The 122,553-nt window shown below is 35.9% G+C and overlaps 4 protein-coding genes across 4 annotated transcripts; 3 read left to right on the top strand and 1 right to left on the bottom strand.

Moving 5' to 3' along the window:
* The first annotated feature begins 24,729 nt into the window (after nucleotides 1-24,729).
* On the top strand, nucleotides 24,730-38,282 carry LOC110101193 (1,4-dihydroxy-2-naphthoyl-CoA thioesterase 1). The gene is made up of 3 exons (XM_020828991.2): nucleotides 24,730-25,060; nucleotides 25,146-25,337; nucleotides 38,039-38,282. The coding sequence occupies exons 1-3, from the start codon at nucleotides 24,905-24,907 to the stop codon at nucleotides 38,186-38,188; spliced, it is 498 nt and encodes a 165-aa protein (XP_020684650.1). The 5' UTR covers nucleotides 24,730-24,904; the 3' UTR covers nucleotides 38,189-38,282.
* Nucleotides 38,283-39,617: 1,335 nt separating this feature from the next.
* On the top strand, nucleotides 39,618-73,240 carry LOC110101190 (proline--tRNA ligase, cytoplasmic-like). Its single transcript, XM_020828982.2, has 13 exons — nucleotides 39,618-39,858; nucleotides 41,365-41,424; nucleotides 41,505-41,587; nucleotides 41,672-41,764; nucleotides 42,122-42,238; nucleotides 53,472-53,659; nucleotides 55,345-55,411; nucleotides 55,713-55,835; nucleotides 55,949-56,101; nucleotides 62,618-62,902; nucleotides 64,114-64,332; nucleotides 71,977-72,070; nucleotides 72,929-73,240. Exons 2-13 carry the CDS (start codon nucleotides 41,400-41,402, stop codon nucleotides 72,991-72,993), a joined length of 1,512 nt encoding a protein of 503 aa, XP_020684641.1. The 5' UTR covers nucleotides 39,618-39,858; nucleotides 41,365-41,399; the 3' UTR covers nucleotides 72,994-73,240.
* A 3,325-nt stretch (nucleotides 73,241-76,565) lies between these two features.
* On the top strand, nucleotides 76,566-81,839 carry LOC110101195 (putative L-cysteine desulfhydrase 1). The gene is made up of 2 exons (XM_020828993.2): nucleotides 76,566-78,145; nucleotides 81,543-81,839. Exon 1 carries the CDS (start codon nucleotides 76,771-76,773, stop codon nucleotides 78,133-78,135), a length of 1,365 nt encoding a protein of 454 aa, XP_020684652.1. The 5' UTR covers nucleotides 76,566-76,770; the 3' UTR covers nucleotides 78,136-78,145; nucleotides 81,543-81,839.
* A 6,749-nt stretch (nucleotides 81,840-88,588) lies between these two features.
* On the bottom strand, nucleotides 88,589-117,072 carry LOC110101191 (ABC transporter B family member 5). Its single transcript, XM_020828985.2, has 13 exons — nucleotides 117,038-117,072; nucleotides 116,402-116,712; nucleotides 115,751-115,805; nucleotides 115,470-115,645; nucleotides 115,162-115,383; nucleotides 98,050-98,294; nucleotides 97,171-97,696; nucleotides 96,801-97,074; nucleotides 95,889-96,721; nucleotides 91,224-91,490; nucleotides 90,221-90,484; nucleotides 89,835-90,128; nucleotides 88,589-89,128 (listed from the first exon to the last, which is right to left on the bottom strand). Exons 2-13 carry the CDS (start codon nucleotides 116,696-116,698, stop codon nucleotides 88,778-88,780), a joined length of 3,804 nt encoding a protein of 1,267 aa, XP_020684644.1. The 5' UTR covers nucleotides 116,699-116,712; nucleotides 117,038-117,072; the 3' UTR covers nucleotides 88,589-88,777.
* Nucleotides 117,073-122,553: the final 5,481 nt, after the last annotated feature.

Below are 122,553 nucleotides of genomic sequence, written 5' to 3'. Positions count from 1 at the left end.
TTATTAAATTAATAATTAATTAAAATAAATTATTAAATTAATAATTAATTAAAAATGAGCTATAAAACTATTAATTATTTAAATCATGAAAATGTATTTTTTCAGAAATTATTAAAATGCGATGGAAAATTTGTCGGAAAGTCCATCATTGGTAACAAATCCGTCTGAAAAATCTGTCGAAAAATCTGCAAAAAAAAATGTTGTAAATTTTTTATCGTAATCCGTCGGAAATCCGCAAGAAAATTCGTCGGAAATCAGTTCGTCGGAAAGCCACCAGAAATTCCACCGGTAATAGGCTATTTTCCTGTAGCGCTGAAACATCTTTTTAGGATAATTTTTTAATTAAAAAGTTGTTTTAAAAAGTAGTGAAAAAAACCATTCCAAACGAATCCTTGAAACAAGTTTCAAACTATTTTTTAAAGCAGTTTTTATTAGAACAATTTTTTTAAAAGCAACAAAAAAAATAGTGGCCAAAAGTTGGCATGAATCTCCTATTGCAAACTATAGTACCTATTTATAGACACTAAATGTTAGCATAAGTGGCTACTCAAGACTTAAACAAAATAATTGAAAAGCATGCATGATATTTTTTTAAAAAACTAACTAAAAGAAAGTACAATTGAGTAAATCTTGGACCAATTCATAGCAATCCCCTAACAAATGGACATCAGCAACCGTAAGGGATGATTTTTTTTTTTTTCAAAACAAAAACATATTATTGATAAAAACCAATAGTGATACAAGAGCTAAACCTAACAATCTAGGATACATAGAAGTGAACCCCAAAAAGTCAAAATTAGAAGAGAAACCAACAAAGGGGGACTCAGGTGGAGGCCCCCAACACCAGCCTATCAGTCAAGCACGGGCCATCTGTAGGTAAAAAAAAAAAAAGATCCAAAAGCCAGCGTTGAGACACCCAAGTTGCCAATCAGTTCAGTCAAATAGGGGCAGTAGGGGCCTCCTCATCATTGTCTAGCAAACCATCAAAATTCATCCATGAAAAAGCACAAGCCAAATCACAAACCTACTTCTTCTTGCCTTTCCTTCTAAGCTTATAACCACTCGCATTAATAATATTACGAACAAAAGAGCTATCATTCTCATAATCATGAAAATCAGATTCTTCCCCACTAGAAGAAAATGAATCCTCTAAAATTAATCAATCAGATTGAGCCAAAACTATTTTTTTCCCAGACATCGCCACTTGCTCTTTCATTTCAACATCAAATAAAATCGATATCGAGACATTAACAACATCAATATTGTCCTTTGAGCTATTAGAAGAAATCAACTCAGGTTGAGCATGAACCTAGTTATCTAACACCAACTTAACAGAAGAGGCATCATCCCGAATATGGGAAGGTGCAGCACAGCCAGACAATTCACACAGGGGTGAATTAGACGAAGAAGATTGCTCACCAAGACCATCAGCCAAAGCTAAACCACACGGAACAAGTCCAAAAATCACACCAGATAAATTAAGTTTAGAAATGACACCATCGTTATCAGCAACAACATCACTAACACAAACCCGAGGGAATTGAGTACCTGGCAGCTAGACTAAACTAGGAATAGAATTAACAGGCGGACTTCCCTTGAGACCAACCTCCTTACGGTCAACACAACTTAAAACACCAACACCCAAAGTTACAGGGCCACAATCATCCGCAATCTTCTCATTCGAACAATCCCCCACAGAAGGTAACAACAAAACAGTGGTAGGGGGAGATGAACTAACCAAACTAGGATTAACATTCGAAACCACAATAGGAGACAGAACAAGTACAAAAGAATTAGCCCTTGTAGCAACCAAAACATCCCCCAAATCCTGCTTAGCAACATTAGTAACATGTTTAGTAATAGACAGTTCATTAAAGGAGAGGGGACGACATTTCCCAGCTAAATGCCCAATGCTCTTGCAGGAAGCACAAAAGGGGGTAAAATCATCAAATGCAACATCTTGGACATACCCTAGAGACTCAGACCCTAACCAGACTTGCTTAGGATAGGATTTAGTAATATCAAGCTCCACAAGAACATGAGCCATAGATGGCAGGGAACCCACAGAGATATCCTCATCAATTTTCAGTGGTTTGCCAAATAAAGCAACCAAAGCATGAAGAATATAAGGGAGGGTTATATAGATGAGGATGCAATTGCAGGAAAGAAACTCAAATCGAGATAACAGGCGATTAGACACCAACATCTAAGGATGGCGATCATTTCGTGAGCTTCATGTAACAGTTGAAAATAAGATAGGAACGATGGAAGAACACCCTATAGTAATCCAAATCATTCACAAGTTTGATCAAAATGTGCGAATGATCTAGCAAAGTAACCGAAAGATCACCGTTTAATTTAAGGTTAAAGAAAAACTTTCTAATAGAATCAAGAGATGACCTCTTAGTAGGGAAAAAGACCAACAAGAGAAAACTAAAAGGGGGATGCCAATTCGTTAATTTCATGGTGGAAAATCCATAGTGAGGGTAAACCGTGAAATGTGGAGGACCACAACGTCGGAAAAGACGAAGACGAGTTGGATCCAGCAAACGCTTCTAAAAAAGTGCATGGATGAGATGAGCCCCCTAAAAAACCAGGGTTGGTCAAACGAATCGGAGCCATTCCGAAGAACACCGGAGAGGGGCGAAACCAAAATGAGGAAACACCAAAATCGAAGGAAAACAAAACATGTTCAAGATTACTTCCCTGACAACCACCGAGGATGCCAGCACCAGCAAGGGGGAAGCCCCAGCGGGGCGGGAGGAAACTCGGCAAGCTGATCCAGAGAAGAAAACCCTAGCGTAATTTTTTTTAACCGTAAGGGATGATTAAAGCTATATTTATGACAATATATCATCACAAAATAAGGAGAGAGAGAGAGAGAGAGAGAGAGAGAGAGAGAGAGAGAGAGAGAGAGTTGTTGGTTGGATTAGGACTATCACATAGTTTATTGTATGCCTATTGTTCCCATCAATTAGACTATATTCTTTTTATTTAAATGGGCAAAATGTATCATGTAAGTGCCCCTAGAATAACACAAATACATCATATAATTGCATGAAAAAAATAGTATTGTCTGTCATGCAAATTCGTTACGTAAATGCATTGAAAAGCATGCATGATATTTAAGAGATGCCAATACTTTTCCAAAATCAAAATGCTGATGCTTGCTTTGATAAATGTACTAAAGTCTAAATTTAAAGATTAGATAAAAATAAAATGAATTTAAATGTCTCATATCTCGAGAAGTATGCAACTATTCCAAAAACATGCAAGCATTTTGAAAGATTTTAAGATATTTCAAAATTCAAATTCCTTTAAAAATTTTTCAAAATCAAATTCAGCAAGCTATGCACACTCTTGGAGGGCAAGGCTATAGGCTCTATCTTTTTTAAGCCCGAACCTTTAGATCACAGAGTTGTTGAATCTCATGAGCCTGATCTCCTGCAAGCATGCTGCTAGAGCTAACAATATTCAATATGACAAAGGTCATTTCAAACCACACGTGAAAGGGTCCACCTTTTTTTTTTAAAGAAGAAAACCTAAGCCTATGTAGGGCAAGATTGTAATTCCTATATTTTAAATCTCAATATAGAGAAAGATTCACTACAGGAAAATCATCCATTTCCGGCGACTGTTTCGGGCGGCAATTGAGCATTTTCTGGCGGTTTTGTAATTTAGCGGCGGTTTTCCGGCGGTTAAAATTCCGCCGGTAAAAACCGCGTAGGAAAATGAATTCCGGCGGTTTTTTCCGGCTAAGTTTTACTAATTTTTTGTTAAATCATTTAAATAGTAAAAATTTTATTCATTTTATTAAATTTTTAATAGCTGCCGGAAACGTGAAAAAGCCGCCAGAAATTCCGCCGGAAAATTCCGTGGAGAAAAACTGTCGGAAATGAGCCGGAAAGCCGCCGGAAAATTCCGCCGGAAATCAATAATTTTCCTGTAGTGATTGTAAGTCTTATATTTTAAGCAATGTATTCCATGTCGATAACATTTGAATCGGATGAACTTGAACCTCTTCAAGCAAGCCGCTAGAGAGGATAAAATTTAATGCAATAAAGCTCATTCAGTTAGCCCTATGATATATGAACATACTCATTTCATATCACAACTAAAGAGGGGAATATATATATATTTTTTTTTCGAATTGTAAACTTTAATGCTTCAAATAGTTCTATCTTAATGATTTTCATGTCAATGAAAAATATCAATCGGAGAGATCCTATTTTCAAAATGTCCTCAAATCCCATTATAAATTATTTTTTGCTCAAATAAGACAAAAATAAAATAATTTTATGAAATTAAAAAAAATAACAATCAAATTAAATGTCGCCTCGAAGCTTAAAGGAGAAATTTATTCAACATCCATAATAATGTGATGAGAGTAACAAATTCATGATTAAAATCAGCTCATAAGCTGTCGATTTGATCACTCTCATAAGATATCACACCATAAAGGAAATGGAATGTGACAATTAACTAGGTTATTTTATCGCTAAATGAAATAATTAAATAATGATTATGATCAAGGCTTTATGATCAGATATTTTCATCATAACATGAAACCATATATTATAGACAAGACAAAAAACTGAATTTTCTCCATTGGCTTAACCCCTTGAGTTATCAATCCTATTGTGCATTTGATATGGCGCATAACTCTCTATTAGCTAAAATTAATTTAAGATTATCCCCTCAATTAATCAAATTTTCATCCCAAGTCTATATGATCTCCTTGAATGAAGCAACCCATCATTGTCGATATGGCTCTTTTGATTATGTTGGGTTGATTGCTTATGTTGACTAAGTAGACCAAGTTCTATCACAACCTAAAATGATGAAATTATGGGACCTTAATCCAACTTTTTATCAGTCCCCCAACCATCTGTTTTAAGCTTGTAGCAAAAAAATTCTTCTTGCTACCACAATATGTTAAAGCACTTAGCATTGAACAACTAGCCTTAAATAAAAGTTTTCTCTCATCTTCATGAAGAGTAATACGAAATGGTGCCTAAGAAAAACTTGAAATCAAATCAAAAAATCTTAAGAAATAATGACAAAATCTCTGAACAATTTCTTATGTGCAATCTATCCAGCTTCTAAAAATTTGACTCAAAATTAAACTCTATATACCCTCACACATTACTGGAAATTCACTGAATACCAGCGTCATTTTCGGCGGTCATTTGACCACCAAAAATACCGTGGTTTAACTGGCGATTTGATCGACGCTATTAACAGGAGAAAACCATCAGAAATGCCGATGATATTATGCTTTTATGTTGGCATCTAGCCGCCGTTTTTAAGTTACAATTTTCCGGTAGTTCAAACTGCAAAAAATGTCGCCGAAAGGTGCCCTAAAACTGAAACCCCCTCCTTTCACATTTTTTCGCCTGGCTCGTTTGTTTCATCTAGAGAACGTGATCGCTCGCTGAAATCCACCCTTGGTCACCTGCTTGTTTGATTTGTCCAGAGAAGCAGCAACCTTTCACTTTTGCTAAACTGACCTTGACTGTCGTCCGACCTTGATGTTGCCAATTTTTGCCCGATCGCCTTAGCCGAAGGTGATATCTATGCATCTCCTTGGTTCTATTTTAATCTCCATGCTCAAACTATGCATGCCTTTTAATCTCCATACATGCCTTTGGTGTTGATTTAGAGAAAGCCTTAAACCCACATATTTTTGCTTTAGTCAAGGATGTTCTCACTAGAAACTTGCAAGAGGATGTACCTTGGTGTATGCTTTTTGTTGAAGATATTCTTCTTGCTGATAAGACTAGAAAGGGAGTTAAAGGTAAACTTGAATTATGGAGCTCAACCTTAGAGTCTAAAAGTTTTCGCTTGAGTAGATAAACTGAATATATGGAGTGTAATTTTTTTAGGACTTAGTGAGGGGATTGTGACTTTGGGCGATCAAGTCATTAATAAGAGTACACATTTTGGATATCTTGGATTTATTGTCCAGAGTGATGGTGAAATAAATGGTAATATTATCAATAGAATTCAAGTTGGATGATTGAAGTGGAGGATTGCAACGGGCTTGTTGTGTGATAGAAAAGTCCACCTCAAACTTAAGGAAAAATTCTATAAGATGGTGGTGAGACCTGCAATACTTTATGGTGCCGAATGTTGGCCATTAAAAGAGAAGCATAATACTAAGTTAAGTGCTGCAGAGATGAAGATGCTCATGTGCTTGAGTATCTTTACCCATATAGATAGGATATGAAATGAGCATATACGTGAATGGTTGGTATAGTGTCAGTTAAAGATAAGATTAGAGAAAGTCGCCTTAATTAGATGGTTTGGTCACATAAAATGATGGCCTTCCGATGATTCGATTAGGAAAGTAGAGGTATTAGATTTGACTTATGTTAAAAAAGATAGAGGTAGACCTCAAAAACTATGTTAGAAACTATTAAAAATCATCTTTCTTTATTAAATTTAAACATGAATTTAACTTTTAACAGGACTCAATGGAGGATAAGTATTCATGTATTTCCTACCTTGATGTGTTTATCACACCTTTAAGACTACACCTTTTTTAATAATTCATTTCATAACTATGAAGGGAATGTTTGCTTTAATATCCAAATGACTATCCTAGAAGATAGATATTAGATATATAACAAATTGTTACCTGGTCGAAAAAAAATTCACAGATGAATTTATGGAGGGAGTTGAGACTTTTATTCAAGCCCCGTATATATAAGATATGCTTATGAGGGCAGTACATCTACTTCAGCATTTTATGATATTAGTGGAGTTGAAGAAACACTACAGGATAATCAATTATTACCGGCGGCATTTTCCAGCGATTTTATAAATTTCGACGGCAAATTTTTTGTCGATAATATACGCATAGGAAAAATAAATCCGGCGGCAAATATTTTTTAGCAATTTTCTGGTATAAAAAGGCATAATTAATTAGAATAAGTTATTAAATTAATAATTAATTAGAATAAACTAATAGCATAAATTAATTAAATTAATTAAGAAAAACCGCCAGAAAAACTTGAAAAGCCGCCGGAAACAAAGCCACCAAAATTCTTCTAAAAACTTAGGCCGTCGGAAAGCTGCCGGAAGCCCGTCAGAAAATAGTCCGCCGACAATCCGTTGGAAAAATTTGTCAGTAAATGATGATTTTCCTATAGTGAAACCGTTATCCAGAGGCTTGCTGCCCTAACATAAGAGATAGAAGAGTTGAGAAAAATTCAAGTTGAGATGCAGGCGGAGTTGCGATTATATCGAGTTAAAAATCAGATGAAACATGCGCAAGAGTTTATACCTGAATCACATGGAAGCGAGGATTGAGGGTCACGAGTTGTTATTACTTGTTTGAAGAATTTGTTGGTGTATTTTGAACATATGAATGTGAAAGAACTTGTTTTATGTTTTAAACATTATTTAACAAGTTGAACTATATATATTTTATATTTTGAACTATCAGAGTATTTGTTGATTGTGAATGTTAGTGTATTTCACATAATATGTTTTGAACTACCTAAGTATATGGTCAAATGTATTTGTTTTGTGTTTTGAACAGTCTGCAGGTAATTGTAGAAATTTGTTTGGATAGAGGGGCGTTATCAATTTTTTTTTTTGCAAATGCTACAGGTTTCTGGTGGCTAATCGACGGTTTAGCCGCTCGAAGCTTCGATACCCGGACAGAGCAATATCATCATCAATTATTTAATTGTGTCGCCGGTAATAACCAGCGATTAGGCCGCCATAAACACCGGCAATTTTGACAGCCATAATGACTGGCGGTTTGCCGACGATATTTACTTCGGAATCTTCCGATGGTTTACCAGCGATTTTGGGTCCAGTAATTTCCGGTTGTCTTAGCCGCCAAAAAACCGTCGAAAAATAATGCCGCCAAAAACTTACCTTTGGTTACCATTTCCTACGTAATTTATTCCAGCAATTTTTAAACCGCCGGTAAAGCTCGAAACCATCAGAATGTTGACGTTAACAGTCGGAAATCGCCACCGATAATGGACGTTTTTCCTATAGTGACACCATTAATGTTAACCAATTATTTTTCAGAACAAATTGCACCAAGTTCAATGCTTGGAAATAGTCCAAAACTCAAAATAAAATAAGCAGTTCACTAATAAATTCATGAGACTTCTAGCTCGCTTGATCTCTTAAGGTTTCTCAGACCTTTTTTTGAGTTTTAATACAAGACTTCTCTAAATTAACAAATCAGAAGGCTGATTCATAAGTTTGATCATAATTAATATAGAAATTTATGAATTATTGAAAAGAGATTATTGTCCCACTTTATTATCAAAATTTGTTTAGAATTAATATAGTTTGATAAATATGTTAATAGCTTAATTCGATCGACTGATCTGAATATGACTCAAGGTGGCTTTATTTAAAGCTTTAGGTTTCGTTTGTGATAACTTTCTCTCTGCTTTGCTTTTCAGATCGTAAACATAATTTATTTTTGGCTATTACTTTTTCGCTGCTTTCAAGAAACTTTTTCACTACGAAACTCCTTTTTATATCAGCTTTCAAAAAAATTATATTCCCCAAAATAGGTTCATAATTTAAGGGGGACTTCAAATATGATATATGCAGTCAAATATCTATAATAGAAATTTATAACTATTATCATTCTAATATACACTAATCATTAACCATATTTCCATTGATCATACTTCCTATTATTACTCTCCTTCATTGATTATATAAGCACATTCTTATATCAACATATTATCTAATTTAACACAAAGCATTGAGGTTTCAGCTTTGCTATCAGACATAATACGTACATAATTCATTATTTTAAATGGCTGAGCAAGGAAGTTCCAGTTCATCTTCAAGGACCAGGATGAGCAGATCATTTACAGATCTAACGATTGGACCCAGTGGAAAAAAATCAAAATCAAAATCTGATTCTTCTGATGACAAGTTTGATATTGATTGGATCATTCAGTTTTTTTCTTTGAATTTTTTTTGTCTTAAATCAATATTATTATTTTATTTTTTTTCCTGATTTTATTTTTATTTTTTGAAGTTTCTATTCCCATAAATCTTTATCTTTTGTTAAAAAAATAATGAAATTTCAAATATATATATATATAATCATTAAAATTAAAATAATATAGAGTCTTTCAAAATTTTTCTTCTTTCACAATGTATGAAATTGATCCATTTTTAAATAAAAATTATTAAGAAATAAAAAAAGATAAAAATTTATCAGAGAATTCTAAATATTTTTTATCATAATAAAAATATAGAAAATTAAAAGTAAAAAAATAAATACTCAAAAGTAAAGGTATTTAAAGCCAAATAGCAACAAATAATTACTCAAAATTAATCTTAAAATCTTTTAATTTTTATTGTTTTTCTGATAATTATGATCTAACAACCTATCAGAATTTTCAGATAAATATTTTTCCCAAAAAAAAAATAATAATTTGCTTCTCTTCTTCTCCATTTTTTATAGCGATGAAATACCAAATGAAAATGCTGGAGGCTTAGTTGTGAATGTCTACATGGAAGGATCTTCTGTTATAAAGAAAATAGATTTGCTAGCTCAAAATGGCTTTCCAAGTCTGACAAGAACACTTGAACAAAGGTTCAAGACCTCAAATATCAGTAAGAAGAACTTCATTTATGTTTCGTTTGGGACAACTTTTTTTACTATTTTCTTAAGTAATTTTTTAGAACAAAATTTCTTAAAAGCAGCAAAACAGCTGTGGTTAAAAGCTTTCGCAAATGAAGTCTTAGTTTTATATACTTCCTTTTTATACTTATTTAATTTTTTTATGTTGTTGTGGTTCACATGCAATGCCACTTGTTGTCTTTACTCATCATAGAGATTATTAGAACTAAAGCTTTTTCAAACAAATGCCAACTTGTATTTATGAGTCTTTATCTTACATTTGCGACACAAATTCATAGCAAGATCTACTCACATGATACTTTTTTTCCATTAAAGAAAGGTAGAAGTACCTAAAAAATTTTGGTTGAAAAGTACTACAAATGTCCCCCGAGGCTTAGGATAGTTGGTGGGTGAGCACAGTTGAGAACCCCCTATCCCGGGTTTGAATCCCCTCTACTATGGTCTCGCCTCTTCAGTGGGGCAAAACAAGTGTGAGCCCGATCGATGCTGGTGGGTGGCCTTGCTAGGTTCCACAAAGAGATTAGTTATGCCACTAAGCGCTCCCTTTAGAATGGCAGCAGGTAGATTCCCATGTTAAAAAAAAAATATTAGAAATTACTTTTTTATTAGATTTTCATGAGAATTTGACTCTTAACAAAAATAAAATGGAGAAAAATGATTCATGTGGCCAACCCCAACATAGTGGGATAATCTCTATCTTCATTTCACATTTTGCCTACTTTTGAGAAAGCCAAATCGAAACTAATTGTAAAATAAATAAATAAATAAAATAGAAAAACTTTGAAAAAGCCTCAGCAATAAGGCTTCGTTTCTGCTTTATTTTTCATATTGCAATCACAATTTCTATTTGGCAACTGTTTTTTCGTTACTTTCAAGATTTTTTTTGGCTAAGATGTTGCTTTCCACAAAAACTTATAAAAAAGGTTACTTTCTTCACAACGCTTTATAACAACTTTTATAAAAAATTACATCCATCTCAAACTGATCCTAAATTGCCACAGGAAGTCAAAAATCACAATCATATATCAAAACTATAGCTAAAACTAGTGGGTGAGCATGGTTGGGAACCCCCATCACGAGTTCGAATCCCCTCTACTATGGCCTCGCCTCTTCAGTGGGGCAAAGCAAGTGTGAGCCCGATGCTGGTGGGTGGCTCCCTTTGGAATGGCAACGATTAGATACTCATGTTCCAAAAAAACAAATTAGAAATGAATTTTTATTAGATTTCAATGAGAATTTGACTCTTAACAAAATACAATGAAGAAAAATATTTCATGTTGCCAAACCCAACATAGTGGGACAATTTATATATTCATTTCACATTTTGCCTACTTTTGAGAAAGCCAAATCTAAACTACTATTAAATAAATAAATAAAATAAAATAAAAAAAACTTTGAAAATGCCTCATCAATAAGGCTTTGTTTTTCATATTGCAATCACAATTTCTATTTAACAGCTATTTTTTCTTTACTTTCAGGAATTTTTTTGACTAAGAAGTTGCTTTCCACAACAACTTTTAAGAAAGCTATTTTCTTCAAATACTTCATAAAAACTTTTAGAAAAAGTTACAATCATCTCAAATGAACCCTAAATTGCCGCACACAATCAAAAATCTCAATCATATGATCAAAACTATAGCTAAAATATCTCTCACATATGCTCATTATATAAAAAAAAAAAATAAAAAATACTAACATTATTACTAAAAATCATAATAGTGCCTCAAGCATAAAACCAGTAGCATTAAATGGTAGCCCAAAAAGAGCTGCAGAAACATTTCTCTAATTTTATTTTTATTTTTTTAATGAAAAACGCAGATCTTGATCGGTTTGATCTCCCTTCACCCAAATCAAATGTTCTCATCTATGAAGATCATGATGGAGAGTGGATGATGATTGGAGATATTTCATGGGGGTGTGTTTTATTTTAATTTATTTTACATATTTTTTTTTAAATTTATTTAGTATTTAATATTAATTTATTTGATTTGAATGCAGGTATTTCTTAAACGATGTCAAAAAGCTGAAGATAACAACTGCTGATGAGTTGGAGAGGAAATGGTGACTGTGAGAAGTTTTAGGGAGGGCTTTTTTTTCTTTCTAAAACTGTTTTTTAGTGATTTTTTTTTTATTTTGAAATTTCTTTATCAGAAAGATGTTTTAAAAAAGCAGTTCAAAAGCTGCCTCAAACAAATATTTAATTAGTCTTGTTTGTGTTGTGTAATGTATTAGTAATTGCTATGTATTTGAGGGCTTGTAAAGCAAGATGATAAGCACTTAATAATATATTCATTTGAAAGCTTATATTAATCAATTGTCTTTTTTTTTGGTAGAAAGTTGAATTGCAATTCTTCACTCCCACTTATTAATGGACCACTGATCCTTAATTGCCTCTTAGGATAATTTTGTTGGATGTGCAATATTCTTTTCATTCATTGAATCATGGGGTAATTACTCCTATCATTATTAGGGACCTATAGTAAGTCTCTTTTATTGGATTAATTATTCTTTGCAGACGTCAAACGTCGTTCGGAGACCAATCAAAATGCGTCATGTCACCCTTTCGCTCGGTACCACTGACGTGGCACATTCTGGTTGGTCTCCTAACGACGTTATGCGTCAAGCCTCCGCACATGTATTGGCGGCGTTGTGATGCTTTAAGGAATAGTGCGTCAATGGGAAGGTGTGTTGCGGCGTTGAGCTCTCGGTTCGGAGAAGTATGGGTGAATCTAGAATATTTCAACCAAGCATTGTGGGTATTATAAGGCTGAGTGTCATGGCGCTAAGAACTAAAACGTATTATAAATTAGAAGTTTATTTTACCTATTCCAATTTTTTGTTATATATAGTTTATTAAAAACAGGGAAATATAATTCCCTCAAAGTGTTGTTGATGTTAAGCAATGAGGTGGTTGATTGGAAGTAGTTTACATTGTTAACCTGATTCATCTCTTTCCTAAGTTGCATCAATCCAAGTTCACCATACTACATTACTAGAATTATAATGTTATAGCATAATAGTAAATAGAGAGAGAAAGAGAGAAAGGAACAATGAGAAAGATTGTTCTAAATGTAGTGAGGATTTTATTTTTAGCAGAATATGCTATATGATTGTATATGTTGTTTAAGTGAAAATTAGATAAATGTTTTGTGTATGAATTCTTGTAAAAATATTTGTTTTAGTTGATGTTGTGTAGAAAAATCTCAGCAAAAATAAAACACAAATATCAAAGTTTGCCCTAGCACTGCGTATTCAAATAAAACATAACTAGAATAATATGCTATCAAAGTTTTTATTCACAGCAATGTCGATACTAGTATTCATATATTCAATGAATATATTTTAAAGGTATCTTGCTCCTTTACTTATGACTCTCAATCAATCGCCTCTTATAGCTCCTAGTCAATGTACTCCTTCTAACTTCCCTTGAATAACGTGAATCAACCACCGCGACTCTCCAGCTCCTTGTGACTCTCAATCAGTGAAACATGTGGATCAAGAGTGTATCACGTGGAGTTATTATATCATATATGTGATATCATTCAGTACATCTTTTAAAATATAATAAAATCATATCAAACCATTCAAAATGATTATTCTATAATACTTCTAAACTTGCATGATAAAAGCTTATGAAATCAGAACGTAATGTATTTTTGGTAGATTTAGAAGAGATAAAATTCATTGAAATCAAACTCATTAAAAATAAAAGTAAGAAATTAGATACTTATAATGAATAAAATAAAATATGTAAGAAGAATGATTGATAAATATGATTCAAAGACATTTTTATTTGTTCTATCTTTTTCCCTCTTTCAATTTCATCCTGCCCAAGCAATCAAAAGTGAGGGAGTAAATGTGGTGAGACAGGGATAATATATATATATAATTCATGGTCTCACCAGATCAGCGTCAAAGCGCTATATTTCAAAATTTTCATATTTTCAAGAAAGTTTATTTCACATATTTTAATTATTACAATCTCACGCCTTCAAAAACAATATTGTCAACGACATTTTGATATCAGTGAGAATATGCATCAATGTCGATACTGATTATTTGCATCAATTTATCATTCTATAGTTCATCACATCTCAATTCATTATATCATCAGTCATAGTAGTAGTAATAATCAACTATACTAATGCTGGTAATAATATCAGTATCATGTTCAATAATGTTAAATAATATTCATGACAATAAATTGTATTACTGTAAGTCACAATATCAATATATCAGTACAATGTTCATAGCAGTTTCGATATCAGTATTCATATATTCAATGAGTGTATCTTACTCCTATACTTATGACACCCAATTAGTCACCCCTTATAACTCTCAATCAATATCCAGTTTCTTATGACACTCAATCAGTGAATCACATGGATCAGTAGGGTATCACATGCAGTTATCATATAATGTATCTAATATAATTCAATACTTCATTTAAAAAGTGATAAAATCATATCAAATCTTTCATAATAATCAAATTCATAGCATATCCAAATTTGCCCTATGAAAGTATATGAAATTAAGAGATAATCTATTTTTGATAGATTTATGAGAGATAAAATTCATAAAAATCAAAATCATGAAAAACAAAAGCAAGAGACTAGTCACTAACAATGAATAAAATAAAATGTGTATTAGGATTGCTGACAAATATGATCCAAAGTCATTTCTCTCTCCTCTTTCTTCTTCCCCTATTTCAATTTCTTCTTAGCCAAGCAATCAAGTGAGTGAGTCAATGGGGTAAGACAGAGATATATTATTGAGACATCGTCCAAAAATTATCTTGATCGGGCACGAATCTCAAAGCAAAATCAAGTTGGAAACTTCCGAAATTAAAATCAGGAGCATCTGAACTCTGGTTTCAGTAAACTTACAGTTGAACTGAGCATCTCGGAAATACAAACCCAACGACACCAAATTCGACTGAGCCCAAATGGTTCCAGATTAAGGATTCAAAGCATTGTTGGAAGGTTCAAACCACAATTTGGATTACCAAACGGTTTTTAAACATAACAAAATTATAGTCGAATCAAGTGGCTCGACGAGATGAATCCAACGAGCCCAAGATCACTGAATTCCGACATCACTAAGACATTCAAATGTCCATCAAACAGTTCATGATCAAGGGATTCAAGATCGGCCGTCCATCCAACCACTCCCAACTTGACGTTGCCAATTTTCGCCCGCCCACCTTAGCCGAAGGTGATATCCATGCATCTCCTTAGTTTTATTTTAATCTCCATGCTCAAACTATATATGCCTTTGTAATCTACATGCAATCCTTTGGTGTTGATTTAGAGAAAGTCTTAAGCCCACATATTTTTGTTTTAGTCAAGGATGTTCTCACTAGACACTTGCAAGAAGATGTACCTTGGTGTATGCTTTTTGGTGTAGCCTTAAGCCCACATATTTTTGTTTTAGTCAAGGATGTTCTCACTAGACACTTGCAAGAGGATATACCTTGGTGTGTGCTTTTTGCTGATGATATTCTTCTTGTTGATATGACTAAAGAGGGAGTTAAAGGTAAACTTATATTATGGAGGTTAACCTTAGAGTCTAAAGGTTTTCGCTTGAGTAGATCTAAAATTGAATATATGGATTGTAATTTTAGTAGTAATAGACTTGAGAAGATTGTGACTTTAGGCGATCAAGTCATTAATAAGAGTATACATTTTAGATATCTTGGATCTATTGTTCAGAGTGATGGTAAAATAGATGGAGATATTATCAATAGAATTCAAGTTGGATGGTTTAAGTGGACGAATGCATCGGGCTTGTTGTGTGATATAAAAGTCCCCCTCAAACTTAAGGGAAAATTCTATAAGATGATGGTAAGACCTGCAATACTTTATGGTGCTGAATGTTGGCCATTAAAAGAGAAGCATAATACTAAGTTAAGTGCTGCAGAGATGAGGATGCTCAGGTGGATGAGTGTCTTTAGTCATATAGATAGGATATGAAATGTGAGCATATACATGAAAAGGTTGGTGTAGTGTCAGTGGAAGATAAGATTAGAGAAAGTCACCTTAATTAGATGGTTTGGTCACATAAAATGGCGGCCTTCCGATGATTCGATTAGGAAAGTAGAGGTATTAGATTTGACTTATGTTAAGAAAGGTAGAGGTACACCTAAAAAGACTTGGTTAAAAAATATTAAAAATCATCTTTCTTTATTAGATTTAAATGAGAATTTGACTTTTAACAGGACATAATGGATGAAAAGGATTAATTTATTTCCTACCTTGATGCATTTATCACATCTTTAAGGCTACACATTTTTTAATAATTCATTTCATAACTGTGTAGGGAATGTTTTCTTTAATATCAAAATGACTATCTAAGAAGAGTGATATTAAATGTATAACAGATTGTTACCGGATCGAAAAGAATTGACAAATGAATTTATGGAAGGAGTTGAGACTTTTATTCAAGTCCCGTATATATAGGATATGCTTATGAGGGTAGTACATCTACTTCAACATTTTATGATATTAGTGAAGTTGAAGAAAATATTAGTCAGAGGGTTGCTGCCCTGACAAAAGAGATAGAAGAGATGAGAAAGATTCAAGCTGAGATGCAGGCGGAGCTGCAATCATATCGAGCTGAAAATTAGAAGAAAAATGAACAAGAGTTTATATCTGAATCACAGAGAAGCAAGGACACTGATGATGATTAGTTGTTATTACTTGTTTGAAGAATTAGTTGGGGTATTTGAACATATGAATGTGAATGAACTTGTTTTATGTTTTAAACATTGTTTAGATGAGAAAGATTCAAGCTGAGATGCAGGCGGAGCTGCAATCATATCGAGCTGAAAATTAGAAGAAAAATGAGCAAGAGTTTATATATGAATCACATAGAAGCAAGGACACTGATGATGATTTGTTGTTATTACTTGTTTGAAGAATTAGTCGGTGTATTTTGAACATATATATGAATGTGATGAACTTGTTTTATGTTTTAAACATTGTTTAAATGTATTAATTTTGTGTTTTGAACTGCTTGCAGGTAATTGGGGAAATTTGTTTGGATAGAGGGGTGCTGTCAATTTTTTTTTTGCAAATGCTACAGGTTTCTGGTGGCTAATCGATAGTTTAGCCGCTCGAAGCTTCAGCACCGGACGGAGCAATATCACCGTCAATTATTTAATTGTGTCATCGGTAATAACTGGCGATTTTGATAGCCGATAATGACTGGAGGTTTGCCAACAATATTTACGCCGGAATCTTCCGGTGGTTTACCTGCGGTTTTGGGTCCAGTAATTTCCGGTTGTCTTAGCCGCCAAAAAACCACCGGAAAATAATGCCGCCAAAAACTTACCTCCAGTTACCATTTCTTATGTAATTTATTCCAACAGTTTTTAAACCGCCGGTAAAGTTCAAAACCGTCGGAATGTTGAGGTTAACCGTCGGAAATCGACACCGGTAATGGACGTTTTTCCTATAGTGACAGCATTAATGTTAACCACCTATTTTTCAGAACAAATTGTACCAAGTTCAATGCTTGGAAATAGTCCAAAACTCAAAATTAAATAAGCAGTTCACTAACAAATTCATGAGACTTCTAGCTCGCTTGATCTCTTAGGTTTCTCAGACTTTTTTTGAGTTTTAATACAAGACTTCTCTAAATTAACAAATCAGAAGGCTGATTCAAAAGTTTGATCATAATTAATATAGAAATTTATGAATGATTGAAAAGAGATTATTGTCCCACTTAATTATCAAAATTTGTTTAGAATTAATATAGTTTGATAAATATGTTAATAGGTTAATTCGATCAACTGATATGAGTATGAGTCAAGGTGGCTCTATTTAAAGTTTTAGATTTCATTTGTGACAACTTTCTCTCTACGTTGCTTTTCAGATCATAATCATAACTTATTTTTGGCTATTACTTTTTCGCTACTTTCAAGGAACTTTTGCGCTACGAAGCTCCTTTTTATAGTAGATTTTAAAGAAGTTATTGTCCCCAAAATAGATTTATTAATTAAGGGGGACTTCAAATATGCTATATACAGTCAAATATCTATAATAGAAATTTATAACGGTTATCATTCTAATATATACTAATCCTTAACCATATTTTCATTGAATATACTTCCAGTTATTACTCTCTTCCATTGATTATATAAGCACATACTTATATAGTTATATCAACATATTATCAGCTTCATTAATATTTGAAATGGCTGAGCAAGGAAGTTCCAGTTCATCTTCAAGGACCAGGAGGAGCAGATCAAACACAGATCTAACGATTGGACCCAGTGAAAAAAAATCAAAATCAAAATCTGATTCTTCTGATGACAGGTTTGATATTGATTGGATCATTCAGTTTTTTTCTTTGATTCTTTCTTTTTTTATCTTATAAACATACATTTTAAGCATTGTGAATTTATTTTTTTTACAATTTATCTTTTTTTCTCTTTAAAATAGATTACAATAACAATTTCATGAATTTTCCCTTTGTCTTCGAAAATTTTTCTTCTTTCACAATGTATGAAATTAATCCATTTTTAAATAAAAACTTACCAAGAAATTAAAAAAAATATAAAAATTTTATCAGAGAATTCTAAATATTTTTTTTTGTCAGAATAAAATATAGCAAATTAAAATTAAAAAATAAATATTCAAAAGTAAAGTTATTTAAAGCCAAATAGCAACAAATAATTACTCAAAATTTAATCTTAAAATCTTATAATTTTTATTTATTTGTCTGATAATTATGATCTAAAAACCTATCAGAATTTTCAGATAAATATTTTTCCCAAAAAAAATAAAAATCATTGGCTTCTCTTTTTCTTCATTTTTTATAGCGATGAAATACCAAATGAAAATGCTGGCGGCTTAGTTGTGAATGTCTATATGGAAGGAACTTCTGTTATAAAGAAAATAGATTTGCTCGCTCAAAATGGCTATCCAAGTCTGATAAGAACACTTGAACAAAGGTTCAAGACCTCAACTATCTGTAAGATGAACTTCATTTATGTTTCGTTTGGGACAACTTTTTTATTATTTTTTAAGCAATTTTTTAGTACAAAATTTCTCAAGAGCAGCAAAACAGCTGCGCTTAAAAGCTCTCCCAAACAAAGTCTTAGTTTTATATACTTCCTTTTTATTCTTATTTAATTTTTGTATTTGTATGTTCTTGTGGTTCACATGCAATATTGCAACTTGTTGTCTTTACAAATCATAGAAATTATTAGAACTAAAGCTTTTTCAAACAAATGCCAACTTGTATTTATGATTCTTTATCTTATATTTGCGACACAAATTTATAGCAAAATCTACTGACATAACACTTTTTTTCCATTAAAGAAAGGTAGAAGTACCTAAAAAAACTTAGTTAGAAAGTATTAGAAATATCCACTTAAGCTTAGGGTGGTTGGTGGGTGAGCACAGTTGGGAAACCCCCATTCCGGGTTCGAATCCCCTCTACTATGACCTTGCCTCTTCAGTGGGGCAAAGCAAGTGTGTGCCCGATGCCGGTGGGTGGCCTCGCTAGGTTCCGTCAATGAATTAGTTATGACACTAACCGCTTCCTTTGGAGTGGCAGCAGGTAGATACCTTCGTTCCGAAAAAAAATATATTAGAAATAACTTTTTTATTAAATTTCAATGAGAATATGACTCTTAACAAAATAAAATGAATAAAAATATTTCATGTAGCCAAACCCAACATAGTGGGACAATTTCTATCTTCATTTCATATTTTGCCTACTTTTGAGAAAGCCAAATTGAAACTATTGTTAAATAAATAAATAAATAACTTTGAAAAGGCCTCATCAATAAGGCTTTGTTTCTGCTTTGTTTTTCATATTGCAATCACAATTTCTATTTGACCGTTATTTTTTCATTACTTTCTGGAATTTTTTTTACTAAGAAGTTGCTTTCCACAACAACTTTTAAGAAAGCTATTTTCTTCACATACTTCATAACAACTTTAGAAAAAGTTGCATCTAAAAAGAGCATTTTATTTTTTTCCTAATTTTTTTATTATCGTTTTATTTTTTTAATGAACAAATGCAGATCTTGATCGGTTTTGTCTCCCTTCACCCACATCAAATGTTCTCATCTATGAAGATCATGAGGGAGACTGGATGATGATTGGAGATATTTCATGGGGGTGTGTTTTATTTTATTTTATTTTATTTTACATATTTTTTGAATTTATTTAGTATTTAATATTAATTTATTTGATTTGAATGCAGGTATTTCTTAAATCATGTCAGAAAGCTGAAGATAACAACTGCTGATAAGTTGAGGAGGAAATGGTGATTTATAGAAGTTTTAGGGAGGGTTTTTTTTTTGTTTTTCTAAAACGGTTTTTAGTAAAAAAAAATTTAATTTTGAAATGTATTTACTAGAAAGCTGTTTTAAAAAGCAGTTCAAAAGCTGTTTCAAATAAAATCTTAATTAGTTTTTTTTGGTGTTGTGTAATGTATTGGTAATGGCTATGTATTTGAAGGCTTGTAAATATTAATCAATTATGTCTTTTTTTTTAGTAGAAAGTTGAATGGAAACTCTTCACTTCCACTTATTAATGGACCACTTATCCTTAATTGCCTCTTAGGAAATCATGTCCTGTGATGGTGGTGTGGATAATTCTATTGGAAGTGCAGTATTCCTTTGATTCATTGAATCATGGGGTAATAACCCCTATTATTATTAGTAGAAATTATTCTGTGTAGAGGCCGGACGCAACTCTAAGTCCGGAGGCAAATCAGGTGCAGCCACGTTAGCAGCGCCGAGCTGCGGTACCAAGCAGTACCGAGTCGCAATACACAATGAAGAGGTGATGTGGCGCATTTTCGTTGGTCTCTTGAAGACGTTCGACGCCGCATAGAATAATTAATCCATTAATTAGGGACCTATAGTAAGTCTTTTATTGAGACATCTTTTGAGCAATTTAAGGAAGAGGTCTTAGCTATATGTTGTTTTACTTCTAAACATTGACACGATTGTTGGCGAGTTATAGCATCTTTACTAATATTTTTTGTTGTTGCAAGCTGACAGTTGGTAATATTCGTAGTTCTAGAACTTGGTTGATTGGACTAAATTTGTTATGACTCGTGAACTGTTTAAATTTCATTTTGAAATTTAAAGTTATTTGATGATTAAATTTAAATAGAAATGAATTTTGAAATATATAGGAGGTCAAAAGCTCTGGGAAGCACTACGGCACTGATACTGGCATCATTGTGATGCTACCCTCTTTGTATTGTGATAATAATTAAGGGAATAGTGTGTTAATGGGAAGGAGTGTTGCGGTGTTGAGCTCTCAGTTCGGAGGAGTCTGGGGGAATCTAGAACATTTCAGTCAAACATTGTGGGCATTACAAGGCTGAGTGTCATGGCGCTAAGAACTATAACTTATATTAAATTATAAAATATTTATATTCATTTCACCACCCCTCATCCCCCAACTGCTTGTTGGAGAAAGAAGAAGAGAATGAAAGAGAAGAGAGAAGGGAAAGAGAGGAGTTCGAATGCCAAAGAGCGATGTTTGTCCATTGGGCCAGTTAAAAGAATTATTCCACTCAATATAGTCTCCCAGTATATATCCTATTTCTAATTCCATTCTCGATATTTCTATGAAACAAAAAGTGTAAAAATGCATTTTAATTATTATAACAATTTTTTTACTATATAACTTCTAATATGTTGTAGAATACTTTATTATATACATTTTGATTGAAAGATAACAAATATTTACTAGTTGATTTTACCTATTCAATTTTTTTTGTTATAGTTTATTAAAAACTGATAAATCTGATAATGGCTATAATTCCAGAGACGAAGCCTTAAGAAGCAGGAATAAAGCCGATCCAAACGAAGCCTTAGTTGATATTGTGTAGAAATATATCAGGAAATTAAAAAACACAAATATCAAAGTCTGCACTAGCACCGCGTCGCTATGACCAACGACAATGCAACAACCTTTAGAGGGCTCTCGCCAGAATCCGGGGAAGAGCAAGCGGCTAGCAGGCTTAATTCGGACAGGCGATCGTTACTCCGGACTAGAGGAATCACGCGACAGATCGCAAACAAATCAAGATTTTCGGAGATTGGCTGGTCTAGTACGCTTCTTGGAGATTTCCTGTCTTCAAGAAGGAAATTTATTCAAGGTGGAGTTCTTGACGGGATGCAGATCCAGTGGATTCAAGTGGATATGAAAGCTTGAGTTGGTTTGCATTTTGCAGTAGGAAAGAGAGATCAGATCTTCTTTGTAGGTGGAGTTTTGGACTTCAGGTGGAGTCCGGGAGACAAAGAAGTGGATTCGGCGTGTTCTTGAGGAGCAGTGCCGGGAGTGCGGGGTGCTTGGAGGTGCGAGGTCGTGCGGTGCACGAGGATGTCGCATAGGAGCACAGGGCATTGGTGAAGGACGCACAGGACGCTGGCCAGACGTGGCAGTGCAGGGCGTGGGATTGTGACGCACGGGTGAATACGCGCAAGATGTGGTTGGAGTCGGACCACATGAGTGCAAGGCACGGGAGCAGAGCTAGAGGCTCAGGGCGCGGGCACGAGGCGCAAGGTGCAGTTGGATGCATAGGGCGCGGAAGTGAGGCACGCAGGGTGCTCGAGAATTGACTGCGTGGGATGTAGTGCGATAGAACAAGATTTGTCGGGAGGTGGAGCAAGAGCTTGTGAAGCAGAAAACTCAAGAAGAAGGTGGAGCAGTTCTTGAGAAAATTATTAGCTGTCCGGTGAACTCTTTTGGCGAGGAAGATCGGCGGGTTGCTCTTTGGTCGTTCTTTGTGAACAGTAGTACTTATCTTTTGTTGTGTAAATTTAGGACCAATGTGTAGATTGTTAGATATTGATTTTAGATTTAGGATTGTATTTTGTTTAGATTTCTTGTATGACTTGTATAGCCATTGGTGTTGCCATTTGTATAGCTTTTAAGTGTCTATAAATAGGAGCTCTTTAGGTTGTAATAAGGATGGTCAAGAAATAAAGTTCTTTGGGTTTTGGCTCTCTCCCTCTTCTCTTCCATCCCTCCTCCTCAAGAAACTCAAAAAGAGGAAGCGTTTCTTCCTCTCAAGAGAAAGATCTTACATAATAAAATCTATTTTATGTTAAATCATTTTATGGCTAGTTAACACCATTACAAGCTCGATAAAAATAATGTAGTGAGGCTAAAGCCTTACTTTACACCCTTACAAGCTCGATAAGAGATCTAAAAGTGAATATGCTCTAATTCACAATAAATCTTAAAAAAGTCTATTTTGAAATATATTGCAACATTCATTATCATGAATTCACAACATATTTGATTTTGATTAATTTATCTTTTTAGCTCTTAATTAATCTTCCAGAAATTTTAATAACTCATTAATATAAATAAATCCTACGAAATCAACTATAAATAATATACTTTCAATATATTTTTATATTCATTTAGCAAAGTATAATTTACAATAATCATGAGATTAAGCAGTTCATCATTTTTTTATTTTAGGCTACTGACTATAAAAGAATAAAATAAAAAATATATAAGATAACATAAAACTTAAAATTTGATCGATCTCACTTCACTTGATCCTGATCTTTTCCTGATATATATATATATATATATATATATATATATCATAGAGCGAGCTAATAATTTAGTAGGTTATCAGAACCTACAATTGTGATTAATGCATGACAATATAAAGCTATATAATGTAATCATTCAATTCATATATATCAGTGTGAATATATAACGTTTAAACATACATTAGTTAGTGTGAACAATGACATCTCATATGAGCAATGTAAATTAATGTAAATAATATAATTTATAATTGATGATTAATAGCCAAATAAAGGATCACTAGATTTTGTCATTCTTACACTCATATCAAGTGCAAAGCAATAGGTCTATCATGAATCCATACATGCATATAAATTATGTCCTTTTATCTCAATTTATATGTTGTATCAAGTGTTGGTATATATGTCATATAAAGTAAGTGTTATGTATTTGATATGTATGTTGTACAATATCAAAGCATATATATCAAGTATTGTATCATGCTCATATATAATGTATACCATACAATTCACGTGTCAGAGGTGAAATTATTAGGTGCGATACCGAACGTCGTCCAGAGCTCAATGAAAATGGGCCACGTCACCCCTACTTGGTACCACAGCTCGGTACTGAGTTCGGTATTGGATGACGTGACTGCACCTGATTGGCCTCTAGACGGTAAGTTGTGTCTGGTGTCCGCACAGAATAATCTCTCTTGTCAGAGGCCTTTGTATCAATCTTATTAATCGCATCAGTCGTATCAAGGCATGTATTAACCATGTCATATATCGTGTCGCTTATGCAATAAGTATGAGTATATGCAATTATTATGTATATTCATATCATATACATATGCAAGTAAGGTAGGATACCTAGCTATCTTTGGTATTTTTTGTGTAACAGATGCTACATGCCAACCCTACAAGAATCATTCTCAATAATATCAATTATGTTGCCAAAAATCAGCCTCATATCACATGTTATAAGTTATGTGGTTTTAATATAAGAAGTCATCACTTCTTATCTGTTGGTGTATCACATCATATCGCTAGCCCCTTATACATTTCTTTTCTTCATATCAATTAGAATTATACTGAAATCTTATTTAAAAAAAAAGCTCGTCGACCCACTCTCCTGTACATGATAACATGTATATAGCCAACTTAAATCAATTAATCATTTTCAGCTAGCCTTTCTTACATTTACATACATTTTATATTATATAGATCTTAATAGCAAATATCACATACATCCAATGTAATTATCACTATACTCATCAGTATGTATGTAATATGTCAAAAATGCATATTTGACAAAATAAATAGTAAATGTATACATATCGTGTATTTCATGTTCAATAACAATATACCAACTCTTGATTATTTTATACTTAATATTATGCTACTAATTTTAATTCAAATGGTATATAAACAAAATAATCAGATGAAATTTTAATATTAATATGTCAAAATGATTAGAAAAATGATATATACAACATATAAAAAGTTTTTTTTTAAAGAGTTTGATTTTTCTATGGAGTTTTTCTATACTGAGACAAGATCCACCGCATTGATATACGTAATCTTAATTATTCCATTCAGCTACCTGCTCGGCGTCATGGACGCAACCGGACAAAAGAATCGGTCGACGGAGAGATAAGAAATGGTGATATGACCGCCGAAAATTTCAAACAATCCACTCCCCCAATCCATAGATAGAAACATCTGATAGCCGGCGGATGGCCGGAGATCCCAAAGAACCCCTTGATAGGCCAACTCCGGCGGCCATAACGGCAGAGGTAGATCGTCCCCTCCACGCCCTAGGTTTCGAGTACAGCCACGTTTCACCGGAAAAGATCACTGGCCACCTCACCGTCAGCGAATCCTGGTGCCAGGTATGTTGTTATTCTTGTATTTATAAAAAAGAGCCATAAGTGAATATGAGTTCTTGATTTTGAATTTGGATGCGAATGATCTAAGCCGTTCAAGCGAATGCACGGAGGTGTGGCGGCTTTTGTGGCGGAAGGTGTGGCGAGCGCCGGCGCTTATATGGCCTCCGGCTTCCAGCGCGTCGCCGGCATCCAGCTATCCATCAATTTTATCAAGCCTGCTTTCCTTGGTGATAAGGTTGAGGTTGAGGCCAACCGTATCCTGCTCAGCAAAACTATCCAGGTACATTATCGATATTCTGAGAAATATGTATATCATTGTTTAATGATATAAATGGCGATTAAAGTTTTTTTTTAATAACATTTAGTTCAATTAAGACAAATTCAAAAATACATCGCATATTCAAACCACAAATTCAAGACCTCTTGATTGTTAGTCAAAGCCCTCAACCAACAAATCAAAATGAGCTGCTTTATGATGATTAAAGTTACTTGTTGTCTTTGAACACTTCACCCGCTCTAGAAATTTAAACATGCATAAAATAAAAAATAACGCGAATTTATTGTCAAAATTTTATTGAGAAAAAAAAGAGGATTTGCGCAATTGCAAAGATGCACCATTTCAATAAAAAAAAGTACAAGAATAGTCCACCTCCTTCTACTTGGATGGACATAAATTTAATTTTGCAGTTGGGTAGTCAAAAGACAATGTAGATGGCACTTAGGTTAGTACATGCATCGATTGTAAACAAGTTAGAAGCATCAATTGTAAACACATTAGAAGAATGTAATTGTAGGGAAAATGACATCCCAAGTAGCACTAGTAGCGATGTACCCAGGTAGCATCCACATAGATTACAATATGATCCTTGTAGTAATCTTGATGTCAATGTTCTTCGATTAGCTTTGGGGGTGACATGTCTAGTATTAATTATTGTGACAAGGAGGTCCGTTTATTGGAAAAGAAAGTGGTCGTTGTTGATTATTGGCTTATGTAAGGAGCACATCCGATGCAACCCTTGTCATGGGTTGGATTGTATCCGTAGATGGACATTATATCTTTTCATGATTAAATTTTGACTAGTTTTCGGTTGCAAATGGGATAATTTGTCTAAACCCAAGATAATCAAAACAACCAATGTTGCCACCCATAGGAAACAACTTAGGTTGAATATTTTAGGCAGCGGCATTATTATGAATGGATGATGACAGACTGATGTTTTAATGGGAGGATTGGCAAAAAAAAAGAGAATATTCACCGCTTCGTGGTTTTATTTGATAAATATGGGTAAAAATTTATTACCATTTTTACATGATGGGCTCCTCTCCTCTAAAGTGTGATTAGAGACAAACATCTCATGAAATGGTGGAATATATGATGCATGATTGTTTAAAGAAGTTAAGAACCTTATGAATTATTTGCATATTAATGAGTGTATGTCGGTGCATTTGTTGAATATATGATGCATTTTCCTTATCAGTGTGTTGCTCGTGTTCTAGTGAGCCAAGGGGTTTACCAATGGCACCCCTAGTCAAGTTTCCATAGTTAGGTTACTTCATGAACTGGCTCTGTCCCATGTATGTTTGGGGAGAGGGTGATGGTGGAGCTCGGCCTAATCAACCTAATTGGTACATGTCATCATTTCTTGAATGGTCTTGATGTTCATAAACTCATTGATGTGCATCAAATCTTGTAAGAGGGCATACATGTCATTTGAGCTTCCAAGTCTCCAATTTTGTCGAACCTAGTCAAATTAGGCACCACTTTAGTCATTCTGAATCACCTCAAGATATGCGTTTGATAATAAAATTTATGCTTGAAGTGGACTTTATTATGATCCTAATAATACAAATAATAATGCTTCACCCTCCAAATCAATAACCGCTCAATATGAGATTTAGTTTAATATTCACTCTTTGATACAAGTTTTAAGGCCACATAAGTTATGGGAGATACGATTTTTTTTTCAAGTGAATTTATATTGGAAGTTTAATAATGGTAAATTTAAATAAATTATTTTTTCTTATTCTACCTTGTTATGTATTATTTGCTATTACTTAGTTACATGAAAATTAAGAAGCAAAATCAAATAAATTAATCAATTTGATTATATGGTAATATGCAAATTGATGAGTCAAAATAGTTTTTTTAAATAAATATACTTATAATCAAATTATTCTATTTCTTCTAGATCAGAATTAGGTCACTACGTGTAAAGTCATTACAATTGTCTTGTAATTTATGAGATAAGGATCAAGAATTAGATGTTGAGTATGGCCATAAAATTGAATTAAGTAAGTTATTACCAAGCAAAGCTCTCACATGGTTCTTTACAAGTCAAACCTTTTACTATCACAAGGGTTATTGAGCATGATTATATTATGGTTGTAGACCAATTTCGTTAAGCTGTGGTTATGAAGTAGGTAGTGTTGATAATGATGGCTTACTTCACATTATGAAGTTCTAAATAGAGGCTACCACAAAAGTCCTAAATAATGGCTGCTATAAAAATCTATAATGGAGGCTACGACAAAAGCCTACAATGAAGACTACCATTAAATTGTTCAATGTTGGCTGAAAATTAATCTTAAAAGATAAACGCTTCCCGATATAATTATATGTAATTCTCACTTATGCATCTCCCTCTTGTGCTTTATCTCACAAATCAAGTTTGTTTTGTACATGTGCGAGAATCGGGGTAGAAGTTCTAACTTCTAAGTGTTTTTTTCCTCAAATTTATTGTTAGTTTGTTTTGTCCTGTTGATGTATGTAAATTATCAAACCATGTTAAATAATTGTGTTCTTATGTATATGTTGTTTTCCCTTCCTGGATTTTTAAGCTTCTCACAACTGATAGATAGTCTAAAAGTCATGAATTGAAAGGTCAAGCAAGTGTTCTCTGAAACTAAATCCTAGGTCTAAGCGCGCTCTCTACTTTTTTTAGGTTATCAATCTTATAATATCTCTTTCACAATATAACAAAGTTAATCCATAGGAACATAAAAATGCTTAAAGTAGACTTATTGTGACATATGCATTATTTCAATAACTGATTTTTATTTCATGTAAGAATAATCACTATATAACAAAAAAACATATTTATATGCCTCAATAGGAGTTAATACAACAGTACTTATAAGTGTTGTGGTTAAAATCTAGTATGACACATAAATAATGTCAAAAATATAAAATAACTAAAATTAAACTGCTGTAGCTGTTATTGTATAAGCAAATACTTGTCTTTATGTTTGTTTTCTTAGGATTATGCATAAATTAACTTAGAACACTTACGACGTAGACATTATCTTGTTTTGTGTGGGCAAGGTAGATAAGTAACACAATCAATCTTTGATATCTCCTTTTGTCAACTTTTGGGTTATCCATACCTCTTTGTGTTTGTGGCAGTCATAAATATGAATTGTTGAGGGCTTGTTGTAATACCCCACAATACCTCTTAATAGTACTGTAGAGTGAATATGCATAACATAACTTTTTTTTGCTTTCTCAAAACATTTAATACAATTTCTCACATTATAAATTCATATAAAACCTCCAATCATATTTCAATTGTTACATCAACATAAGCAACTAATAAATTAAAACTTCAATAAACATCCTTACAGAGCCACGAATAAAATCCAAATAAAATTCATTTCTGAAATGTTTTCATACATCACCAGAAGACTCACTATCAAAGATAACCTTAACATAGATTAAACTGTAACAATCTTCTCCTTTCCCTTTTTTGTAATAACATCCATCAAGAAAATACTGGTGAGTTGTGAGACTTAATAAATTATGCCAAATAAATAACAATTATAATATAAAATTATTAAGAATTATAACATTGAGCTAATCAATGAATTAATTTACCACTATTTGCAAAACATCATAAAGTTATATTGGCATCATCCATAGGGGCAATTGAGGTAGATACTGAATATTTAGTCTTTTAAAAGATTTGATCATACTTCCTTAAACATATTCAATGAAGTCCAGGTGGACCTGACATTATCACTATTGAATTTCATTGAGGTCCTTTTTGCCTCTCCAGGGGTTTCTTTTGCCCTACCTGCTATGCAGTCATTTAATTTCTCTGGAGTCCGTTTTGCCCCATCCACAATACAAGTTTCATATTTGAGACATTTTCGTCCACCTGATATTATAAATATTATAAAATAGAATAGTCAATCTTTACTAAATAAATATTTAGTAATCCTTACATATTTATAATTCATAATTCATCGAAGGGTTATAGACTGACCAATATGTTTGTGCTCATAAATCCGACTTAAGATGAATTTGATATACATTACCTTCAATCTTGATCAACAATACCAAACCGATTTAATCATATATAGTTGTATATCAAATCTCACATATTTCTATGAACAAGAAATTGTGAATACTTCAATGCATTCTCAAGAGTACTAATAAAAATTACATAATAAAATTCAGTTATCACTACAATCCCAAGAATTTAGGAACTACTCAAAAGTTTACGATCATTATAATTATAACAAATTTACTCAACTTACCTCCTTGACGAGTCGTTTCCTCCAATTCCTTACTATGGACTCTTCTGTGATTTTAAGTCCACCCCAAAACTTTCTTTTTGCATGTATGTATGTGATGAATCCTAACCTAACAATTGTATACACTTAGAACTTTTATCATTTCTTTTATCATTTCGTTTCAAGAATATAAAAGACTGACAAAATACCAAGAATGCTTATCTTTTATTTCACTACAATTTTCTTTCTCATTCTTCCTTCATTGATACTTGTTCCCACAGCCCAAATTCCCTTCCAGAGATGTCGTTCCCAAGTTTCAATTCTTTGTTTTCTTTCATAACTGAAATCCCTACCAATTACTGTCTTGTATCGAGTCCACAAAGCAGGCCAAAATGTCCTTAGACGTTGCACTATGCCGCTGTATTAATTCTACCAGAACACTTCCGCCTAATGCTACAGGAGATATGCGAATTTCCCTTACAGGTTGCGGCTTTCTCTACAGTCCCGGGAGACTAGAACCGAAATTTGCTACAGAAGAGTTGCCGAATTCTTCTCCAATTCACTGCACTCTGCTGTGCAAGGCAAGGCAGTAGTTTCCCACATTCAATTCCTTACTTATCTATTCCTTTGTATAAACAGTTAAGATGGAGAGTGGGCCCCATCTCATAACATTTTTGGAATCTTACACTTGCTTCCCATCATACATGTTTCATTTAGTAGATCTACGATATAATTTTGTTGAGGGATGAATATACCAACTTTTGAGCAAGCCACATCAATTATAAGAAAATATTTGAGCCTTTACCATCTTTTACTTTAAAATTTTGTTTATAGTTGATCTTTCACTTTTCCCTATTTCCTTGAGTTCATCTCTTATTAAAAGCATGTCAATAACTTATATAATGAGACGTGCAATTCAGTCTTTGTTGGATTTCCTTATAAATAGAGTGTGATATCTGAGGCTTTGCTTGAAATTCATCTTTTCCATGACTTTAGTAAACTTCCCAAGCCATGCTCTTATGAGTTGTTGCCAATACAAAGATTTTTCAATGTGCATACATGGTTAGTACTAAAATTTTTATTAAAACCTTATAAGTTTTTGATATAGGCTTCTTCTAGTTTACCATGCTGGAATCTATTTTTTCATTCTACTATTATAAGGATTAATTGAGGCTGGTTGCCAAGGAAAGTATTTGTTGGGGTTTAACTTTGCGAGTAGTGCAAAGTTTTCTTCATAATAAACTCCATACGTATGAGTGTAGCATTTTTCCACGAGTCTAGTTTTACACCTTTTAAGTGTACCATTTATATTATATTTGACATTATATACCCAATTATATATAATTAATTTATTTCTTTGGCAATTCTACCATCTCCCAAAGTTGGGTTTATTTTAGTTCTCTCATTTCTTCAATCATGAATTTTTCATCATTTATTCTCAAGTGCTACCTAGATTGCTCTTGAAATCTTGATAAAGTGAGAAATTTTATAGGGGAGGAGAAATATTAGAAAATGAAGTAAAGTTGGCTATTAGATGTTGGGTAACTCTTTTAAGTTTTCTTTACTAGTGGCTAGTGCTATGGGAAGGTTATCATGATGGATTTAAATTTCAAGGGTAGAGATCATAATTTCATTGTGTGGTGACTGATTTTGCATGGATTCGGGTGGTTGAGTGTGCAATAGTTCAATATTGAGTCATCTTTCGTTCTTCTTTCAGTATAACTTTAATAATTGTTTAGGTTCATTATGTATGTTTTTTCTGAAATTAATATCTGTGGTGATTGCTTCTATCAATAGCTAAGCCTCAAGGTTGCTTGAGACTATTGGTCGGTTGGATAGTTGGGAGATCAATTTTGTTGAAATCGACGTAGTGTTCATTTTAAGGCTTCCCCTAAAGGCACATTTGGTCATAAAATCATTTATTTTCAGCAAAGATTATATTCCGAGAGATGATGAATTTTTTGGAACTGAGATGATAACGCTTATACTCTTTTGAATTGGGGAGTGTCTTAAGAAGATGTTTGCTATGACCTTTATATAAAGTTTAGTGTTTTAATGGTGTTGATGGATATAGGCCATACTCCAAAGGTTCTTTTGCAATAATGAGTATGATGAGGGTTTTAATAGGTGTTGTATTTTATAAAATTTTATTGAGAAGATGATTTATTCGGAATATGTCAATTAATGTAGTTTCACCACAATAAAATTTTAAAACGTTCCTTTTAAAGAGTAGGTCCCTAGTGGTTTCAAGGAGATGACTATGTTTCTTTCTAATATCATTTTGTTGTGGGATGTCAACATAAGAAGATTCATGAATGATATCATTTTCATGGAGAAAAGAACAAGAGGTTTGATTAAAGTATTCCTTCTCATAATTAGACATAAAATGTTTAATATTAGTGCTAAATTGAGTAAGGCTCAAATATGGGGAGAATAATACTCACATTAGATTTGTTTTTAATGAGAAAAAGTTAAATTTTATATGAGCAATCATCTACTAAAATAATAAACCATCTAACCTCATTGATATTAGTTGTGGGAGATTGTCCCCAAAAAACATTGTGGATTAGGGAAAATATATTGAGGTCTTTGAGCATCTTAGTGGGTTAGGAACTTTATATTGTTTGACCATTTAACCCACCTCACACTAGAAATCATTAATTTTTTTTATTAAGTAATACAGGAAATAGATAATAGTACACCAAAAGATGGATAACCCATCTGAAGGTGAGTGCTTTGGTCGAACTCGTTTGGAAAATGTGCCTCTTTGATCGAGCTACTTGAGGCGAGTGATAGGAAACATTTGTAGATCTCATGTATTTCCTATCAATCTTCAGAAAACAATGAGAATTCTCCAGGAAAATAGGAAAAATAGTATATATTTTGTATTATTTGATGAAATAGAAATGGGAAATAGCAAGATACAGTTGATCCTCAATTTGAGAGGAGGATCGATCTCTCCCAAATCTCTAGACGCCTTTAGATCCCAAAAGAAAACCTAAATCTAAAAATATCAAATTTCAACCAAATTCAAGATGTCATAACCCTAGGAAAACAAACTATTTAATGCATACAAATCAAAAGGAAATCCCTAAAGAGTCCTTACATTCAAATTCCCTCCTAAACTCACTTCCAAAACCCTTCTAAAACTGCTCGGTTGGCGCTTGCGGTGCGATCGACGTACAAGAGAGGCGGACATTTCCGCCTTGGTTCCGCCTGGGCCGGTCCCATATGGACTGGCTGGACCGATCCAATGGATCGGTCTAACAATACTTCCCTCCCAAAGATCCATCTTGTTCGCAAGGTGGAAAGACGATACCCTCAATTCCTTCTTCATCACAAATGGTAAGAACCTGAAGAGTTCGGTCCTTACACCTGTACCATGGCGTATACCTCTCGTCACATCTGAAACAGAGCACATTTACTCTCTTTTCTTGTAATTCTATCTCTGTGAGCTTCTTGAAGTTGTCACCAGGTCTGCGCGCTTCCTACAATCTTTTCCTTCGAAGTCCATCGAAGAGTATTCGGTGTTGGCTCCTTGGATTTCAATAAGGTGGTGGTCATCTTGTACGAGCCTCCTGAGCTGCTGCCTCCCGTCTCTCCCTCCAGGTGCCTCTGATCTTTTACCAATTGGGCTAGCTCCATAGCCTCTCCCAAGTCACAAGGCCTCATTACTCTAACCACTGTCCGGATCTCTGGTGTCAATCCTTTCATGAAGTTTTCCTCTAGCACTATCTCAAAAAGGTGGTCCAATCGGCTAGCAAGGTACTCTAATCTCTCTCGGTATTCCTTCACTGAACTCTCCTATGTTAAGGCGAAGAACTGCTCATAGAAGTCTCTTCCCCTGCCAGTTCAAAAACGTTCTACCAAACAATCCTTGAACTCTCTCCAACTCCGTATGGGTCGTCGAATGTCTCTCCACTTATATCAGGACAAAGCCTTCCCTTCTAAATATAGGCCCGCTGCCATCAGTCTCTCCTCTATTAGCCTATTGACGGTGAAATATATTTCTACATTGTAGATCCACCCGTGCGCATCCTCCCCCTCAAAGATTGGCATTTCCAATTTTCTCACGCTCCCGTTTCCCCTAAATCCTCTATAACCTCCCATTCCTCGAAGCGGAGGTGCTCCCCAATTTTCACTATCTTCCCTCCGACGATCATATCCAAATCATTCATCAAAATCCCCTCTTCTTCTTTCAAAATCAGCACACCGGTGATTGAAATCATCCCCTCTCCTTACAAATTAAATCCCCCTTCTTGTGTAGCTAATGCTCATCTCCTCCATAGAAAGTGGTTCTAGAGAAGGCATTCCACCTTCTCCCTCCAAGATCTCCACATATTGATTTTCCCTTCCCCTAGACGTATTAGGGCTCTCATCTCTTCCATGGCCGCCGGTAGTTTCATTTGCTTCCGATGTCACCGGTTTGGTTTTGGCTTCAAACAATTCCTTCAACATGTCTTCCACCACGGTGAACTTTTCCTCCATCCTTTCATTGACAGATGCAATCTGATTTTGAAAATCAACAATCTTTTCCTCAAAACATGCTTTGAGTTGCCCACGTTCTCCCTCCAAAACTTCCATTTTCCTTACGGTCATTGGTTTCCCTTCGATCGACATGCTATGATACCAATTCGATAGGAAACACTTGTAGATCTCAAGTATTTCCTATCAATCTTTGGAAAACAATGAGAATTCTCCACAAAAATCCACACAAAAATAGGAAAAACAGTATATATTTTGTATTATTTGATGAAATAGAAACTAGAAATAGCAAGATACAGTTTATCCTCAATTCGAGGAGGATTGATATGTCCCAAATCTCTAGACGCCGCTAGAGCCCAAAAGAAAACTTAAATCTAAGAGATCTCAAATTTCAGCCAAATTCAAGATGCCCTAACCCTAGGAAAATAAACTATTTGATGCATACAAATCAAGAGGAAATCCATAAATAGTCCCTACATTCAAATTCCCTCCTAAACTCCCTTAAAAAACCCTTCCAAAACTGCTTGGTTGGCGCTTGCGGTGTGATTGGCGTACAAGAGAGGCGGACGTTTTTGCCTTGGTTCCGCTTGGGCTGGTCCCGTATGGATTGGTCTAACAGCGAGCTCTTATAACACGGGCTTCATTGGGGCACGTACTTGCCTATCTTTGACCTTACTCTAGTGAGTACTCTGCAAGATGAAGCTCATTTTAGTAAAGTGCACCTTTTGACCAGGCTCTTTAGGAGTGAATTTGTTTGTTACTAATGAGTTATCTATGTCCGGCATGTATGAACATACGAGAATAAACTTCTATGATTTTATTTTATATAAAGGGAAATTGACCAAAATTGTCTCTTGACATTTTATAAAAGATCAAAATGATCTCTAACTATATTAAAATACTATTTTGTCCCTCAACTCCTTAAAATGAACTAAAATAATCCCACTATGAGACTTTTTTTTTCCTCTTGAAGGACTTGCGGGATCAAAATAATCCTTTAATATAGTTGGGACCATTTTGGTCCTTCATAAAGAGTCAAATGACCATTTTAGTTCTTTTCTCTTTATATAAATGATACAAGTTATATGAGGATAATGTTTACATAAAAGTGATTGAGGCCATGAGATTGAAACCCGTATGAAATTTTCAATGGCTGTGTAATCTCCATATGGGCTTATTAAGTATTAATTGGCTTATTTACGCGTGATCCATGTAAAACTCCGAACTACTGAAGTGCATACAATATGAGCATGATCTACTCGTGCTGCATATATTATGGAAACTATGAAAATGCAATAATGTTTTTGAATTCGTCAAGTGTGGCTGTATATTGCATGTGGAATAAGTAGTTAAAGTAAAGTTTAGATTTTATAGCTGGTCTACAATATAAACCACAAAAGTTGGGCTCTGCAATTCAAAACTTGAAGCCGTATAAACAATATAATATTTACTTTTTTGTTTTATAATGTCTTTTTCAAGCAATAGAAATTTGTATTATAATTCATGATATAACTGATCATGATATGCTTTCTTGATGTCAGCTTCTATTCAACTTTTTATCTTATGCTTGTTGGTTTTTCTCTGGAAAAATAAATGTCCAAGTTTTACTTTTAGTATATGAACTTCATTAAGTCAACACACATGTTTTTCTTGTCAGCAAACTCTATTGTACTATGTACCGATATAACTATTGCACCATAATACAAACTAAAAACCTGCCAAAAATTCCAGAATAAGTTGGCGTAAACTGGTCATCGGATTCCCATACCTCTTAACATATAGGCATCCCAATCAATCCTAGTATCTGAATCGGTAAGAAGGAACCTGAAATTCTTTAATAACATGATGATGAAATATTAAGTAAATCACTCAACACATTATACATTGAAAAGGCTTTATTGATCTTATATCGAATAAAGTAAATAATAAGGGACATTATGGGTATGGTCGAGGTGGCTATAGTTTTTTTTTTTAAATGTGATTGTAAAGCTGTTATGGATAAGAAAAAAAATTTTAGGGACTATTTTTTTTGAAGAAAAGTGAGTCTAAAATATTCGAAATGTAGAAATTTTAGAAATTTTGCTGTTTGGTTAGATGAAAAAGGAATGCCGAGTAAAATTTTGATGAATTTCATATTCACTTCGTAGTTAATTTTTGATAATTCAAAATTAGCCCATTTTCAGCTGATTTCCTAAATACTCTGCAAGCTAACTCCGCTCTCAGAGCCTGTTATTGCCGCCTGCCCTATGCTACCTATCCATATCCTCAATGTCGCCGTTGGTCATATCTACTGGTTGCAATACACCATTGCTGGCTACCGCCATCTTTGATCTTTATATTGCATTCATTTTATTCAAACCAAACAAAAATAAATAAATAATCACATGCATTTATTTTAAATTTATCCAAACAATTCGAAACAATTCAAATACATGACATTCATTTTATACTGTACTCTTTTTTACTTTGCATTCCTTTTATAGTAAATCAAAGGGCTTTAAAATTGTTTTGACTATTATAAATACTTTCTTATAGTTGTCACGTTAGTAAATTCTCACCATAAAAGTTTTTGTAAAGCAACAAAAAAATGGTAGTCGAATAAAACAAAATAGTGAAAAGGTTGCCCCAAACAATCCCGAAAATGATTTTGGACCCTCCTTAATCACATGAAACATATCCATACATCTTATAATAATGTAGTCTATTTGTTGCATATCTCATTAAATATTATCCCTTTTAATAACAAAAATTAATATTGTATTTAGATTTAAAAATTAATCATATATTTAAGTAGACACAATATTGATTGATCGACAATTATGCCCCTGTGATCTGTTTTCTTTGTATCACAAACATTAGGTTTCACAACTTGCCAATCTAAGCTATCAGATGGGAGGAACTGCAATTCAATTCATTCTATAACAATAAATTTATATCATTTGGTATGGAAGTTCTGCGTTCTCTTAAGAACAAGGATCTATTTGAAACAACTAATAAATATTTATACTAGAAAGCTGTTTTAAGAATCAGTAAGAAAGCGGTCCCATTTGAAACTATTTTGTTACTATTTTTTAAAGCGACTTTTTAGTACAAGAAGTTTTTTGTTTAAGAAATTTTTGTTCGAAAAAGTTGCTTTTAAAAAACAATAAGAAAATTGTCCAGCTTTAATTACACATGATTAACTACTTAAACTTTACAAGTTTGTAGGGGTGTCAATTTCGGGTCACGGGTCAGGTTTGGGTCGAACCAGGAACTGACCTGGGTTTAAATGGGTCGACCCTAACCGACCTGGGTAGGAAAACGGGTTGGAAATCCGAACCCGGACCTGACTCGGCGGGTTGCCGTGTTGACTCGACCCGACACGGGAAGCTGGCTTGGACTCGGGCGCGGACTTAAGCACAGACTCGGCGCGGATGCGGGCTCGGACTGGCGAGGCCGTGCGGGCGGGTGCAGAGCGAGCAGCATCGCGGGCAGTCGCGCGGGCATCCTCGTTCGCGCGGTAGAGTGCTGGCAGGGCCTGGGCAGGGGGCGGGCAGCTTCGTGGGCAGCCGGGTAGGGGGTGGGCAAGCTAGGGCAGCTACGCGGGCAGCCGGGCAGACAATAAAACGGGTTTTCGGGTTGACCCGGCAACCCGTCGGGTCAACCTGAACCCGACCCGTTTTTCAAACGGGTCCGTTTTGAAAACGGGTCGGGTCTAAACCGAAAATTCCGGGTCGGGTTCAGGTCGGATTTTCGTGTCGTGTCAAATATTGACACCCCTATAAGTTTGAATAGTTTAATACTTAGAGAAATACTACTTATTCTTCTTATTACTGCCACATAATGTACCCTACCTTTTTCTGAGAAATCCCAGGCCACCAGGCGCACTGCAATGGACAACATTTATAAAGGAAACCTCAAAGATCTAACATTTATTTTCATGATGCACAATTGCTCTTCTGATAGTATAATACTAATATTCATTTAAAAAAATTCATTTTGAAGGTGTGGGAGGTTCAACAATGGAGGACCAATCCTACATCAGGAGGAAAGGTGTTGCTGTCCTTATCAAATGTTACCTTACTATGTAATTTACCATCACCCATGGTGATGAAAAGCTTTGAAGATGCTATGAAGAAGTATTCTAAGCTTTGAGACTCTTACAGTTTGATTGAAATGTTTTGAATATGAGAAATATGAGTTGTTTGAACTATTTTTTTCAGTTATAATGTACCATCCTTTCGCATTATCATTTGTTTTAAAAGAAATTTGTTATTTAATATCATCCCAGATCCTAAATGATAACCAGATGATATAAAAAGATAGAACTGAAGACATTTTTTTTCCTTAATGTTGCTTGAAGCCAAATCAAGATTTTTTTTTTTCTATATAAACCCTCATATTTATAAACTTTAGCCCACCACTTGTTTAATAAATTTATTTGATATTAAATAAAATTTTTGAAAAAACCATGTTTCTAAAATATCAAATATATTATATATTGTGTCAAAATATAAAAAATTAAATAAAAAGGATCTCAAATTACCCCTAAAAACTTATTTAGTTAATTTGACTCAACTAATTTTTGTGATGCATTGTAATATTATTAAGAAAAAAGAAATAGCCAAACTTTTTAATCAAATATATTAAACTTTATAGTTAATAAATTATTATTATTTTTAACTAAAATGAGTTAATAGGTCGGATTTAGATCATTGAAGTTGCTAGGGAGTCAGATTTGAGTTGATTTTTTTATTTATTTATTATACAAATAAAGTTTGAATTGACCAAATTTAGGCCGAATCATTTTTTAAGCGAGATGGGAATCCAATATAAAATTTTAAAACTAAACATAATTAAAAATTATATTAAGCGCTTAAGAATAATTTTAAAAAAATTATAAGTAGACAAAGTCACCTGTTTAAACAGATATTTACCCCTGACTGTATTATTTATGTCTTTTTTCTTCAGCTGAGTTGATAAAAATATGTCATTGTAAAAAAGTAAAAAATAAAAAAAATATAGGTGGCATGCTGACATGGCATACTTAAGTCACCCGTTAATTTTTTAATAATGACACCAAATAGCTATTTTTTCATAATTATTTTAAAGATAATTAATGGGCGACTTACATAAGTCGCCAAATAATCCGGCGACTTTTGTTAATCCTAATTTTTTCTATGGATAACGGTTTGCTGACTCAACTATGTCTAGTCAGCATAAGTCGCCTTTCAAGACACAACTTTGTCTAATTTTAATTTTTTTTTGAAATCATATCTATACGCTTAATATAATCTTTAAATATGCTTAATCTAAAAATTTTATAGCGAACCCAATCCGTGAAATCATTTTGACACACCTTTAGGGGGTGTTTGGTATATGATTGGATTCAATTTTAGTAGGATTTATTAAATCCTGTAAATCCGAATTTAGTAAATTCTGGGCTCTTAAATCCTGAATTGTGTTTGGTATGACAATTTTTAAATCCTGTTAAATCCAGAAAGATGTTTGATATTAATTAAGTTAATCAGTAATGAAAGCTTCTAGGTTTGCTTTTAATCTTCACTTATTAGTCCATGCTGTTCGGCTTCGTTGCTTCACAGGAGGTGTTGTGATTGCACGAGTCAGATTCTTGGTCTCCTTCGTTGCTTCGCAGGAGGTGTTGAGATTGCGCGAGTCGCTTCTTCGGCTCCTTCGTTGCTGTTCGACTTGGCTACTTCGTTGCTGTTCGACTTCGCTCCTTGACGTTCCCTTCCTGTCGGATCAGACGTTACAACATTTTGATCTGAAGCAACGACGGGAGCTCCCTCTCGCTCGCCGTGAAGGTAACTTCCTCCCTTTCGCGCGCTTCTTCGGCCAAATCCCGTAAATCCGACTTCTAGAGGGATTAGGATTTACAGGGATTTAGCGGATTTACGCCGTAAATCTGCAAATCCGGGATTTACGGATTTGCCGGATTTGCCGCGACATTTTTTGCGTTTGGCTGGATTTACCGTAAATCCTACTAAAAACTCGAAATAAATCCGAAACCAAACACCCCCTTAGACTTTCAATTGAAACGCCTTCCTCGTTGACCTCATTTATGTGTTTTCTTGATTTCCCTCACTTGCGCCGGCTCAGTTTTTCTGGTCTGGAATTTGTTAATTTGTTTTGGATTAGGCACAGTCAGTCTATTTCACCGAATTAAGGAGAGCTGGTGAGAAATTATTGGGTGAAGCATTATATATCTGATTAATTTGATTATTCTTTGATTTTTTGTTTATGATTCATTCGTTTTGAGTCTCGATTGTATGGTCTGGTCGGTCATGAAAAGCTTGTTTGGTTGGGAAAACATTTGGGTTTGTATATAATGACCAAAATTCTGTAAGTATGGTCATAAAGCTATTGGATCTATTTTGATCAGCATATGAATAATCAATCAAAATTTATGTTGCACCCATCTTAAAGTAAATTTCGAATCTTTGAGCATCATCTTGTTGTCTTGATGATCCAATTTCATTCCACTTGGTTGCATCAAGGGTTTATTCTCGCACAGTAAACTTGCTTGTGCAAAGTTTTGTAATGGATGTTCTAATCTAATGCCGTTTTTCATTATATTACCTAATATCTGATCTAAACGGTAACATGAGGAACTTTTACCAAGGTTCTTTGCGCTGAGTTCAGCCATTAGCTGGACATACTGGAGAACAACTGAGACCTCTCCACAGTACTTGGCTGCTGTTTTTATGTCTGTTTGTTATCATGTTTTTGTATCTGCTTTAACTAAATAACAAAGGCTGCAATGCATTTTGTTTTGCAATTGCAGCATTTTCTTTTCTGAACCCCATATTTATTCAGTTTCCTTCATATGCCCAATTTAGTTGCTTGTAAATAGAAAATATGTTTCTGGAAATGATGATTTTGCTTCACTTATTTTGAGTGTGAAAAATGTAATCATCACTTTTCAGTGAATTTTGAAAAGGTTTGTGGTATGTAAAATCAGTTTTAGTTTGTAACTACATTCAATGAAATGATATAGTTAACGAATTTTATCATATTTCAAAAAATGATTTCTAACTTCAATCAACCAATTGTGCCTTTAAAGTAGCATTTGTGCTGTTTAATACAATTATTTGTACTCTTTGTGATAGCTGAAACATGTGAAGTTGGTTAATAAGCTCTCTATCCATGAACTTTTAGTGCTATTGACATTCCTCCTTCTCATTATTTGCTATATGGTAAAAGGGGAAAGAGATACGGTATTTTGTAGAATGTTAAGCTTGTTATTTGTTATTAATATCATTCTCTTCTTTCTTATTTTATATTTATTTGTGATTATAAATTTCCCAAAGGGTTATAATCACAAAGGGTTTCAAGTCAGCATAGGATGGCCACAACTAGCTCAAAGAATGGTATGATTTCCAGATATTTTACTTGGTATATATTGCAGATTTTTTATATTGCTCTAAATTGGGTGATTTAATCTTTATAGCAAGGAAGAAGGAAGTGAAGAAAGAAACTGGACTTGGTCTAACATATAAGAAGGATGAAAATTTTGGAGAATGGTACTCTGAGGTTAGTGTATGGATGGTATAGGATTCTAGTTTTATTTTACACTACTGCAGTCTTCTCATATTATTGTTTTCAACGGAAATTTAGGTTGTTGTTAATAGTGAAATGATTGAATACTATGACATCTCTGGCTGTTATATTTTGCGACCTTGGACAATGGCAATCTGGGAAACCTTAGAAGTAAGTTTTTTTGCTTGAGTTATTCTGGATAATGTTTTTTAATCAACTAAATATGTTACTCAAGTTAGTGCGCTTATTTTTTTAAATTGTGGATGCACTGTTCTTAGATACTTTTGGTCATCTGCAGGCTTAATAATCATGCATATATATATATATATATATATATATATTTTACTTCAACTGAAGATGCATTGTCTTCATTTTTTTATGTTTCTAAAGCTTTACAAATCATTGGTCAATTTTCTATTTGTTATTGTTATATGTGGTTTTATCAACTATCATGATTATTTTTCTTTTCTTTTAAAGACAACCACATTTATTTGATCTGTGACTGTTCACTTGGTTTAAATTTTGCAGGCATTTTTTGATTTAGAGATAAAGAAAATGAATGTAAAAAATGCTTATTTTCCTTTATTTGTTACGGAGAATGTTCTTCAAAAGGAGAAGGATCATATTGAGGGTTTTGCTCCAGAGGTATGAGCTGGCTTAATGTTCTTCACATATGTATAATGTTTTGGTGTTCACTATCTTAATTTTTTTTATTTTTTAATTTAGATTTATTTTATTATAAAGCTGGTAACCTTATGATTTGCACATTTGGAAATTTTAGAAGAGTTATTTACTTGTTTTCTGGAAAATATACTCGTCAGAAGATTTGGAATATCAATTTGGATTTAAATTTCCAAATTTCGTGTGAAAAAATGTATAAAATTACATTTCTTGATCTACTGAGTATACTTGACAGCTACCTTTAAGTGTTATGAATTATTCATAGCAATTACTTGCCCAAAATAAGAAAGAAATACTTCCCTTTTTTTCTATGGACTTGCGACAATTGAAGGCATGATACTAGTGGGCCACCTTGGGGCAAAAATGTTGGAATTCTTACATAGGGCAAATTGACAAGATTGGCAAGTATGTGAATGCAACTCTGGGTGTTTCCTCAGATCATTGACTTGGCTGCTTCTCCACACTTAGATGGTGTCCTATGGTCAATGATTTGAGAAAATTTAGCAGGCATCTATAATATTGTTTTCTATTGATTCTATCATCCATTGTTAGTAGTTTTTTAAGTGCAATTTATGTCATTTTTTTTTTCGTTTATGATTTATTACTTCCTATAATTAGAGACATGTTTTGGCCGAATAAAGAATGGAGGATTCCACCTTTATTCCTCTCTATTTCTCTTCTACTTGTTTTTTTTTTTCCTTACTTGGTATCAAAGGTATTTCTTGTTCAAGCTATGGTTGACAACTAGAAGAGGACCCTAACTTGTTCTAGCATAAAAGAATAGAAGATCGGTTCTCCCCCCACCTTTTGAAGTTATGCCATCATTTTGTGAGTCTCCATGTAGCTCTCATAGTTTCATATCACTTCCATACAAAATAAATGGAAAGAACTCTTTCTATTCTCTTGCTCAGTTCATATGATGATCCGGGGAAGAGAAAATATTTGATATCTAATGGTGCCATCCATTAACCTGAAATGATCAACCTTCCTTTTTATCATGGGATTCCATTAATGTTCTTATAATATGTCGACTTATCATTGCCATGGAAGATCATATTAGATCATTGTAGTTGGTCTACATCACTGCACAAGCAACATGGGGGAAAGTTAACATGGTCACTGAAATCTTGAAAATTTTGCTCAACTGTGTGAATTATGAAGTTAAATTTGTGACCTTAAGCAAGGGGAAAGAGTGTCATTGAATACTTCACCTCTTTCACAAAAAATTGGCAATGACTAGATAACTTCGAGTCAAATGATTCATGCGAGGAGTGTGCAGGTAAATACATCAAATTAAATTTTTGGAGAAAATAAGAATGTAGAATTTCATTGTAGGTCTTAATAAAGATGTAGATGGGTGAATTGAAGAATCCTAGTGATTCATCCACTCCTCAAAATTGAAGAAGTATTTGTTGGATTTAAAGGGAATAGAGCAGAAGGAGAGTAATGCTTGGGATTCCAATAATATTCTCATAGCTAAATAGCCCGCCATTGCTATTAGAAGCTTATAGCAAAACTCAAGAGATGACCCAACTCACAAGACATGAAAAGTGAGGTGTAATCTTTTGTGTTATATCTGTAAAAAGACTAACCACACAAGAGAAAATTATTAAAAATTTCACTGCAAATTGATAGGAAATACTTGAGTTTGCAAGTAATCATATCGGATCTACTTGAGTTCGCAAGTAAACCTAACCAAAATCAGTAAAACAACGAGAAAAATCGTAGAAACGTCGTAGAAGAGCAAGCACACGATAGCAATGTCTTTATAGAAAGCAAAATGAAGCAAACAAAAAGCAAGATACAAGAGATCCTCAATTCGAGAGGAGGATCGTCTCTCCCAAATCTCTAGACAAGGGACCCTAATTTCCAATCAATCAAAACATAATCTTTCCCTAATCCCTCTCATCCTCTTTAATACAAAACTTTCCTAATCAATTTTCCCTCCCAAAGCCCTAGCTGCCCCCTCTATTGAATTTTGAAATCATATTGATGGATGGGACCCTTCTATTTGGGCGGACAAAGTAGAGGAGGCGGAACTTGTCTGCCAACTATAAACTTAATCCGGCCTTTGGGCCGGCTCAGCCGTTTCAATGTTTTCCAGCAGCATAACATTATCACCCTCCCAAAGAATCATCTTGTCCTCAAGGTGAAAACTCGGAAACTATTGTTTCACCCTCTCGTATGGCTCCCACGTGGCCTCGTAGTCCGGAAGGTTCTTCTACTGGATGAACACTTCCTTAGTTCCATCTTCTTTCTGGCGAACCCCCATCAGCTCTAAGGGTTCCAGAACCACCTCTAAATCCTCAGTAAGTGTCGCCGGTAGCTCGGGGTTGGCTGTGTAGTCACCAATAGCCTTCCTCAACAGCGAGACGTGAAAAATCGGGTATAGTCGCCGTTGGTGGTAATTTTAGTTGATATGCTACTGCCCCAATATTTTCCAGCACTTCATAAGGCCCAAAGTACCTTGGAGCCAGCTTTTCATTTCTCTTGTTGGCGACTGTCCTCTATTTATATGACCAGAGCTTCAAGAACACCCTCTCCCCCACTTTAAATTGGATGCCCCTCTTATGCCCATCAGCTTGTTTCTTCATAATTTGTTGGGCCCTCAACAAATAACTCTTTATGGGGAGGAGATAGGAGATATGGGGAGAGGCGTGAGAGGATTGAATATGAACGAAGGGGTGTTGAATTTGAAAAAAGAGGGTTGATTATGATTGGAGAGGTGCTGATTTTGAAAGGAGGAGCGGGGATTTTGATGAGGGGTTTGGTTACGAGCATGGAAGAGATGATCAAAACATTCGGGGGGACCACCTGCTTGGGGAATGGGAAGTTATGGAGGAATTAGGGGTAATATAAGAGATTCGAGGTTAAGCTGAAGATGCCTATTTTTAAGGGAGAGGATGCACATGGGTGAATCTATAAGGTGGAGGGATATTTCATCGTCAATGGGTTGATGGAGGAGAGACTGACAACAACAAACATGTGTTTGGAGGGGATGACATTAGCTTGGTACCAGCGGAGAGAGATGAGGCAACCCATCTGGAGCTGGAGGGAGTTCAATGATTTCTTATATGAAGTTAGAATGTTTTCGAACCGACAAGGGAGGGGACTTCTATAAGCAGTTCTTTGCTCTGACGTAGGAATGATCAGTGGAGTAACGTGAGAGGTTTGAGTACTTGGACCGGCTTTTTGAGATATTACTAGAGAGGAAATTTATAAAAGGGCTCAAACTAGAGATCCGAGCGACAATTAGAGTGATGAGGCCCCGTGATTTGGTAGAGACTATGAAGTTAGCCCAGTTAGTGGAGGATCAGAAACACCTAGAGAGGGGGGTTAGAAGCAGAAGCTCTAGAGGCTCGTACAGGATAACCACCACCTTTTTAGCACCCAAGGGTTTGACATTGGGTATCCTTTGAGAGACCCCAAGGAGGGAGAATTGGGGGAAACTTCAGCAAGCTCATTGAGGAGCTGCAGGAGAAGAGGGCGAAGAGGTTGTGTTTCAGATGTGATGAGAGGTATACACGAGACACATATGTAAGGATCAAACTCTTTAGGTTCTCATTATCTGTGATTGCGAGGAAGATGAGCAGGGAGGTGGGAGTGAGACATCGGTAGAAGAGGAAGTGTTATATTTAGACACGACAGATGTCTCCTTGAACTCAGTGGTGGGATAAACTCCAAATCATACCATGAAAGTGAGAGGAGAAACAACAGTCAGGGAGATGGTGTTGTTGATAGATAGTGGGGCTACTCACAATTTCATCTCCAATCAGGTTGTAAACCAATTGAGGGTGAAACTGGTGGACTCAGGGTGCTATGGAGTAATGATAAGCACATGAAAGGTTAAGACTGGTAAAGGAGTGTGTAGAGGGTGGTTCTGACCATACAGGGGGTCTAGGTGAGGGAGGCTTTCCTTCCATTAGAATTAGAGAGTACTGCTGTTATCCTGGGGATGAAATGACTACAGACCTTGGGGGATACGGAGGTTAATTGGGGAGCACTAACAATGGAGCTGGTGTTGGAGCGAAGAAAGGTGATAATCAGGGGAGATGCAGGGTTATCCAAGGCCATGATGTCTCTCCAAACCATGGTGATGACTATATAGGAGGTGGGAGGAGGCTTTTGGGTGGAGCTACAAAGCTTAGAGGTGATCAGATGGAGGAGGGGGAGATCCTTCTTTCTTTCAATAAAACCGCTTATACAATAGTTTAATGTGGTTTTTCAGACACCTCAAGGATTGCCACCATCGAGGGAGAAAGAGCACACCATCACTATGAGGGAGGGGGTGTCATCAATAAGTATCAGGCCTGATCGTTATCATTAGATTCAGAAAGATGAGATTGAGAAGCTAATTTCGGAGATGTTGGAGGCAATGATCATCAAACCAAGTGTGAGTCCTTTTTTTAGCCCAGTGTTACTGGTCAAGAAGAAAGATGGGAGCTGGAGATTCTTTGTGGCTATCGGGCCTTAATTAGGAGACTATACCAGATAAGCTTCTTATTCCAGTGATAGATGATTTACTAGATAAGCTTTGTGGATCAGTGATATTTATGAAGATGAATTTGAAGTATGGGTTTCATTATATTAGGATGAGAGAGGAGCATGTCCTGAGATGACATTCATGACACACGAGGGCACTATTAGTTCCTGATGTTGTTTTTGGCCTCACCAATGCCCCTACTACATTCCAGTCCCTCATGAAGAGGAATAATTATTAGGTCCGGACACCGGACGTAGCTCTACATCCTTGAAATAATATGTCGCCACACCTTCTGTAAGAGTTTCATGGAAGTGCTGCTAGGGGCCATTCAGGGTGCAGAACATATACATGAGATTGACGGAGAGTTGTATTGGAAGGGGATGCATAAGGATGTGGAAGAGATGGTGGCTAGATGTGAGGTATGCCAGAGGAGCAAATATATGACCATGGATTCAGGGGGATTACCACAACCCCTAGCTCTTTTAGACAGAGTATGGGAGGTGGTCACTATGAATTTTATAGTTGGGTTACATCGATCTGAGGGGTTTTCAATGATTTTGGTGGTGGACAGATTGAGCTAGTATGCTTATTTCATTCCCCTACGACATCCTTATACGGTAGTGAAAGTGGCAGCGACATTCATCATATAGGTGGTCATACTGCATGTGATATCGGAGTCTATAGTGTCCGACTAAGATAAGGTGTTCCTCAGTCATTTTTGGAGGGAGCTGTTCAGACTATAGGGGACAATGCTGAAGAAAATCACTTCTTACCACCCCCAAATGGATGGACAGGTGTATGTGGTAAATAAGAGTCTAGAGATGACTTGCGATGTTTTGCTTCAGGGACACTTCGACTATGGGCCAAGTGGCTAGCATGGGCAGAGTATTGGTATAATACTTTGTATTATTCAGTTTCTCAAATGACTCCTTTCAAAGTGTTGTACGGAAGGGACCCACCTTAGTTGTTGCACTTTGGGCACAGTAGCACACTAGTCTCTTCAATAAATCAGTACTTAGAGGAGAGATATAAGGTGTTAGATGAATTAAAAAGGTACTTGTTGAGAGCTCAATAAATCATAAAGTATGCAGATGGGCGAAGGAATGACATTCAATTTGAGATAGGGGATATGATATATTTGAAACTTCGTCCCTACAAACAAAGGATGGTAGCTAACAGGAGGAACGAGAAGTTATCCTCGAGATATTTTGGTCCTTATGAGATACTGGAGAGGATTGAAGCAGTAGCTTATCGCTTAAAGTTACCCACGACCGCTATTATACATTCAGTGTTCCACGTGTGACAGTTGAGGAGAACTATAAAGGATCATGCCCCTAATTTAGAGTTACCCGTGACATTAGTAGAAGATTTTGGAGGTGGTATTTGAACTAGTGGAATTGTAAAGGGTATGGGAGGTAGAGGGTGGGCTCAAGTAAGAGCTAATAAATTGGAAGAACCTACCCGACTATGACGCCACATGGGAGTCATATGAGAGAGCTAAGCATCAGTTTCTGTCTTTCCACCTTGAGGATATGGTGGGTCTTTTGGAGGGGGTATTGTTAGACCGGTCCCTCGTGGAGCGGCCCTAGTGTATAAGAGGCAGAACAATACTTCCTCCCTGTAACTTCCACCTCCCTTTGGGGTGGGGTCCGGCCGCCAATTGAAGAAGGCAATTAAGGCTTGGTTATGAGGGAAACTTGAAAGGAGAGGCTGTTTGGGATTACATCATTATTGTATGTTTTAAGTAGGCTGTTTACCTTGAGTTAGAGTTATGTCTTGTTTGCTGAATTTAGATTGTTCTTAGGTTAATTGGGCTCTAGCCGGCAGCTAGGGATTTGGGAGGGCCATATCTTCTTCTCTAATTGAAGATCCATTGTTTCTTATTTGTTTTTCTTTCATATATTATTAATTAAAAAGGTTTCTCTCTTGTTATTCCCCATAGTTCTTCTTGTGGATTGTGTTTGGGCTTGCTAAAATTAAAATTCAGCCAATGATTCTTTGATTTCTACAAGCACTTCCTATTAGATCGCATGATAAATTGGCTTACATGTACTCTTCTTACATCCCCTCTCGCTTTAAATCCTTAAAGTTAAAGTTTGCTGATGAATCTATATCCCCTATTATTGGGAGATGGATCATTAGAGTTAATTTTAAGGTTTGTCCAAATTATATCATACATATTCCAAATCTCTCTTGCAACCTATTCTATGTCAGCTAGATAGCTAAAGATCACAATTGTAAAATCACATTAAACTCTTGTAAATTTCTAGACCAAAGATTAGGGAAGATGATTGAAATTGTTAGGAATGTTAGTGGTTTGTACTACTTTGATGAATATTCAAAAAAGAGTAATCATGCCCTTACTATCAATAAAGATTTGTCTTCTCTAAAAAAAGGGGATCACATTATGTTATAACATTATATGTTAGGACATAATAGATTTGCTTACCTTAAGAACTTAATTCCTTCTTTGGCTAGTAATAAAAATATTTTTATTGTGAAATATGCTAACTTGTCAATCACCAAATAACTAACTTTAAACCTTGTTTATATAAAGCTATAAAACTTTTTCACTTGTGCATAATGAGATTTGGGGTCCATCTAAATCTGAGAACTTTAACTCAAAATGATGGATCATCATTTTTATTGATGATCATACGCATGTGTATTGGCTATATTTATTAACGGATAAATTTGATGCTAAACCAGCTTTTAAAAAATTTCACTTATTATTAGAACTCAAAACTCGAAATTTAAATCCTCCACTTTGACAAAGGTAGAGAGTTTCTTAAGCACATTTATAAAAGTTTCCTAAATCAGAATGGTTACAATGGTATTATTTATCAAAGTTATTGCCCCAACACTCAACAAAATGATTTTGTTGAATGCAATAATAAGCATCTTATATAGATGGCTAGATCTAGTATGTTCACTGCTAATACCCCTAAATATTATTGGGGTGAAGCCAGTTTCACTATGTGTTGTATTACAAATTGGCTGCCTATGAATGTACTTTTCTTCAAAACTTTAATTAATGTGCTTTCAAATGCTTTTCTAATATTTATACCATTTCTAATCTTCTACTTAATGCATTTGGGTGTAGTGCATTTGTCCAAAATTATGAACCCAATAAAAGTAAACTTGTTCCAAAAGCCTTCGAGTGTATCTTTCTCAGGTATATGGCAAATTAAAAGGGGTATAAATGCTATTATCTTGATAAAAGAAAAATATTATTATACGTAGATGTTACATTCTTTGGGAATAAACCCTTCTCCTAGAAAAAATTCCTTCAGAGGGAGATAGAAGATGAAGGAAATATTATTTTTTTGAAATTCTCCAATCCACTAATACAACCAATTTTCTTTGAATTGATGGCATTGAGGTCACCGAAACTTATCTTTAATTGACCCCATAACATCCTATTAAACTATGAATTTAATTTTGAGGGAAGAATCTACAAAAAAGATGTGAGACCATTCTACCTCCCTAAGCTTGTCATGAATTATATGTGGACTCTGATAAATTCTCAAACTCTCTCCTTGTTACAATACTCAACATCCTCTAGCAAATGTGATGGGATATGATCATTTGATCTGGTCAGGAAAAAAAAATGTTAACTTGGCAAAGATTGAAATTTTGAAGACAATAGATGAGGCCTTTCATACTCTAAAATGTAGATTTACCATTGAAGAGGAGATGAAATATCTTGAAAAAATTGAAACATGGGAAGAAGATATTTAAAGACCTAAGGATGCCATCCTTGTTGGATGATCTTCACTATAAAACATCGATCATATGGATCCACCAAAAGAAATGAAGTATGATTGGGATCACCTATTTTAATTCTTTTGCTCATGTGGCAAAACATAACACGACGAGTCCTTTAATGATAGTCTACCTCATACCTGTTAACGACGAATGGTGCACCATGGCGCGAAGGTCCCTTTGGAGTCATGACGCATAGCGCACGGCGCGACGCGCGCTATTTTGAACATGGCGCAAGCTATATAAAATTTATAAAATAATAAGCATGAATATGAAATATTATTAAAATGAAAGACAAGCTATCATAATAATAAAAGACAACCATAACATATATAAATTCGACTAAGTAACATCCAAATATCTCATAATTTAAATATTACAATATTTTTTTAAAAGATCAAATAAGAATTTAATCTACTCTTCTTGGGAATCATCATCATCAGCAAATGTTAAAAAAACTTCATTATCTTCTTCAACATTGTCTCCTACTTCATAATCCTCTTCATCACCCTCCTCATCATCATTCTCAATAGCAACATCATGCCTAATTGAAGATTCTCTCTTTCCCTTAAGATCTTTCCCGAATATTATAACTTTTATCATAAACACCAGTAGCTTTAGCAACACTTGTCCAAGTTAAATCTTCCTCTCCAGCAATAAAGTCATTTTCATCATCAGACTCATCATCTAATTTTCCTGTTAGCCATTCATTTGTATCATCTATCTCAGTCAAAGAAATATGATCAATGACATCACGATAATTGAATCTCCGAATCAGTGCTCTATTATATTTTGCATAAACTAAATCCTTTAAGCGACCATGATCCAATTTGCTTCTTCGTTTGCTATGAAGCTGCAATTAAAATATTATTACATTACTATATTATGAACATATATAAAAAATCAACACATACATTGTAAAATACTTACATGTTCAAAAATACTCCAATTGCATCCAGATGAACTACATGTTAGACTTAGGACTTTGACAGCAAAGCTTTGTAAATTGGGAGCTCCTTGTCCCCTCATTTCTTTTTTAGCTGCATCCATTTTTTTGTTAAACTGACCTTTTCTATGCTTTACTACATCTTCAGGATTTGGTGTAAGGAAAGTATCTAATGGACCTTTAGGTCGTGATGTTTTGAAGATAGATGTAGATGGCGATCCTTGACTAGATGTGTTAGATTTATTTGTCCGCAACATTTTAGATGGTTTAGCAACTAAAATATCATCTGTCGTCACATCAAAGTCTTCTCCTTCTTCTTCAGCAAGGTTTACATTTGATATGTCATTAAACTGTTCCTTTAAATTTTTTGTTTTCAACATGGAAGTCTTAATTTCAGACTTCAGGTGCTCGGGACAGTTAGAGCAAGGCCTTGCATTCCTAAAACCCCCAACGAGGTGTTGTTTGTGGCGTGTAATTCCTCCTTTTGTTATTTTACCACAAAAAATGCATGTCACACTGTTGTTGTCGTATTCATTTGTTAGTATAGCATATTTCCATGAACATGACGCCATAGGTGCGCCGCGCCACGCCGTGCGTCTTGGCGCGCGCTATTTTGCGCCATTGACAGCTATGGTCTACCTTGACTAACCACTTTGCCAATTGAATGCTAATAATTTGAATTCTTGCGTGAAGACTTAAAAGAGGAAGTCTACATAGATCTTGATTCACTGACTTTGGGAAGACAATCTTAGTTTGCAAATTGAAGAATTTTATTTTTGGGCTAAAAAAACCAAGTCGAGCTTGATTTGAAGGGTTCGTGAAAGTGGAATCAACAAGTTTCAAACAGGCTCATTTTGATCACACATTGTTATCTACTATAGTAATTGTTTTTGTTGATGACATCAGTATTACAACTTTACTAGAGATCATGATTTGGAGATGAGTACCTTGAAAAAAAAAAAAAAGGCAAAAGAGTTTGAAATAAAAAACCTTGGGCATCTTAGGTATTTTTCTTGGAACTGAAATCTCTAAGAATAAATCTGGCCTCATTCATTCTCATAGAAAAAGTATGCTCTAGATCTCTATAAAGAAATTGGCTTATTGGGGGGTAAACTGGTTGACAGTCCAATTTATTCTGACATTAAATTGTGTAATGTTAGTTTTACTTCTCCATTTGATAAAGGATGATATCAAAGGTTGGTGGAAAAACTTGTCTATTTGGCCATTGGGATAAGTGAAATAATCTTGCTTAATTAATTAAAATAAAAAATTGAAGTTCCTATGACGACTCCTATGATACTATGTTTTTTCAATAAAGCTGCTATGAGTATAGCACACAATTATGCCCATCATAATCATACTAAATATCTAGAGATTGATCAACACTTTATTAAAGGGAAAAATCTAAATGGAGATATATGCGTTTTATAAATTCCTTATGCGGATTTGACTTCCGTCATCCTAATCAAAAGATTGGCTAGTACCTGTATAAAAAATTGATTGAGCAGCTTGGTTTTTTTATATTTACAGAAAGACTTGAGGAGGTGTGTTGAATAATTTGCATCAGTTACTTGCTTAAATTTAATAAAAAAATATTTTTCTTCCTAAAACTTTTTCGTTACAATTGAATTCAGGATATTGTTGGCCATCTTGGGGAGCCGACCTGGCTACCTCTCCACTCCTAGATGGCGTCTTATGGCTTCTGAGCATTTTTAGTGGCATCAACAATACTATTTCCCAATGATTCTATCCTTCATTATTAGTACTTTTTAAGTGCAATTACTGCCATATTATTTCTCCTGTTTTATAGTTTATTACCTCTTGATTTTGCCCATCGTAAATCCCTATAAATAGGGCTATGTTCTGGCCGAATAAAGCATGGAGTATTCCACCTTTCTTATTCTTTAATTCTCTTCTACATGCGGTTCTCTTAATATTTTCCAGTAAGGGTGCTATTCATGTGTTTATCTCTATCTTTCTCTGATTTGTTTGTCTTAACATAGGTTGCATGGGTCACGAAGTCCGGGCAGAGTGATTTGGAAATACCTATTGCAATTCGTCCTACTAGTGAAACCGTGATGTATCCTTATTTTTCCAAGTGGATTAGGGGACACCGTGACTTGCCATTAAAGCTAAACCAGTGGTGCAATGTTGTGCGGTGGGAGTTCAGCCACCCCACACCATTCATAAGGTAATATTTTGTTTTTCATGTTTACTGATTCTCAAGTACCGATTATGTACATAGTATATTTTTTATTTAATCAATTGTCATGAACAATTTTTGAAGACCTGAATCTTTTTTCCTTTGCAACCTTATGTGAAGGTTGAGATTGGAGTATCTGATATTTTCTTCAAGAATTATAATCAGTAATTCTAATTTAATAACTACCTAGAAAGAATGGAATTGTACTTTTACGAGTTTGAATCTTCAGAAAATTGAGATATTTTTCAGATGCTGAATTTTATATTCGCTGGAATAGTCAAAACATGTATGCTGTCTTATCAGTAAACATCTATTGTTAAATTTATGTTTTTCTCAGCATTCCATTTGAAATAAATGTGAATAAAAAGCGCATAGCTCATATGTTAAGATTATAATTGCATATACCAAGATGTCACTATATAAGCAGTTTGGTTGAAATAAAAGTGATTAAGGAAATAGTTTCTCTTGAAACTACACCTAGGAGTCAAGACCAATGTGTTAGCTTGATGAAATCTTTTGTTTTGTAATGCCTATATCATTAATGATAAAGTTTTTTTTAAAAAAAAAAAACAGTTTGCAATTTTTGAATGATGTGAAATGACCTGGATCAACTACTGTTTTTTTTTAATGTCAATTAATATTTTTCTGATGCTACACTGATTGTTGATGATTTATTTTTTACTACTAATTTGGATTTTTTTAGCTTTATTTCCTAAGTGTCCATCTAATTGAATTTGAGCAATTTAGCATAGCGACATTGATCTTATTGAAAAGCCGTAGGCTAGCTTATAAGGGTTTACGCCCAAAAAATAGTCAAATTTCAACTTCAAGGGATAGGTCGCAACCACTTTGTTGCTTCAGAAGATTACCTGAATTTTCTTGGATACCTTTTTGAACTATGCTTTTCTTTTTCCCAAGTGAAGGTATAGGGAATGGGAAAAGGCTTTTGCAAAGTGTGTTAGGGATTAGGGTTGTAAATGAGTGAGTGAGCTTGACACGTGATTGTATTTGGCCTGTTCATCTCGTATTTTATTTGAATTCAGCTCTTGTTCAAAATTGTTCATAAACATCATACTCGTTCGATTCCTTCTAACCCTAATAAGCTAGTTTGGCTCGAATTTGGTTTAAATTATAAGAAATTATTTTTTTTTCAACTAAGCATACAAGGGCCAATTGTGATTAATTCATCAATATGTTGTAATTAAATAATTGATTTAAAATTAAAATAAATTGAATATTTATATAGATTACGTATATACGATCAATTAATGAGCCAAAGAAAATTGATCTATGGTTTTTTTGTATTTGAATTGTTTCAAAAATGAGCTCAAAATATTTGCTCAAGCTCGGTTACTTTTATAAAAGGTGAGTTGAACATGAATTTCTTAATGAGCTGAACACAGGTTATTTGGGAACAAAGAGCTTTTTCGATAGCCTTAGTAGTCATCAATTTGAATTCAGTCTTATGTTGCTTTAACTATGCTTAATGTCTGATAATAAAGACAAACGCAGTATTTACTTAGATGTTAGATACTTGTTTTTGGTAAAATTTACCATCAATATAGCATCGATCTTCACAACATTAATCTTTTCTCTTATGAGCAGCCATCAATATTTTTATCATTCAAAGAACTAGTAAAATTGGCTACTGATGGATTACTGAACGTTTTTAGGAGTCGGGAGTTTCTTTGGCAAGAAGGTCATACAGCTTTTGCAACTAAAGAGGAAGCTGACAATGAGGTATCTAACGGTTATCTTTTGGCCTTGTGCTACAATTAACGTTCTTGATTTCAATCTTATTGCATCTATGTATGGTTTGTGCTTTTTTTTTTCATATGTACATTTTCCCTTTAGTAGCCTAAATAGTTCGAGTAAGGTTTATGAGTTAATGAATAGGACTTTCCACGTTGATTGAACCCAGTGAAGAATGCATGCTGCATGAATAAGGCAAAATAAACAAACATGTACTTTATTGAGCTCTGTTTTTTGGGTATCTTACATTTATTTGGCTTAATGGGCAAAATTTTAACAATGATTCCAGGTTCTTGAGATATTGGAACTATATAGAAGAATTTATGAAGAATATCTTGCAATTCCAGTAATCAAAGGAAAGAAAAGCGAGTTAGAAAAGTTTGCTGGCGGTTTTTATACTACAAGCGTTGAGGTATGAAATGGCCACTACATATATCATCAGCGACATTTTATTGTGATAATTCTTGAAAATTCCTTAGACAGCTCTTTTTACACAATCTATAATGTTTTTTTGCGGCCTGCTAGGCTTTTATCCCAAATACAGGTCGTGGAATACAAGGAGCCACCTCACATTGCCTTGGTCAAAATTTTGCAAAAATGTTTGAGATAGATTTTGAAAATGAGAAGGGGGAGAAGGCCAAGGTTTGGCAGAATTCTTGGGCATACAGCACCCGCACGGTAATTTTCTAAGCTACATGAGATTATTGTTTTTATTTAATTTTATGTTCTTAATGATTGGTTGAAACTTGTAGTGTTTCTTCAACCCCTTGCGTAGGTGCAGTACTAGTTAGCGTACTGTTTGTGGATTTCCTTTAGGAATTTAATTTAGCAATTAGTTTTAGCTTCTTTTATTTAGCTTTATTTGTATATAAGGAAATTTAGTTTAAGTTAATGGACGAAAGTTTTGAGTACTAAAATTAATGTTTGGAGAGTAATAATGAAGCTACTAATTCTCTAAATTTGATAAAGTTCATTAATTTCTTGTTCAAACACGGCTTTACCATTTGAAACATTTAATTTTCCTAGCTTTCTTTTTTATGATCCAGAAAGTGCAATGCCTGCTCTGCTTAACACAAGAGGCGCTACTTGTCTTATCATGCTGATAATTTGTCGAAACCTCAATGATCAAACGATGCTATTTTTCAAGAAGCTTGGAAGATCGCCCCACTTTGATTTTTTAATCTTTACTGACACTTTTCACTGAACTTTTTTAGATGGAGTTTATTGGAAGTTGTAAAAGAACCTTTCATGATTTAAATGACAAATGCAAGTGGCGCTGTGAAGATTCTGTTGGCATGGTTTGAGGAAATTCTAAATTTTTTTACACTAACCAATGTGAAATGCTGAGTTTCCTGCGTTATCAAATAAGTTATAGATATAGTTACATTCTTTAAGGTTATTTATGCTTTATCAAATACATATTTTTCCTCTAGAGAATGGTCCCTCTTATGGTCATTCATATCTCTGACCTTTCTTGGTACGCTTGAAGCATTTTATAAACTTCATTTAAAATCGGGCATGTAGATGGGTATGAATTTTTAGGTCTTACATGCGTCTCTTGGTGTTCATATCATGGGTTGGCCACTCGGTATTTTTTTTCCTTTTTTGGTTGGTCTAAGTGGCTTGCCACTGCATTCTGCATTCCTATGCTTGCACTTGATTGCTACGCTTTATGTTGTTTAATTAAGTGCGTATCCTCTAAATCTAGTGATAAGTACCACTGCATGTTGAACACTTTGCTGAAAGAATATAATCTAATTTTACATTATAGCTTGTTCCCTTTGTCTAATTCATTTTATTTATAATGGTTAAGAGGAGAATAATATTTTCATGTGTGTTGTTCACTCGAGAATGCCTCTTTTTATAATAACGGAATGAATATGATATTACAAAGCACAGCCATTTTTTTATATTCCACTCACCAAATATAGATCACTTTTCAAACATAATTTTTCCTGTGCTAACACATCTCTTCAAGCTTGAGCATATATATGAATATATCAATTATATCCAGCTTGTTATATAGATTTGTAAAACGGTAAGGTCCAAGCAGCTTGGTAAATATATTAGCTAATTGTTCTACACTGGAAACATAAGAGAGAACATCTTTGATGATGTGCTAGTCAAGTTTTATGTGTTTAGTCCTTTTATGAAAGATTGAATTGCTAGCAATATAGATAAATACTTGATTATCACAGTTTAAAATCATAGGTTGGGTTACATGAAAGCCAAATTCTCTAAGAAGAGTGTTTAACCACATCATCTTATTGATGGAGTGAACTATGGCATTGCATTTTGTTTTAACACTAGATCTTGCCATTATTATTTGCTTCTTACTTATCTAGGTCACAAGGTATCCACCAATAAAGATATAATATCCAAAAGTTGATTTCCCACTCAAATTATCCATTGTCATTGTGATCTCCATTGGCTCTGATGTTCGTTTCCCTTGATAACTAATCCGTTTTTAAGAGAACTTTTGACATATTTTAAAATTCTTTACATGTGGCAGGATGACCTATTTTCCTTACCCCATATAGGAGGATGCAGAAGTACTGCCAAATTTCATTGAAAATTTTATAGCACAAGAAATCCTTTAAAATGCAAAATAACACAATAAAGAGTCAAAATAATGAGTAAAACATGCAAAGTAAGATCAGAACAAAATTTGAAATTTTTAAAGAAGTCGCATAAAAGATTGAAATAAACAAAATGGGCTTACACACATTTTTACGACAAATACAATGAACATGAATAAGAGCAATTCACTAACCTCATGCACTAGACACTTGAAATTGAATGATAATTACATGCGGACTCCCTTTTTTATAGCCACTAATCTCATGCAGCGGACCAACCCAAGTATGAGCATGCAAAAAATATAAAAAGATATTATTATTGTAAGGAATCTATAAATTTCATTTCCTTACACATTGTGCGTGCAAAGGAGGAAAATATGAAAAGTAATGCACTGAAAAGTATGTATGTTGTGATGAAGAGCATACCAAAAGATTTAAATGTAAAGCGTTGTGCACATTATAATGAAAAGGAGTCGCCAACTAAAGCATGGGATTTGGAACCAAAATGCCTTCAAAGTGATGTGCATGTTGTTCAATGCAAATTAGTTTGAAATTAAGTTGTGTGAAAAATTGTGCATGTTATTCCAAAAAGCATGTGATTCCGCTTTTTGGTTCAAATCTCTCATTGTGCCGAATGCACGCTTAATCTAGAGAATTGAGAGATCGAGGAATGCACTTGTTATTTTATGAAATTTTAGGATAAAATTAATGGAAAGAGAATATATAAATATGAAAAAAAGAGAAATAGAGGAAAGAAAATAGAGAAAAATCCCAGGAACTATTTTATGGTTTCCTTTGATTAATTTCCTTATACTTGAATATTTACATCCATAACCACTATTCTGTATGGTTTGATCATGGAATTATTTTACAATCTTTGCAAAGTTTTTTTCTTCTCCTTCAGAGTGAAAAAAAAAAAAACAAAGCCTATTTGTGATTTAGTGGCTCCACTTTTGAAAGGTAACTAGTTGCTTTTCTAGTTTTTCAAAGTATTTGGTCTCTTGTATAAGATCATATTCTACTCTAAAAATAAAGCATTGCCTCTCATTATATTTTTTATGTTTTATTCCACACCAACTGTAAATCCTTTTAAACCATTATATTTATTTATGCCATCGACAATAATTATGCTCTTTCTCAAATGTTCTTTGTAGTAGTCTCTCTATATTTCCCCAAAATTGATTTTTCAATTTATTTTCTTTTTTCAATTGAGGACTGTAGCATCAATCATATTGATGCTGTCCTCAATAATAATAACTTGACGACAATCGCTTGATTCAACTAAAAAAATTTATATTCCATCTCTCTATTGGCTATTATACTTATCCATTTATATTATTAACCTTTTAAACATTCAATATAGCTTATAAACTGCATTGGGATTGTTTTTTCCTTCCCATCTAGATTCTCACAATCATGCGATATTTATTTTTTCTTCTAATCATTGTGTAGTTCTCTGATTTGTCCATTCACAGTCCCCATATTCATATAAGAAATCTAATCTTAATTGAAGTTATTGTCATCCTTTGCACATTTTTCTTACAATTGCGTTGAATTGTGGCGTCTCTTACATGTGACATTCCTAACAACCTAACCCTTCAAGTACTTCTATAATCATTTTATGTTTAGGCACACCAGGTAAGGCTTTTATTTAACAAACCCTTGCTAATGTATCACCACAATTGATTTGTTCATGGCACAGGTTGCTTCTATGGAATTCTTAACATTGACCAAATTGTAATTTGTATTCATTTCATGAAGGTTTGGTGTAAGTCTTAATGGTTGGTTATCAAGCATCAAATTAACAACAACCTTCAACCACTCTTGCTCAGACTTAGAATCTATAATTACGATTCTATATGTTGCAATGGCTATTCTTCTTCCAAAATTGCTTTTTCATCTAACATCTTATATAATCTTTAAACTCAAGGTTACAAAATTGATTGTGTCTATAATATATTAGTTATATGTGGATTGAGTTTCATTAATTTTACTGATGATTTTACCATTCATTGAGCATGTGAAAAATACAAGGATGATTGGACGGTATATAGTCCTTTTAAAAGTCTTGTTTGCTATTTCACCAATCATATCCATTCAATACATGCAATATATTAATAAAAAACTTATGTATTTGATTCTAACTATTTGAAAGTCTCCACAATTTTGCAATCACAGTCAACTTGTGATGAGGACATCAGAGATCTACGACTACGATCGTGCATATTTTTTTGATCTATTTTATGTATTTGATTTGTTATTGTTCTTTTTTTCTTTCTACCCTCACTTGAGGGCTTTGTCTTATGTATGCCCTAGGGGCAATAGTGTCTTTGTTATTTCCCTTCATGAATTTGGCTATTTAAAGTCTCCCTCTTCTTCTTGGAGGGTTAATGATGATTTATAAAAAAAATTCCTGCACATGTGTTTTTGAGTTGTGAGAGTTCTAGGAGAGAGTTTCGGAGGAATCTCTAGGGAGGGAAACAGATCACCCACCAACCTTGGAGCGGCCAGGTTCGTGTTTTGTTTATCGTTTTTGTTTTTTTCTTTCTTTCCTTCTCCTTTTCCTCCTAGCCACCGGATTCACTAGCCAAACCCCCACCCTTAAGCCGCCGGCCACCATAAATCCACCCTCACCGTTGGCTAAACCCCACTCCACCCCCACCCACACCTCTCCCTCTTTTCCCCTTCACCATCCCGGCCCAACCACAAACCACCGGCCCCTCTTTGGCCTTTCCCTCCTTTTTCCTTATTTCCTAATATAGATTGCCTATAATTAGGATTAATTTTGAATTCAAATCCAAGTGACTTGAAATTCAAAATCTTTCCTAAAATACGAAATCTATTTTAGGAAAGTATTTAAATCTCATATCAATTCAATCTTTTATTGAATGAGATTTAATTTCACTTACCTAATTGAAGATTTCCTATTATGCAAGCCATAGACTCTTTCCTTAAATCCCTATCCCATCCATCAAGCCGCTGGCCCCCCTACCCCTTCTTCAAAATTGCTTCCTAAAGCTCCACTTTTCTTATTTAACTCCATCTATCTTTGGAAGGAGTTTGAATTTTGAAATAATTCAAATTTAAATCTCAAATTCTTCCTATTTCATTAATCATATTTTTGGAAAGGCCATTAAATAAATCAATTAATCAAAATCTGAATTAATTGAGTAATTAATGTCTTAACTCCAAATACCTTGAACCTAGACACCCTTTCTTCTCTCTCTCACCTGGCCGAAATTCCCATGTCCCCACCAATTAAATTCCTTCCATAAGGAAGTCTCTCTCCTTATGAAAATAATCCCAAATTTCCCCCCCTCCTATCACCCTCTCTCTCCAATTTAATCTGGGATCTAATTGAACTTGCCACCTAAGCAATCAAATCTATCCCAAGGCTACTCCTGCTGCCGTTCACAAATTCCCCCCACCGTATTCCTCACTTCCTGCATCCATAGATCTGGAAATCTTAAGTTCTCCCAGTCAAGTTCAGACTTCTGAACAAGTCCTGTGAGCTGTCCAAGGGTTCCGCAGCTTTACAAGCTGCTGTCCATGCCGTTACAACTGCTGTCCAGCATTCCAGGATTGGATAGTTTGCTGTCCAGAATTTTCTGGACATAGACCTGTACTGTCCACAGGTTCCTGCAGCCATCAACTGCTGTCCTGCACCATGGGAGGTCTGAAATTGTTGTTCAAAAACCTCCAGCAGCCTATAACAGCTTCCCAAGGTTTATACAAGCATTGGAGATTGCTGTCCAGAATTTCCCAAGTGTCAAAGTTACTGTCCAGCATTCATAACATCTCCTATTGCTGTTCCGCTGGTTTTAAAATCAGATTGATGTCCAAAGTCATCAAGAAGAATCAAAGGTTGCTATCTACTTCCTCTCAAGCACATAAACACCACACCGGAGCCTTGTTTGTAATGTTTATTTGGGTCAACTTTTCTCCTACTCTTTTATCTTTTAGTCACTCTCAATTGTAGTTATTAATTGACTCATGAAAAGTTGTGTTGATTCTTCCCGCTAAAGTCTAGTATTTATTAGGAGTTGTGTGAGAGATCTTGCATAGCACTACTCTTATTATTAGATTAGGGATTTCTTGTTGAAATTCATTTCATTTGCAATGTCAAGAGTAATTGATTGTTATGTGATTTTTACTTTTTGCAAGTGACTTGGCCTAAGCTTTTGTTATCGCTCTTGTGTTTTATTGTCTAAATCAACATCAAGCTTTAGTTAATTTGCTCTTAATCATCCAGAGTGCAAAATCCTAATCTAAATCATCTTGGTCATTATGTTCTGCATCAACTTGTCATGCAATCAAGCCATCCATTGTGAAACTTTTGACCTATTGATGATAAATGATCTTAGAAATTATTAAAAGTGTGCAACGTACTAGTTCAATGATGTTAAATAAAGATGGACAACTTTGATCTTACATTTGAAGATAATAATATCAAAATTTAATTGCAAGGAGGATGACGATTCTCCTCCTAGGACAGTTTTAATGATGCGTTATATATATATATATATATATATATCATTTTTGGGAATTTCTTATCAAATTTATCAAGCTTGAGTCAATTCATGGATTGACATGTTCTAAAATTCATTTTTTTCAGATTGGAGTAATGGTCATGGTTCATGGAGATGATAAAGGCTTGTTGCTGCCACCTAAAGTTGCAGCTGTCCAAGTTATTGTAGTTCCTGTACCTTACAAGGATGCTGATACCCAGGCCATCTTTGCAGCCTGCTTATCTACAGTTCAAACATTGCAAGCAGCCGGATTCAAGGCTGAGCATGACTTGAGGGAAAATTATTCACCTGGTTGGAAGTACTCTCATTGGGAAATGAAAGGAGTTCCCCTTAGAATTGAAATTGGTCCCAAGGATCTAGCAAATAACCAGGTAAAAGAGTAAACTGTATTCTAAAAATGTTATTGGTGGATATCATCACTCATGTTTTGAGTTTTTCTATCTTGTTATTTTTTACTTTACATCAATTCAAATGTTCATTAATTAGATTTTTTGACTGATGCTTTGAGTTTTTCTCTAGAATTTGATTTTCTCAGTATCAACCTGAATGCATCCAGTTTTGTAGGAGGATTGTTGTTGGTAGCTTTAACTTGAATAAATAACTAAACGATAAAGAACCATGTTAATGCTGGTGCTTATATTGCTGCAGAACCTTGTATGCCTGTATTCTGATCATTCCAAAGGAGCTTAACAACCGTATTGCATTTCTTTGTTTGCATCGAAGTAAAAAATTGTTTTCTTGATTTGCAAACCAATCCTGATGCCATATGTTATCATGTATACAACAACAACAACAACAACAACAGCCTTTATCCCACTGTGTGGGGTTGGCTACATGATTCCTTTTTCTCCATTGTGCCATATGTTATAATGTATGGATTTTTCAATTTAATAGAAGCTTTTTCAAGGATTCATTTGGTTGCTTGTAGATAGGAACATATTTTAGAAAATTATGATGGCGTTTGTTGTTTTGAAGGAGTTTTTTAGAGTTCAACTTAATATTGATTTCTAATTACATCCAACCAAATGAAGGAGTCTAGTAAATTCATCACTTACAAAAAAGTTTTTTATAACTTCAAGCATTCCCGTGAGTTCTTTACAGAATTTCAAGTGAGACAAGCTATAACTTCCCGGAAAGTGTTTCCAGGTCAAGGAATGTAAACACAAGTTAGAACCTCAAGTCTAAAGATGTCGTTTTAACTGGTATGTTCCAAATGTTGTGACTTACAAATCTATGCTTTAGATTACATACATGTTTAATTGTGCATAACCATACACATGTTCAATCATTGCTGACAGATATATGAACATGGTTTTGACAGCTAACTTTTTTTTGAGTGAACTAAAGTAAATAATTGATTTCAGAGGAAGAAGGCTTTCTTAGTTACAGGAAATGTAGGATAAATATTTAGACTAGGGTTGAGGCAAGACATCACTACCTCAAATTGCTGTTATTTTACTTCATTGACATGCTTTAATAGAGAAATCAATGTACACTGCTTAAACATTTTTCCTCTGAATCCAGAATCTTTTTGCTTTTATCTTCACTCTTCACTGTGATGATTTAAATTTAATTTTTGCAGGTACGTGTCGTCCGTCGTGACAATGGCGTGAAAGCGGATATACCTGTTGCCAGTTTGGTTGAAAAGATTAAAGATGTATTAATCAGCATCCAGGAAAACCTTTTTAATACAGCTAAACAAAAACGAGATGCCAGCATAAAAGTTGTCCAAACTTGGGATGAGTTCATTGCTGCCCTTAATGACAAAAAGATGATCCTTGCTCCTTGGTGTGATGAAGAGGTATGTATCCGTTTTTTTAACAGCGAAGTTGTTTTATGTTGTTTCTCTTGATGAATTCCATGGTGATGGCTTTGTGGATGGGTGTTCATGATGCATTCATGACTTCAACATACGAGTTGTACGCAATTGGAAGATCTTGTGTCATTAGCATGTTCTGTGTGGCATTTGGCATTGTTCCCACATGCATTGTTGGATTGTGATCCTAATGTATACTAACTGGGTCACTGAGCAAGACCTTGATTTTATTTCTTGAGGCAAAACTTTTCATGCTCACTTTCGTTTTGTATCCTGCTATAACTAGCTTACCTTTCGTGGCTGCTTTTTATTTTATTTTATTTTAATGTTACTTTTGAAGGCTCAAACAGTTTCAACTTCCTAGGATTTGCGCGCTTCTTTTATGAAATCTTTCAAGCACTAATAAATTGAGGAATTGAATAGTTTGAATCTATTATATTCATGGAATTTATTTAGCACCAGTGTAGAGTTTTCTTCCTAAATATTGGGTTTTTATTTGCATATGACTTCTCTCGCCTGGAAGTTTTTTTATTTGTGAGGTGGAGGCATGATGGGCGTTTTACCTGTCATGGGGTAGGGCATGGGCGTAGGCGTAGGGCTTGTGAATTTTATATATTTCTTAAATTAAATAATAGTTAAAAATAAAAAATAAGAATAAAATACATGCTTTAGAGATCATTTTAAGAGGCGTCATCAGAGAGTAAAGACCTCTGACTTCTTCAATGAAAGGGACAATATAAACTAATTGACAAGTGTTATTGTGGGCAAAGATAAGTGGTGCAAGTTGGTGGGTTGACTTAGATTAAGCAGCCCCATGAGTTGGCGAGGGAGACAAGTTGATAAGAGGGATTAATTAAGCAAGTAATCAATGTGGGAGAAGCATCAATCAAAATAGTTGATAAGGGAGAAAGTACTAATTGGCACCAGAGAAGCACCAATCAAGTGAGCCTAGGAGGTAGCAAGTCCCCAGGGAGAAATGGTTAGAAAGTGGGGTGGTGATAAACCAACAAACAGTTGTTTGATGTAATTTTTATTTTATAAGCTTCAGAAGTGATTTTTCACCCATATTAACATGGTGATATTGCCTCACCAATGGGGCATAAAAGGCATGCGCCTGATGCCTCACAGTCTATGCGACTTATGCTTGGTAGGTTGAATGCCTCACTTGGTTGCCTCACAGTAACATTGGCTCACCTCTCCCCTTGGCAAGCCCCAACAACGCCTTTTAAAATATTGTTCATGAATGAAAGGTTTGATACATCTTTTTTTATTGAAGCTTTTGGAACTGTTTTATAGTACTTCACTATTAATGATTGTGCTGATAATATATAACAACAGTAACAATATCAAGCATTTATTCCATTACTTGGGTTCTACTTAATGAATCATTTTTCTCCATTGTGTTCTGTTAAGAGCCAAGTTTTCATTTAAATCTAATAAAGAAATGTTATTTCTAATATTTTCTAAAGTTTTTTTAGGTCCACCTCTACCTTTCTTAACATAAGTCAAAAACTAATACATCTACTCTCCTAATCGGGTCATCAGAAGGCTGATGTTTTATGTGACCAAACCATCTAAGGCGGCTCTCTCTACTCTTATCTAGCATTGGAGCAACTCCAACATTTTCATGTATATGCTCGTTTCGTATTCTATCTCTAAGAGTTAAGCTACTCATCCACCTAAGCATTCTCGTCTCTGCAACACTACACTTAATTTTATGCTTCTTTTTTAATGGTCAACATTCTGCACCATAAAACATTACAGGTCTCACCACCATCTTACAGAATTTTCTCTTATGTTTGAGGAGTACTTTTCTATCACACAACAAGCCCGATGCATTCCTCCACTTCAACCATCCAACTTGAATTCTACTAATAATATCCCCATCTATCTTACTATCACTTTGAACAATAGACCCGAGATATTTAAAACATGTACTCTTATTAATGACTTAATTGTTTAGAATCACAGTTCCTTCACTAGATTAATTACTACTAAAATTACACTCCATGTATTATGTTTTAGATCTACTCAAACGAAAACCTTTGGACTCTAAGGTTAACCTTAATATAGGCTATGTAGAGATATCAGGATGAGCTTCTCTTGGAAGATTTTATGTAAATTTTCTTGCATATTATGTTTGTTCAAGATCATATTCAACTACATTTACTCATAACATCAAAGTGAGCATCCCTTTCATGACTGTAATCTGGATGGGATCCCGTGTTAACTTGACATGATTTCATATCAAGGGTAGTTGCCTCTTAATCCTTTTTACTAATTTGAGAGCTTTTGGGAGGTGATGTGGCCTATCTTGCGACAAATTATTTGGTGTTTTCTTTTCCTTTTAGAGTAATTTTATGCTTACAAGAGTAGGAGTTAGAAGGATGATGTTTTTGATAGAGCATTGATGACTATGTAGTTTTGATGGTTGCTACATAGGCAAGCTTTTGAGTTAATCTTGGATATAGTGACTGCTATGGAAAGTGGTGTTGCAGTGTGTCTGGAGGACACGGTTGTGGTGCATGCCCTGAGGTGATGACTATAATGCTAGGAGGCAGTGATAGGTTTAAAGTGGATAAGATTACCACTCAAACATATTTGCTCTGTAGGTCTTGATGGAATCAACTTTGATGCAAGCGAGATTATGATGATTGTGTACAGGAGATGATCACATTGTAGATCTAGAGGTGATGGAAATTATGACACTATTATTGGTGCGACATATCTTTTGAAGGAGACAATTGGCGTGTAAGTGAGATTACGACATAGGCTTATATGTGATGATAACTATGGTGCAACTGCGTAAGTATAGTTTGCAATTTAGGTCTTGAAGAAGACTACCGTAGTGCAAGTGAACTACATGGTAGGTTAGATGGAGACAGTTACGACACAGGTCTAGAGACAATGATGATTACAATGCAAGCATCGCTGCAGAGTTGTCTTAAAGGAGGCAATTGTGTCATATAGAAGGTTATAATGTAGGTCTTGAGGAGATGAACTCAATGAAAGAGGGGTTATGCATTGGTTTGGAGGAGATAATTGTGGCTTAGGTTAGAAGGGGTTTAGGTAACTTCATGTCAATGAAGAAGGCAATATTTGTCTGTTACGGGATAAGCACCCTTAGGCTCATTCCCCTTAAGATATGAAAAGCCATTCTCGGGACATAAAAAGCACCCTTGGATATGAAAAGTCACTCTTGGAATATGAAAAGCCACACTTGGGACCCTCCACACCTTTAATTATCTATTATAGAAGGAAGTGCTGAGTGGTGTGTAAATAGGGCTATTTTCTTTTAGTTGATTATGTGCTGATTGTTGTTTTTAGAGAGGAGTTGATGTTTTCTTGGTTCCTAGCTGCGCCTAGGGTTGGGAGAGCCGATCCACCTCTCCAATAGTGAATCACTTGTATCTTATGGTGTTCTACCATTAATTTTCATTGTTTATTTCGACAACATAATTTTAGATTTCAGTTTTCATCTCCTACGAATCTATTCGTTGTTTTCTCATTGCTTTTACCCTTCAAGGTGTAACAAATTGGTATTAGAGCGAGGTGAATGACAACAAAAAAGATGGATGCATAAGAAGGTGAAGTGGAACAAATCAATGTCAGAATGGAAGAAAGATATTCTGACATGGAAGGAAGGCTCTCATCCATAGAAAATTATTTTGAAAACTTAGAAGATATGATGAAGAAGATGATTGAGATGCAGTTGAAAGCCTCTCTGACCATTCATAGGGCTAAACCAAAGGGAAAGAAAATTCAGGAAGACGATGAAGAAGTGGAGTGTGTTTATTCTCAAGGATCACCACGGGGGGCTTCGATGGTAGGTGAATCAGGGTTTTAGGAAGAAAGGACAATAAGAATGGGGGAGGCTAAGCCTTTTGGGAGACCACCTAAGCATGGTGGGAGGCGGATCGGGGGAGGTAGTGGCTGGGATGAGCCATGGGGGCCAAATCAGCCAAGGGGAATGGAGGAAGGGAGAGAATCATACCATCACTACATGGAGGGAACTTATGGAGGAAGAAGCCATGGGGGTATGGATGTGAGATCAAAAAAGTTGAAGATGTCGATTTTTGAAGGGGAAGATGCTCAAGGTTGGGTGTATTAGGTGGAGCACCGAAGGGAAGGGCATGGAGTTTATTATGGAGGCAATTTCAAGCGCTTACAGATGTGGAGGTGGAGGATAGGCGTGCAAAAAGTTATGCTTTAGGTGTGAGGAGAGATTTACATTGGGACATATATGCAAGGATTGAGCCTTTCAGGTCTTGATGGTCTGTGAGGGAGAGGAGGAGAGTGGGGACGAGCTAGAGGAGGTCGGAGAGGAAATATTACAATTACATTTAGATGTGGCAGAGGTGACCCTAAACTCCATGGTGTGATTCACTCCAAATCACACCATGACAGTGATTACACACAGCCACACGAACTACCTCTTTCAGGATTCTGTATGGGAGGGATTCACCTCATTTGATACATTACGAGAAGAGCATTACACTAGTATCTAGTGTAGATCAGTACTTTGAGGGGAGAGTCGGGATACTAGCAGAACTCAAAGAGCATCTACTGAGAGCTCAACAACTTTTGAAAAATAAGGCAAATGAACACAGACAGGAAGTGCATTTTGAGCCTGGGGACAGAGTTTATTTTAAACTGAGACTATATCGACAACTAAGAGGAAGAATGAGAAGATATCACCACATTACTTCGGGCCTTATGAGGTGACGGAGCGCAATCAGGTAGTAGCCTATCGGCTGAGGTTACCAACATCATCATCAATACACCCAGTATTCCATATATCACAACTGAGGCATGCTATTGGAGATCACACACCTTCTTACTCACTACCTGCGACATTGACTGAATGCATGGAGGTGATTTTGGAATCCATGGAGATCGTTGGAATACGGCAAGGGACAACAAGAACAAAAGAAGTCTTAGTTTGATGGAGGGATCTACCTAATTATGAATCTACGTGGGAATCATATGAGGTGATCAAGAAGCAATTTTCATCCTTCTACCTTAAGACAATGTACTTGTTTGGGAAGGAGTATTGTTGCTGGATTAGCACCCATAGGCCCACCTCCCTTGAGATATGAAAAGCCATCCTTTGGACATAAGCCACCCTTGGGATATGAAAAGTCACCATTAGAACATGAAAATTCACACCTTTAATTACCTACCATAGAAGGAAGTGCTGAGTGGTGTATAAATAGGGCTATTTTCTTTAAATTGAGTATGTGTTGATTGTTGTTTTTAGAGAGTAGTTGATATATTCTGGGTTCCTAGCCGCGCCAAGGGTTGGGAGAGCTAATCCACCTCTCCAATAGTGGATCACTTGTATCTTGTGGTGTTCTAACATTTATTTACAGTGTTTATTTCGACAATATAATTTTATATTTCAGTTTTCATCCCCTTCAAAGATTAACATTGTTGCACCACTTTATGACAATACATCTTTATGCATTTACTGATAGCAGTGGTAAGGTATTACCGAACCACAATCATGCCCAAAATATTGGTATGTATGTCTGTTAGACCGGTCCTCCTTGGACCGGTCCAGCCCCCTGGGCCGGTCCGGCTTATTTACAGCAGCAAGGGGCCGGCGGCTTCAAAGAGGGGGGAAAGGGTGGGGTCCACTTGAGATTCAAATACAATCTTGGAGCCAAAAAGGAGGAGAAGCAAGGGAAATTAGGTCCTTCTGTATTAATTTTGAATTGTATGCATTAAGTAGGGAGTAAAGGCTAGGGTTAGGGTTAGGTGTTATTTTTTTGAAAGTTCTCTTGTGGTTTTCTTGTGGTGAGGGCTCTAGATCGCTTTCTAGAGATTGGGAGAGTGTATCCTCCTCTCGAATAGAGGATCTCTTGTATCTTTGCTATTTTTCTTTCATCTACTAGTAAAATACAAGTGTTGGGTGATTTTTTCTCCCTTTTTCTCTCAGATTTTCACTGTTTTGGTCCACTATTTTGCTGTTTTCCTGCTGTAAACAGCAGAATTCTTGAGATTTGCTTCAGACTTTGGCTAGGAAATACTTGAAATCAAGTATTTCCTATAAATGTCCTTATGTGGTTGTAGCTAGGGTTGCCCTTTATTTTGACCTGCTCCTAATGTTATTTTGACTTATTTTTATGATATTATCAAGGTGGAGCATCATCGTTTCTTAGAGGTTGAGCCAACAGATAGGAGATGTTTAGGTCCCCAATGCCCCATCTTGGTTATTGATTGGTGAGGGTGCGTAGTGTTCTATAGATATCACCAAACTATCATTTACTGGAAGTCAAATTGGCAGAGAGATTCCACTGCTTTATAGCTTCATGACATTTCACACACAATCAGAGAAAAAAAAATTAGCGAGCATGGGACATAATTTTTGACACAGAAAACTTTCACTAGCAATATATATGAGAACTAAAGGACCTAGCCCAGTTTAAATAATTTTCACTAGTAATATGTATGAGTTACAAAGGTTCTCAAGGTCAATCAAACATGTTTGCTTCTCCAATTTTTTATTTTCTTAAAATACAGAACATAGAATAAAACATAGGAATAAATCTATCGCGGGCTTTAATATCTTGCCAATTAAGCAATATTTGTTAGGGGTGAAGTGCATACATCAATATCTCCCTAGATTTTTCATTTGCGGGAGTTTAATGCACTAGCTGTACGCTTTTGTTTTCTGTATGTCCATAGCACAATACTTTATGTAATATTCCTTAACATGTCTATCTCTTGATGACATTAAGAGTTGCGAACTAGAAAAAAGACATGGTAAAAATGCCATACAAAAAGTGAATTAGTCTGCTACTATTCAGGGTTGGGGATAGGATATATGCAGTGTTACCTTTGCGTTGGAGGGAGTTGTTTTCTTGATTCAGTGTGTGACTATCAGGCATTGTGAAGGCAACCTAATTATTTTTCTTTGCTTGCCCTGTGAAAAATATAAACTTTTGCAACAAAATTTAAGGGGCTATTTTGAGATCACTTTTGTCTTTTTTTTTATATAATTATTTTTATTTTGTTTGTATAAGATATGAAATAAATATGGTTGATGTCTTAAAAACATACTTTTGTTTTCATTGTATTAAATAAATTGATTTATGTGGCGGTAGTGGCAATGACCTACCATTATTAGTGGCAGCCAATCGTGATGGTTGTTTTTAAAGATAGTTAACCACTACAAAATTGTTTTGAGTGTTTTTAAAGTAACTTCATATGTTCTTAATATATATATCATATATTAAAAACACACAAAACAAATATATTCAAAAAAATAAAATAAAATAAAAAAGGTGATCCCCTAAAATGATTTTCAAGAGGGAAAGGATTAGCCAATGCGATAAAGTACAGATTTTATGAGCTTCATGTTGTTATGAGCTAAATGGAATAAATATCATCGGAGAGCAATTATTTGTATTCTCATAACGTACATTGTTTTTTATTTTTATTTTTATTTCTTTCTCTAGCCGGACGTTGTCATTTTTTACGTTGAATTGAACTCCTTGATATTCTACCGTACATTTATTGTTGTCTTCATTCTACTGTTGTTCAGATTTTGTTTTCATGGAGCAAAAACAGGTTGTTTTTGTTTGATTATGTTTTATGTTTATTAGTGTATTTGGTATCTTGTAGGAAGTTGAGAAAGACGTGAAAACACGGACAAAAGGTGAACTTGGAGCTGCTAAGACATTATGCACCCCATTTGACCAACCAAGACTTCCTGAAGGTAAACCACCCGATTTTCAGTTTGAAATATCGCATGAACAGGGCAATTATCATTCTTTGTTATATCTTACGTTTGTAAATAGGTACAATAGCACTTGCAAATGATAAATCTAATATAAAACTACTATTTACTGGAAAGTTGCAATATGTATTTAGAATTGCTTTAGGATACACAACTGAATTTTTAACGATGATTAATTCCTTTTGTTTCATTATTGGTTTACATAGTGTTATTTAAGCCCGCAGCTTAAGTTGCACTATTTTTATGTCAAATTAGATTTTTTCCCCATTAGATTATAAAAAATAATGAATGAGGCATTATTTGTTGCGTGTTCCCTATGCTTGCTATATATATATAAGAACTAGGGAATCTACCCGCTGTCATTCTGAAAAAAGCGCTTGGCAGTGTAACTAATACTTCGTCCGAACCTAGCGAGGCCACCCACAGGCATCGGGCCCACATTTGCTTTGCCCCACTAAAGAGGTGAGGCTGTAGTAGAGGGAATTCGAAACTGGGATGGGAAGTTCCCAAATATGCTCGCCCACCAACCACCCTAAGCCTCGATGGGTCATGCTTGATATCTCTCTTGGTATTAGTCATCTTCTCGATGAGCCAAATAAGCTTTTGTTCGGTGCATGTGCCGATTGCTCAGCAGTTACTGGCTTGGTGTAAAGGAGGTTATCTTAAATTATGATTGTGAGGCAGTTTTACCCATGACCTAGGTTTAGAGGATCCATGAAATCTTTAGTGCCGAGTTTTGAATGAGAGCGATGCCATTAAAGGCGATAAGATCTCACGATTGTTAGCCATTTTGTTTAAGTTTATTGATTCTACTACTGCTCTTCTACATTTGTCCAGGTACGCTATGCTTTGCATCTGGAAAACCTGCCAAGAAGTGGACATACTGGGGTCGAAGCTATTAAACGCAGCAGATAACTCAAACGTTAAAAAAGCTACCATACAAATTTTACTTCTTCCAAATGATATCAACGCAACCGTCCATTTTTCTATTTATCATCGATTTTGATTCAAGTTTTTGCCCTGAAGAGTTGCAGCTTCAAGCGATTTGAAAATTTGATATTTTTCCTCCCTGAAGGCAACAGCAACTATATTGTCCATCATTACTCCAAAGCCATAATTTTAATGATTTGATTGTGTTTCTTCGGACTATTTTTATCTTTTTATTTGAGTTATATATAATTGATTTGTGTATTCGGCTCACCTAATTGTTTGAAGATATATAGGCTTCCTTTGGAACGGCTTAAAATAATTTTTTAGTATAAAAAATTATTTGAACTAGAAAACTGCTTTGAGGTTTTGTTTGGGACGACTTTCTTACTGCTTCTTAAAACAGTTTTCTAGTACAAAAATTAAAATTTTTGTATTAGAAAGCTGCTTTAAGAAACATAAAGGAAGCCACCCCAATCGAAGCCTAAGAAACAGTAAGAAAATTATTCCAAATGAAATCATAATGTTTTAAGGTGTTGCTTTTAGGGGGTTTTTTTTTTTAGGTGGTTTGGTTTGATGTTTTTAAAATGCATGTATTTTAGAACTATATGAGGTTGATTTGAAGAAAATCAAATGCAGTGAAATATATAAAATTTTAATTTTAATATATAGAGTTCATTGAATATGTTCAAATTTTAAATTTAACAAAAAAAAATATTTCAAACTACTTACATAAATATTCTGGATTTAATTCATTTCAAAATAAATATACAAATTTTAAAACTCTTCCTTTTCTTTATTTTACATTCTTTATTCTTCTAATTAAAAAGACCGTTAATCATGATATTTGAGAAATTTTGCAAATATTCTGAGAGTTTAAAATTAATAATAATTTTATATCAGAAACTTAAGCTGGTAATTTTTTTTTGTATTTAAGAAATTATTATTATTATTTTAATATATAACAAATAAACGGGGAACATTCCTTTCAAGGTTTTGTTTGTGACGGATTTTTTTGTTGCTTTTTAAAGCTTTTCAGTACGTAATTTTTTTGCATTAAAATATTTTTTATATTAAGCCACCGATGTTTAGCTTGGTTGGTGGACAAGTACAGTTGGGTACCCGTTAACTCGTATTCGATTCCCTTTGAGCGGCAGTGCCTTTTAAGTGCGGTTCAATTAAGTGTGGACTAAGAGGTTTTGGGGTGGGTGTCTCTTCTAGGTCAGCCGAGGATGACAGCGTCGATTCCCTTTGAGCGGCAGTGCCTTTTAAGTGCGGTTCAATTAATTGTGTACTAAGAGGTTTTTGGGATGGGTGTCTCTTCTAGGTTAGTCGAGTCTTTTGAGGATGACAGCGAGTGGATATTCTGTTTTCAAAAAAAAAAAGGCAAAATAAAAAATAAATAAAAATTATATTGAAAAATTACCTTTGAAAGCTGTAGGAAAATTCTTCGAAACAAACAACAAGTTGCACCTTTCAACAACAGTTGAAAACACTTTATGACAATTACTATAAAAGAAGATATCTACACATAAGTGATAAGAAAATGATAATATTTATAATAAAATTTATGAGAGTTATGCATATTGTAGATAATTTATAAAAGAAATATTTTCATCTTCTTGATTTTTCGTTATCTTGGCCTTTCATTTTCACTTCTCATATCCCATATGTTGAATCCTTGCTCTAGCGAGGAATAAGCATTTTCTCTTCTTGGTCTTGAGAGAGGAGGGAGAGAGGAAGGGAGAGGGAGAGCAGCAAATCAACAAATTTTATTGCTTGACCCCCAACTAGCTTATTACAATCTATATCTATTTATAGACACCTAAAAGCTATACAAAAGACAACATCAATGACTATACAAGCCATAAAAACAACTTAAATCTAGGACCAATATCTAACAATTCTTCACCTTGGTCATAAATTTACACACGAAAGAAAAGATAACTATTGTTCACAAAGAACAACCCCGCCGGTCTTCTCCGCCAATAGAGTCCACCGGACAATTAATAATTTTCTCAAGAACTGCTCAACCATCTTCTTGAGTTTCCTGCTTCATGAGCTCTAGCTCCACCTTCCGACAGATCTTTTCCTGTCACACTGCGTCCCACGCAGTCAATTCCCGAGCACCCCTTATGTACCTCGCTTTTGCGCTCTGTGCATCCACCTGGACCCTGCGCCTCGTGCCCGTGCCCGTGCCCAATGCCTCCAGCCCACGTTCTACGCCTCCAGCCCGCGCTCGCGCTTCAAGCCCATGTCCTGCGCCTCAAGCTCGCGCATGCGCCTTGCACTCATGTGTTCTGACTCCAACCACATCCTGCGCGTATTCACCCGAGCACCGAGCCCCGTGCATTCACTGCACCCTGCTCGTCATAATCCCACGCCCTGCACTGCCGCATTCGGCCAGCGCCATGCGTGTCCTTCACCAGTGCCCTGTGCTCCTATGCGACCTCTTTGTGCACCGCAAAACCTCGCACCTCAAAGTGCCCCGCACTCCTAGCACTGCCCCTCAAGAATAGGCCGACTCCACTTATATCCCCCGGACTCTACCTAAAATCCAAAAACTCTACCTCAAATCTTGACCGATCTTTAACCAAGAAATGAAAGATCATGCTTCTTCCGGCAACCACAACTCGCGAGCCCGTCCATCTACTCGCAATGTCCTGTCGTTTTGCCTCCAAACAACAATCTGTCCCTTCTCATCAAAGCTCGACGCCAACCTTCACTAGGCCGCCGTCGAAGCCACCTCTCGCTTCTCTGGTCAACCGCTCGGATTTCGGTGAGACAACCCTCTTTCGCCTCGACTGCCTTCGAGCCGCACAAGTCCGACGCTCTGCTCTATTCCGGGACCAAAACAAGCCCATTTTCTCTCTGTTTCGCCTGATCAAGACTCCCGCACGCGGATGCTCATAAACTAACCCGGCCAAACTCTCGTGGAAGACCGCCTGGACCTGCTTCCACCTTTTCACGCAAGAAAAATGATTGTGTCCACCTCCTTACTCACGTCCGAGTTTAGCCGCCGACCGCACCTCCTTCTTTGAAACTTTTTCTTTGGATAAGAAAACTACCTCTCCTCCACCTCGAGATCACCGCCACCATGGCTCTGATACCAGATGTAGAATCTTACATCAAAGAGAGAAGGGAGAGAGAGAAGGGAGAGTGAGAGCAGCAAATCAACAAATTTGATTGCTTGACCCCCCAACCAGCCTATTACAATCTATACCTATTTATAGACACCTAAAAGCAATATAAAAGGCAACACCAATGGCTATATAAGCTATAAAAACAACCTAAATCCAGGGCCAATATCTAACACTATAATTCATGAATTCAAAATGATATTTCATGTTCTCCAGAAGTTAATTGGACAAAATTAATAACTTTCATAGATAAGTTACTCCATGTTCACTCTATATTTTATATTATTATGTTAAAAAATGATTAAAATGGAGTAGGGACAAAACTTGTTGGGCGGGTCGTCGGGCCGAAGCTGGCCCGTAGGTGTATGGCGTGCGCGTAACCATCCCTCCCTCGCTCCGCCTCTCTCCTGCCGCCCGCTCACGACCAGCGTCCAAAAATCCCTAATGCCTCACTTCAATAAACAAAATCGGAAGTCACAAATCGGCTCAGTGGAATCCGACAAAACCACCCGAGCTCCGACCTCTTCCAACGCGCAAACCAAGAAGAATCCAGCCCTATCCCTTTTTAGATTCGAAACCCTAATCGCCTCTTCCCTCCTCTCCTAAACCTGCATGGAATCCAATTCCGGTGATCACGCCGAAAATGGTCGGCGCGATGATGGTCCCTCCCTCAAGAAACCGAAGCCTTCTTTACTCCCCATAACCGCCGCGGAAATACGCTCGGAGTTCGCCCACCATGACCCAGCCGTCGCCCGCATCAACAACGGCAGCTTCGGCTGCTGTCCCTCCTCCGTCTTTGCCGCCCAATATGAGTGGCAGCTCCTCTTCATCCGCCAGCCAGACCACTTCTACATCAATCTTCTTCAGCCCTCTATCCTCCGATCCCGCCTCCTCGTTAAGGACCTCATCAACGCCGATGACGTTGACGAGGTTTCGCTCGTCGATAATGCCACCACTGCGGCGGCCATCGTTCTCCAGCAAATTTCTTGGGCGTTCTTCCAGGGATCGTTCTCGAAGGGAGACGCGGTTGTCATGCTTCACTATGCCTACGGCTCGGTCAAGAAGTCCATCCATGCGTACGTTTCTCGCGCCGGCGGACATGTTATCGAGGTTCCACTCCCTTTCCCTGTCTCCTCTGATGACGAGATCATTGATGAATTCCGTAAGGCCCTCGCTTTCGGCAAGTCCAATGGCCGCAGAGTCCGCCTTGCTGTTATTGACCACATAACTTCCATGCCTAGCGTCGTCATCCCAGTCAAGGAGCTTACTAGGATTTGCCGTGAAGAAGGCGTTGACCAGGTGTTCATCGATGCTGCCCATGCCATTGGCAACGTTGAAATTGACGTCAAGGATATTGGGGCTGACTTTTACACCAGTAACCTGCATAAATGGTTCTTCTGCCCTCCAGCGGTGGCGTTTTTGTATTCTAGAAAGTGCACGGCTTCAGCTGATCTACACCATCCGGTTGTTTCTGACCGTTACGGAAGAGGCCTTCCTCTTGAGAGTGGTTGGATTGGCACACGGGATTACAGTGCTCAGCTGGTTGTGTCATCAGCGGTCGAGTTTGTAAATAGATTCGAAGGAGGGATTGATGGAATTCGGAAAAGTAATCATGAAAAGGTTGTCGAGATGGGAAATATGTTGGCGGAAGCATGGGGGACTTATACTGGTTCACCGCCAGAGATGTGTTGTAGTATGATCATGGTTGGGATGCCTGGATGTTTAGGGGTTGCAAGTAGTGATGATGCTTTGAAGCTTCGGACTCACTTGAGGGATAATTTCCAAGTTGAGGTTCCCATTTATTATAATCCTCCAAAGGCTTTTGAGGAGCAGGCAAATGATTCAGTCAGCCTGGTTACAGGGTTCGCTAGGATTTCTCACCAGGTTTATAATACAGTGGAAGACTATTACAGGTTCAGAGATGCAATTAACAAGCTTGTCCATGATGGTTTTACTTGTAGGATGCTTTCGTCTTGAGAAATTAGAGGTTTGCAATTTCACATTCATTTTTCAAGCATCAGTTTCTTCTCTTGTTCAAATGCATTGCCTGTAATATGTTTGTTTGAAGTGTTTGATTGATTTTTTTATGTACCTTTTTTTTTCCTTCGGGCAAACATATGTTGTTTCATTGTTTTTTGCAATGCTACTTGGATTATTATTTTTTAAACAATTATGGTGTCACCTGCTTTGAGACCATAATCCTTCATGATTATCCTCTAAAGCGGTGCGCCTCCTGCTTCGTGCTTCAATAGGCTATTTAGCTATTTCAATCTTTCCCTTTGAACTAGAGAAAGCTAGGTTGCACAGAATACCGGCAATTAACCTTGCATTTTGTTCAACTGTTTTCTATAGGTGATTTAATTGTTAATTTTAGTGATTTCCATTGTTTCTTTTGGAGTTGATTTTTAGGAGAAATTCCCAAATTATGTTCATTATGTTCCTTTTTTGTGTAGCAGAACGATGTGATATTCTATTTGGAAGTCAAAATCATAGTGTTGATTGCTTCAAGTTAGTTTTGGAAATGTTATTTCCCTTGGACATGTTGTTTTATGTTGTATTGGTTGTGCATTTAGAAGGGATGTAAAAGGTTTTTCTTATGCTGCAAATTCAACTCAGATTGATCATGAATTATTTGTTTCATTTAATGCTTTTGTAAGATTTTGCTATTTTGACAGAAAAGAGAACTATTGTCTCATTTAAGACCCTTTCTTTAAATTTTACTAATTGCACGTAAAAAAGGCACTTGCCAACTCCAATTAATAGGGATAAGGCTAATGATAATAACATAAAATTAGAACATTCTAGCTTCAGGCATCTAGTGTGGATATTATCCGGATTTAATGTTTTGTATATTATTTAAATGATAAACTAGATGCAAAAAAAAGATTTATAGTCATGGAATATATATGATTTTGCATTTGAGACTAAATTTGAATGTGCATTAGAACTTATATTAGAATAGCTGCCAGAGTTAGTAACAGATCCTATTCTTGAATTTGGCCTTGTAATTGAATTAGAGTACAAAATTGAGTTTGAGATCATATATGAGAACCCAAATGAGTAGAATCTAAATTTGTCCTTCACTTTGAAATGGAGTTGAGCATATTGGGTCAAGTTGTTATATCAGTTGAACGAATTAATAATGTAATTCGTAAGAAATCATCTATTTATATTATCACCTTCGACTAATCAAACTAATATCGGTTTTTTAGTTTCATTATTTTAAAATTCATTAAAATTATTTGTTTAGTAAGCCAATTTCATCAATGTTCCTATGGATATATTCATGATAATTTTCAAGAAAATTTGAAATTTCTAACTTATTTATTTGGTTGAATGCAAATGTAACTAAATCATTATGATTAATCTTTAAATCATTTGAAATAATTTTCTTTAAACAGATTTTAGCTTGATGCTATATGCATAATATTTATATTGTTCTTCAATTATCAGAAGAAATTTCTATGAAATCTTATAAATATTCATCTTTTCCTCTTTTGGAATTATCTTTAATGTATCAATTAGAAAGTTTATAAAAAATTTATCCTTACCCTTGAAAACATTATAACCTGTTATATTACCTATCATTCTCATGCATGATTTGTAGGAAATTATTTTTTTAGAAATTTCTTGTTAACTTTAACAATTATGAGTATTGTAAATGTTAATAGATGATATTCGAAATTTAAAGAATTCGTTAAGTTCATGATCCATCAAAATGTTAAAAATATGATCAAATAAAATATATAAAGCTATGCAATAAATTAATATGAATACATATTAGTACTTATAAAAAATATTTACATTAATCTAATTTTTAATGTATTTGATATGACATAATATCATGAACTAACGAGGATTCTTCTCTCTTTGCACAACTTCTTTTTGGTTTCATGTCCGATGCATCATTTGCACTTTTTTTAGGCTATCATATTGAACTTGTGCTTGAAGTTATTATTGGTAATAAAATGGTTGTCAATTGCTACGGATGATTATCAAAGATGTCTTATGTTGTGGAGTGACAGGCCCACAAAATTGATATTTCAAGTTAGGAGAAATGATGCGGTGACTCTTGCTCTTATTATCTCTTCATCTCTTACAACTTTTCCTTTTTTTAAATTTCTTTATTTTTTAATGGAATTTTTTGTTGCTCCTTTATTTCCATTTTTTGCAGTTCTTTGTTCTATTTCTGCAGCTATTTTATTTTTATTTGCGCGAACTACTTTTTGGGCCTTTATTTGCGGCTAGTTGGCCGGATTTTTGGGTGTTTCATCTTTGAAATTCTTAGGAAACTACTGGTCAACCATGTAGTTGGCTACTTGAAGAGCTTTGTGAGGATGCTCAAGGACTTCTTCGATTATAATTGCCTTTTGACTTGTAAATCCTCCTTTCGGGACTCAATTCTTTGATAAAGTTTGAGATTGGAGGAGTTTTGGAAGAGTCTTTCTCCATGTTCAAATGTTAGGTTTATTTTTCAGTGACTTATTTCTTTTTCTTCCTTTCCCATCTTCTTTTCATTATGCTTTTTTGTTATGGGTTGCAAGCATGATTTTTTTTGTTGCTTATGCCAATTGTTCTATCCTTTTGTTAGTTTTATTTCTTTAATGATGTTTTAATATTTTTTGTGGTATTGATGATCCTTAATTTCCTGATTATTATTATTTGTAATTGAAGGCTAAAACTATTATTGGTTTTTGGTTTTCAAAGAAAATCCTATTTAAAGATTAATATGTAATCACGTGTTTCTTGTTGCATTGATTAATTACATCTTAATCTATATTGTGTGCTTGATTTTATTAACATCCTTAAACCCTAGATAGTCCCGCGTCAACACGCAAATGAATCTCTTAATGAGTTATGTTCTCAATATAAAAGAATCTTACAACCCAATGAAGATTGAAAGCATCTCCAATGGAACGGCAAACAACTGTTTGCCGTTCTTCCGTCCCTCCAATTAAGCGGCAATTATTACGTCATTTCATCGCGGGTGAACAGTGCGACCCCAATATTGGCGTTGCACTGTTCATCTTCGCCATTTTTTGGTCTCTACCGAACTTGCAGAAGAAATGAGCGAAAGAAGTGAACGATCGTTACGGGGCAAAATGGAGTTCGATTGGAGATGAATCACAACAATTTTTTAGTTTCACGGCATTTTGGAGTGAAAAATGAGATTTTCGGTTGGAGATGCCCTGAAGGGACATGAAAACCAGGTGACCAGCTAATAGAGCGACCAACTCCTACTTAGAATAACTTGCTATGATCTGCCAATAGTTTTGGTGCAGATTAATCAAATCATTATACATCCTTCTTTTATTTCTATGCGACATTTTTACTATTTATTGTTGCATTGTTTATTTAACCATTTTGAAATTTGTTCTCTACAGTTACTTGAAGCTGGAAGAAACTGCTGCTCTCAGGTTCATGATTTGGCTTGTGATTTGGAGTTCTTCGAGTGACTGGAAATGATGTAAGGGCTAATTTCTTGTTGTCGCATATGTTGGTGTAGCTTGTCGCTCGCTCTTGTGACAAATACGCTTGGTTTGTTTCATTTCATTCTAACACCTGTAGTTGCTTAGAAATGTTCTAGTATTAACATTTCAGTTTTGAAGAAATGCTTGGAATAAATAGGCCCCCTATATCCTGCAAAATGTATGATGCTTTCAAGTCATTATTTGCTTGCTTGTTTGTTCCCTTGCTTGGTTTATGCTTTTGCAAAATCCCTGCTAGAATTTAGAATCATGTGGAATGTGCTGAAAGATGTATTAGCTTGACATGTCTTTAACAGGCTTGAGTTCAATTCTCCGACTTGACACAAAATTATGTGCTATATGTTATGAGCATATTAGGCTTTCTTATTGCTTTGTAAAGTTGTTTTTTAAGTAAAAAAATCTCGTGAAAATATAGAAAAAGCAGTGGTCTAAAGCTGTCCCGAACGAAGCCTTACTTTTTAATTAAGATTGTGAATGTTTTTTTTTTAATGGCAATAATGCTTGTTATGTATGGGAAGAATTTACATGAATTGAAAGTGTGTTACACTTGTTGTGTAGCTTGATGATTTGGGACACATACTGAGACATCTATTTTATTATATGGAGACCTTCTAGTCTTAGATTAATTATTTTGTGCCGCACATCGAACATAATTTGGAGACCAATCAGAATGTGTCACGTCACCCCTATGCTCGATACTGCAACTCGTTACTGTGTTGGTATTGGTGTTGTGTATTACACATATTGGATGACGTGACGTGTTTTGGTTAGTCTTCGGACCATCTGGTAACCGCACAGAATAATTTCTCCTACTACTAACCCCAATAGTAATCAGTGTCATTGCCAAAATAAAAATAATCAATACTTAGTAAGATATTAAAAATATTTTTTATGTTATGTTAAAAAATAAATAAAATAAAAAAAATATGATCACACTTTGCATAAAAAATATGCTTTGTTCAATCAAGATTTTATGATCTAAGAAATTGGTCATTGTTTTTTAATGTTTTTTATAAATGAGCTAAATTTTTTACAAAGATTTTTAGAACAATCTTTTTTTTTTAATTATTTTAAAGTTATTTTTTTACTTTCGTAGGTGTTCATCCTTAATTTTGATGATATTATTTTGTCCTCCTTAACAAAGTTTTTCTAATTATTTTTTCTACTTTTCTGATTATCTCTACTGAGATTGCAAGCTTTCTTCCTCTTTTTTAGGAAGGTATTCTTATACATTTCATTGAATTAACAGAGTTAAAGTTGATACCTTCAATATTACTATACTTTGCTACTAATGGACCGTCATAAATAACTTTGTAAGAAACTTTGTTGAAGTGAGCTATATAATCCTGAAGTTACCCCTCCTTTACACAATTCTCCTTGGCCTATTGGTTGAGAGCTTAGGCTTCCAACTAAGAGGTTCAAGGTTCGAGTCTATGTGTATGTGTTGTGTGTGTGAGTTTGCCTTAATTGGCCTAAATGTCCCAAAAAAAAAAAAAAGAAGTTACCCCTCTTTTTGCTTAATAATGCAAATAAGCATATGAGCGGCCTTCTGCAACCTCTATGAGGTAGAAATTATGACAAAAATTGAAAAAGAATATTCTAGTGAGAGGCAGATACAAGAACTACTGATGTAGTACATCAAGTTGATGAGGATAATCAAGTTAAAAGTCCAATTATAAAGGTTAAGACCAATGCCCAAGAAAATGAACAAAGAAATGATCCAATTACAATAGCTCAATAATGAGCCCATAGTTTTAATATATAAACGTAATTTATACTTTACTTTTCATCTAGAAGCTTTTTTTTTTTCCATCTAGGAGCTTATATGATTAACAATGAAATGGTTAGGTAAGGATGAGATAATAAAAAATGGGTATGTAAAACTCCCCATTAATATCCACTAACCCCTCCCCCCATTTTTCCTTCAATTTCTTTTCCAAAAGTTAAATCATTTAATGCCTATAAATATGGGCCGATATACATTGTAATTTTCAATTTTTAAAATAAAATAAATTTATGGAGAAGTTCCTTTCATTTGTTTGGTGCTTGATGGCTTTAAGCGTATGTCTTTTTGAGTGAGAATAAGTTGTTATATGTAATTAACGAGGCGGGAACAGACGGCTGGACTGCTGGACAGTAGATTAAATTTTCAATTACTAATTGTATATCCAATGCATTGAAAGAACAACTAAACTTCAAAAAAAAAAATATATAAATTGAATACCTTTCTTCCAAAATGTCACGTCTATGGTACACAATTTCACATCTTCTATTCATTTTGATTAAAATAAGTTCTACTTGAAAATTTTAGAGCAACAAAAAATAAGTCACAGTTTAGTGAGTAAAACATACTTCTAATTTATAATAACTCAAGGCAATTAAAACAATATCCATGATTCCTTTTCATTTCATATCATAATATAATTTATTTTAATTATATTATTTCATCAAGACTTTCAATATTATGCATAAATCATATATGTCATATATAAATAATATTTGTATTCATAACTTTCTCATTTCTCATAAAAAATACAACAATCATCGGAGCCGCCGTCTAATTTATTAGCAATGAAGGTACTCCTTTTCCATTTCCTTTCTATTTTCCATAACATTTTTCATTTACGTGCATGAGTACATTGCGTCACCAGTCAGTACCACAAGGGGTGTGCTCCATCAGTTAACATGCACATACAAGTATTCTACATAAATCATATCATTCATTTACTTTCTATGAAAATATATATTATGACACATATTTTCATTTGATTCAATATGATCAATCATTGGGGAAAAAGACCGATCATAATCTAATTTGTAATAAATACTTAATAAGCAATAAACAGATAGCAGCATCTTTCAATATATTTAATTTAAGAAAAAATAAAATTGTTACTGTAATTAAAAGACATGAATACTCATCTTGAACTTAAAAAATGTGTTGTTTCACTTTTACTCATTTACGGTAGATATAAAGCCTATAAAAGATTACTTCATTAAATTTAATTAATTAATTGCTCTTAATTTCCTCTAACTTAATAATCACTCTGTTGCCGACAGATTAATACCTACAATTACATTATATTTTATAATTTATCTTCAACTCATAATATTCTCAAATTTTAACATTAAAATTACTCTCATAATTCTAATAATCAAGTATTGTTTTATTTTTTTATAACGAACATGTCAATAAAGACTCTTTGTATTAACATCATGTAATGTACTCCATAAGATGTACATCAAGCTAAGATCTTCCACCAAGGAAGGGCCTCATTTGTAATCGACTGCAATACTAGTGGATTCATTCAAACTGGGCTAGGCCCCGTGGTTTTTCCCCCTTTTCAAGAGTTTTCCACGTAAAAATCTTGGTATCTCGTAAATGCTAGACCCTCTCTCTTTATCTGATTGCGTGCCGGATTTTCGTACAATGCTAAGATGATAAACTTTATATTTCTCTACCGCCACGAATACTCCTGGACGCAACACTACTAATATGGACCATCATAAATAACTTTGCAAGGCACTTTGTTGTAGTGAGCCATGTAATCCTTAGGGGTGTTAATTTTTGACACGACACGAATCCGATCCAGAAAAATCCAGGTTAGGGTCAACCCGGATCCGAAACAAGTCGGGTTCGTGTTCAACAAATCAACTCGTTTTAAAAAACGGGTTGAGTTCGGGTTGACCCAACAACCCGAAATTGACACAAAACTCGTATTAGACCCGAAACCCATTTTGAACCGATTTTTTACACCAAAACTAGCAATTTTGGGTCAACCCCGGGTCATTCATGTCGGTTCGAGTTGACCCGGACCCGAATCGGGTTGGGTTCGGGTCTGAGAACCTGACCCGTTTTTAAAAACGGGTCGTGTTCAGGTTGACCCGAATAGTGTCGTGTCAGTTTCGAATTCAACCCGAACCCGATCCGTTGACCCGAATTTACACCCCTAGTAATCCTGAATTTACTCCTCTTTTTGCTTAATACAAATAAGCATATGAGTGGCCTTGGGCAACCTCTATGAGGTGAAAATTATGCCAAAAATTGAAAGAGAATATTCTAGTGAGAGGAGGCAAATAAAAGAGCTACTGATGTAGCACATCATAATCAAATTAAAAGCCTAATTATAAAGGTTAATACCAAAGCTCAAGAAAAGAATCAAAGAAATTATCCAATTACAAGAGCTCAATGATGAGCCTATAGTTTTAAAATATTTTTAACGTAATTTATACTTTAGTTTTAATCTAAAAGATTTTTTTTTTTCATCTAAAAACTTATATGATAAAAAATGAGATGCTTACGTAAGGATGAGACAATAAAAAAATGGCTATATGAAACTTCTCCTTAATATCCACCAACCCCTCCCCCTATTTTTCCTTCAATTTCTTTTCCAAAAGTTAATCTTTTAATGCCTAAAAATATGGGCCGATATACATTGTAATTTTTTATTTTTGAAATGAAATAAATTTATGGAGAAGTTCTTTTCATTTGTTTGTTGCTTGATGGCTTTACACGTGTTGCGGATCTGTTTTCATGGATTATATTTTTGATGATAGCAAACACTCTTATTTCTCTACGACTGCCTTATCTACTGACTTTTCAGGTCTACAAGATCATACTACAATTTGGAATCAGCTCAAGATTGGGTAGACTAGGTCTGAGTCAGTTTGTACCACTTTTTCCTTTCTTGAGTCTATTGTATTTGGTGTGGCTCCTTATGCTATGTAACTTTACACACACACATCTTGGAAGATTTTCTGTCTGTTCCCTAGAGTTTATTGTTTTTGGTAACATCGTTCGGGACGATATTTATATCGGCCTGGACGATCGGTTAAAAAACAGAAACCCTAATTAGGGCATCATCCTCATTAAGGCAGCCGTCATTAAGCCGATCGGCCTGGACGATCTTTGTATCGGCCAAGACGATAGGCTCAAATCAGAAAGAATCAGCCGACATGATCAATTTAGGTATTATTTATTTCAGGACATCGGCCAGGACTATGCAGCACAATTATGCCTAAATTAATCTGGTAATTATGGAAAGCAATTAAGGCTGATTGATAAGATCACATCGGCCAGGCCGATCGCAGGATAGGTCAGGACGATGTCCTGAACGATTGACATCGGTCAGACTCTATTCCAGGCGATATTCAGGACGATTGTACTCGGATTTGAACTAATCGGCCAGGACAATATTGTATCGGCCTGGACGATGTAAAAAATTTTCTTCAGATCGTCTCAAATCGTCCCGGCTGATTGAGCTTATTTTGTACTGATCGGCCAGGACGATATTCATATCGGCATGGACGATAAAGTCGACAAGTTGCATTAATGAGCTCGTTTTGAGCTCTTCTATTTAAGCTTTGACAAAGCACTTTGTAAGTGTCTTTGGCAGCCATTGTAGCTTCATTCTTTTGGGGGAAACTTGAAGAGAGATCTTGAAAGTGAGTGAGGAACGGGTGAAGTTTGAGATAGGGAGAAGATCCTGTGAGGGGGGACTCAAGGGAGTGTGGAGGGGGATTCCACAAGGTTGCTCCGGTAAGCTTGCACCTTAATACCGTCGGATTCAAGGCTCGTCTTGAGGGAAGTTCACAGAAGAAGAAAATCTCTTTGGTGTCAAAGGACCCGGTGACTCCGCCGCACAGGGGAAGGTGGAAGTGATTTTGTAAGGGCTTCTCCGCCTAGGTGTGGGGGCTAAATGACAGACACTTAGTTTAGTGCAATACTTGGAGGTTGCCTCCAAGGAGTGGACGTAGGTCAAGGTTTGACCGAACCACTATAAATCTGATGTGTTCTTTCATTTATTATTTCCGCATTTAATTTTCGCATTGTGTTTTTTATGTGGTGAATCTTGGTTAGTGTTTTTGATCGCATGATATTTTAAAATATCGATTCACACCTTTTTTGTTAGCCTTGGGACTAGTTCATATGGGCCTAACATCCCTAACGAATTTTCAACACGTATGTCTTTTTGAGTGAAATTAAGGCTTCATTTGTGACGGCTCTCTTACTGTTTCTTAAAGCAGTTTTCTAGTACAAAAATTAGTTTTCTTTAAGAAGCAATAAAATAGTCGTCCCAAATGAAGTTTAAGTTTTTATATTTATTTATTTTATGTTACTTATAAATCTTCTTAAACACCTACTCTAAAATACTTACAACTGTTCCTCCACTTCATAATCATCATCTAAGACTAATAAACCAACAATCAAATTCATGAAAACCCCATAAACACTTCCATATAACCATTAGCACAAATAGAGAATAGTTGGACATAGTCTTATTCTCTACCCTTCATCCTTTTAAACTCCACCAAACCCTATTATCAACTTCAAATCACAAGTTAACATCCTAATCTAACATTTCACAATCATTTATAACAAATTATCTCACATAAATGTCACTCTCCAAAGTGATCTTCCAAATCAACTCAAATCAGCCAAATTAGACTAGTCTTAGCATTTCTACTAATATACCTCTCTAAATCACTCATCATTCTACCATAAACTCCATAAGCCTTCTCTAAATATCAAATTAAAAATCCATAGCTTTCTCTAGCCATTAATCTCACCAAAAAGCTACCAACAACCATCAAATACTAGAATCAAAATCTAAATTAAGAAGTATGAATGATAGTTCATCCTTTTAAAAATCCTTGAAGGCATTGAGAAGCTCCATATGATCAATAATTCCCTCATACATGTTAAGTAGTGTCTTTATGAACTTTCAAGGAACTAATTCCTCTAGAATCTCTAGTGTAAGAGGAGAAGTATGAATAAGTTCTTTTATAAGTGACAATGTTCTCAACATCAATTAGAGGGCTTTTCTCTTTCAATATGCTAACTTGGGCATGAGGTAACCGAGTAGAAAAACAGTAACTGAGCAACCACCTCAGTAAATTGATTATCACACATAAATCAGTTTCTTTTGAAGGACAAAAAAATCAAGTAAGAGAAATGCATCTTATTTGGGGAGTTCAGATGTATGGGAAACTTCTAATGAATGAACAGAATCTCTAACAACTTGATTGATAAATAATGCAAGAAATGGATAACAAAGGTGAAAAGCTACAAGGAGAACAAACTAATAACCTTATGAGACAACTTAAAAAAGGGGATGTAGGACCATTTATCAAGTGGAACCTGAGTGAAAAGCTACCAAAGAAGCATAAGCTCCATCCTTCATATTGATCAATCCTTCATGATTTCCTTTCTCTATGATCACTCCATTTTTTACTACTGCAATGAGATCAGCATTTTTTATTGTGGTTAGCCGATGAGCAATCACTATAGTAGTCCGAACGACCATAACCCTATCCAATGCATCCTGAACAATTCCTTCAGATTCAGCATCAAGTGCACTTGTAGCCTCATCCAAGAGCAAAATTCTTGGCTGCTTGATAATGGCTCGAGCAATAGCTACCCTTTGTTTTTGACCTCCAGATAGTTGGACTCCTCGCTCTCCGACCATTGTGTTATAACCCTGCAAGTTAGTTTTTCAAAATAAACAGTCAGTGACGTTTATTGTGAAATGATTCATGAAATAGATTTTAAAAATTAAAAGAAAGGATATTAATTTACAAAAATTTAAAGAAAGGATATTAATTTACAAGTAGTATTGATTAATAAATCTTTCTGAAGACATACTAAAATATGCTATAGGGGGTGTCAATATTTGACCCGACCTGAACCCCGACCCGAAAATTTCGGGTTCGGGTCAACCCGAATCCGAACCGGATTGGGTTCGGGTTAGGGATTTCGACCAGTTTGTAAAACCAGTTTGGGTTGACGTGGAAACCCGAAATCAACCGGGTTTGACCCTCTTTTAATTAATTTAGGAGGGTTTTAAAAGATTGTTATGAAATAAGTAAATGATATTACAAAAAAAAATTATAAACATTGTTTTCCAAATTAAATTAAGCTTGATTTATTTTAAATTGATTGAAGTAAATCTTACCTTAATTTGATTTAGATTTAAATAAATTAAATTAAATAAAAAAATTAGTAAAACAAATCCGAAGCGGGTCGGGTTCGGGTTCGGGTTCGGGTTCGGGTTCGGAAACCGACCCGTTTGCAAAAAACAGTTCGGGTCGAGTCGAACAATGTCGGGTCAGTTTCGGGTTGGACCCGAACCTGACCCGTGACCCGATTTTGACAGCCCTGCTGTAGTTTATGAATGGTGATCTAACCTGCTGTAAGCTACAAATAAACTTGTGGGCGTTTGCTGACTCTGCAGCTGCTAAAATCTCAGCTTCAGTTGCTTTTCCTTCCTTCCCATAAGCAATGTTCGCTCTTATTGTATCATTGAACAAGACTGGTTCCTGACTCACCAAACCCATCTGTTTCCTCAACCATTTTAGCTTAAACTTTTCCAGTTCTATTCCATCCAGCATAATATGACCCGAATCTGGATCATAAAATCTCTGCAGCAGTGCTATTGCTGTTGACTTACCACTACCGCTCGCACCTACCAATGCAACAGTCTATAAAGGAGAAATAAGACCGTTAGAATTCAAATTTTGCTCCCAAGACAGCTAAAATTTTACATCCACAACTAACGCAGCAAATATATTACCTTTCCAGATTGAACAGATAAGCAAAAATCCTGGAAAACTTGAACATCTGGCCTTGAAGGGTACTTGAAACTAACATGAGAGAATTCTATGTGGCCTTCCAATGTTTCTAAAGTCATCCCAGAGTTATCGCTTGGATTAATTTTGGATTTGCGGTCAAGAATGGCAAAAATAGAAGCTGCAGCAGATTTAGCTTTAGATGAGTCGGTTGCTAGGGAGCTCGACTGAGAAATTCCAATGGCTGTCAATGAAAGGGTGAAGAAAACCTGCACCACAGAGAACATTCTTGCGTCTTCTTTAACAAACATTGATACTTCAATAGTGTGTATCAAGTAAACTTTAATCAATAACAATATTCTTTTTTATTTAATTAGACAAGAATCATAAGATTTCATTATTAAAAATGAAGTAGTTTAATTTTAACTTTCATTCTAGAAGCAAATGAATTAATTAATTAAGATCATTAAAAATACTAAATTTTTCATTTTTTTTAATTCTATCACTTTGCTGTTGGTGCACTTGCAAGTAATTCAAATATATCATTTACTATTTTAATTTCTTAACATATTATAATTGGATTACAATTATATTATAATATTTAAAATCTTCGACGGTATATCTATTATAAAATTAAAATTTTCATTTCAAATTAAGAAAAGTATATATGCCCGTAAATTCAATTATATCTTCAAATTATATATGGAATAAAAAAAATGTCTACTTGAGACAGCTACATCATTCTATAAAGTTGATTGTGAAATTGATGTAGATAAAGCAACTTCACTATTATGATTTCAGAAAGCAACTTCCCACTATAGAAATATCTGAAAAGCAATGAGAAAGTAATAGCCAAACAAAATAATATTGATTTTCTACATAGCAAAGCAAGCAGAAAGCTATCCCAAATAAACCCTTAATCCCACCATATTGCAAATTTTAGTTAATCATTTGACTCATATTCTCTTCAAAAAGGTGAACAAAGACGAATTTGAAAGAATTACATACCTGAAATACTTTACGAAATGTTGTCTTCCCATCCTGAACTAGGTGAGCTCCAATATAGAAACAAATTGCATACACGCAAAAGAGTATGAAGAAGGAAACTCCATAACCAATCCCGCCAATCACTCCTTGTTTGATTCCTGTTTTTATATGACCTTCACACTTATTCATATAAAGTTCCATAACTTTCTCTTCAGCTGAGAATGAAGCAACTGTCCTTATGCTTCCCACTGCATCATTCGCCACCTGACTTGCTTCTTCGTACATCATCTACAGACATAATTCAAGGAGTAATCATGTTTTAGCATAATGTGGTGATGACTCAAGGAGTATCTATCTAACAAATTAAGGCTTCGTTTGGGACGGCTTTCTTACTGTTTCTTAAAATGGCTTTCTAGTACAAAAATTTTAACAGTAAGAAAGCCGTCCCAAACGAAGCTTAACTTTGAGAAGTTTCCCAATGTTTTTTCTTGTTTTTTCTTGTATATATGATTGTATATATATACCTGATAAAAGTAAGGATTCGTTTGGAACGGTTTTCTTACTACTTCTTAAAGCAGCTTTCTTGTACTAGAAATCTGCTTTAAGAAGCAGTAAGAAAGACTTCCAAATGAAGCCTAATATTTTTCCAACAATTTTGAGCAGGTCAAGTCTTTTAAGATGAACAAGGTTTCCATATGCCGCCAATTGTGCAAGTGAAAAGGGCAGCACTAGTTCAAACTAAGTGCATTCTCTGGTTTCCAGAAAAAGAATATGAAAATATGATGAGAATGAGATGAAGAAATAATTGGGAGGAGAATTCGTTTATGACTTTCATGAACTCGGTTGGTAAAACTGTTAAATTTATCCGTTAAGATAATTTCTAGAGAAATATAGGAGTCTGCCATCAGAAAGTAGCCTCCAACACGAAAGGCCATAGCAATCTATTAGGATGGTAATAAAACTTCGAGCAAAAACTAAATTAAAATGATAGAATAATCACAATAAAGTTTACAAACACAAAGACGCAACATCTTATATGATTTGGTGCATTCCAACATTTGACTACTCAATCCGCTAAGCTTCAAAAAAACTAGGGGTGTAAGTGAGCCGAGCCGGCTCACGAGCCGGAAATAACTCCTACTAAAATCCAACATGAATCCTATATCCAAACAACCCTTTTTGTATTAAATATGATTCATTATGATTTATTGTAATTAATTATCATTAATTATATTTTATTATAATTAATTATTATCAATTATAATTAGTTTATATTAATTATAATTAATTGTGATTAATCATAATTATTTATCATTAATCATAATTATTTATTATTAATTATAATAACTTATTATTAACTATAATTAATTATTATTAATCACTGTTAATTCAAAAAAAGGAAAAGAGGAAAAAGGGGAAGAAAGAAGTTGTGTGCCTCGATATGCGTGCCAACATCGCTGATATAGCCGTCAACCAAGGGGTGTCAAAATGGGTCAACGGGCCGGGTTTGAGTCCAACCCGACTTGACCCGAGTCCAAATGGGTCAACCCAAACCCAACCCGGTTTTGCAAATGGGTCAGATTTCTCAACCCGAACCCGACCTGTGCGGGTTGTCGGGTTAACCCGACTCGACCAACGAACCCGACTTTAACCAATTTTAATGATAATTATTTTTTAGAACGATTTGAAATTACTGCAGTTTTTGTCAAAGAGGGAGCATATTAGTCACATAATCAATACATAATAGAGATTAGGGAGTAGTTTGATATTTTAAGCTATGATATTAATTAATTAATCTCTTTAGGAATCTGGATTTAGTTAATTAAAACAAAAAAAAGCTTCGCATGCTTTATGGCTTTGTCGACTGACACGGCGGTTGACAGATGACTGACGCGATGACTAACGAGTGGGATTTGATGGCTGCAACTCAATGAGTGCGGACTACTGACTTTGGACGAAGGATGAGACGATTGACGCAACACGCACGGACCTAAGAGTTCTTTTGGGTCAACACGGGTTGATTTCGGGTTGCCGAGTCAACCCGAACCCGACCCGATTTTGCAAGCGGGTCAAAAATTCGAACCCGAACCGAACCTATATCGTAAAAGAGTTGACCCAAAACCGAAATTTTTCGGGTCGGGTTCCGATCTGGTTTCTGGTCGGGTCAGATTTTGACACCCCTATGTTGACCCCGCCGCAAAAGGTATAAAGTTCCAAAAACCTGTCATTGGTGCTTGCAGTGCAAAGAGCCAGCACATATGCATGTTTTTCTTAGTGTAGTGGGAGGAAATTCGCTGCGATGCTCACGATGAGGCAAGTAATCCTCATGCGCTTTTTTTAGCATAGCGGGGCAAAATATAAGTACCCGTGCATGTGCTTTAGTGCCTATGGGGAAACAATAGTGCATTTTTAAATAGGTACCCCTGAATGCTCATACACGCCTTTCTTGGTGAGGAGGGATTGAAGACTACGACCGTGGTGTCACACGACATCGATCATGCACGTCTTTCTTAACATGGAGAGAAGGGCATTACTCCCCAAATTTCTACCAAACAGGGAAAATCTGGGGTGCTGTCGAAATTGAGAGTGAAAATGCACAAAATTAAAAGAACAATAAGGCACCTGATTCAAGCTGAATGATTAGGAATAGGAGTTTCAAATTGAACAACAGGAAACTGGACCCTAAAATTCTAAAATGCACAATTAATTCAAAAGTGCAAATGCTAAATGATGATTGAAATCATTCAAATAAGCATAAATAAATAAGCATGAGATTCGTGGCAGGTAACCTTTAGATATGAACAACTTGCAAATGACATCAATCGACTACAAAGGGTATAAACACCTTCTACATGCGAAAATGAAGAACTTGCTATGCAAGCAACAGTCAACCTGTAGATTAAAATGACAACACCGGCAATTAATGAAGGACGACTTGTCATGCACAGAATATGTCATACAAAATCAATACTAGATAGCAAACAATGAATGTGACAATGCCTTGCAGTCGACATCAGTGTTTGGCATGCAATTGAAGTCACTAAAGATGAGCATAATAAGCCACATGTGAATGATGATGGTGGATATGATGCAAGTACAATAATGCTCCCTATAAGCATGTCTAAAAGACTGTAGTCAACATATAAGTAGAAGGGCTTATGATGTGACAGTTCACATGCAGATAATAATCAATAATCCACTGTGAACATGAACAACTACGAACAACTATAGGAGACCCATCATGTTGCAGTAGTCTAACTTTGAAAGACAACGAATAACATGCAGTAAATGCTGGATCATCCCTGCAGTTAACAGCCACCCGGCAACAGGTAAATGCAATAAGTCCTTGCAAGTTCAAATAACCACTACGTAATAGATGCAAGCATCCACAGTCTGCTGTAGAAGGCCTACTGCATATTCAACATACTACCTACAAGCAAAATGCAGGACTATGAGGAACGTAAACACCTGCAAGTAACACAAGATCTGTGCTAAGTGCAGCTTGCCCGCAGATGATAGTGGGGATCTTATAATGCATACAATGAGCCTATCTGCAAGCAGTAATGAATGCAACGCTGCTTGACAGTGAACGTCAAGACGGAGATGGGTAAACAACCCTGCTCGCAGTCAATAATAGTTGACTGATGAATAAATGCATTGATCCGCTTAGGAACAACAACAACGGATGTAGCAACCTGCCAGCTAACATGTATAGATGATCATTGGAATTGCACTGAGGTGAGCCTCATATTGCACAATTTTAAACAATGCTTCCTGCACTCTGATATGTACGTACTTATAGAAGATTACTTCATCATAAGCCAAAGACGAGGAATCTAATGATGCATCAACCGAGCCTTTGGTCTCATCAGATTATGAAAACTCATATATCACAAAACGACCTCATATCATTTGGATGTCCTTATCCATTATAAGAAAGTATCGGGTAACTTATAAATCTGATCTCTAGGAATGATAAGGCAATCATAAGGGATCTTGCTAGACTAAGTGGTGTTCTTGTAACTTATCAATGGAAGCATAATGCAACTCATGTCAATGCTGCTATGGATAAGGATGGAGCCTACATCAAAACAACTAAGTATCTCATGGTTATGTCGGGTGATAACCCTACAATTCAACTGTAAGCAAAAGCAATGAATCAGTAGTAAAAATCACAGGCCATTGAATTACAATGCTATGCCACTGAATCCACAACACTCATATAAACTGACAGAAAACCTTTTTTAAAACTCCTCCCAATAATCTAACAGGAACCGAAACAGCCAAATCCTTCCTTAAAAGAAGTTATAGACTTCCTTCTGCAAACACCTGAAAATTTTCTCCCTTTGTTCACTGAATTGAAATCCTCTCCCCTAAGGCTCTATTCTTTGTAAATCAATAATAGGATATCTTCATATCAATACAATCTAAAAAATATTCTTATAAACCACGAAATGAATTAATGAAATATTTGAATTTAAAGAAGACATTCATCCATATCTTCAGAAGAGTTTATCAAGACAAAGGCTAGCTACATAGATATAACACAATCCAAGGTAACAAGTCATAAACCGTAAAATAAAACACAATGGAAGTGAATGCTACCAAAGCAAAAGTAAAATTTTTCAAATTCTGAACACTAAACTGAAGCAGTGATTATAAATTTTAAGAAAGCTAAAGACAAACCTTTGTATCCTCACTGAATCCTGTTGCGAACTTCATCTGTAGCCATCCAGTGATGCCTAAGAGAGGAACTATGGATAAAATAATAAGTGCGAGTAGCCAATTGGCAACAAAAGCAATTACCAAACCAGCAGTTAATGTTGTAATGCTCTGAACAATTAATGCAAGTGCATCACCAACAAGATTAGTAACTTTGGCTGCATCTGTTAAAAGTCTAGCACCAACTGCTCCACTGGAGTTCTCAGGATCGTCAAACCATGCTATCTCCATGTTCACAATCTTCTCAAATGTCATCAATCTAATTCTTCTTATCAACTTGGATCCAGCAACAGCAAAGAAGTATGACATTGCTGGATATGCAACAAAAGAAACAACCCCAAATAATAAGAACACTAACGACCAGAGCTTGGAATCTTTCTTAAGCATGTGAGGAGGCTGATAGTAAGTATGTATAACACCAGACCAGAGTACTCCATAAAAAGGAAAAAGAAGTCCGTTGATGATTGCAAATACTGAACCAAGAAGCAGCATTGGAATTTCTGGTTTGTTAAGGAAGGCAAGGCGATGAAGAGGAACTTCCTTTGGAAGCTCAGGCTTTGCAGTCTTGGGCTGCTCTGATTTACTTCCTTGAACATCAGCTCCTGCGTCCAAATTAAACCCAGCTGAGGATGAATCTTCATGGTTGCTAAGCTCTAAAGGCTCTATTCCAGCAATAAGAAGACTGGCATTGTCTTCATCAGGTAGAGACACGTGATCTGAACTAGGAAACATTCCTTGCAAGCGTATGAGTTGACTATATGCTCCATTTGGGTCTTTCACAAGCTCCAAATGAGAACCTAATCAAAATAGGGAAAAAAATCATTCCCTGCAATTAAAGGAATACAAGGATACACTGCAAACTCATAGGATTTATACCTTTCTCAATTATTGACCCATTTCCTATAACTGCAATAGCATCGGCATTTCGCACCGTGCTTAAACGATGAGCAACAAGAACAGTCGTGCGGTTTATCATGATTCTATTAAGTGCCTCTTGCACAATTTGTTCAGATACGACGTCGAGTGCGCTGGTAGCTTCATCCAGTAGCAATATTCTTGGATCCTTCAGAATAGCTCGAGCAATTGCAATCCTTTGCTTCTGGCCACCAGATAGCTGAATCCCATGCTCACCAACCATTGTATCCAGTCCCTGAGGATCATCAAAAGCTCTAGCTACAATCCACCCCATTTTGAGATAATAAATATTTGGAACTTAGTAAAAAAAAGTTGAAAGACAAAGACCAACCTTAGGCATCTTGTCGATGAACTTGGAAGCATTAGCTATCTCAACAGCAGCTTTAATATCATCAATGGTTGCATTATCCTTACCATATGCAATATTATCTCCAATGCTTGAGGCAAAGAGAACAGGCTCCTGGCTTACAAGTCCCATCTTACCCCTGAGCCATTTAAGTTGGAAATATTTGATTTGTATGCCATCAATAAGGGCTTCACCACCCTGTGGATCATAAAATCTTTGAATCAGACTGATTACTGTTGACTTTCCACAACCACTCTCTCCAACGAGAGCCACAGTGGTCCCACTATGAATTGTGAGAGAAAATCCTCTAAAAATTTGCTCATCTGGTCTCACTGGATAACTGAAATATACTTCTCTAAATTCAATATCTCCATGAATATCATCTAACGTTTTCCCTGTTTTGTCATATAAATCAATCTCTGGCTTTCTATTGATTGTCTCAAACATTTTGTAGGCCGCGGCCTGGCCTGCTGAAAATGCTAACATGCATGGAGGTAACTGACCTAGAGAGCTGATCAAAATAGAATGAAAACATTCACATAAATCTTAATATAATGAATTTAGCATATCCAAATCTTTGCAAAAGCATCATAATAAAGGCTGGAAACATCATATATGAATGAATAGACGGTGAATATTGCTTGAATATTTTATTTTTGATTAATTTTTTGAGTTGAATAGAAAAATTCATTCAAGCTATAATCTGCTTTTGCACGTACTCCAATGTAACTTTTGAATCTGGATATTTTCCAGCTTGATCTCCTTTTAGCAAAGAAATTATACCAAAAACTCTTTGAACATCAACAAAATAACTGAAAATATTTTGAATAAATGAGAGGAAAAATGGTCATTTAAGTAACTTACAAGGCACTAATCATGATTGCTACGATAACATTAATGACAAGTGCACCAGTATATCCTTTTTCTTCAATTAAGATCAGCTTTCCTCCATACCAAATGGCCAAAGAGTAAGCAGAAAATATAAGAAACATTACTGTGCCAAGACCCAATCCAGTAGCCAGGCCATTGTGAACACTGGAAATGTAGGCCTTTTTTACAGCCTTGCAGTACTTGTCCACTGACAGATCTTCTCCAGTAAAAGACGCAACCTGAAAGATAAAAAAGGTTTTAAAACATGGAACTTTTGTTATGCATTCTTAATTTCATGTTTGTCTGCGTTCATGTAAAAATACACAAACTATGATGTTGAGAGTGCATGCATGTTCATATGAATGTACTTTTATGCATATGAAAGTTTTGTATGTAAAGATGAATTTGAACCATTTTCAATTCTACTGAGGAAAACTTGATCAATGATTCACTATACCTAATGGTGGTTTAACTTTGGGGGAGAACTTTGAAGTTTGAGTTGTTAGGTGCACTCATTGTCTTTGGTTTTACATGGTATGCATCAATAACTACTTCAAGACCTTAGATTCTTCTTGAATGCTGTGCAGGAAAACGTAGCTAGTGAAATTAAGAGTGTTGTGAAATATGTGCTTCGAAATCAAAAGAAAAAACACCTAATAGTAAAAGTAGTTTGTAGTGGAATCAAAATATGCCAAAAAAGATAAAAAAATAAAAAACTTTGTTATAAAAAATAGTTTAGATGTAAAAACTAAAAAAATTGGAAAAGATATAGAATGACACATAGGAAATCTAAGAAAGTAATATGTGATGTAAAGAATTTAGCATTTAGTTATTTATATAATAGATTAAATACTAAGGAGGGCTAAAGATGTATGTATAAATTAGACAAGCAAAAAGTTAGGAGAAGTAAGATTTAGTTTAAGTGAAGTGCAATAAGGATGAATATCAAAAAAATATTTTACTTAGAAGAGAATATTCAACATGGAAGACTGAAAAATTTCGATAAACTTTTCAATGAATGTTGTGAGAATACAATTGACTTTAATGACCTTAGCACCGTAAATGAAAATAGAGATTTTTATTTTTATCATTATATTAGTAAAATCAAAGTTGGAAAGGATTTAAAGAAAATGAAGTGTGAAAAAAATAGCAACCTGATAATATATTAATAAAATTGTAAAAATGCTTAGGAGATCAAGAAATTTCTTGACTTACTAAACTCTATAATATTATTTTTAAGACTTAAAAGTTGTCAAATAACTTGTGAAAACTGTGTTGATTCTCATTTTTAAGAACAAAGGTGATGCACAAGAGTGTACGAATTATAGAGAAATTAAGTTAATGTACCATATATTAAAATTATAGGACAGAGTAATCAAGCATAGGTTATAATCTACTTTCTCAAAATCAATTTAGATTCATTTCGGGTATGTCTACTAAGGAAGCTATACATCGGCCGAGAGGTTTGATGAAAAAGTATAGATAGAGTAAGGAGAATATATATGATATTTATTAATTTAGAGAAAGCATATGATAAAGTTCAAAGAGAAGTGATCTAGAGAGATTTAGAAAAGAAAGGAGTTAATTATTAAGGATATGTATATAGGAGCTGAAGCCGACCCCATTTAGTAAGATAAAGGCTTGATGTTGTTGATGATATTGTATACAGGAGCTGTTACTACTATTCAAACAGGGTAATTTGATCAAGTATTTTTCTATTTTAGTTGATAACATCAAATATTAGCTTTAAGCCCAAATCTTTTTGTTTGTCATGGATGTTCTTACAAGACATTTGCAAGAGAATGCACCTTGGTGTATGCTTTTTACTGGTGATATTCTTTTTATTGATAAGACTAGAGTGGGAGTTGATGAAAAACTTGAGAAGCTCAAATACATGATGTGAAATTTGAGTGGTGGGATTGTGACATTGGGTGATCAAGTCACTAAAAAGTGTGCACGTTTTAGATATATCAGTTATATTGTTCATAGAAATGGTGAAATATATGGGAATATTATTAGTAGAATTTAGGTTGGATGGTTGGGCATATAACTTCGAAAAGTCTATTGTAATAGCACTACCCTAAAAGTTAAATATAGTGACATCGCTAATTGAAAGTTCTGAGATTCATTATCCTTAATGGATGTTATGTTTAACCGAGTACCTTTTGTAGTTATAAAATTTTCATAAATCATAGTTGTTGACCTCCATTCAAAAAATAATATTAAAAAAATCAACATACTTACTCAAAATCTCTGCGCGCAAATCCTACTGAAATCCTGCATATACAGCTGCCCCATACCCTGCAGTTCGGCAATTCGACGTTGTTTTTGAACAAGCCACAATTGCCCATTCCCGCGGTTGCGCGACTTCCGCCTCGAATAAGCCTACTTCATCGTTAAATTGAGAACGAAACGAGGCACTTTGTTTTCTAGTTCCCGCACACAATCCTCCTCTGCTTTGAATCCCCTCACCAAGCTCCCACGCCTCCTTCGACAACATTCCTTCCCTTCGGATACGAATCGCATGCCCTGCTCATGCGAAAACCCCAATCTCTACAACAGCCGCAAGACCTTTGATCCTTCTGTACTCGACACCTAGCTGCTTCGATCCCGCCCCCAGCACCATACCCTCTCTTGAATCACCGTGCCAAAGCCGCCTCCTTCTTCCCGAAGCACGAGCCGCATACGTCGATCCTGACGCCTCTGGTACTTGCGCTTATGGCTCGATCCTGCACAGACCAAATCCACAATCCCTTCAATCCCTCAACTACCCTAATGTCAGCCTTCACTAAGTCGTAGAGCCCGTCATCCATCCCTCAAGTCACCGAACACTTGCTCTATGCTCTATCCCCTCACTATGTTGAACATCCTATTTGACACCCACAGCCCTTCTGATCCATGGTTGGCTTCAAATCCCACAGACCCAGCTGAGCCCATTTAATCTCCTCCCTCACAATCGTGCCCAACTACTGTGACAAGCTTTTCTCAATCGAGTCCAGCTCCCCTTTCATTTCTCTGCTTTGCTCGGTCCTACTCCATGCCGAACTCACTACCATGTTTCCTTCCTGGTGTCACAAGCTTGCCCAACCCAATCCCCTATACTCAGCCACAACAGCTTACACTGCATTCCTCCTCCTTCACAACACTTAGCTTTCCCTATTACTATTAATTAATATTATTAGTTACTATTATAGCTTAATATTATTAATCACTCTTATTATTATTATTATGTAAACAAAAAAGGGAGAAAATTTAAAAAAAGAAAGAAAAGAAAAAAAAAAGGAAAGAGAAATGAGAGAAAACAAAAAAAAGAGAGGAAGATAAAAAAGGGGAAATTTTGGTGTACTTTCATCGCCACCTTGTTGTCGTCAACATCGTCGTCGAAGGTATAAATGTCCCTTAAACTCAAAATCTAAAAAATCTTGTTTTCGACGCTCATGGTGCACTGAAAATTATCTACACATGCTTTTCTCTAGCTTCGTGGGAGGGAACCCGATGCAGCGCTAGCGACGAGGTAAGTGAGCATTGTGCACTCTTTTCTCTAGTGTGGCAGGGAAAAACTTAAGTACCAGTATATGTACCTTAGTGCCTGTAAGGAAAAATTGTGTTTTCAAAACATGTACCTCTGAAAACCCATCACTACAGGAAAACACACGAATACCGTCGGATGTTCCGGCGGAATTTTTTGCGTCGGTAAATACGACATTTGTATCGGCGTATCATGCGAAGGAATAATAACGGCGTTCTTTCCGGCGCATCCTGCGACGGAAACTTCCTGACGTCCCATGCGCCGGTGATATCGTTAGAAATTAGCAGCATTTCATTCTTACCGGCGGACTTTACGGCGGATTAGGTACGGCGCAGTTACCGGCGGATAATACGTCGACTGTTTTAAACTCAACGACTTGGAACCGACGAAAAAGACACCGGAAAACGTTCCGGCGTCTAGGACGCCGAAAAATCCGCCGGCGAAAGCCCTATTTTCGAACACGACCCCGTATGGCTGCTCATTTTATTCCGTCATTTCTCTCGCATCTCCAGTCTCTCTCGTCGCCCCAGCGTCGCCCACCCTAGATCGCCGTCGCCGAGCTCTGTAGACGTTCACGGGACGTCGCCGACGATCACCGCCTTCATCGCCGGCGAAAGGAGACCTGTTTCGCAAAATTCAACCGTCAGTTTCCACCGCCTCCCGATTTTCCGCCGCCTCCCGATTTTGTCGATTGTAAGATTTTTTTTTCTTCAAGTTATTTTTTATTAGACACTTGCTAGAGGATGCACATATTAGATGTTTTTTTGTTGATAAATTTTTCAAAATCAATTTGGATTCATGCCGGGTAGGTCTATTATGGAAGTCATACATTTATTGAGAGGTTTGATGGAGAAATATAGAGAGAATAAGGAGGATCTACATATGATATTTGTTGATTTAGAGAAAGCATATGATAAAGTTCCAAGAGGAGTGCTATTGAGAGTTCTTGCAAAAAAGAAGAGTTAATAGCGCTTATATTCAAATCATTAAAAATATGTATGCATGAGCTATTACTTGTTTTAACAGCTGCACCAGAGCAGGCGACAGATGATCGAATGTTGATGGCACCTGAAGGTGATACGTACTTACATTCTATTTTATTTAAGCTAACGAACATATTTATTTTATATTATATATTTGTCTCACATAACCTTATTTTTGTAGGTTCTACCCATCAAAACAACCGACGCTCCTTACGTTTCTTGGAAGAAAGTCCCGAAAGAAGTCCGGGAAAAGTGGATTAAAGATTTTGAGGTATTTTTGGGTTTTATTTTTTATGTTATGTCTAATTAAACAGTTTATTCTTTTTTACTTAAGCTAACAAACATATATATTCTATATTGTATGTATTTGAATGCAGAAAAATTTTTGTTGCTTGTCCCAGCACAATGACAAAATTAGAAAGAATTTTGAGAAGCGTGGGTCCACTCGGATGCGCAACATGTTCACAGACATTAGAAAGTCTGGCGAGCGACCATTGTGGATTGGAGAGACTATATGGGCTAAGTTGAACACTGCTTGGGGCACCGCAGAGTATAGTAGGAGGAGGGATCAAAATCAACAGAACAGAGCTTCTGATGTTGGGGGCTTGGCTAGTGCCCTTCATACTTGCGGCTGCATTCCACATACTGAGCACAGGCGATGTTTGGTAATGAATTTTAAAAGTTTTTTAACATTTTTCTTTAATACAAATATTAATAGAATTCTCTTACAGAAAGAGATGCTGGGTAGAGAACCAACTCCTGTGGAATTGCATAGTCACACTCATAAGCAACAGGAGTGTTGCATCCTGGAATATTCACGGCGGTAGAGAAATATAAAGTTTATCGTCTTAGCATTGTACGAAGATCCAGCACACACACAGAAAAAGAGAGAGTGTAGCATTCATAAGAGACACCAGAGTTTTTACATGAAAAACCCCTAAAAAGGGGAAAAAACCACGAGCCTGGCCCAGTTTGAATGAATCCACTAGTATTTGTAGTCGTTACAAATGAAGCTCTTCCTTGGGAGAAGGCCTTGGATTGATGTAGCAAATGTACATCATACAGATTGCATTACATAGTAGGAATTACATATACATGTTTGTCTGGTCGGAAGGACCGTAGTCGGCAGGAGACCGGGGTCAGAAAGACCGTTGTCTGTTGATGGAGGTCGGAAGGACCATAGTAGGCGACGAAGGCCTGAAAAGAAAAGCCTATGTAAGTATATGTGTTTAATAATTTCTATTTTTAGTTTAATTATATATATTTATATTCTACTTTTACAGGATGAGTATACACGGCTTCGAGAGAGTCAGACCGCATCAGGTGAGGGTTCTTCTGGTAGCTCTGTGGAGTATTCTGAGTACCGCATCTGATCGCAAGCCGTTGGAGGAATGCAACATAGCAGAGTTTATGGTTTAGGTTTGCAAGCTCAGACATACGAGGGGATGACCTCTACTGGATCCAGCTTCGCAGCCAATTCACATGAGTCCTTACATACTCAACAAATAACTACCCTTCAAACGGAACTAGAACAAGTAAGGAAATCACAAGCTGATTGGCAAGTTCAGTTGCAAGCACATATTCAAATGCAGATGTAGGAGCAACACAATCAGTTGTTGGATAAAATGCTCAAAATGAGGGAGCAGTTGACTGGAAAAGAGGTAGCTCCAACTAAGGATGAGTCCACGGATTCAGAGTAGTTTAGTTTAATCATATGAACTTGTTTACTTTTTTGAATCTGTGTTATTGAATAATCTGTGATGTTTTTAATATTAGTTGGTTGATGCTATTGAACAATCTGTGTTAATGGACATTTATGTTTTTAAGTATATATTGAAGTTTTTGATATCTGTGATGTGTAGATCTGTGTTGTTGAACTGTTATTGTATGTATTTGTATATATTTGCAGGTGTGGAAATTCGATTGTTGGTTGGGAAGCCTTTTTTTTGTTATTGCTACAGGTTTCCGGCAGATTTGGCATCGGAAAAACGCCGGAAACGACGATACAACGAATTGATGGTTTATTACCGGCGTTTTATTTCCGCCGGAAGTACTGGAAGAAATGGCGCCGTAAAAAGGTCGTAGCTTTTAGTTACGGCGACACTTACGGCGTTTTATCCGCCGGCGTTTCCGGCGCAGAAAGGCGCCGAAAAAAAGTCATGCCTTTAGTTACGACGCACCTTACGGCATTTTATCCGCCGGCGTTTCTGGCGGATAGATGAGTCGTAAATTCCGGTGTATATAACGCCGGAGTAATCTGGAAAAAGACGTCGTTTTTCTAACACATTTTGTGCCGGTAATGCGTCGGAACGTGCGCCGGAAAGATTTCCGACGTCTAATATACATCGGAAGACTTTTTTCGACGCGCACCAAACCAACGTATTAAATTCCGACGGAAAGACGCCGGAAACCAAGGATTTCCGTCGTATTTTATGGTTTACCAACGGATTTTGTCCACCGGCAATAACGGGTTTTCTTGCAGTGCATGTAAGCCTTTCTCTGGAGTGTTGGGATTGAAGAGGCTGGCTGCAGTGTCGTCCAACACTGACCATGCACGTCTTTCTCTAACGTGGTGAGAAGACTAAGACTTCCCAAATTTCCCCTAAACAGAGGAGACGACGGGGGCTGCCAAAATTCCAACTGAAAATACAAAGGACATAAACAAATACAGGGGACCAAACTTGAACAATTAACAAGGAACTAAACCTGCAAATCAAACCGCAGGAAACAAAATTTAACTAAAATCACATTGAACTGAACTTGAGCATATGCAGGGAACTGGACATTCAGCTTTAAAATGTACAATCTCATTAAAATGCAAATGCTAGCTAGCAAGTCGGACCATTCAAATGAGCATTAATGAATAAGCATAAGGGAACTAATGAACAAGCCCTCAAATGCCCACTAGCGATGGACAATAAAAATTAAAGTGGCTTGTGACCTTCAACCTACCAATTTGCAAATAGGAGCAAATGACTTACAAATACCATAAAAATGGATCTTTAATGAATGCACTAATCCATCAAAGAAATATCAAGTTCAAGTTGAGTTGTGGTCCTCCCACAGTCAACACTAACCAACATGCAGGCAAATAACGGTCTTCTATGAACATTAAAAAAATTAATATGCAATGAATGTAGCAACTCACCAGCTAACATGCATAAAGAGTTTAGTGATGAATGCAGCAACGCCCTGTAATCAACATTAAAATACAATGAAACGTATTCGACCTTGCAAATAATGAAATGGAGGAAAATGTATAATTTGATTGCAAGCAGATGTACAAAGTTCCTAAATGATACAGTAAGTTGCATACGAATGACGGCAGTTTATGTGTGATGTTCACATAAGTAATGAAAGAAAATACAGTAATCCCTAAAAGAAGCAACAACAGATATACTGCAAAGATGGTCAGTCCTTTGTAAACACAAATATACACACAACATATCATTTGAGGGCAAAGGCAACATATTTGGAATACATACAAACGCCCCTGAAGTTGTTGATATGCAAAAAATGCAAGTACATGTAAGTCACCATAGAAGACTTGTTACGTAAACTACATGTCATCTACTAGCAAATACAGAAGACCTTCATTAAATATTGACACCTACGATTCGTTGTAGGAAACTCATTATGTATAGAATATATTATCCAACAGCAAATGCAAAAAAACTCATAAATGCAAATACCTATAAATGACTGCAGGATATTAGTTGGTACATGACAGTCTACCAGCATAAAGAAGTAAATGAACCATAACTCAATGATAGCATTCACCTGTAAGCAAAAGTAAAGAATCAATAGTAAAAACTACAAGCCACTGATAAATTGAGGCAACATATTTGCGACGTCAAGTTGTTACGCCAAATAGACCTGTTTACTTACAGACGATAGGTGGAAGGTTCCTGATACGTTGTATAGTATATCTGTCAACAAAAATACAGTCCTACAGGTTGAATGTTTATTAAGATGATAACATGCAAAAGATGAATGAGCTAAACTGTGTTGTCAATGCGCTACAAATTAAATTCAATGCGCTACAACATCAAGCTACCGGATCCGCAACATTCGTACAAGCGAACAGAATATGCCTCTCAAGCTTTAAATGAAATTTTACACAAAATTTAGCGACAATCATTTAGTGCAAATAAATTTATTTAAATATTTAAATATCTCCCCCTTGTGCATTAAAATATGATTACCCGCATGAGCCCCAACAAGCGTGATGTATGCGACACACGTGATGACTGAGGATGCCGCGTGGGTCAAACATGAATCTAAGTTCGAGCTCGATCATCCTATGTGAATAGATAGGAATTGACATGGCTCCAACTATAAAGCAAATATACGATCATGACATCAACTAGGATATTTATTTTATACATTCATTTTAGTCATATAACAGAGAAAATTTGCTAATAAAAGCATAAAGCTGATGATGAACCTGATCCTTTATTGTCAAGTTGACAAAGTAGACAAGGCTCAACCAATAAAATGAAATTGCCCATAAGAACCTGTTACGAGTGGACCGGTCACGGGACCGGTCCGATGCTACGCCAGGCGGAACAACAAAAAGGGGCGGAACTCCCCTGTGGACCCCACACATGCTTAAATTGAATTTGGGAGGGAGATTTTTGAATGAGGGGATGTTTTAGGAAGTCCATTATTGTCCTTTATGATTAATTTGTATAATTAGGAGTTTGGGGGAGAATTGGGGGTCATCTTGAATTTGAATTCTATTTGAGATCTAGGATTTGTGTTCTTGGGCTCTTGGCTTTGTTGGAGATCGTTGGAGAGTTGCTCTTCCTCTCGGATTGAAGAACAAAGTGTATCTTTGCTGTTTTCTTTGGTTTCTAGTGAAATACAAGCATAATCTTGTGTTTTTCTTCCCGTTTCCCTATTTCCAGCTGTATTTTTGCTGAATTTCTGCTGTTTTACTGCTGGGGACAGCAGTTTGCTGCTGTAATTTTACTGGTTTGGGTTAGGAATACTTGAGAACTCAAGTATTATCTATCAAATTGGTATCAGAGCATCGATTTGGGACCACTGGCGGCTGAAACTCTGAAATTTCAGCAAGTTTATCGTCTCCGGAAGAAGATTTTTTGGGGATCCGTTAGAAGAACGATGGCTAGAAAGAAGGTGGACGTCTTGGAAGGCGAATTCGGTCAATTGAAAACCGATTTGGAGGAAAGATTTTTTTATTTTCAAAATCAAATCACCACCAACAATGAAAGGTTGGAGGGAAAATTTACGGCCATGGAAGAAATTATTGGAGATGAAGACTAATATGACGACGTCGGAAGCAAGAGAGACTACCGGAGACCATGGCGTAGGAGGAAATCCGAACCCGCTTAGGGGGAGGAGGAATCCGGATGTAGAGATCCTTGAGGGAGAAGACGACATGCCACCTCTAGAGCCACTTTCTAGAGAGGAGATGAGCATGGGAAATGATCGAAGATGTGCTGATTTTAGCGGAAGAAGAGAGGAATTTCAGCGTCGAGGTGCTGATTTTGAAGGCAGAAGAGGGGAATATGATAGAAGTGCAGATTTTAGCGGAAGAAGAGAAGAATTTCAGCGTCGAGGTGCTGATTTTGAAAGGGGAAGAGGGGAATATGACGACGGATGCGGATACCATCGTCGGAGGGAGGACCGGGACACTTGGGGAGCACCTACTCTTCGAAGAATGGGAGGTTATAGAGAGTACCGGGGTAACGGAAGGGATCCGAAGGTGAGGAAGTTGAAGATGCCCATCTTTGAGGGTGAAGATGGTCATGGCTGGATATATAAGGTGGAGCGTTACTTTGCAGTCAACGGGTTGACAGATGATGAGAAGATGACGGCGGCAGGATTGTGTCTGGAAGGGAAGGCGTTGGCATGGTATCAGTGGCGAGACAGGAGAGAGCCTGTCAGGAACTAGAGAGAGTTCAAGGATTGTTTATTAGAGCGTTTCCGAGCTGATGGGGGAGGAGATTTCTATGAGCAGTTCTTTGCCCTGACTCAGGAGGGGACCGTGGCTGACTATCGGGACAGATTCGAGTACTTGGCTAGCCGTTTGGATCACATCTCAGAATCGGCCCTGGAGGGGAATTTCATGAAGGGACTCAAATCGGAGATACGAACAACTGTCAGTGTTGGAGCCAAGGAACTTAGGCAAGGCTATGGAGCTTGCACAATTGGTAGAAGATCAGAAGAGATCAGAAAGAAGAGCTTGAGGCAACTACTCAGGGGGGTCATACAAGATGACTACTGCGATGTTACCCTCCAAAGGGGTAGCGACAGGTGGTCAGAAGGAAGCACCCAAGGAAAAGACGGGAGGAGGAAATGGGGACAGTTCAAAAGGCTGACCGAAAAAGAAATGCAGGACAAGAGAGCAACGGGGTTGTGCTTCAGATGCGATGAGAAGTACATGCCGAGGCACAGGTGCAAGGACCGAACTCTTCAGGTTCTCCTTATCTGTGAAGATGAGGAAGACGAGGAGGGAGGAGGCAGCAAATCTGATGAGGAGGAGGAGAAGCTGCACCTGGATGTGGCAGAAGTCTCCCTCAACTCTGTAGTGGGATTCACCCCGAGTCACACTATGAAAGTGAGAGGAGAGATAGCTGACCGCGAGGTGGTTGTGTTGATTGACAGTGGGGCAACCCACAATTTTATGGCCAAGGCTGGGGTGTCACTTAAATCCCTAATCCGAACCATCCAGGAGGAAGGGGGAGGCTACTTGGTGGAGTTACACCGTCTGGAAGGAATCAGAATTGAGGAAGAAGGCACTATTCCTTCCTCAATACAGCCTCTTGTACAGCAGTTCATGGAGGTATTCCAACCTCCGTAGGGTTTGCCACCTCAAAGGGAGCTGGAATATTCCATCACTTTGAAGGAAGGGGAGACACCGATCAGTGTCCGCCCTTACCGTTACCTGCAGATCCAGAAGGATGAAATTGAGACGTTGATCCGGGAGATATTGGAGGCCGGGATCATCAGGCCAAGTGTTAGCCCTTTTTCTAGTCCAGTCCTCCTGGTCAAGAAGAAGGATGGGAGTTGGAGATTCTGTGTGGATTACAGGGCTCTAAATAAGGGCACTGTACCAGACAAGTTCCCAATTTCGGTGATTGATGAGTTACTTGATGAGCTGCATGGGGCGGTGTTGTTCTCTAAGTTGGATTTAAAATCGGGTTACCATCAGATCAGGATGAAGGAAACCGATGTGCCAAAAACAGCATTCAAGACACACAAATGACATTATGAGTTTCTGGTGATGCCCTTTGGGTTGACTAATGCTCCGGCTACTTTCCAATCCTTGATGAACAGAGTATTTAAGCAGTACCTCAGAAAGTTCGTCCTGGTCTTCTTTGATGACATCTTGGTGTACAGCAAAATTGTAGGGGAACATTTGGAACACTTGAGGATTGTTCTAAAAGTCCTACAGGAGCACCAGTTAAAAGCTAATCTGAAGAAGTGCAGCTTTGCCCAGACCAGTGTGGAATACTTGGGACATGTGTCCCAAGGAGTGGAGGCAGATTTGAGTAAAATTGAGGCAATGCAGAAATGGCTGCTACCTAGGAACCTCAGGGAATTGAGGGGATTTCTAGGATTGACTGGATACTACAGGAAGTTTGTGAAGGGATGCAGTACCATTGCCTGGCCTTTGACTGAGTAGCTGAAGGACAATTTTTGCTGGGGAGAGGCAGCCACCCAGGAGTTCGAGAGGTTAAAGGAAGCCATGACGACTGTTCCTGTTCTATCCCTACCAGACTTTGGTCAAGCATTTGTGGTAGAGACCGACGCGTCAGGATATGGGTTGGGAGCAGTGTTGATGCAGAACCACAAGCCTGTAGCATACTTCAGTCAAGTGCTATCAACCAGGGAAAGACTGAAATCAGTGTACGAGAGAGAGCTGATGGCGATTGTCTTGGCCATTCAGAAGTGGCGCCCCTACCTTTTGGGGCGACATTTCATTGTCCGTACTGATCAGAGAAGTTTAAAGTATCTACTGGGGCAAAGAATGGTGACTGAGGAGCATTAGAGGTGGCTCTCCAAACTGTTGGGCTACGACTTCGAGATCCAGTACAAGCCGGGTTTGGAAAATAAAACAGCTGACGCCCTATCCAGATGTGTTGGGGAGCTCCAGGAGCTAACTCTGTCAGTACCATTGATGGTTGATTGGGGGGCCATCAAGGAAGAAAGCAAGCTAGATGAAGAATTGTGGAAGATCAGGGAGGACCTACATAAAGACAAGATTAGCCATCCGGGCCACTGCATTGAGGGGGAGAGATTATTGTATCAAGGGAGGTTTGTGATGCCACGAACGTCCGTACATATCCCCCACTTATTGCAGGAGTTCCATGGCAGTGCAGTTGGAGGTCATTCAGGAGTCCAGAAGACATATAGGAGGCTAGCAGCGGAGCTCTATTGGAGGGGCATGCATAAAGATGTGGAAGAGCTGGTGGCAAGGTGTGAGGTGTGCCAAAGAAATAAATATATGGCGATGGCACCAGGAGGGCTACTCCAACCCTTGGAACTTCCAAACAAAGTTTGGGAGGAAGTGTCCATGGACTTCATTGACGGCCTACCTCGCTCAGAGGGATTCACAATCATTTTGGTAGTGGTAGACCGCCTTAGTAAGTATGCCCATTTCGTCCTCCTGCGGCACCCGTACACCGCGGTCTCAGTGGCAGCAGCATTTATTAGATAAGTGGTGCGATTACACGGATTCACTGCTTCCATTATGTCAGATAGAGACAAGGTTTTCCTCAGTCAATTCTGGAAGGAACTCTTTCGAATGCAGGGCACTATTCTCAAGAGGAGTACCGCCTACCATCCACAGACATACGGACAGACCGAGGTGGTAAATCGGAGCTTGGAAACCTATTTAAGGTGTTTTGCTTCAGAAACACCACGTAAGTGGGCCAAATGGTTACCTTGGGCAGAGTACTGGTATAATACTTCGTATCACTCAGCATCCCAAATGACCCCTTTCAAGGTACTTTATGGAAGAGACCCCCCACAGTTAGTGCATTATGGAAAGGGAAACACACCAATCTTTTCAGTTGAGCAATACTTAGAAGAAAGAGATCAGGTGCTGGAGGAGTTAAAGAAGCATTTAGAGTTGTTCTTCCTCTCGGATTGAAGAACAAAGTGTATCTTTGCTGTTTTCTTTGGTTTCTAGTGAAATACAAGCATAATCTTGTGTTTTTCTTCCCGTTTCCCTATTTCCTGCTGTATTTTTGCTGAATTTCTGCTGTTTTACTGCTGGTGACAGCAGTTTGCTGCTGTAATTTTACTGGTTTGGGTTAGGAATACTTGAGAAATCAAGTATTAACTATCAGAAGGGGACTGTAAATATTTAAAATGCCTCCCAAATTTTTATAAAATATAAGCATTTAAGCTAACTTCAATGTTAACGCGATGATGGCCGTGTTGGTAGAAAATCTTAATCGGAGGGGACCACAAACATCTAAAATGCCTCCCAAATTCCAATAAAATACAAGCATTTAAGATAAGTTCAACGTCACACCGATGATGGTCGTGTTGGAATCTCAACCGAATGGGCCACAAACATTAAAAATACCCAAAAATTCCCATGAAATACATTTAATAATATAAATATTTAGAATTGAAATAAAATACTTAAACACTTGAAGCAAACTACTCATCAACCCTCTACAACAGTTTGTTGATGTGAATAAATATGAAAATCAATTCAACTCACAAAGAGCAAATGTCTGGTCGAGAATATCACTAGGATTCATTCTCAATCCATCTTTTGCCAATAAGGACATGACACGTGTCCTCTAACCAGTGATTTCATTGTCAAATGGCACCATAGGTAAGCAATTATGATTGTCCTTTGACCTGGTGATTTTGCCGCCAAATAGCACCATTAAATTACGGTAATGGTCAAAACCCATATGTTCCCCAAAGGCGCTAAATTATTGAGTAATGAATCAATGAGATATGACCGATAAGGCACGAAACCCTCTATTAGCTAAGGTGGATTCGAATTTATCCATTTAGATAAATATTCACCTCAAATCTACGAGGTACCCTTAGATAAAGCAACTCATGGATGCCGACAAAAATCCTTCTGTCAAGTTGGGTCGACGACCTCCTCTTACTTAGTAGACCAGGGACTATGATGGCCGGGATGACATAACCATGGGATCTTGATCGGGTCTATCATCACTCCCCCCACCATTCGCTTTAAATGAGAGGTGGTAAATTTCAAATTTTAAATACCTAAACATATTGCTACAATATGCTGTATACTACGTATCTGTGTGAATACTATGTACATGTTCGACGACTAGCTTTAATCGAAAGTTCTCCCTCATTTTTGGGAGGGGTAATTAACTATAGAGGCTTGCGCCTATAGGAAACCTGAACTCATATCATAAAGTCCTCACAAAATGAGGACGAAATCTCTAGGTAATATCTTATTCAAAACCCAATTTGCCTTCTAAAAATTCGGCTCAGAACTCAATCGTTAAAACTCTCCTTGACGACCTCGAAAAAAAAAAAGAGAGAAAGTGGGCCGTGGAGAGGCTGGGGCATGAATTTTTGGAGCCCATAATAGTATTATTAAAATTATTATTTTGTTTATTATTATTTATATTTTCATTTTTATTTTTTAATTTAGCCTCATTCTTGTTATTAATCATCTAAGTATAAGAAAAAGTTTTCTTCATTTCATTGCAAACCTTTGTTCTGAATGAAACAAAATAATAATCAAATAGAGTCAGCATGGTAAGCAACTTGCCCCACCATCTGCCATGAGGACATACTTCTTTTCAATTATCTTCTCCTTCTCAAGTTTTGCATTAGATTTTTCTTTTTTATTTTTATTTAGATCAGTTCTTAAAACTACTATTAAAGGAGTCATTCCAACATCATTCTGTGATGCCTCTAGCACAACATTCAAGATCAAGGCGTGGGCTCTTCCTAGCAACTATTGAGCAAGTTGAAAAGATTTATTAATGATTTTCTTAGAGGTTTAGGATAAAAAAAATGTCCCAACCATCTTTAAGCTAAGAAGAATAAGAGTTAGAGGAATGACCTAAAATGACCTTATCAAATCTTTGGCTCAAATTCATAAGGTATTCCATCGTGCGATCACAGTTCCTTGTTTGAATTTCTTTCAAGCCAACCTTTGAATCTAAAGGAGTCTTCAATTGTGTTTGTGTGGCCTAACATTCAATGGTTAGGGCAAAAATTAGAGTGATCCATTTGATTTGCCTCTTTCGACTTCTTGGCCTCCAGTAATGCGAAGTTTGCTTTCTCAAGGAAATTTTTGAGAATTTTCCTAACTGCCTCGCTTTTGAAAGAATAAACTTGATTTATTTTATTTACAAATCACGGATTTAGGGGACCATTTCTTTTATTATTATTATTATTATTATTATTATTATTATTATTTAATTTGAAATAAAAAACTTATTTTATATCCAAAATAAGTGTTATTTTTTATTGAATATTGCATAAAGTGTTGAGGGAAATTGGCAATAGTAGCGATTGATTGCTGGTGGCGACGGTGGAGTCCAACATAATTTTCACTTTTAAAAAATTAAAAACACCTAACATTTGTTTTAAGTGTTTTAAAAAGCAACTTAATTTCTGGCAGTTTCCCAATTTTTTTGGCGGCCTACGATATTGTTCGATATCGAAGTTTTTGGCATCAAGGCCGCCGGAAACCTGTATCAACTTTAAAAAAAAATTGATGTTGTTTTGCTAGCTCTTATGCTAACAAGCCCAAGAATCAAAATTAAATCCATGAGCTAAAATCTTATAAATAAAAAATACCATATTTCTAACAACCTTAAGGATGATCTCTTGCGGAGTGAAAGGAAGAAGAGCAAGGAAGGAGAGGAGATCACCTGCGGTTGGGGAGATGAAGATCAAGGACGGCGTCAGCTAGGGCGGATGGTCGGCTGGAGCTGCAACAATGAGACAGACTATCGGCATTCTCTGGGACGGAAAGAGTTGAAGCAGACGCATTGAAATGAAGGAGTAGGTCAAGGGAAATAGGGCTCATACCGTCAGAATTTTCGGCGGCTATAGCCGCCAAAAAAATTCACTTAAAACCAACGGTCATTCCGCCGATAATGATGTCGAACTTATCAAATACCGGCATAATTTCCATCGGTTCAATCCGCCGACTTAACCGCCGGAATTTTCGGCGGTCCCAAAGTCGCCGGAAATTCCGCCGATATTTTATAAATTTCCTATAGTGTCAAATCTTTATTGGTGTGAAATATTTTAGTGCAATCATAATGCAAACATTTGATATTTCATTGGCACTTTACTAGTTTTAGTTCAACATTTGATATCAATATATATATACACATATATATATATATATGAACTCTATATGCTTGCATAGTTGCATGTGCAAAAAAATGTATTTGTATCACTAAGTATTTTTGCAAATGCAAACATATAGGGATAATAATTTCTAGATTCCCTATAGAATGTCTATTAGTTATTAGTTAGTCTACTGCGCACATCCATCAAACAGTCATTTATACAGGTAGAAAGTGATGTAATGCGTGTGCTTTGGAGCATATGTATCAATTCTAGGTGCCATCATTGAGCAGTACTTACAGTTCTAATTGAACCAATCGTCTGTTCTACCACCACCGCTGCTTCAGCATAGGCTGTTTGTCCCTTTGAAGCCATCTTGGATACAATGACAGACACGATTGCAACAGCAACTGCAGCAAGCGGAATTATGGACAACATCACAAGGGCTAGAAGCCATCCTCGTGTAAATGCAACTATGAATCCACCAATAAATGCTGATATTAGCTGAATGAACTTACCAACCTGTAACATGCAGAAGATGGGAAAAAAATCATCAAAAAAGCAGCTTTCTGCTTCAATTTTAGAAATTTATTAACTTTGCACTGTACCTTCTCTCCCATAGCATTTTGCATAAGAAAACTGTCCCCAGACATCCTTCCAACAACATCACCTGTTACAGTCTCCTTGTCAAAGAAGGCAATTTCTTGCCTTAGTAGAGTTTTCAGATACAAGTTTCTTATTCTTGCAACCTGCCTCTCGCTTGTAACCATCCAGCAAGCCACCTCTGATTAAGAAGAGAAGATTGATACACAACCATTCAAAGTAAAATCATCTCATGTCAAATAAATTAGTCCCCTATCCTAATTAAATATATGAATGATAAACTTACGGAGGAAGGACGCCACTCCTGCAGCAACTGCCAAATAGACAAAATCAAGGGACACCTACTACATAACTAAAGTTTAGTGTCTTAAGTGACATGTTAAAACAAAAAGTTGGACTAATCCATTTCAGATTTCATCTTACCAAATGTAGCATTTTGTAGGTTTTTTTTATTATTTTAGATTCCTGATCAAAATTTAGATCCCATGTAGTGGAATAAAAATTTGATGTTGTTGTTGTTGATGATTAAAATTTGATCATTATAGATCTAAAATTTATTATATCATAAATATAATATATAAATAATAGATATGAACCTAAATAGATATAAGTAGTAAAACAAAAAAATAAATAGCATATGTGATAACAAGACAACTAAGAGCTTGCTTTTATCTCTTCCTTCTTCTATAAACAAAATAATAATAATAATATATTGCATTCATCTAAAAGTAAATATAATGGATTTGAGGTATAATTTGACAAAAAATTTGGTTAGAATATCCTCTCTAAATTTTTTTCTTCTCCGTATTCAAATAGTATAGAAAGGTAACAATAAAAAAAGTCTCAACAACATCAGATTATCGAATGAAGAATTGTGTAAGTCGTTTTTACTGAATAAGAGATACATGCAAATCAATAAAGTATCAAAAAAGCATACCTTTGAAATTCTATGAACCACATCATGAATATCTTTAGCTCCTCCAAAAGACTGGATGGCGTTCCCAAAGAGAATAGTCATAAGAGGCATAGCAGCCCCATTTGCCAGAGCTCCTAATGACCCCAGAATCATCAAAAAGAGATCAGCCGAATCAGCAAAAGAGAACAACTTGTAGATGGGAACAATATTTGTGTTCTCTTCCTTCTTATCACAGTACTTTTTACTCTTGATCCTATCCCCTTTCTTGCAACCCTCGCTTACACCATGAGGGAACTGCTCACTCTCTTCAATTGCCATCTCCACTTCTATCTCTATAAAAATCGACACCCAGTCAAACCCTAGTTTTCTATACCAACCTCAAAAATTTTCTAAGAGACAGATATTCTCCGCCATTCTTTACAAAACCAGAGAAGATTACAATAGATTTTCAGCTTTAATTAGGAGATCAAAATCTTCCAAGATGATCAAAAGAACAAAACCTACTTTGGCATATAAAAGAAAAAAGCTGAGAAAACAAATTAAAACCAATAAGTTCATCAAAAGGCATTCATTTCAAACAAAAACTAACAGGCTGTGAACTGAAGTGACAAAGAACAGACATAGAAAACAGTCTTGAGGAAAAATGGGAAGCTTCACCTTGAAATCCTGAGAAAGAGTCTGCTCCTGCCTCCTTACTTCACGAGAGCTGGCGTCTCTGAACTTTATACATACAAATAATTGATATAGTCGTTTGCTCGTTTCCAAAATTTGAAGCTTCCATTCTGCCCTTTGTCGCAAGCAAGTTCGTAACTTTGAGCCTTCAAACGGTCAAAAATATTCAATTGGAAGTCAATTTTTTTGAAGGATTCAATGAGTGCGCTGCTAGCATGCTACCGCACTGGCATTGAACATATGTGAATGTGTCTATTTTGGCAATTTGTGGAATATAATGTTCTTTACTAAAAAAAATATTTTCTTAAATAGGGGCCGGCAGGCTGTGGTTTCTTCCCGCAGCCTCCGCGGCGAAATTTTTCAGACAGGGAAGAAAATGTATATATGTAATAACAATTATAGTTATTTTGAGATTAAAAATATATTTTTAAAAAAAAATAAATCAAAACAATCCTAAGACTATTTATGTATGATTATTTTAGTCCCAAAATATCACCTTGTCCAAATTTAGCCTTGAATTATATAAAATTGATCAAAATAGTCTCTCATGTTAAGATATAAATTGATCCAAAATAATATCTCATATTATAATTGTGATATAAAATTGATCCTAATTTAATCCTTCAATATTATAAAATTAGTCTCAATTTAGTTACAAAGGGACAATTTTGGATCAACGTTGAATAATCAAGGGATTAAATTGAAGCAACGTTATACTTTGAGATTAAAATTGCCAAATAAGAATAATCAAAGACAATTTTCAAATTTAACATGATTTTATAATTTAAATAAGTACATTTTATTTATTTTTATTTTTTTAGTTGTTTGTTTTTAGTTTAATTTATTTTGACCCCTAGTCAACTCTGGGCCAAGCTGGGTCTAATAAAGTGCATATTACTGATCAACATGTCATATTAGAGTCCATGGATGTGATTAGAGGCTTTGGGGAGAGTCCCAAGGTCAAATTCCACTGGATGGTAAGTCAGTGGCATAGGCCGTAAATATTTTAAAATTTTACTGCATTTGAAAATCAATTCAATTTCTAGGACTAGGAGTCTCAGATTGAGTTCAAATTTGGTGTGTTGATCTTAGAGACATGTATAAACAATATGCAATTGATAGACCCTAAATCAGATATCATTTTGATTGGGTTTCAAGGTGGCAGAAAAATTATCCAGAAAGAATTTCAGGACCTGAGTCCTTAACCCTGGAATTTGGTTTGGAGTCTTAAATTTGAATTAGGTTTTGGACTTGAATAGTTGAGTTTGAAGTATCGACATTAATGACAATCAAATAAATGACTGAGATTGATTGTATATGACTTGAAGATTGATTGCAAGTTGATTGAAAATATAATTGCATATTGAATTGAAAAGTGGAATTGAATTTGTTCAGGATTAGATTGGATTTTGACTGGGACCTATATGATTGGCAAGTGGACACCAGACAATCATTGTTTACCCCTAAAAAAACTTAGGTGGGTCATAGTAAACTCATACAGAAATGAGGTCAACAACATTGCAACATGTAGAGTTTATTATGTGAACATGCAAGGACTCGTGCAAATGCGTGTAAACATGTGCATATATGATATACATATCAGCTATACATGCATGACAGTTGTATAACTACATCATACAAATTGCATGTAAATTCATATGCCCGCATGGGCCCAAGGGAGTGTTTTATGGGTACACACGTGATGTATATGGATGATGTGCAGGTCAAATGATAAATTTAAGTTTGAGTTTGATCCTTATATCTGGATACATAGGAGTCAACACGATTCAAACAATCAAGTGAATACATGGTCACAGCGTCGACCAAGATATTTATGTTAACACATTCATATTAGGCTTTTAAGGCCTGCAATGATAAAAATTCATTAACAAAGACATAAACCATACAACGAGCTCGATCCTTCTATATGAGTATATAAGAGTCGACACAGCTCAAACTATCAAATAAATATACAGTCACGATGTCAATCGAGATATTTATTTTAATATGTTCATAATAAGCCTTGAAGACCTATAACCACAAAAATTTATCAATAAAAGGCAAAAAGTCGATAATGAACTAGATCATCTGTCAACAAATTGATAAAGCCGACAAGATTAAATTGAAAAAAAATGAAAATTACTCATAAGAACCTTGATGATGGCCGTGTTGATAGAAAATTTCAACCGGAGGTGATCACCAATATTTAACACGCCACCCTAATGCCTATGAAAATTCAAAATTCCTAAGATACCAAAAACCTAAAAATATTTAAAATTAAAATAAATTATCAAACACTTAAAGCAAAATTCATCCATTCTTTATAATAATTATCGAGATGGACAAATTCAAAAATTACCTCAGCTCATAAAGAGCCAATGTCTGATTGAGAATATCAATATAATTCATTCTCAAATAGTCTCTTGCCAATAAGGATGTGGCACGTGTCCTATAACTGGTGGTTTCTTTCCGAAATGGAAATACATTGTGGGTTTCATCGCTAAATGGCACTACAGGTAAATGGTTATGATCGAGACCCTTTGAACCGAGTGGTTTTGACACGAAATGGCTCCACTAAATTACGGTCAAGGATACTGCCCGTATGCTCCACAATGGCGTTAAATATTTGATATATGAATCAATAGGATATAATCGATAGGGCATAAAGCCCATTATTAGGTAAAGTGGATTCAAATTTATCCCCTTAGACAAATATTCCCCCCATGTCTACAAGGTTCTCTAACCCATGACTGTGGATAAGGATCCTTTGTCTAGCTGGGTTGACTACCTCCTCTGACAAGTATACTAAGGACTATGATGACCTAGGATGACGGAATTATGGGATCTTGATCGGATTTATCATTACCCCCGCCCCAATGCGCACACATACCTTCTGCTTTAAGTAAAAGATGATAAAATTTCTAATTTTAATTATTAAAATTTCAAATACCAAATCATGCTGCAACTATACATCAGATATTATGTACCTCTGCATATCTGTTTGACGACTACTCTTAATCAAAAGTTTTCTCTCATTATCGGGAAGGGTATTTACTATAGGGGCTTGCGCCTATAGGAAACTTGAACTCATATCATAAAATCCTTGCAAAATAAGGGTGAAACATCTGGGTAATGTCTAATTCAAAATTCAATCTGTCTTTTGAAAATTTACCTCGGAACTTAAGCGTTAAAACTCTCCATGATGACCTAAATAAAAAGAAAAGGATCTGCGGAGAGGCCGGAGCACGAATTTTTGGAGCCCACACTAAGCAAGTGGTTTGCTCATTCTATGTTTGTCAATGTTTTTAGGAGAAAGGTAAAGCTCCTATAAACACTACATTGCAAGGTGAGGAAGAAGCAAGACAGAGCAAGTAACTGGTTACTGTTTCATTGATGCTAATGCAATGGGCTACAAGGTTTATAAAGGCAAAAGTGTTGAAAATAACATCACCGGTTGAGATGAACCATTGCGATCCAACGGTGATCAATTACTGTCATAACTGTGCTCTGCACATGTAGAGAGTAGTGGGCACATGAAGTGAGCAGAGGTAGTTATAAGATGGCTGGCTTATCACCTCCCCGCAAGCTAACATTTGCTTCAGAAATGTGTAGCTTGTCTCGCAAGAACTGAAATATAGGAATGGATAAGGACTTGGTAAACAAGTCAGCCAACTGATCCATTGTATGAATGTATGAGACAGTAATGAGTTTGTTCTTAATGCATTCACGTACAAAATGAAAATCTATTTCAATGTGCTTGGTTCGAGCTCGAAAAATGGGGTTGTTGGCAAGAGCTATCGAAGAGATGTTATCACAAAGCAAGATAGTTGGTCCAGAACAGGGAATGCAAAATTCCTGCAAAAGACGACGCAGCCAAATAATGTCGATAGTAGCCGTGGCAAGTGCACGGTATTCGGCTTCGGTGGAGGATCGAGCGACCGTCTTCTGTTTCTTGACTTGCCAGGATATCAGATTAGAACCCAGAAAAGCACAGTAGCCGGCAGTAGATTTTCGATCAGAGGGATCACCAGCCCAATCAGAGTTCGAATAAGCATGTAGTTTAAGCTTAGTGGAGATAATTGGAATGCCAAAGGATAGAGTACCTTTAAGATACCGAAGAAGCCGTTTGAGAAGCTTAAGATCAGACTGTTGAGGACAATGCATATGTTGGCATAATCTATTAACAGTGAACGTAATATCCGGATGGGTAACTGTTAAATATTGAAGAGAGCCAATCAAATGGCGAAATTGATCCGAAGCTGCAGGAGATAGATCAAGAGAAGTGGTATCAGTCTCCGTAGACAGTTTCGTAGGAATTGGAGACGAAATTGGCTTGCAATCGGACATGCCAGCACGTTGAAGAATCTGAGCAGCATAAGCAGCTTGGGACAAGTGAAGGCCATGTGAAGTATGAGAAACGTGCATTCCTAGAAAATGTGAAATTCGGCCCAGATTTTTCATCTGAAATTTACTGTATAGTGTTGTTAATAAGCATGTAATAGTTGCATTGTCATTGCCTATATGCAATATGTCATCGACATATACTAGTATGTAAAGAAGAACGGACTGTTTGTTATAGATCAACAAAGAAGGATCGGCTGTAATGTGGTGGAAGCTGAACTGCAGTAAGTAAGTGGAGAAGGTTTCAAACCATTGGCGGGGAGATTGTTTTAAGCCATATAGAGACTTGTGGAGAAGACACACATAATCAGGATGCACGGAGTCTTTGAAACCAGAAGGCTGACTCATATAAATTGTATCATTAAGTGCTCCATGTAAAAATGCATTAGACACATCAAGTTGTAAAATTTGCCATTGAAAGGAGACCACAACAGTAAGAAAAATGCGAATAATGGGTAATTTGGCCACTGGACTGAAAGTATGAAAGTAATCTAGGCCAAATTGTTGTCGACAACCAAGTGCTACAAGACGAGCTTTATACCGTGCAACCGAACCATCAGGATTGAACTTAGTTCGGTATATCCATTTACAACCCAAGACGTTGTGAGAGGAATCATTAGGAACCAATGTCCAAGTGGCTTGACGTTGTAGAGCTGTAAATTCTCCGGACATAGCTTGTCGCCAAGCAGGGTGTAAAGGCCATTTGGCTCCCAGGTTCGTCCAGACGAAGTCGGATCGTCCGGGACGATCGGTACAGGTTGTGCAGGAAAACATGTTTGGCTGCATGGTTCGTATGGACGAAAATTTTACAGAACCAAGTCGTACAGGGAAGGTAATTAATCTCGTCTGGACGAAATTCGTCCAGAGCCAAATCGTCCCGGGACGAAGTTGCGATCGTCCGAGACGATCAGTCTGGATATATATAGAAATGAGATATTTTGAAGAGAGAGAAAAGCCCAGGAGAGAGAAAAATGAAGGAAAAAGAAGGAAAAGTGATTTTTGGACGACTCCCGTCAGTTTTCGTCCGTTGCAGTAGTTCAAGAAATTGGTGTACGCAAGGTAAGGCACATTCCGCCTTTCTCAATTTTCAGAACGGTGAA

Source organism: Dendrobium catenatum, unplaced genomic scaffold (genome assembly GCF_001605985.2).
Source record: "Dendrobium catenatum unplaced genomic scaffold, ASM160598v2 fragScaff_scaffold_1056, whole genome shotgun sequence".
Taxonomy (NCBI): domain Eukaryota; kingdom Viridiplantae; phylum Streptophyta; class Magnoliopsida; order Asparagales; family Orchidaceae; genus Dendrobium; species Dendrobium catenatum.
This window is presented reverse-complemented; position numbering and strand designations above follow the sequence as displayed.

Excerpts from the sequence above, each read along its gene's own strand:
- LOC110101193 (XM_020828991.2), top strand. The coding sequence starts at position 24,905 with ATGGCCGGAGATCCCAAAGAACCCCTTGATAGGCCAACTCCGGCGGCC. Across the intron at positions 25,061-25,145 it reads TCAGCGAATCCTGGTGCCAG|CCGTTCAAGCGAATGCACGG; the intron begins GTATGTTGTTAT and ends GAATGATCTAAG. Across the intron at positions 25,338-38,038 it reads TGCTCAGCAAAACTATCCAG|GTGTGGGAGGTTCAACAATG; the intron begins GTACATTATCGA and ends TTCATTTTGAAG.
- LOC110101190 (XM_020828982.2), top strand. The coding sequence starts at position 41,400 with ATGGCCACAACTAGCTCAAAGAATG. Across the intron at positions 55,836-55,948 it reads TTTATACTACAAGCGTTGAG|GCTTTTATCCCAAATACAGG; the intron begins GTATGAAATGGC and ends GCGGCCTGCTAG. Across the intron at positions 64,333-71,976 it reads CTCCTTGGTGTGATGAAGAG|GAAGTTGAGAAAGACGTGAA; the intron begins GTATGTATCCGT and ends GGTATCTTGTAG.
- LOC110101195 (XM_020828993.2), top strand. The coding sequence starts at position 76,771 with ATGGAATCCAATTCCGGTGATCACGCCGAAAATGGTCGGCGCGATGAT.
- LOC110101191 (XM_020828985.2), bottom strand. The coding sequence starts at position 116,698 with ATGGCAATTGAAGAGAGTGAGCAGTTCCCTCATGGTGTAAGCGAGGGT. Across the intron at positions 97,697-98,049 it reads GCAATCATGATTAGTGCCTT|CTCTCTAGGTCAGTTACCTC; the intron begins GTAAGTTACTTA and ends TATTTTGATCAG. Across the intron at positions 97,075-97,170 it reads TCATCGACAAGATGCCTAAG|GGACTGGATACAATGGTTGG; the intron begins GTTGGTCTTTGT and ends GATGATCCTCAG.